At 42.3% G+C, this 123,003-nt stretch overlaps 1 protein-coding gene across 1 annotated transcript; it reads right to left on the bottom strand.

The window, feature by feature from the left end:
- Window positions 1–6,935: 6,935 nt before the first annotated feature.
- Window positions 6,936–107,894, bottom strand: COL13A1 (collagen type XIII alpha 1 chain). Its single transcript, XM_048858108.2, has 41 exons — window positions 107,890–107,894; window positions 105,808–105,834; window positions 101,069–101,104; window positions 97,667–97,693; window positions 92,876–92,926; window positions 83,089–83,124; window positions 81,485–81,511; window positions 80,299–80,325; window positions 77,807–77,833; window positions 77,672–77,698; window positions 76,509–76,535; window positions 73,791–73,847; window positions 66,165–66,281; window positions 65,713–65,754; window positions 63,512–63,538; window positions 62,661–62,696; window positions 60,136–60,198; window positions 59,232–59,258; window positions 51,050–51,094; window positions 49,138–49,170; window positions 46,959–47,021; window positions 43,315–43,368; window positions 41,473–41,559; window positions 40,697–40,750; window positions 37,432–37,476; window positions 36,966–37,034; window positions 36,147–36,170; window positions 34,957–35,010; window positions 34,358–34,402; window positions 33,161–33,313; window positions 31,160–31,213; window positions 30,833–30,874; window positions 30,033–30,059; window positions 28,099–28,179; window positions 25,005–25,040; window positions 22,148–22,201; window positions 21,532–21,585; window positions 20,751–20,786; window positions 16,694–16,780; window positions 9,920–9,958; window positions 6,936–7,410 (listed from the first exon to the last, which is right to left on the bottom strand). Exons 3-41 carry the CDS (start codon window positions 101,087–101,089, stop codon window positions 7,408–7,410), a joined length of 1,878 nt encoding a protein of 625 aa, XP_048714065.1. The 5' UTR covers window positions 101,090–101,104; window positions 105,808–105,834; window positions 107,890–107,894; the 3' UTR covers window positions 6,936–7,407.
- Between the last annotated feature and the right edge of the window lie 15,109 nt (window positions 107,895–123,003).

Raw genomic sequence — 123,003 nt, 5'->3', positions numbered from 1 at the left:
AACCAGGAAAGGTAGCAAAGCTTTTACTGTGTCCTCTTGGAGCTGCTCTCCAAAATGAATATACACGTTTTTCTTTAAAGAGATGATTGTTCAAGAGAGAGAGTTTCCTTCTTGTACTGAGAGTCCCACAGAATTATTGTCTGTATCTGTTACACTTACTTTAAATATTGGCTGCTGGAAAATAAACCTAATTCTTCATGCGAAGAGTCTGATGACGAAAATAGAATTTGGGAAAATGATCCAAAAAAAAATATGTAATTTTCTAGCTCTGCTGCTGGCCTCTGGAAGGAGGGGTCAAAAAAAAAAAAAAAACAAAGCAAAAACTGTTGGTATGCCCATCTCCAGTAGCCACACCATGCATGTTGGTCAAGGACAATAGTCTGGTGTGCGTGACTGAAGAATTCCTTCAAACTCCTGGATGGTAATTTGCAAACATCTTCAGCAAATCTTCAGGCAGGATGTTCTTCTCCTTTCATTGTTGCAGTCATCCCCCAAGCTTGTCTCACTTTTTGGCTATCAACCAAGGAGTTTGACCCTTGAAGTGGTAGACAAATGATTTAATATGAAAATGGCCTATCAAAGATAATACCTAATACCAGCACTGCTTTTTATTGCTCTAGGTTTTAGTAGAAATAGACCAAAATCTGAACCTTGAATCCAAACCTTCAAATTTCAGGGTGGTTCAAATTTGATTCCACTGATGACAAAATGCCTCTATGATCTGAGTTCTAGTTCTAATCCAAAACTGTAAGGGTCTGAAATCTTGTGAGAATAGCTGTTCAACCAAAATTTTAGACTAAGATGGTGGAAATACCATGTACCTGATATCTCATTGCAGCTCTAATAAAGCAGGACTAGATCATGGCTGGCCCTTTGTTGGTGCACAAGGAGAGCACAGGGGGTGGACCACAATACCAGTTTCTGCAATTCCTGAATGCAAAGGCAGCAGGAGGGTTAGTGCTGCCAGCAATGTGAAGTACTCTGAATGGAGTTAGACCATGCCCTGTGCCTTTCCATCAGCTGCTAGCCACCCAAGAGGAAGGAGGCCTAGGAACTGAGAGAAGGCGTGTTCAGAAACTTCCAATAGTGCAGTGTGGCCCTTTGAATCTTCCCCTCATCACCAGCCAAGCTTTATCTTGTGAAGCCACAATAGCATTTTTAAGTTTCTGTTGACTGGCCCAAATTTTTCTAGGGTAACCAAAGGAGCAAATTCAATTTTTTTTCCTTAACAGAAGTCAATTCCCCTTTTTTACTTTGTGAATTGCCTGCTGTCTAGGTATCATTGCCTCCTCCTCTTGAAAAGAACACTTGCTTCTCGCACTCTCAGATTTGTGTATACCTTGTAACACTCTTCTACTTTTCCTGTAGCTTCTTTGTTGTTAACTCTGTCAGACTCTAAGGGACAGATTTGCAAATGTGTTACGGCTTCTTAAAGAACCTAAGTGAGTTAGGTGCCAAACTCCCTTAAAATAAGTATTTAGTATTTAAGAGCCAAGTTTTCTTTTAAACTGAAGTCTACAAATCCCCTTTGCCTCAAAGTATTTGCTATTTTTCAGGTAAAGATAAAAATAAAACTAATTCGTAAAGTCGGTGGAATCTACTCAGAGCAAAACCACGCCCAGTCTACACTACGGAATTACTTTGGTATAAATACATTGCTCAGGGGTGTGAAAAATCCCAACCCCGAGCGATGTAGTTATACCAACCTAAGCACCAGTGTAGACAGCGCTGTGTCGCCGGGAGAGCTTCTTCCGTCAGCGTAGAGCGTCTTCACTAAAGCACTACAGCGGTGCAGCCAAAGCAGTGTTTTAAGTGTAGACCTGCCCTCAGTCTTGAAAAATACATGCTTTTAGATTTAAAATGCTTGGGCCTGAATGTAAGTTTTCAGAGGATGTTTATGTGTTGCAGGGGGAACATAGTGGGGAAGAAGGAAAACTGAACTATACCAGGGAATAGAGGACTGAACTGAGGAGGTTCTGATATGGAGGAGGAGCACACAAAGTTAGTTTCCAAATGGGCAGGGAAGGAAGGCTAAAGGTGGGGCAGATGAGTAGAAAAAGCAGAAATCCCAAACCACTCTCTGCATATGGCTAGAGGCATTACTAGGAAGGAGACTAATTGTTACTATTGGAGGGAACCAATAGGGGGAGACTAATTGTTACTACTGGAAAATAATTATTTGGGGGGACCCCTTCAGTGCATGGGACCTGGATGTGCTGATCTCTTTGATATTTTACCCCATCACTGCCACTGAAGATGGGTGCGGGTCAAACTGCAACACAAAAACTGCATTGACATTTTTAAAATGTGCAGTGACTTTTTTAGGAAACCACAGATGGAATGTTAAACAAACCCCTGAAAAGCCTAAGATTTGATATCCAGACTCAGCAATTCACAGCCCAGTGATATACTGGAAATTATTTAGAGAACAGGCCAACCCAAAGCTCTGAATGGAATTGTTCAAAGTAAAGCTGAACAAAGTGGTGAGAGGAGCATGAACTGATACTTGCTAGGTGTGTACTTGCACATTGCTGACAAAAAGGAAGTGGGTTCTAGCTGCAGCTATTGGTCTTTGATTCACCTTTCATTTACACTGCTGTAAAGCAGTAGCAACTCTACTGAAGCCACTGGAATTATACTGGTGCAATAAAGGAGTAAGTAACAGGAACATCAAGCCCATTTTGTCTAGTGCTCCCAAAACCTCTCTTTTTTTCTGTAGGGTTGCCAGGTGTCCAGTTTTTGACCGGAACGCCCAGTCGAAAAGGGACCCAGGTGGCTTCAGTCAACACTGCTGACCGGGCCATTAAAAGCCCAGTCGGTGGTGCAGCAGGCCTAAGGCAGGCTCCTTGCCTGCCATGGCTCTGCGCAGCTCCCAGAAGCAGCAGCATGTTCCTCCTCTGGCTCCTACACGTAGGGGAAGCCAAGGGCTGCTCCTACTGGCTGGGAACCACGGCCAATAGGAGCTGTGGGGGTGGCACCTGTGGACGGGGCAACAAGCAGAGCCACCACATAGGAGCCGGAGCGGGGACATGCTGCTGCTTCCAGGAGCTCTTGAGGTAAGTGCCGCCTGGAGCCTGCACCCCTGACCCCCTCCACTCCCCAACCCCCTGCCCCAGCCTTGATCCCCCTCCCATCCTCCAAACTCCTTGATCCCAGCCTGGAGCACCATCCTGCATCCCAAACCCCTCATTCCCAGGCACATCCCAGAGTCTGCACCCCCAGCCAGAGCCCTCACATCCCCTGTACCTCAACCCTGGCCCCACACCAGAGCCCACACCCCCAGCCGGAGCCCTCACCCCCTTCCACACCCCAACCCCCTGCCTCAGCACGGAGCCCCCTCGTGCACCCCAACACCCTGAGCCAGCCTGGTGAAAATGAGCAAGTGAATGAGGGTGGGGAGAGTGAGTGACAGAGAAGGGGGGGGGATGGAGTGAACAGGGGGCTGGGCCTTGAAGAAGGGGTAAGGTGGGGGTGGCGCCTTGGAGGAGGGGCAGGGTAGGGGGTGGGGTTCGGTTTTGTGCGAGTAGAAAGTTGGCAACCCTATTTCACTGTCATGATTTAGTGGCTTCCAAGAGTGCTGGTAACTGTTTCAAGGTCCCTGATGCCTCAAACAACAGCTTCCTTCCCCATAAATTTATCAGCTGAAAAACAGCCTGAGAAATAATAAATGAATATCATACTCCTCTGAGCACATGCATTAACTTTCAATTGCCATGTAAAGCAATGTTACAGATGTACGTTTTGTTTTCTTTTCTTTTAGATAAAAAAAAATTCTTACTTGTGACAAATCCATGCCATGCAACAAAGAAGAACGCATTCAGAAAACAGGAAAGGGGCAGACAAAAAGCAGACAGTTGTGAATTTACTTAGGCGTTTGTCAATGCCTGCTGTTTAAGTACAGCCACCATTTTTAGAAAGGGTTGGACTGATTCATCTTGGTTGTTTCTTGGTATGAGGTTAGCAAAAGAATTCCTCTCTAATGCTGTAACAACCCTACAAGGACTCAGTTAGAGGGTTACTACTAGGACAGGGATTTATTTTAACTTTTGTACTTGCTGACCTTTTTGTGTCTGATCCAATTATAAGACTAGAATTGGGTATCAGTTTGTGTTCAGATAACTGCTGCCCATACCAGCCACGCTCCACAACCTTGTAACAGGTAGCTGGATTTGATATCAAAGTTTTTATGAAAAAATAGTGCTATACAATTGTCAGTTCAGTTCTTATGCTACACCGTTTCAGACAAAGTGCTTTTAACCCAGGGCAATTGCAGTTCTGTTTATATTGTAGCTCCATTTGGCAACAAAGAGGAATCTGTTGCCTAAGATAACAAATTGGGATCCCTCTGGATACGAAACATACTGTATAGCGGGACTTTTTTAACTTGCAGTTTGTCAAACCTCCTTATACTGCATAGATATGAGATTCTTTTTATGTAAGACTGATACATACAGTACTGCAGGTACATTGGAGGTAGGGAATATATAGCACAATTGTGAAAGAGACCTGCAGTATTGCATTAAGCAGCTTGACTTCAGTGCCTGTGTTTAGTTTAATTGATGGAGTACTCTTTGTTCATCTCCACTGTGATTTTTTTGACACTATTAGCTTCCCTTCTATCCCCCAAGAATTCTGGATGGCAAACTTTACTCCTAGTGTTTCACCTTTCAGATATGGCCTACAAAAGGTGCACAAGTTTTAGGAATTACACATCATCCCTTTCTTTCCAGTACATAATACACACAGTGGGCAAAATTCAACCGAGGCATAAATGGATTTATTTCAGTGGGAATTGCAATTATGTCGTGACTGAATTTGGTCTGTTGTGTACAACATGAAATGCACGTTGGAATGGAGTTTCTATGTTATTAAAAAGAAAAGGAGGACTTGTGGCACCTAAGAGACTAACAAGTTTATTTGAGCATAAGCTTTCATGAGCTACAGCTCATTTCATCGGATGCATTCAGTGGATGCATCGGATGAAGTGAGCTGTAGCTCACGAAAGCTTACGCTCAAATAAATTTGTTAGTCTCTAAGGTGCCACAAGTACTCATTTTCTTTTTGCCAATACAGACTAACACGGCTGCTACTCTGAAATCTATGTTATTAGAATCACAGTTTGTCTTTTGCGTAATTATATCAAATTGAGATTTATGGTTTAGCAATCTCTTTCAAGTGGTCTTTACATATGGAGGTCAGTTGCTACACTAGTGTGGCACCCATTGTGTTCTTTTAGAATCATAGAATAGCACGGTTGGAAGGGACCTCAGGAGGTCATTTAGTCCAACCCCCTGCTCAAAGCAGGACCAACCCCCAACTAAATCATCTCAGCCAGGGCTTTGTCAAGCCTGACCTTAAAAACCTCAAAGGAAGGAGATTCCACCACCTCCCTAGGTAATGCATTCCAGTGCTTCACCACCCTCCTAGTGAAAACGTTTTTCCTAATATCCAATCTAAACCACTCCCATTGCAACTTGAGACCATTACTCCTTGTTCTGTCATCTGCTATCATTGAGAACAGTCTAGATCCATCCTCTCTGGAACCCCCTTTCAGGTAGTTGAAAGGAGCTATCAAATCCCCCCTCATTCTTCTCTTCCGCAGACTAAACAATCCCAGTTCCCTCAGCCTCTCCTCATAAACCATGTGTTCCAGTCCCCTAATCATTTTTGTTGCCCTCCGCTGGACGCTTTCCAATTTTTTCACATCCTTCTTGTAGTGTGCGGCCCAAACTGGACACAGTACTCCAGATGAGGCCTCACCAATGTTGAATAGAGGGGAACGATCACGTCCCTCGATCTGTTGGCAATGCCCGTACTTATACAGCCCAAAATGCCATTGGCCTTCTTGGCAACAAGGGCATACTGTTGACTCATATCCAGCTTCTCGTCCACTGTAACCCCTAGGTCCTTTTCTGCAGAACTGCTGCCTAGCCATTTCGTCCCTAGTCTGTAGCGGTGCATGGGAGTCTTCCATCCTAAGTGCAGGACTCTGCACTTGTCCTTGTTGAACCTCATCAGATTTCTTTTGGCCCAATCCTCTAATTTGTCTAGGTCCCTCTGTATCCTATCCCTACCCTCCAGCATATCTATCTCTCCTCCCAGTTTAGTGTCATCTGCAAACTTGCTGAGGGTGCAATCCATGCCATCCTCCGGATCATTAATAAAGATATTGAACAAAACCGGCCCCAGGACCAACCCTTGGGGCACTCTGCTTGATACCGGCTGCCAGCTAGACATGGAGCCATTGATCACTACCCATTGAGCCCGACGATCTAGCCAGCTTTCTATCCACCTTATACTCCATTCATCCAGTCCATACTTCTTAACTTTACTGCTTCTGTAACATACACTGTGATGTTCTTTTTAACCTACTAACATAGTTTTATCTGAGTAGGCACCTTGGAATTGAGACATTAATATAGGTAAGCCAAGAAGAGTATTTAAGATATGCATATGCAAATTAAGATTATTTTCTTCTGCAAATTTGCATGTAACCCTATGATTGACACTAAATGTGTATTCGTATGTACACTAAGTATTCATATAGGTCTCTATTCATCAAGGCATTCAAGTGGCTACTTAACGTTAAGAACGTACATAGTCCCATTGACTTTAATGGGACTATTTGTGCTTAAAATTAGACAGGTGTTTGAGTACCTTGCTGAACTGGTACCATAATCACAAATGCCGGTCGTTCATGTGGCTAACTGGTAATGTGAGACATGTCATCTTAACTAGTTACAAGAGTTTAAGACAGATTCTGTATGGGTGGATGTGTTTTGCTGCCTAACCATCCTCACTGATGAATGGGCACCTTTGTTAAAATAGCACCAGTAGTGTCCTCTAGTGGTGGTTTGGTTGCACTAGGATATGGCAAACTAAGTAAGAAAGCCCTTATGCTCTATATTGATGTAATAAGTAAAAGATAGAAGTCCCTCATTTTAATAGCACTGCTGGCTGCCCCAGGCTTTCTCCAGCAACACCATAGTTTATTCACAAAAAGATAACATTGCTATATTTCATTTTAATAATAAAATCCATAACACTTCAAATATTCTTTAATTTTCCTGATTTGGCAAGGGAAATGACCTTCAGATTTATATAGGGCAGTTCCTTTTGGCACCTGAATGCAATAATTTATTAAGTTCCAATACTCATCAAGTGTGCACAAATATCATGCAAATATTACAGCTGGACTCCGTAACAATATAAGCATAATATAGACACAGAATTATATAAAGTATTGACAAACAGAAAAAGGGAAATTTAGTATTTTCTGTACAAAATATATGCAGCTTTTGATAATTTGTAAAATGTATAACTTCTTGGCATTTCAGAAAAGAACATTGTATAAAAATAAATATTCTATGTACAAAACACACACAGGCCAGTCCATGGTTAGAACCATCACTGCAAAAGAAAACATAAACCTCTGTTAGTTTCACAATTCAAACAGCTGCAAGGATTTCTTAATGGAGGGAAACACAGCTAGGGGGACCTTGTTATGCGAGCATGCTCCAGGACACACAACAGCAGAGGAAGCAATCAAGAACCTCAGGAATGACCATTTTCATTTGTCTGGTTAGGAAGGAGGGGATACAATGTTGGATGACTCTCCACCCTCCTCAGCCCCACCACACCTAGTGAAATTGCTGTTCGTGCAGCTGTTTTCTGCACTAATGCAAACAACAGGTAATACTAATAATAATGATCCAGAACCTGAAGAGTGGCACTGATGGATACGTAAGCCTCAAATGGCTATAGGGCATCAAGAACTCGTATGCAGCTGAACTGCAGAAAAAAGAAGGGACCTGAATAGGTTTCTATGCTGTCTTTCTTTAAAGAAAACATGTTATTACAATGTTTGTGTAAGTGGATGTCTGTGAATATATCATTGATTGGAATCTTCAGGTCAGGAGGCCCCTATATTTCCATCTGATATTTCCATTTCAAAGATTTCAATTTCTGCTTGGATAGCTGTCAGCCAGCTTGGGGAGCAGGCGGTGGTGGTGTCATCCCTATTCCTCTTGGACATCAGATGTACTGCATGGTCTCAGTGCCTCCTTTGATGTCCTCCTCAAGGACTTGGTTGGGGGGAGCATCCCTGGGATGGAGTAGGTTTTGGGCAGCCTTGTAAGGGCTCTGAATTGCCTCAGGTAGTGTGTCCTTTCAGAATTAGCACAAACTGTCATGACTGCAAAGCTCAGGCAGACGACAGAGTTTGAGTGCTCTGCATCCTGGATATACTTGGGCCAGGATTTGGCAAAGTAATTCTATTTTGCACTTAAACAGCAACCTTTATCCAAAGATCTCAAAGAACTTTACAAATCAGTTAATTAATTGATCTTCAAAGTGCCCTGTGAGGTAGATAATACACCCCTTTTTGAAGATGAACACACTGAGGTTAAGACCTAAATGATCAAAAAAGGACTTCTAGTTCAGAGTCCTTCAATTGTGGATGTCTTAATTTAGAAACCGAGGGCCTAATTTTTAGTGGTGCTGAACACCTACAATTCCCAGTGAAATGCATGAGAGCTGCAGGTGCTCACAAGCTCTGAAAAATCAGGCCTGAGATGTCTAAAGTTGGGCACCCAATGTTAGAGGCAGGTTTTGAAACTTTGGTCCCATGTGACTTGTCCAAGGCTACAGAGTATTTCAGTGGAACATAGATCCATAGATTCCAAGGCTAGAAGGGACATTGTGATCATCTGGTCTGACCTCCTTTATAGCACACGCCATAGAACTTCCCCAACATAATTCCTAGAGCAGATATTTGAGAAAAACATCCAATCTTGATTTAAAAAATGTCAGTGATGGTGAATCCACCACACACACCCCCGGTAAATTGTTCCAATGGTTAATTACTCTCACCATTAAAAATGTATGCCTTGTTTCCAGTCTGAATTTGTCTAGCTTCAACTTCCAGCCACTGAATCATGTTACATCTTATACAGCCAGGACTAAAATGTGAAATTCCCAGTCAATATTATAAACAGCATTAGAGCTGATCACAGCACTAGATCTTGAATTATCAGTAGATCTTTAGATTGGAATTTCCAAAGGGGACTAAGGGAGTTAAGTACCCAATTCCTACTGACAGTCAATGGGAGTTACATGCCTGACTCCGTTAGGCTCTGTGAAAATCCCAGCTGTAATGTTCCCTTCAGAGCTTTTAAAACCTCCTCAGTTGTATAACATAAAGTATGCTAATTATAACCCAGGCAGAGTCAGAAGGAAATGTGGAGCTTTAGTTTATTTGTTTTGTCTTTTATCTTAGCATGCTGGATTGGCTGTAATAACAGTTTAAAACAACAACCTAACCACATATAAGATATTTCTGTTGCAAACTCTTATCTCATTTACACCAGTAACTCCAGATTAACTCAGTTTAAGTCTACTTGATCTGCAGGTGTTTAGAACCTCTGAAAATCAGATCAATTACCTTTATTTGGGTGCCTAAAATGGATTCAGGTGCTTAATATTAGGCACTCCACTTTGAAAATTTTGGCTTTTTATGTGTCTCGGTTTCCCCAAAATGAGGATAACAGTGCTTACCCATCTTTGCAAAGTGCTTTGAGATCTATGGATGAAAAACATGATTTGCTAATAATATATTGATATGTAGGAATATAACACAGCTAATGAGTTCTGATTCTGTGCAACTATAAGATATTTTTTAAGCCTGAAATATCCAGGGTTGCCAATACAATTCTATAATTTTTAACCTATTTTATTTGTGTATTATTGGATAAAACAAATGGACCGTTTTGATCCTGCTTGTCACGAGCACTGGCACTGAAAATCCACTGCATGCTTTACACATCCGTTTTGTCATTAGAAAGACTCACAGAAAATCATCTGCAAAATGCATCAACACCTTTAATTCAGCACAGTCATAGAAGTTCCAAGATTATTTTACCTTATTCCAGCAGCCCTGAACTGGCAAGCCGTCTTCCCCCTACAACAAAGAAGGAAACAAACACAGTTTAGGATCAGGAGACGGAGCCAAAAGGAAGGAAGGAAAGGGTTAACTAATATAGCTGCAACAAACATTTTAAGTCTGAGTTGGGCTGCGATAAATGTTCTAATATATATAATTTCCCCCCTTCTGTTTTGGATGATCCATTTTTCTGGCTGAAAGACATGGTTAGGGTTCAATCCGAAACCAGAGATTCAAGAGGGAAATTTGTCGGTGTTGTGCAGGGAACACGCACAGGCTTCCTGTTGATGGGTATTAGGCTGCAGGGTTATGCATATATGCTCTAGTTCTGCTCAGAAAATGTGTTTGGCCCTGCTTTTCTTGAAGAGGGAAACATAAAAGCTCCAATTCAGGAGTAAAACATATCAGGATGTTGGCAGTGGGAGACATGAACTGGCTGGTTACGTTGTCATGCGTGACTCCGTGTCATAATTTGGAGGTGACATGCCATTCCTGACAACATACAGCAAAGTGGATCCCAAACACTGCATGAACATTTGGACTTGCAGGAATGTCTAGAAAATATTTTCATTTCATTTATCTGGGCTGGGTTTAGCATTGAGTGAGGAATGGTCACTTTGTCCACTTAAGCAAAATTCACTGGGAGTTACGCTTTCTTATGTCTTGGCTGTACGGTCCTTATTTCTAAATGTCAAGAAATCCCTTGTGTCAAATCTGCTGAGACATCAGAAATCTCTGTGTTGTACTGCTTTACACTTTTATTCTATTTGTAGATATTCTTCAATAGCAAGAAAGGAGATACCAATGGGGCACTGGCAAACCCTGTACAGCATATGGGGCACAAAGAAAAAGGTGTGGCAATCTGAGATTTGTTTGAACACCAGTTCAGGATATGATTTGGAACTTTAAACAGTTTTGAAAATTCTAGATTGTAAGGTGTTCATAGTGGGGACTGCCTCTTTATGGGGGCATACTAGGGTGGGGTGTTTGGGCACTACCATAATATAAATATTTATTAACCATAGTAACAGGACAGATACAGATAATCTTGGCCCAATCGGCGCATTTTTAAAGTGTTTGCTCTGTGCTTTTTGTGGGGAGTGAAGTGTGGGATTGAGGCCTTTCAGTGCTGTTTTGAAATGAGGATGGATGCAAAGTGTTTTTTCTGGTGCGGCTGGCTAATCCCTTAGTGTTGGGGTGAGGCCCAGAATCAATGCCATCCAGATGGAGGCTCTGAGAATATATTAAAAGAAATTACTGCCTCCATTTTGCTCAATTACTATAGTGGTGGCATGAGTCACTGATTTGGGAGAATGGATTATAAAACCGATTTCACCCTGCTTTGAATGCTTATTTCACTGTCACAATAGGAACTTAACTGTTTAATAATGAAGCAAAATATTTCACATCTCAACGCAAAAGTTTGTTTTTAATGTTAACTATAACATTTATAAATCTGATTGAAAATTTATTTGGTCTCTGACATCAGGCTCCCTTACTTCTGCTGTCACTTTTCATCAAGGTGGTTGCTGCCATGCCCAACCTAATTAAGAATCTAATTATTTTAAATGCTTACTACCAGGTGGTAGTTAGAGCCCTGTACTGAGGAAAATGGGTGCAGTTTTCTTTAAAAGGGCTGCTTTCCACTATCTTTCTTTCTTAGCTACCCCTAATCCTGGGTACAGCCAGGGCCAATTCAACCCCTGGGATAACCTAGAGCAGCCTCAGGGGTGCTCTTAATTGTGCTGGCTGGCAATAACTTACTTGGGGCCCCTATGTTTGTAGGGATTACTGCAACGTGGACTGCTCCAGTCATGCTCCTCCTACCCCAACATGTTCCTACACTGAGAGAGTCTGGGAGGTGGAGGAGGAGAGTTAGCTCCACACCAGATAAGGATTCCTCTACTGTGAAGGAATCTTTAGCAGCCCCTTTAAGACAGCTTTACGACCCCTTTGTTGCATCCTGAATAGCTGGCCAAATAGGCATTTTGCCTCAACAAAATGGATGGGATTAGGCCTGTATTCTCACAGGGCCCAAACCTTCAAGCCTTTCTTGTGCAGAATTCCCTTTGAATTTGGCAGGATCCTGCACTAAAGGATTGCAGGATCAGACATCCCTATACAGGTTTAGAGTAGTTTTATTCTGAAAAAGTTTTGTATCCTGTAAACAATTTGGATATTAAAAGTAAACAAACAGAGTTACCTTTGCCTTGGAAACTGGTAGATGAATTTTTGTGAAATGTTATTAATTCTACTCAGATCAGCACTAACCAGCCTTGTGAAACAGGTAATTGAGGATGGTGGGGAGAAATTACTGGGATAATAAACAGGTGAACAGCCTAGCCTAACAAGTTAGGCCATTGATAGTTAGACAGTTCAATCAAATCCTTACAGAAGATGCCTACAACTGCTTGAACAGTTCAAGCTATTGGGTCATATACACTCCTGATGTAACTCTACTGTAGTCAGTGAAATTATACAAAGGATGAATTGGACCCATTTTCTTCAGTCAAATTAGTTTATTCTTAGCTTCTTAATTATTGTAGGAGACATCTCCACAGCTTAACATCTCATTTTTAAAAAAGAAAGGAAAAACCAAAGAGAAGAAAATGAACAATGTTATAATGAGAGAGAAACTAGTTAACTTAAGTACATGGATAAGCAACTTTGATGGATCAGATATCATTGGGTGTTGACAGAAAGTCCTTTTCTCTTAATGTAGCCTCCCAGCAATGCTCCCGCCCCCAGGCTGCAGGACTGTGGAAATAAATGATTATGGATCCTTTACTGGGGAAGAAGTGGCATTCCCATTGGTAGGCTGGTGGTGGGGGGAATGAATTGTGTAGTGCATTGCAGGAGGAAATGAAAAGTTAGGTGTGTAAAGGAACAGGAATCTGGAAGGTTATGGTTTAAGGATCAAAGGAAGAACAGGATCACAAGGAAGTGTTTGTTGCAGGCTAGTTTGCAGAGGGAGGGAAGTGGGACATGCTTATTAGTAATGAGTCATTAGATTCCCATATTTCAGATTTGGATTAGTTCACAGACTCCATACATTTGTGCAGATCCAGCATGGAAGTAAGTTGTGTCAGCAGAATGCCAGGCAGAGGTAAGTGTTAACAGATTTGGGTCAACAAACATGCTTATTTAATGTCTCGAACTGGCTTCGATGCCAGAATACTGTATATTGTTGGCATTTTCATTTCATCAGATTTCCTGGTGTGTCTCCCATAACAAAAATAGACAGGAAATAGACATGCATTATGCTGCTGCCCTGCAGTGCAATTTGCAGTTGGAAGTAGTGCCAGAGAAGAAAAAACTAGTCTTCCAAGAGTAGTGGAAGAATCGTTTTATCTAGAGATACTCTCAGAGTGTTTTATACAATTTAGGAATGTTCAGTACAGAAGTGACTTGCGGTTGCAGGAGGTGAACTAGTTGACTGAACAGTTCTTTTGCATTTTTAGCTTCTGTGATCATATGTGACAATAAGGGCAGAATTTGTTTATTTACCCAGTATTCACAGAATAGGAGTTTCCATTAAAATCTTTACAGTTTGGCCTTTGAAGGTGGCTATTATTACAGAAGTATTCAATTATTCACTATGCAAAGAAAATTGAAGTGCAAACTGCAGGGAATAGTTGGATTGACAGTAACGTTAGCTACTTGCAAAGGCAAAACTGTAAAGATTTTAATGGCAACCACTGTATTTATCTACTCAGGAAAAACTCAGTTCAGATGCAGCAACTGTTTCTCAGTAAAGTCCACACTCCCCCCTTTTTTTTAAAACATAATTTTCCATTGGTTTGTCTATGGCCCCAAGAGGTCAAATGGGCAGGTTGTGTTCATACCTTTTGCAAATGTGATTGTGCATATGTATCATCGAGTAGGACTTGGCACTAACATTCTAAGAGTATTTCGACCCTGCAATTAAAGCATATGTAGCTGTGCTAGCTTTGGTCTAGCTAGCTGGAATAACAACAGCAGTAAAGCCAAGGCAACACCAGCTAGCTGCTCAAATCCATACCGTGGCTCCCAGGTGGCCTTGTACAACCCACGCTGTCACCGCTGTTCCCGGACTTATCAAATTAGAAATGGAAACTAGGAGGATCATGAGTTTTAATCCACTGACTGTCCTTTAGTAAATCCTTAGACCTCACAGACTCTCACTAGTTCTGCTTGAACTAGCAGGATAAAAATAGCAGTGTGGACATTGTGGCACAGGCAGTTGCTTGGGTGGCTTGGACTTAGGTGGCTAGCCTGAGCTGACAGCTGTGTGTCTACACTGCTATTTTCAGCACGCTAGCTCAGTTGGTGCTATCATAAGCCTGTTTACCCATGCTGAGAATCACACCTCCCAGACATACCCTAAGAAACAGATACTGCCTTTGAGCTGAGTTTTTTTGAGTAAATGAATAAACTGATGCTTTTTAGTGTGATGGCGAGAGCAGCTTTGTCATATTTGGGTTACATACAGTATTTGGGAAAGGGCATTAAAATGATAATATCCCTTTAAGAGTCAAGTAAAATGGATGTCAGGAAATGTACTAGGCAGCCCTCAAGTCAAGAGTAACCTTCTCTGAGACACTAAAGAACAACAGAAAGGAGAAACGTTGGGCCTGCTGCCAGAGCTGAGACCAGAAGAGGCGTTTGAGCTGGCACTCCTTTATCACAAGAGAGAAGGAGCTGCTGGCATGGGATTCTCCAGGAAGGTCCCTCAGTTCTGAAAGATTCTTCCATTAGAGCCCAAATTTGTTTTCAATCTTAATGCACTACAAAATCCATAATTTTCCTCCAGACATTTATGTTGCTCATGAGCGAATGAAAGATGACTTAGGGGAGGTCTTTTGTTAAGTTATGACATAAGAGTGGAGTGCTTCAGTCTTTTTGGGACACTCTTATAATTAGAAATTAATTATGGAAACTTGATGATTTGAAATACTGAACTGGTATGTTTCTCAGGGATTGTTTGAGAGTTATGTCTGCATTCTGATGTGTTGTATTGAAATGTGGGAGGTGCATAGGTGGTGTGGAGGAGAGTCAGACTTTACTTTCAAGTATTCACACTTGGCCCGCGGACTTAATGGAGGATTTAAGCATTTCAAATGATCAAATAGAGAGTTGAGGTATTTGAGGGTCTGCTTTTGAAGCATTGGTCCAGCAGGGGTTCTGAAGGAAATCTTAAAGGAAGAAATGAAGCAGTTATGAACAATACTCTGTTAATACTCTACAATGTGGTAGCACATCCAGACTACTGCTTCATTTCTCCCAGCACCACAAAGGGATGGCTGTAGCAACCGTGACTCATTGCAAAGGGTGTTATGGGTCATACTGTGAAGCAAGCCGCATGATGGGAGGTAGGATGGAGATTGGTAAGGATGGCACCATTGCTATAGGTTTACAGTTCATGCCACTATTTGGAGGTATCATAAAATAACAATCAAGAATGAAAAGCAAACAGAAGCATGCAGGAAAGGGAAGGTAACACCATACCAATGGGCAAGGGGCATCCAGCCCGTCCAGCCCAGGTAACCCCGGCTCACCCTTCTCGCCTTTAAAACCTCGGAGTCCCTGTTCATGAAATCAACCACTATAATTATTCCAGTCAATGCCATCCCCTCCATGCCATAGGAGGAGAGGCCCAGTCCCACACTGGTATAATCAAAGGGCACTCAAGCTACATACCCAGTACATAAATAATCAGTGTTTGAATCTCTAGTACATAACCGGTAGGAAAGGTTGCCTTGCTGGTTCTGTATTCTGTGTGAGTCAGAAGATGTTTTTCCGATTTTGTTAAATCTGTGAGGACTCTATTGGTGGGAGGAGTGGGAAGAGGATCTCTGTTTTTAGAAATCATCTTCAGTTGCTGTCCCCACTTTGAAACAAAAGAGAATAACTTCTGTGCAGGATCTGGCTGGGCACATACACTGCACTTATCACTGTTGTATGCAAGTGACTCTTCAGCTTGAGCAAATAATATACCTGGGAGGTGAACTAAAAAGATCAATGATAACATTTTAGACACACAGAGCTTCCTTAATAGCTAGGGTATGATTGATATATATAAAATAATCCTTGCTGCCATGTATCATTATGTTTTTCCATTAGTAATTTAGACAATAATTTGGATCATTCTTGCTACTTTTTAAATGTAAAGAGGCTTCCAATGAAGTGAGATAATGTCATGTTGAATGACATAGCCATCTTGATAATTTTTTGTACCTCCCATCAGATTTCACACCAATTTTTGTTTTCCCACTGGGTATCCTAACCTGGGTGCCCTGTGTCATTATCAAGGAGCGACTCCCTTACAAAACACATCAGATGGACACTGCTCAGAGCAAAAAAGAAGGCATTTTAGATTTCATCACTGCTTACGGGTGATGATATTAAGCATTGCCAAAGAACAACAACCCGTAAGTGGGGGCATGGGAGTTCCAAGGTTCTCCTTTCATAGCAAAACCCCTTTGCTCTCAGCCTCCTGCCATTTCACCCATTCCTTTTTGAGCTCCTGAAAAGAAAGGGCCAAAGCCAAAGTTACTCTATAGCCCCATTGCTCTTTAAGGGACTGTTCCTGCCTCACACTGAAGAAAACAGCTATGCCGTAGACTCCAGCTACAGCAGCGCAAGACCTTATTTAAGCAATGTGACTTTTGTTATAGCAGGGAGCTCTTTATGCCTGTCATTTACTTGAAGTTTTCCTTCTTTCTTCCTCATTGGCAAATCTTAAAATAAAACATTTTATAAAACAGAACATACCAATGGACAGGGTGCATCTAATCCAGGCGCTCCTTGGTCTCCCTTATCCCCTTTAGGCCCTCTAGAGCCTTTCTTGCCCCTCTCCCCCTGTAAATAATAGTTTAGTCCAAGAAAAAAAATACACAAAAGCTTTAGGATCATCCATTTCAAATAAATGTCAGAGATAGTTTAAAAAAAATAAATAAACAAATGTCTAGAAAAATATTGTAAAAAAGGAGATTCCTTCAGTTAAGTTGCCCTTATAGGAAAGCCTTTTGTGGATTTATTGATATTTTTAATTTACATGTATTACCCTTCAGCAATTGTCCTGATAAGGATTCTGATCCTATCATTGCATTAACTGAACTGTCAGCCCTCTGAACTTTGGAGATGGGATTGCACTGGGGACTCCTCCAGCCAGGAGAGTGACACCTAATACCACTCCGCAGACTGGCTAGGAGGAGATGTTTGGACACTGAATGATCCTAAGCCTGGCTCGGGAGCCCAAGTGTGTCACTTCTTTGACTCTCATGAGCTCCACTGACCCAAGGAACAAGATACTGGCCGCTTGATTCCAAGTCTGGCTCTCCTGCTTTGTCACATCCTTGGACCGGATTACCAATTCATTAGTTTTACACCTGTTTTCCTTTATACTTCTTCTTGTCCTCCCCCCCAAAGTATTTCTGGTTTATAGTAATATAACAAGTAATTTAAAATGCATTCTCTTAAATGATTTTTAAAATACTGTATGTTTTACGTAAGCATTTTCCACTGCTTTTTTTAAATGCTGTACTTTAAAAAAATAAAATGTCTCTCTTCCTTGATTAACAAAAGCAGATCTGTATCTGTCACAGCTTTAATTTTAGCAAATGAATGAGCCTGATATTGCCATTGTTTTGTGCAGAGAGGGTCTGAGTTTTCTCTGGTATAAAATTGGTTTAAGTCAGTATCACGCCATTGACTTCAGTGGAGTTACTCCTGATTTACATTGGGGTCCGTGAGAAAAGAATCACACCCAGAGAATGAAATTCATCCCTGTGCAGAGGGCCAGCATAAAGCCTGTCTAAAAACAGGGCATAAGTGGATCTTAAACAGTGAACAGGTCTCCCACTGCCTCTCTGCACAGGGTAAATTTCATCCTCAACTCAAACTGAATTAAATAGAAATTCTAAGCGCAGGTCAACATCAGGATAGGCCTTGATATTTACAAGAAAATATATATACAAAATATCTTCATATTAATTATATTTTTCAAAAGAGCAGAGCTTTTCGAAGCTGCTGAGGTTACAATGGAAGTGGCATGGCTGAAGAGGGAATTTTATTTAGTGTCGAGATGGTAAGGATTAGAAGGTTCAATAAAATCAGGCAGCAGAGGTATAGATTTTCTTTTTTTAAAGAAAAGTAAAAGGTTTTAGACAAAATAAATTAAAAGCTGACAAAAGAAATGGATGGGATAGGAGAGGTAACTAGGAGAAATCACCGAGGATCAAACACTGGAACAGAGAGAGGATAACCCGGGAGAAAAAGTGGAATGGGTTGTAGTGGAGGGAGGAGGAAGGACCCAGGAAAAAAGGCAGAAGAGGAGGAAGGGATAAAGGGGACAAAGGTGGACCTGTAGAAGCAAGGAATACACACGAACACACAGACTGGAGAAGAAAAAAAATAGATATTATAAAAAAACTGTGAAGAGTTTAGCTTTAATGCACACTTTCAGCATTTATACTTTTTCAGTTGGGTTATTCACAAGGCTGTCATGTTCCAGTAACATTTCAGTTGTTACATAGCACACTATTTTCATGACTGCACTGGATCTTGAAGGCTATTATTATACATCCTACAGTGACATAAGAACAAAGGGCTCTGCTCCACAGAAAAGATCCACAGCATAAAAAGGCACAGTTCTGTCTTTTGCAACTAGAAGGCCTGTGAAGGGGATTTTTTGCCAAATTACTGCAGGGAATGGGGTGGGCACTTCAGAACCTATTTTCAATGTGTTCATCACAATGTATGTGCATAAATCTTATTAATAGCCCATGGCTGTTACTAGTACCTACTATTAAAAAGATTTTAAAATAACACATTTTCTTGCTGGAAAAGAAGCTATCAAACACAAGGCAGGTGTTTGCATTCAGTTGTTAAAACTCTCTGTTCCAGGTCTCCTGTCAAAGGGAGTCCATCTCAGATGATCAAAATAAAAAGCATTCGTACCTGAAGAAGTCCATGTCATGTCATTACTGTGGTATGTCTCCCATAAATGGGTATGAAAGTACCATAGCCTATGCTCAACCCTGGGCTATGGGAAAGGAGAGCAAACTCTTGGTGACTAAACAGTTTGGCTAATGAGAGACACCATTTGGTGGCTAAACAATGCATTTGAGCACACAGAAGTCTCCAGATTTCTGCAGAATGGAGGTATTTGTAAGAATGTCAATTAGACTGGGGCATCGGACAAAGCCATTTGCTACGGGAAGCTTAAATTTTTTAAAATAAAATTTACTCTAATTCCTCAGAGTTACTCTAATAAGTAGCCCTCTTAATAATTTGTTAAAAGGACTGAGGGCTGAGGAGGAGCCCTTAATTTAATTGTTAGTGATAAAATATATATTTGCTGGATCAGACCTGAAAAGCTACAGTATTTGCCCATTCACAAACTCAGTTTTCTCGAACATTTTTGTTTCAAAACATTTGTTGCATTTCAGCCAATATTTATTTCAAGGGGACCATGACACACCCCTCTCATCATCTATTAAAGTTGCTGTTGTTCCCACTCTTCAATTATTTTTATGTGAGGGAGAACCATGAAGCCACATTAACCCAAACTGATTCATACTGCAGCCAACAAAAGATCCATCTTCTAAATACATTACCCAGATTTAAAGCCAACTGAAAAAGTCTAAATAAAGATCCTGTTAAGCTTATGTCTTATTTAGAAAAAAAACCTTAATAAAATAAAGAGGAGGTTAAAAAGCAAAACCAGAAGTGGAATGATTAAAAGGTAGCAGCACCTTGGAGCTGCCATGAATTTCAAGCAATTTGGAATAGTCTCTCCTTGTTTAACATGCTGACTGGCAGTGCATTTTTCAAAACTGTTAATCTGTCCAACATAGAATCAGAGGAGCACTTCAGATGATAAGGAAGGAGAGACAGCACTTGTCAGATGTTATCAGCAAATATATTAATCTCATACAATTACTGCTTTGACACATATTCCATCACAGCTTTAGTCTATTTCCGAAATGCTTGCATATGGCATCAGAGCCTTATAAAGAGAATCTAGATCTATCAAGTGAATAAACTATTCTCAACTGTGTATCTCTTTATTGTTGTTATCAAAGGATTCAGATCACTAATAATCCTAATATAAAAAAAACATAAATATATACACTTGGGTATAGTTTATTTCTTTATAACACAGGCACATGATGTAAAAAAGATTGTCAGAAATTAACATAATCTATTGCTTTTCTTAGTACCTGGCTCTACAGTTCTTATGCCAATTCAAGTCAAAGCCAGAGTAAGGAGTCTAAGACTGCATGATCGGGTTCTTTAATATAGTCATATTTAATTGTTTCTTAAGATTTCCATGTTTGGTTGAAAAAAAGATGTAATTCTGGAAATTTTGGAAAACATTTTGCTGCAATAAAGTGGCTGACATTCTTTTTCAGCATTCAAGGGGAATTTGAGTACCATGTGACAGGATTTAACTATACCACCATTATTAACACTCATGGGAATTGTCTGGTTTATCCCTGCACATCTCACTAAGTATGTTAAGGTAGGATTTTCAAAAGCACTCAGTACTGGCCTCATTCAGTGAGAGCAGAGAGAGGCCACCACTGAGCACTTCAGAAAATACAGTGGGTATGCTTTTAGTGTTTGAATGATGATGTCTTTGGTTATGGTGCATTGTATAAACTACAGCCATCGCACTGTAAATTACACATCTGTAAGTTGCTTTATAAGGGTTTAACAGGTAGGAATTCATCTGTTTTTTTTCCAGGTAATTCAGAAATTAACCATTCCACCACTACATAAAGACATTAGTAACCAAATGCAGGAAGTTTGGTTCCTGACTTACCCGGTTTCCTTTGTCACCAGATGGGCCTTGTAAACCCTAAAATAGATCAGTAAGAAGAAATATATATATATATTTTAAATCAATGTCAGCCAAACTAGTCCCTTTGTTTACTCAGTCAAAATAATTCTTCAGACAAAAATTCAGCAAATAAACTAACGTCTTCATTTCTATTTTAAAACGAAGATAGTTTGTGATCTAAAGCTACAGCTCCAATGTTACACCCGCTATGTACATGAATAAACCCTGATCATGTGAGTAGTCCCATTGAAGGGCTACTTGTGTGCCTAGGGTTACAAAACTGGGCCCCAATTCTGTCTTGTCAGCCTTTGGAAGGCAGATGTTCAGTTCAGAACAGTAAACACGTGGAATGGATATGTTCAATAAAAGTACCTTAGTATAACATATGAATAGTCTAAGCATGGCTTACTTTTTATTCCAGTAATTTCAGGATCTACATTGTTACATATTTTATTCTCTATGCTTTAAAATATATTCTTCTGCTGGCTAGACTAATTATTTTTCTATTGTTTGTTTTAAAGTATTTAATTTTAAATTGAATTATTTAAATATCACTCAGGATGCTGGGACTGGGAGAAAAGTCTCTTGCTTTGAAAATGAAAACCAGGGTTTCAATTTACCATTATTTGTACAAATTCCTCAGCTTCACTTTGACATTTATATGGCAGTGAGAGAACATTTTCTCTCATTACAGCAGAGTATGCTGCTGTTGGAAGGTGAAAGCTTCATGGATGGCAGACAATTTAGATACATCAATACTTACAGGAAGCCCAGCTGGCCCCTTTGGTCCTGCATTTCCAGGGTCTCCTTTACTGCCCTAAAATAGAGACAAAAGAGAAGATTTTTTCTATTTTTGTACACAGTATGGGGTACAAATACACTTTGATCTGGAGGTCCAACTCACAAGAGTGTAGCTGAAGTGGTACGAGCAGCAGGAGGTCCTAGCTGCCCAAGTATGTATATAGCATCTTGGAAGGTAAATGTTTGGAGTGGCTAGCGCCTCCTGCCACTTGTGCCACCACGGCTACACTCTACGTTTAGTGGCTAGCTCGATCAGAGCTAGCATGGGTATGTCTCCCCATGCTGGAATTCATACTTCCATCTTGAAGTGTAGACATACCCGTTAACAGGCTGGGCACAGATGGATAAACAAACACTTCTGAAAATAATGCAAAGGGCACCTATTTCAGGGACGTTAGTTGCCTCGTAGAGAAGAAGCCAAAATATAAAATGTTTAAAAGTCACAAAGAGGCAAGTCCCAACTTCTGGAAGGAGCTGCAGTTACCGTACTTTAGAAACAGTAGCAGCTGGCACTGTCTATGAAACTTTGAAGAAGCTGGGGAGGGGTGTGTGTGTGTGTGCGTTTAAAGCTAACTTACCCTTTCCCCTTTTGGTCCTGCTGGTCCTGGAGCTCCAATTGGTCCTGGAGTACCCTGCAATTTTAGAGAGAAAAAGACATAAACCATTTTCTTCATGATCAGGCTTCTTTACAACTGAGAAACAGCATGGTCCTTGAGGAAAAAGCAGAGCTGAGAAGGAGATTCCAGTTATGTAAGGAGTCATTTCAATTACTACAGCTTTCAGGATTGATGAGGACAGTTTCTCTCAACAACTCCCACATGCAATTATAGGACCATAGAAATTGCCATACAAGATTAGTATATTTTTACAAAGCCTTATTTTTATTTGTGGGGTGGCTATCTTGAAAAATAACATTGACAGACACCCCTTTATTTGCTAGGTGACTGTAGTTTTACCCACGAGTTTGCATCCCCAGCAAAGCTGAAACCTGTAGCAGAATAAAGGCGACATTTTAAGCTTTTTTCCAAATGAGTTCAGCTGAGCAAAAATGAAATAGAATTTGTATTATTTTTTGGTAGGCAGATCATCATGCAGTTTGAAAGGTCACCATGCCGCATGGACTAATGCAGATGCACACATACACAGAGGCAAACATGAGAGAGTACCCATTCAGTCCTAAATCCTCTGTCCACCCTTTCACCGTTTGGATCACTCCACCAAATTCTAGGTCATGGTAAAGGGAAAATCCAGTGTCTGTGCTCAGCCTTTGGCCCAGGAGCAATCTCCCTTTTTCATACCAAAATTTTCAGCCACATTGAAGCTTGCTTGGATGTTGGTAAGTTAAGTAGTCAACCCAATCAGTTCTTATCTTTTTGCATTAATAATGCAGTAGGTAGGCAATAGCCCTTTTGGCCATGAGAAGTGTTATCATTCTTGAAGACAAGACAACTAATTCAGATTTTCTGTGGAAATCCTTATGATTTACACTCATGTGAATCTGGATTCAGCCTCTTGTGGACTCCTATGCCACATGTGATAACTAGGGTTGCTAATTTTGGTTGGACATATTCCTCGAGGTTTCACTGCATGACATAAGAATTAATCTTTAATTAAAGATTAATTCCTGGAGACTCCAGGACAATCCTGGAGACTTGGCAACCTTAGGTCATATGCGTGTTCTGTGCCACAGTATCTAACGTTCTCCAGGCTGCTATTTTTAAATCTAAGTAAAGGATTAGGAGATTTCAAAGCACCTTTCTAAACAGAACATATTTATGCATTTTACCTTTTTAACTCTATGCCAGATCAGATCATATTATGTTGAACTGGTGAAAAACTAGCTATCCATCCAAGTTCCAATTTTTTAATTCTTTCATGGACTGCTAGAAAGGAAAATTACTTCTCAGACAGGAATGGAAAAGGGAGACCTTTTGGACCTTTTACAGTAGCTTATCCTTTTGATTGAAGGAAAAGGAAGTGGAGGTTTAATCAGGAGAGGTTGGATCTTGCAATCCTTACTCACAAAAGAAGTCCTACTGACTTCTGTAGGATGACTCATGTGAGTAAGGAGGATTATTTGTACCTGTAAGCATTTGCAGGAACTGGCTGGAGAAGTAATTCATCATGACACACACACGCCACTTGAGTGTGAACGAAAAAAAAAAATCATTCCCTGGACTCATGCGGAGGACTGTAAGTGCACCATGGGAATTTTAACTACCTATACATTTTCTCCATTTTAAGATAGTTTAAGGCCTAGAGTCCCTAAAGATCCATAGGGAATATCTAGAAGATTTGTAAAAGTAAATATACAACTTCTTGAAACAAATATGCAAATGAGAAGTTGTCATTCAATTTCTTTTGGGGGAGAGTAATGGGGCAATTAAATTAATTCCTGTTCCACTGAAAAAGGGGAAATCAAAGTACCTCTGAAAAAGTCAACTCTGACTGTATTTGGAGGCTATATAGCATCCTATGAAGAAATAATAATACTTTGCCCTTACATAGTAATTTTCATCCAAGGATCAAAAGTGCTGTATAAAATTGGGTTAGCATCATTATTTTTGTTCCCATTTTACAACTTAGGAAAACGTAGGCACAGAGAGGTTATCTGACTTGCCCCAGGTCTCACAGTGAGTTAATGACAGAGTGAGGGACAGAACCAAGCAGTCTTGGTTCTCAGCCTCCTGCCCAACCACTAGACCTCACTGCCTCCCAGATGAATAAAATTAAAGTTAAAACTTCCACCAATGGTTTCTGAGACTTGGGGAAAGCATTTATGAAGTTGCTGAAGCTCAGGAAACTGTGTGGTGTGTTGGTGCTCACAGAGGGGTGGCTAGTGCTGTTTTTCAGAAGGTTTCTCACATGCATCTCCTCCTACCGGAGAGGTGCATTTAAGGTTATAATAATAGCTGTGCATGCAACCCATTACAATGCAGTCCTAAATGGTATATGTGAGAACAGTGCACAGCAAAGCTTTTTGCCCGTATAACAAAACACGAGGTGTTACTACGTCTAAGACAAGTCTGAGGAGATGCTGTTGCACAATGCTGTAAGCAAGGCTACCACGGGGAAAGACAAGACGGAGACAGTTCACAATAGGAGGACAGAAGTACATGGCATCATGGGTTTCATGCAGAGGCTTCATTTAATATAATCCTGGTAATAATAATAAATAATAAAGTCAAAAAATGTGTAAAAGGATGTGATTAAGGCTAAAATCCCTAGTCCCAAATGGACGTACATTGTTGAGAATGACAAGAAGGCGATCTTTCACCTCTCAGTAACAATATCTAAATTTAGCATTTTGACATCCTATCCATCTTCAGGGAAAAGAAAGCTACTCATAATGTAAATGAGGGCATAGTGGGATGGACAAGACACATCACAGTACCAGGGAAGAGGAATGTAGGGTAACGGAGAAATGGAACTCACCGGTGGTCCAGGCCTGCCGTCTAAACCTGAAGCACCCTGAACAGATGGGAAAGGGTTAACAAAAAAGGCAGGAAGGAGTGGGAGGTGAGGGGAGAAAAAGGAAAGGGGGAGGGAAGAGGTGAGTGAAGCAGTGACTTGAGACAAACATATGCTTGCAATAAACAAAAACAAAAAATAAGAACTCAAGGACAGGTGATGGTACTTACAAGGAAACCAGTGAAAACATAGAGACACTGAATGCACGTAATACTGGCTAGTGCCTTTAAGATACCTTTGAAAATGCAACATTCCCTCTTACTCTGTTTCAAAGTACCACTCAGTGATCACCCTAGGGAGAAGCTGCTCTGTGGTGTTCTAGGCAAGGAGACGGGCATTGTGACAGTGGAGCTGAGGACCCTTGTAATTACAGTGTCAGGCTGGCCAGCGCAGCATTGAATTATCAGTAAAATGAAATACAGCACTGGTACTAGAGTGGAATCAAGGAGCCTAGAACCCACGCAGATATTGATAGGTTCTAGAGAGCCATCCACTGCTCAGGGAGTTCCCAGCTAGAAGTGTGTGTCAGTTTAGTGGGGACTTGCGTTCCATTTTCAAAACTGCCCATGCTTCACATAGAGAGAGTTGCAAGGGGTAGCAGTCAGATAAGGGGGTAAAGCCAGCTGTTGTGAGTGGCTGAAAATCAGATTTATATTGGGAATCTTGCTTTAGCTTCAACTTTGGAAGGGTCACTGCTGATCCTTAATTTGAATTGGAATTAAGAATTCTTGCACACACATATAATATCTTGTAATCAATAGTGTAGGACATGTGCATGATAGTGTTGACATAGTATTTCTCAGTTTTGATCTCATTCCCCTGATTGCTGTGTGAACACCTTAATTTGTAATACTGTCTAGAGTAGCCATTTTTTAAATATGTAAGGCCCAGTTCCATAAAGGTACTTAGGTGCCTTAGACCCATTTTTAGGCTCCACTGTGGCCTGCAAAACTTCTGCTCAGCTGCCACCTAAACTCACTTGGCGCCTATGTTTGTCTCTGGGTACGTGCACTGCTGTCTCAGACTAGGTGTCTGAACTCCTGTGTCCCACCTAAGCCCCCGTGCGATCCACAAAGTAGGGGAAGACAAGCAAAGGAGTCAATCTCACCCATGGGGCCCTATCCAGTCGGTACGCTCAGAGGCTGCCTACCAGGTCGGGTCCCATTCAAAATTATTATTATTAGTGGTGGTGACCTTGCAATATTTAGCCAGTGGTCAGAGCACTGACCTGGGTTGTGGGAGATCCAAGTTCAATTGCCCTTTCTGCCTGAGTGGGAGAAAGGATTTGACCCGTGGTCTCCCACCTCTCAGGAGAGTGTGCTAATCACTGAACTAAGGGATACTCTGATGTGGGACTCCTGCAGTCTCTCCTGTTGAACCTGTTCCTCTGTGAATAAATAATTAAAGGGTCATTGGAACTAGGGGACTGGGCCCTCAGTGTCCCACCTCCATGGTGGCTGCCCTAATCACAAGGCATTCTCATTCACTGTCTCTCTGGATTCCTTTGTGCGTCTGGGTCTAAATGTTTAAAGTCGGGGGGGGGCCAAATTCTGGTTCAATTTATTGCCCTTAGTTGAGCTCGGTGGGATTGTGCTGATTTAACAATTGATTTCTAACACATTATCTGCAGTCTATCTCTGTCACAATAAATGCTAATTAAATGCTTAATTATTTCAACCACATTTAGGGGTCTACATTCTGAAAATTTGCAGGATCAGGCCATTTATATCTTAACAAGAGAGTATTTATATGTCCTGAATATGTAGCTTATTTCCTCTGAATATGGCAAATAAAATCCATCTACATCTCTATAAATATTTTGCTAACTCTCAACAGCTACATAGCTCAATAATTATGTTTCGTGTGGTTCATTTACTACCCAGTTATGTTTTTGAGGGTGAATGTGATATTGGGAGGGTTTCTGCTTTCCATATAACTCCCCTGAGAGCAAGTTTGTTTCTTGATTTATTGCCACTTGCATAGCATTATAAGGAACTGTAGATGGGGGAGCTGACAAGGAAATGTGTGAGCCAGCCCATCTGTTCAACATGCTTCCCAACCAAGTTTCATATGTCATATCCTCATTTTTTAAGTCACTTAGCACATCACTGCTTTAAACATCTTGGCACCATTGTTATAAACAAAGACATGCAATTTTTCAGCCAAAACTATCTGGACAAGAGTGCTGGGTGATAACACAAAGGCCAATAACAACAAATCACACAAGTGCACACAACAAGCTCTTTGCAGTGAATGTTTCCAGGCAGTGTGAGGTTCAGCAAAGGTGTACTTTGGTGCTTTCACTTCAGTGCTTTTTTCTGAATAGGTAAAACTCTGTGCCTTTTCTTTACAAAGTCCTTGGTTTTGATGTAAAGCGACCACACTCTGATTCTTAACTCTACTGAAATTCATTAGCGCTTCCTTGATAACGTGTAACTGAGCAGCACAGTAACACTGGTTTAAACATGAATATGCTGAAATAGAATATCCTTACTACATATACAAGAGAAGAATGAAACTTAATTGGATATATTCTGCTTCTGGGAAGGCATCAAGTTTTATTGCAAAAACGACAGGGATAAGTTAACTGGATTGGATAAATTAAAAAGACCCCAAAGCTTGAACAAAACCTTTTTTCAATTTACAAACAGCTCAACCAACTGGTTTCTCTTCATTTTTGCACATCTCAGCATTTTAAGGCCAGGACCAAACCCAGAAGTGCTAAAAGACCAGAAGAAAAGCTGTTCATACAGTATTTTCAGCCAGGAAAGCAGAAGGAACTTGAGGGAACCTGTTCTAATGAGATTCCTAGTCCAATTTTACAGATCCAAAGGAGAAGCTTCTCCAGTTTCAGATGCTGATCCCAACCAACTGCCCAAAACAGTTGAGGCTTGTCCATCACTAAAAACCAATAGGCACTGCAGCTCATAGGCCAGCTTTTTGTCCCTAACTCTAATTTTAGATAGTCAAATCTTTATCTGTCTCTCTTATTTTGGGATCTTTCTAAGACTGGACTATGTATGGCTTCCCAAGTTCTCCTTGCTTCCTGGAGACTTACGGGCAATCCCAGTGGACCTCGGTCTCCTTTCTCACCCTCGACACCCTTCTCTCCTTTCATTCCATCAATCCCCGCTTCCCCCTGAAGGAAGAATGGATCAGAAAATAAACCCATCATGGCACCACTTCTAAAACAAACATTTCTCCATTCCAAAGGCATAGCAGCACCAAAGATAGTATAGTAGAGGCCAAAGAAACCTTGGATAGTGTGGACCTGGTTTTCCTCTCATACTGGAGAACAACACTGTAGCTCAATTGACTTCAGTACGGTTACTCCTGATTTACACCAGAGCAGGGGAGACAAGAATCAGGGCCAATGTCTCATTACAGAATTTATGGGGAACAGAGCTCATATATTTCCCTCCCTTTGGTGTTCAGAAATTAGTGAGAAAGTAGATCTATGACAAGCAGGTGGAAGTTAAGTGTATATAATAGAGTTGGTCAGAAATTTTCCGGCAGACGTGTGTCATGGAAATGTGTTTGATGAAGATTCATCATGAAATTAAAATGGAACAAAAGTGATAATTCTATTTTGAACTTTTTGGAATGGAACATTTTGGCTTTCCGCTTCTAAATGATAGTTCTTTTTTTAATTTCATACTATAAAATATCAAATGAAAAAAGCTGTAATCAGAATGAAATGTTTCAATGTTGTAACAAAATGTTTTGATCAACCAAAAACAATTTTTTTATGTGAATTTTGGTTCACAGGAAATTTTGCAATTTTTTGTTTTCATTCCATTCTGGAATGGAAGAAATTTCAAAATTGCAAAACTACCATAGAAATAAAAATTCCAGTTCTTGTACAGCTCTAGAATGTATATATAACACATACTTGCCACCTTTCCCTTAATTATGAAAAAGCATTCCTTTTTTGGTAAAAATGGATATCATTGCCCATTCTCCCAGAAACAAATCTATTTGGCTTAGTGTATGTACTTGGAAGAGACTTCCTACCTCTAACATGCTTCCAAATGTGCTTCCAAAGGGTAGCCAATTCTCTTCCCAGTCACTAAAACTTGCCATAGGACTGAAGAGGCTATAAGGAACCTGGGAGCTTAAGGGGATGGAATATAAGATTCCATACCTAAGTTTTTCTGGACTTGTTTCTTTTAGGACCAGGCCTATATGGCCAATAGGTATCAAAGCAATTTGAGGAGGGTCATGTGTAGTTGTTCCTTCCTCACCTCTAACCAAAACTTCAGGAATTTGTATGGTCTGGGTCTTTTTGGTACATACCCACACAAACTACCAGGTCTGGATCTTTCAAAGGTTTTTCAGACAGGTGGTAGCAGTGGTTAGTGGTTTATTGAGCAACCAACATTTCTATATTTGTATGTGTACCCAACACTTGGGGACAATAGGAATGAACATCTCTGTTTTTTACAGAATGAACCAATCCTGAAAGCCAACTGGTATGCAATGTGAGGACATCTGTCCCAAAAGTGCTGTGTCCTGTTAAGGTGCCATCCCAATTGGCACCATGAATGTATTAGGAGGATAAGCTCAGGAAGCCAAACACCTAGACTACTCAGGAGGAGTGGGTACTTCCATATTTAGATCAACATCTTACAATCTTCACTGAGAGGTCATTTAAACCACCTAACTAGATCAAAGCTAAAATGTAGAGCTGGGCAGTTGAAATATGCTGTTGAAATATGCTGTCTTGTCAAAACCAAAATGTATTGCAGAGACATATTTAGTTAGGTGAAGTTTTCATCAGGAAGGTTTCTGAGGTCCAGGATGGACTCTCAGATCACAGAGAGAGACCTGAATTGAAAACTTGACCTTTCCAATACTTAAACGGATGTTTCTGACACCATGTCTGAATGTTTTATCTTCATTCCAGTGCAGAACAAAAACAAATTTTTAAACCTATGTCATTCTCCAGCCAGCTCAAGTAAAATATCAATACTTAACAGCTTATAGCCTTACCTTCGGTCCTGGAAGGCCTTGAAGACCCTATAGTTGAGATAAGAAATGGTAATATTTTATTACTATGATTTTAAATCCCAGTATCCTGGTTTCATGTGCAGTATAATACCTTGGTTTTTTGACAAGGTGGATGAGGTAATATCTTTTATTGGACCAACTACTGTTGGTGAGAGAGACAAGCTTTTGAGCTTACACAGAGCCGATCCAATAAAATATATTATCTCACACATCTTTTCTCTCTAATATCCTGGGACCAACATAGTTACAGCAACACTGCATACAACCTTTCTCTTCTGGCATACTGAGCTCATATATGCTTAATATGACATTGTCAACTATATACATACATAGTGCTTTGGAAGGTATCATTTTTTACATTAGGGCATACTTCATGTACTCTGGTTTGGTAATGAAGAGAGTCTATCCAAAAACAGTCTGGCAGTGGTGCATACCTGCTGCTAAGATCATTTTCCTGGTTCGTCACTCTGATTACATTTCTCTACTGGCTCCCTTTGCATCAAACACAAGTGCTTTCCTTTAACTTTAAGGCCCATCACAACATAGGGTACAGCTATCAAGCTAAATTAGTAACCTTCTGCTGTGTCAGTTTCTCTCTTTATGCTGCCATTATTTCCAACCTTTACTGCCGACCTGTGAGCTTCGCCCTCAGATACCTCTGTCTCCCACACCACTTCTTATACACAAGAAAAGCTCCATCAAAAATCTGTACAATCATTACACTAACTTCATTCAAATCTCTCCTTAAGTCTCATCCCCCAAAGTAATCAATCAGAACTTACTGCAGCACCTGGTGGGCCTTGGGGCCCGGGTGGCCCCGATACCTAAAAATCAAGGTAAAAAAGTAATTGTCATAATAAACGCTTCTGTGAAAGTACAAGGCACAGTCTACAGAAAACTAGGTTTTTGGGAGCAGTGGATGGCTGGTTATTAAATCACATGGAAAATGGTGTTTGCCACTCCAAGAAGCTCATGACGGCTATGAGGATGCTGTCGTGTCAGTGATAAGGTGGCTGGTGTGAGACCTGCAGAGTTTCAAGAAGCACTGGTGACAAGATTCAACTGTACATCTTCTGATAGTACAGAAAAAAGTGAAGAGAGAAACTTACTGAATCCCCTGCGTCTCCTTTTTCCCCATCCTCACCAGGTTCTCCTTTCTCTCCCTGTAAACACAACAATATAACTATGTAAACAGATTTCAGAGTGGTAGCTGTACTAGTCTGTATCAGCAAAAACAACGAGGAGTCCTTGTGGCACCTTGGAGACTAACAAATTTATTTGGACATAAGCTTTCATGGGCTAGAATCCACTTCATCAGATGCATGGAGTGGAAAATACAGGAGCAGGTATAAATACATGAAAAGATGTGACTTGCCTTACCAAGTGTGAGGTTGAAGAATTCTTCAACAAAAAAACTTCAAAAACAGACTCCAACATGAAACTGCAGAACCGGAATTAATTTGCAAACTGGACACCATCAGATTAGGCCTGAATAAAGACTGGGAGTGGTTGGGTCATTATAAAACCTAAACCTAATTTCCCCCTACTGTTACTCACACCTTCGTGTTAACTGTCTGAAATGGGCAACTCTCATTACCACTTCAAAAGTTATTTTTCCTCCATTGGTATCCTGCTGTCAATTGAATTGTCTCATTAGACTAACTTCACACTTGGTAAAGCAAGTCACATCTTTTCATGTATTTATACCTGCTCCTGTACTTTCCACTCTAGGCATCTGATGAAGTGGGTTCTAGCCCACGAAAGCTTCTTCTCAAATAAATTTGTTAGTCTCTATGGTGCCACAAGGACTCCTCGTTGTTTTTTGTATGTAAACAGAAGCACCAGTGAGAGTCTAGCTCCACCAACAGCCAACTGTGAAACAGCCACAAGTTTAGAAATAGCAATCCCTTCAAGGAGGAAAGAGAACTTAGCATTTATTTACAAACATCGTTCATCTGCATCCCTTTCTGCTCCCCTGAACATCTGTGCCAATATTATGCAGTGTGTGAAGGTTCAGGTCCCTGAAAGTGTTATCCCAGGATGGATTTTCAGTTTAGGGATTATTCTCTTAAATCCTAGAGTTGGGGTATGGAGAGTATAGCTAGGATCTGCTATTATTTCACCAGCATGCAGGGTAAATTTTTCAAAAGTGCAAAAGCAATTTAGGAGAAAAGTCCTATTGACTCTCATTGAGACATAGGATTCTATATCCCTAAGTCACTTTTGAATGGATCTAAGGCTCCTAAATTATGTAAATTATGTAAGCCCCTTTGAACATGTAACTCTCAGAGTTGTGGTGCTTGCTCTGTCCTCAGTTTAACCCAACTTGAAAATTCATTCTTTCTTTTGCACTCGTACTGTCAATCCTGGAAGTCCAATTAGACCTGGTAATCCTGAAGGTCCTGGTATCCCTTGGTCACCTCGTTCTCCTTTCTCCCCATTTGGGCCATCAAGACCCTACAGATCAAGAAAGACTTTTGTTTCTTGCAATACTAAGTCATGCAAATAAAAGATAGACATAATGTTAAACTGAAATATGAAAAGCTCCTTTAGTTCCTTGAGTGGCATGGGTGATGTTAATGTTCTCCACTTCACTCCACTTGAAATCAGAGGGTTACTGGTGCATGCTATCTGGTTTTGTACTTGTGAAGTGCTTCATTGCTCCATGTGAAGTCAATGGGAATACCCACATGCTTAAAGTTATGCTCATGCTTAAGTGGTTTCCTGGATTAGTGCCAAAATCTCATCCTAACAACTAATTCTTATGGGACTGAGAGCAATAGTCAGTTATTAATAACCTTGTGGAAATACATAAGAGACACAGTGTCTTTTAATCTGTAAAGCATTATTAATCCACTATTACTTTATTCAGAGAAACAATTAGGATGTGTCACTCAGAGAGCAGCCAGGGTTTTCAACCCTGAAAGACTGATGTGATTACTTCTACATGTACATGCACTGTACACTAAGGAGGGTCTCTGTCCCTAAAGTTCACATTCAAGGCCCCCAACATCTGCAAGTGTTTGCACCCAGGCTTTTGGTTCATGTCCATCTCTGCCGTGACTCTTTACAAACACAACTCACTGCTATGATGTGTTGTATTTACTCACCGGAGAGCCAGCTTCTCCTGCCTCCCCCTTTTCCCCCTTTGCTCCTGGGGTCCCCGTAAGTCCAGTCTCTCCCTTCGCTCCTGGAGGTCCCTCCTTTCCTGGGGGCCCTTGGGGACCAGGAGGCCCCACCTCTCCTGATTTACCTCGTGGCCCCTAAAAAGATATCCACATGATTTAAAAATAATACTTCCACAGTTAGGGAAAGAAATCAAAGTATGGGGCTTAGTTCACTGGAGTCTCTGGGCCTGACCCTCATTCACAATGAAACTCCTTTACACTGCTCCGGCAGTGTAATGGAGCCTTACAGTGAGTGTAATCAAATGTAATTCACAGAGGAATATGGGGGAGGGAGGCTTAGTGTAAATGAGATTTAGTCTATCTCGTTCTATTACAAGATACAGTCTGGTGGTTTACACAGAGGTAGTGCTTAGCATAGGAGTAGATGTCATTAGACAACACTCTCCTCTTGTCCATGGACAACTAATGTGAAATTTGCAGTTTTCCTTTATCAACATTTTTGGGGTGAAAGAGGAACGTTTGATGAAGTAGTGACTAAAAGTCCAAAATTATAAGCACTTTGCTGAATCAGACCCTAGGGGACTACTCATGTGCTTAGCGTTAAACATATCGCTAAGTGCTTTGCTGGTTCAGGGTCAGAGCATGCAGCAGCTAGCGGGACTGAGCCTTAATGGGTCTGATTCTGCTTTCATGTAAACTAGTGTAAATCAGGAGTAACACCAATGTTCTTACATTGCTGTAAATCTGGTACAAATGAGAGATGAATTAGAGTGTATATCTTTCACGTATACAAAAAAAAGGTGAAAAAGGATGTGCTGAATGGTTCATGTATGTATATTATTTAGAACTGGTCAAAATTTTCAAAATTCAATTTGCCATCCCCTTGTCCCCCCAAAAACATGGATGAATTTTTTTGCAAAAATGTTTATGAAAAACGAATCCTGTCCTTGAGCAGCTACAGTGCTGCTCAAGAAAATTTCAGAATTGAATAGGTTGATGAAAACTTGTGGTGAGATTTTGAATTTCCGTGGAAAAGAGAGGAGACATCATTAGAAAAATGTTCATGGAAAAATATTCCCATTGTTGACTAGCTCCAATTATTATCAGCCATTAAATTCCCAAATCCAGCAACAGAGAAGAGTCATAACACTCATCTTCAAATGGCATCTCTCATCTTACCTTCTCTCCATCGTGTCCAGGAGGACCCGGCAAACCAATTTCACCCTAAAGTGCAAAATCATCATAGATCATTTTTTAAAAGTGTTATTTTGCCTACTTTTACATGGGGCTTGGAAACTGGAAGATGGGGCTTGTGCTATGGAAACAGTCAACAGCAATGACTATGGGAGAGCTAGTTACTCATTACTAATAACCACAAAAATAAAGGCTGCAAATGCTTAAGAAACAGGGCTCAGAATTTTAAGGGTGCATAACTCCAATATAGTTGTTCATACTGATTGGCAGTTCATGGCCTGGACTAGACTGTAACCATGCACTGAGATTAACTCTAATATGCAGTTGTTTGAAGGACAGTGGGAGTAAGAAATCATTCTCCTTCCTTGAGCCAAGGCCATGCCTGGTCATTGTGGGAGGAATGTGAGATATGGAGAAGGCAAAGAAATGATAACTAAGCATGTACAGAGTGCAAGGAGGAGAAGGATTGCAGAATGTCATGGGTGATGCAGGTGGACAAGGAGCATAATAGCATCAGTATTCCAGCCTTTGATTCTCATGCATTTCTACTTATCTTTTTATGCATGACAAAGGGAAAGTGGTACCTTCTGTCCTGGTTGCCCTGGGGTCCCAGCTACTCCTGGAAGTCCAGGAGGTCCCTAAATAAGAAAAATATGCAAATGACATTTTTTTCAAAACCTTCTCATATTGGAGGGAAGGCAGAATTGTATTTTCTTTACATTTTTGTACTGGCAATCCTGAAATATATTAACTTGGAAAATGAATAACTAACAGTGGGCTACTGAATAACCAACAGTAGCAATTCAAAGTCAAATTCGGCCACAGATTTATTTCTCCACTTGATGAACAAAAAAAAATTACTATGAAAATGGCATTTTTGATTATCTGCTTCCGATAATGAAGTCAATTAAAATAATTATTTGCTATTGATAATAAATATATTCTGCTTGTAATCTGGTACCCAAATAGAGAACATAGATAGCAGGAAAATTCTATATTTCTGAGTTCCCCAGTGCAGGTTAAATTTAATTAAGTGACAAAGTATCACAAATTTAGCAGCGGTAGAAATGATTTATTTACCTGCAATTTTCAAAGTGCCTCAATTTTTGGGTACCCAGCTTAAGACATGCATGTTGTCATAAAGGTGAGCACTCAAAAATGGAAGCCCCCAAAATAAGAAGCCACTACTGGAAACGCTGGCTGATATGCAAGTTCCTAATGTGCACATCATCATAGTATCTGTTTGCTACATATAAAATTAAAGGTCATAGCTATTTGATAATGGTCCTAGTTCTTCATCCCATTTTAAATTGCCCCCTCAACTGGGATTAATATTGATGTCTATCTCCCATGAGAAACAGTGTGGGGCTATCATACATCTCTGGTATTAGGGAAGGGCATGCTTAAGAGAGGAGACTTTCACTGGCCTTGAAAACAGAACTACTTAGGCCCACCCTGACCTGCACTGGGCTTTCCTTACTTTGATCCTCTCTGCTGTCTGAGTGCCTGACCAGCAGCATTACTTTTACAAAGCAGATAAACAAATAGTACTAATAATACAAGAGCCTCAGGAGTAAAACACAAGAAGTATCCTTCTTTTAGCTGTCAGTGCTGCTTTTCAGTGTCAGCACGAAACTGTAAAGGCCAGACATTCTTGTGGCATAGAATTAAAAGTTTGCCAGTCTGTATCACTGCCTACTTTCCTCTAGCTGTTACTAAAATCCAGTTACTTCTTCAAAAAACAAAATGCCCTGCGAGAAGAGTAAGAACTCACCATCAGGGCCAACGTTCGTATTTCCTAAAAATTAAAATAAATAAATAAATACAAATAAAAGTCTCACTTGAAAGTTAAACTATTTCTGAACACAGTATTTGTGGGTTTTTTTTTCTCTTTTAACACTATACTGGTTAAGATGACTAGGAAGTATATTACAGGCATTAAATAAAAATAAGCAGAAAAGTAGCCCCAGCTCCCTTTGTAATAGTATTCCAGAAATTTATTCCTTCTGTGCTGGGAGCACTGAGGGGCTGTCAGGAAGGCTGGATGGTAGAAATTGTGGGTAATCTTCTCCTGATAGGTGCATGACTAGTCTAGAGTAAAAGACATTTCCCTGCATGGTTTGTGGCCTTTTTCTAAACAATCTAATATGTATGTTCTGGGTTATTCTTATGAGGGAGTTCAGATGAACTCTGTGTCTACCTTATTAAGAATGTGTCCTGTGTCATTGTAAAGGACTAGCACTATATAAACAATAAGCATTATTCATTGCTATTAGTATGGAAGAAGAAATATGTTGGGCTGGACTGACATGCTTAGTTTTGTCCATCCAAAATGAAATGTGATATCAATGTTCTTAAATTTTCTGTCTTTCCAAGGGGCCATTCTCTTCCCCTGGCCCCACACTTCTTCCATCACCTAGGCTACTAAAAAGTGTAGTGACCTGCAGCTCTGCTGGGGATCTCTCTGTCACTACAAAGCAAAGGGAGAAAGAACCAATCTGACTGAGAGAAAGGATCTCATTGAAAACAACCTAATAATTCACTCCAGGAGTCACTGAACATGGCTCCTGAGCTGTGCAGGCTAGTTTCTCACCTGTAGAGCTTCGTTGATGTTACCATCATAATCCACAATTTCATCCTTTCCTGGCTCCCCTTTGGGACCCTATAAAATGAACCAGATCTCCAGTCAGGACTTGGTGTTCCCATGAAGGATGGAGTTGTCTGAATTCTTCTAAGTTAAAACCGTTCAAGGAGCAATTGATAAATACAGCTGTGGGGAAGTGCTTATGACGGGAAGACTCCAGCATGTAGTACAAAGAGTGTTGCTAAACTGGTTGCTCTTAGGTTCTACGGGTCAGATTCACCAGTGTGCTCAAGCTGCTTTGCTCTACCATGGCAATACAAACGAGCTATAAACAATCATGGTAAAGGGTTTGGCAAGACACAAGGAAAACAGTCTGGAAGCCATTTAAACAGGACAAGTAGTCTTCTGCTCTTTCTAAAATTCCTTATATTTTCATGAATGAAGCCCCTTTATTAGTCAGTGGAGTAGCACCTACCCTTGGACCAACAGGCCCCTGTTCTCCAGGTGCTCCAGGTTCTCCCTGTAACAATACAAACATTGCATTATCAAAGATCTGGAGTTTTTTGCTGCAACTATGAAATGAGTTAGGGCTAGATTTGCAATACATTGACCCTGTGTAAGGGGCAGTGCATAGCTGTGTCACCCCAGAATCACTCTACAGAAGGACTTGTCTTTCCCTGCTCTCTCCTTGCCCCAGCAGGGGATAGTAATTTGCTATAGACCCGTACCAGTAGCAAATTACTGCCCCAACACCTCATGCTGGCCAGTGCATTCAAGAATGACAGAGCCAAATCTTTGCTCCCTCTCCACCTCTCCCTACCCACCTGCTTGAGGAGAGAGTAGCAGGGGCTTAGCTGCCACTTGCCTCTGAGCCCAAGGTCCAGGGCAGGCATGCAGACACGTGGGGATGAGGCACTCCTACTGCCACTTATGCCCCATGTGCAGGCCCCTAGCCTAGGCCCCAGTCTGCGTCTTCGAATATTGACTTTGACATTCCCTCTTCCATTGCTGATGGAATGTACTGCACAGACTAAAATGATAGTTCTGTAATGAGGAGTGCAGCCCTGAGACATGACTATGTTCAGTCACGAAAAAAGAAGAGCAAAATGGGAAACTGATTATGCTTACTAGTACTCAGAATGGTCACAATACTGTGACCTTGGGTACAGCCTCTTGAGATGACAGGGGGAATGGTAAAACAAGAAGTCATAATCTAATGTTCGGGGGCACTTGAAATCAGAATGTGAAATAGACACCACGAAAGGGGGTTCAAGCAGTGTTTAAAATTCTCTGTATTGAGAAGTTTGGTACTAGACAAAGCTGATTGTTTAAGGTCAGGGAGATGAACGTGGAGTGGCCATCTGGTATTTTGCTGGTGATAAATAACGCTAAAGTCTTTGATCCTCCTACAAATTTAATTCTTTATCCTTAGACATCCCATCCCATCGGAGCCCTGATTTACAGCCAGAGTGGTGCGCTGTGCTTCAGCCGCCTTAACAGGATTTGCAGGGACAATTCCCATTGTGTATGTGGCCTTTTGTACTATTCTTTTAAGAGAAGCATTCTTCAGCACTATAACGTAGACACTACAAACAAGTGCCTTGTACCTGGTAAGCTGACATCTTGTTTGAACTTCAAATGAGAGTGTAAAGCTCACATTTCAGGAGCAACCATTAAACACAGTCACAAGTGCTACATCATTATGTTAGGAGGTAAAGCAAACAAGGATCAACTGATTAATGAAGACACAGCTTTCCAATTGAAGAGACCCTTCTCTCCCCAGAATGTACATTTATATATGTATAACCCCCATTTCTTTTTCTTATTTCAGGACGTTCAGCCAAAAACACTTATTGTTGTAATTACAGCTGCTGTTTCTACTTATGCCCTACTATCACCATTCCACAACACTGTCTAGCATATTCTTTATTCAGCACATTCCCCCAGAAGCTGCTTGTTTGAAAAGATTATTCAAAAGACTAGGTCAGCCAAAGGAGAACCTATAGGTCTTAAAATGTTGTTGTGCATCTCCTCCTATTTTCCTAACCCTTTAGTCCCCGTTCTTGATACACCTCTTTTGAAGGAAGCACTTCCGCTGTGCTGCAATGGTACTGATCAACATGTTCAAATTGATTTCAGGTAGCACCCCACTCACCTGCTAGTTCCATCAAGGTCCCCCTGCTCTGACCCACTAGACCCCTCCCCTTTCCTCCCAGATCCAAGAATCCCTGACTTTCAGCCCTCCCTGTCTCACTAGCATACTGGCCAACATTTTCAAACTACTTTCAGGGAGCATTCTACCCCTCCACTCCCCCAGTCCCACCAGATACCCCCACTGCATCCTTCCACTCCCCCTCCACATCCCCTTAGCCTCACTGCCCCTGCTCCAGCCCCACCAACACCCCCACTGCCACACTCTTGCTCCCCCACTCATACCTCCATTCAGTCTCCCTGTCCCCCACCCAGGTCCTTGTACCCTGGAGCACACACAGTGAGGCAAGCAGAATTACAGGACCCTGCCCTGGCCAGGCTATAATGAGCTCATCCATAGGCGGCCTTTGGGGAGACAGGCCCACAGTTACACCCAGGGAAGCAGAGACAAGACATTCACTCTTGTCAGGGTATTTGCAGCGGAACAGAACCATGCAGGCCTCCCTTCTCCCTGCTGTGCCCAGTCCTGGGACAGGAGAGGATGTTAGCCCTCCTCTTGCACCTAAAGGCCTGGGGAGAATGGGGCATGATCCCCCCTGCCTAATCTACAACCTCCCTGCTGTGCTGAGTCCCAAGATGAGTGGGAATGTTCCCCTCTCTGAACCTGTCATTCACCCCCTCTCTGCTGCAGCCAAGGCCTGGGGAAAAAGGGGCATGAACCCCTCCTTGACATATTGTCCAGCCACAACTTTGCACTGCTTCAGCTCTGCATCACCATCACACCAAATCTACCTCCCTGCCCTGCCATTGGCTGCCAAGCCCAGCCAACCCGCCCCTCTTGCAAAAGCAGAGCAGACGTCAGCCTTATTACCCACAATCTTGTGCATCAGCTGCACATGTGCCTCAGCCTCTCTCGCTGACTCAGGGAGAGGAAGACTGATATGTGTGTGTGTGGCTAACGCACAAGATGCTGGGCAATGTAGTTTTATGAGGGCGACAACATTATTCAATCAGGAGTTGGGAGTTTTTTGGTCCAAATGGGAGCCTCCCTGACATACTGGGAGAGTCAGTCAGTCTGGCTGCAACCCTTTCTTTTTCCAGAGCCTTCTCCTTGTCTAGCTCCACACTTCCTATTCTGGGCTTGTTTCTTTACTCCCTGCCCTCCATCCCACCAATCCTCAGCTATGGATGGCCAGCATGATGCCATAGCTCCTCTACTACATAACTGCAGTTGCTAGGTGTGGGCTGGTTGGGCAGTCCGCAGAGTCTTCCTGCCTGCTTGGGCATTCCCACTGCAGCTTGTTTGCCTTCTTCCTGCAAATACCGTTGCACCTCAGACCCAGGCTTGTGTGGGCCTGTTGATTAATACTGCTCTGATTGCTTTGGATGTGCAGATCCTGCAGAAAATGTTGTGTGTACTGGAGAAAATTGCTGTTTCTTTTAATGACTGGCTGTAGCCATCAGGTATTGTTTAAGAGAAGTTTTTTGTAGGGTGAAACAATTTTCCTATTGCCATACTGTAACTGAGCTCCCTGGCCTGGAATCCTCTGCTAAGCCATAAGCCCCTATTGTGCCCTCCTCCTCTGTACCTTTTTCCCCTGCGGTCCTGCAATGCCAGTCTGGCCAATGTCACCAGCTTCCCCCTAGGAGAAAAGAGAAAAGCAACAGATTCATATAAATGAGTAGAAAGGAGCAATTCTAACAATGGCTGTGCTAGGGGTCAGCGGTTAGACCTGACAGCACTTCAGACAGGAAACATTCCACTAGCTCAGGTAGCCCTGTCATACCCAGATTTCTTTTAGGAGTTTCAGAGCAATGAGGTGACTTCCTATTTCTACACTACCCATGGGCTACGGGACTAAAAAGTGAATGGGTGGTATGAACTGGGACCAATGGGTCATCTCTTAACTGCACTGTGAATGGAACTAGTCCTAAGTGTCCTAAACATCCTCTGCTATCAGATGTGGTTTGAGGGCTGCTAGTTCTCTAGGCAGGAACACAGCAGGAAAGGAGGTTCCGAGTCTTGATACACAATGTTCACCCTGTCCCAGCTGCTATCTATGGCACCAGCTGCTGGCAGTGATTCTGAGGGACTGTTTGCTTACAGACACTATAGGGAAATCATTTGAACACAGGTAGGGTTTTTTCCCCAGGAAATGCAGTTCATAAATTTTCTGACCTTCAGCATTTAAAATAACAAACTAAAGAACTCTGCAGGAGCTGGCTAGCTTATGAAATCTCCACAGTGCATAATTACAGCCAAGTGCAGACAAATGCAAACTTCAACCCCTTCCTAAATACCCTGAGCTAGGTACATTCTCATGCAAAAAGGAAACACAGACTCGTTTGGAGGAAAGAGACACACCTTTGGTCCTGGAGGCCCAGGTAGTCCCGGGGGTCCGGGTTCCCCTTTACCTCCCCCGAGTGAATTGCCAGCATCTCCCTTCTCTCCCTGGTTCAACAAGGAATAATCAACCATCAGTTAAATCAATTTCTCATTCTGTAACTTCACCAGCCAGGCTGTGGTTTTGGGGTCGGGGGAAGCAGGACAAGGTTTGGCTGCAGGGTGCTACTGAAGAACCTGGCTACATTTTACTTAGTTGTTTACTGGTGAATTTTAGAGCTGAGAACTGGAGACTGATAAAACTGGCTAGAGAGGGGTTCTCCCCGTGTCACTGCATCTGGAGTTGCAGCCCCTTCTGTTATTGAACTTCTCTGCTTGTACACAGTTCTGCCAATGCCGTTCATGCCTGACTCCCCACGTGAGGAGACATACTCACACTGGCTCTCGTCGATATGGAATGTAGCCATGGAATCACGAGCAGTGGGAGGAGCTAAGCTCCCTGAGTGCCCACCTAGTATCTGATGGGCACACACTCAGGGAGCTTAGCCCCTCCCACTGCTTGTGCTGCCATGGCTACACTCTGTGTTTAGCATGCTAGATCTATGAGAGCTTGTGTGAATATGTCTCCCTCGAGCTGGGAACTGGAGCCCCAGCTCCAAGTGTAGGCACGCCCTTAGTCAGCAGCGTGTTGGCAACATTTAAACAAGGGGCTCCCTCAAACATTCTCCACCTCAGTCAGTGATACACGTGACATGGCTTGAAAAACACCTCCAACCCTCCCACCATCATGCACAAAATCTATTCATTCCCTACTCTTCCTCCAGCCCCAATCCATCAGTCTTTTCAGCCCCACTCCTGTTGACCTGCTGGCACCTCTCCATCAACTCATCTGACAGCTTTGGAGACTGAAATCCTTTCTGTGGTCACAAAACAGATACAGCCTTGGCAGTACCAGCACAGGCTTCCCCACGTTGCTCTGCCACTGTGTCTCAGTCCTTTTCTATAGTGGCCATTTTAATAGTGCAATAGGCCAGCCCATTCAGTTCATTGGCTCTCTGCTGAAGAGTTAGTACCAGCTGTAATTGCATTTGGGGGCATGTGTGTGACATGCACTGGGAGCTGTACAGAAACCACCCTCTCATTTTATATACAGCATCAAATAGCCATTGGATGGTAAGGAGCATTTTAGTCGTCACTGATCTGGACAGGATTTGTGAGCTTGCATCCTAAAGATGAAAGGATTTGTATTCTCCTGTCAGTCCCCTAAACCACTCATTCCTCCTATTCTGTAGACCAAGTTTATCACTGTCACAGGCAGCTGTGTCTCTAGTGCCATCAATGGAGTTGCACCCAGTTAGACCAGCAATATGTTTGACCCCACATGTTTTATTTCTGGTTGGATCCCAGTGTTTTGTTTGGGCTGAAATAAATCACATTTTCACACTAGGTAGCTGGGTATTTTTTAAAAAAGCTACATAACAAAATGAAAATAAGGCGATTAATCTAAATCAATGGGATCCTGCTGCTCTTGGGACTGGTCTTGAAACTGCCAGTTTGCAGGGATTGTAGAGGGGGGTACCACAAAGGTAAGGTGAGAAATGTGCTGTGTTCATCCTGTCGACATAAAATTAATTCCCTCTCCTCAGTGGAACTGGCCATGGAATCATGTTCATATTATCTGCATAGCCTGACACTTTCCCACCTCTAGGGTGGAGTGCAGGTGATAGCATTCAGTGTATTTGTGTGTTTGCACATATATGTGTAAGTGGGTACGCAAGCACATGTGCGTACAGTTTAGGTAATTGTGTACATGTGAGGGAAATGGGATGAAAAGTGTGGCAAAAATCAGAGAACATTACACACCTTCTGTCCTAGGAATCCAGGAAGTCCAGGATCACCAGCTCTTCCCTTCTCCCCCTGTTGGTGAAAGGCAGAAATGGTCAGGGGGTAGCTTTAACGGCTTCCATTACTTGTGGGATCAGTGAAAGTGCTACTGAATCCTCAGAACTCATCTGATACAATACAGCAAACATTCCTAAAACTCTTCTTTTCCCACTGGGACACCCGTTTAAGAGGCAGCCAAGGCTTTCTCCCTGCCTTCAGTATCTGCTTAACTGTGTCATCATTTTCTCTTATCTCTGACATCTTTTCACCTTATGTTTTAGAAAGCCAGTATGTGCCACTGTCTGTTCCTTTCTATGAGACTCTTAGCATTAAAAGGCCACTGTACTGCTACCAAATTAAAGGTCATTTTGAACTTTAAAACCTGCACTTTGATTATGTATTTTCTTCCTTGTTCTAACAGCCAAAACTCAACAAACTCATTGCAGATGGGCACTGCTTGGTGTTAATTCTTTGCCACCTGCACATATGCTCCTTCTGTAGAACACATGGGTTGTTGCTAGTCCCTTTCGTGCAGCAAATGAATGTTTGAAAGTGAATGCAAGATACAAATGGTCACATGGAATCAAGAGAGACATGTCAATTGTCAGAGCTCATTTAAGTAAATGGAACTGTGACCATTTACACTCTTTGAGGAACTGCTCAATTAAGTGTAAATGACTGAAAGCATCTTAGGGCCTGATCCTTGACAAGAGGCTGAGTGTTCGAAGGTGCAGGGAATATGAAACTGGGCCCTCTGTGCATGCCAAATATCAGGCCATATCTTGTGTAAAAGTTCAAAAACTTGTAATTGAATAGCATTGTGCAGCACTGCTCGATAGTGCAACAATGCCCCAGATTGTCTGAGGGGCACGTACCGAAATAACTCTTTTCATATTGGTTCTGAAAGACATTCCTGCTCCTGCTGCTGCCACCTAACTCTTCTGAATATAACTACAGCCGATGAGCTTGAAGGGCATCCTGACAGCATTCCTCCAAAGGAATCAAACTCACTGTACTGTAAGGGAATCTCAGAGATACTCATATACCCTTTGTTCGACCTTTAGATATTTTCTGTTTGTTCATCTCCTAGTACATTGATAATAACAAATCCTCTTCTCAATCACCAGGCTCTAAAGAATTAGTGCATCTTCTCCTTTAGCAGCCAAACTCTAAAGTGCTCAGTGCTGATGAAGAGGAGTGAAAACAGGAAAAGGGAAAATTACAAGGTCAGAAGAGGACCAGATAGGCCATCCTTGTCATGACCCCTAAGCAATCGAGACCCCAGCAAGAGGAGTAGTCTGACTGAACTGAGTTGCGAGAGGTATAATCAGATTCTGGATAAATTCCACACTGAAATTTAATCCATGCCACATGCCACCCCATGGCTGTTTTTGTGAAGTGACTTAGTTTAGCTTGCAGTCATATCTTTTGTGTGCCTGAAGCCACCAGTACAAGGCATATCTCTTAGAATTTTTGTGCCACAATTGGCTCACTTACTGTCTTATAAGTTCTGATTAAGATCCTGTTCTAGTCTGTCCACAGGGTGCAAACTGTAAACCAAACCCTTATCTCCAGCATTTCCATACGTGATGAGCTGCTTGTACAACAGGCTCTATTTAGACAGCTGACAGGGTTTTGGTTGCTCTAGTTTACAATCATTTTAGTCTCCAAGAGAATGTCTCTAGTACAATAACACTTACCACTAGAGAAAAGATATTTTCCTTCCTGTAATTGTTAGTTCTCCAAAGTTAGCAATTTTTATAGATGATGATGATGACTATGATTTTTTTACTACGGTTTTTACTATGATTAGTCCCTATTTCCCCAATCTTTTCCCCCCAATAGCATTGGATAATATTTGGTTTTAGATTTATTTAAACTCTTTAATTTGTCAAAGAGTAACTCACACATGAACACTTACTTGACTGTATTTCTCAATAGCATACAGGTACATGGAATCTCTTTTAAGGTGGGTTAACTCAGAAATTTGGTCTATAGAGACTTTTAAAGTATTTATACGGGACCCTAGCCCACAATAGCCCATGGCTCTCTTACAATAACAAAATCAAAAGAAAAATTATAGGTAAGGAATTTATTTTTCCTTGCATGCATGGCTGAGATATTTTAATCTCTTAGAAAGACACGTATATGAATTTCAACAGAGTTCAAGGACTGACATCTAACATGCAAGGTGCCTGCAAAAGTGTTCTGAGAAGGGGCATGCACTGTATGGCTCTACAGGAATTAATTAAAAGAAAACTATCCTTGTTCTAGACAACTCTGCATCCCACCTAAGATAGGACAGTTATCTATTTTACAAGACACTCTGACCTCCAGCTCAGTGTAAGTGCTCTGTAGCCTTTCATCCTTGTTAGAACATGTACCTTGCAACCACAAGCTAATGATTTTCTCCTTGGAAAAGCAAGAAGGGCAATGTGCTGGATTTTGTTTCTTAAGGAAAAGTTTGAATTATTGGCCATCTCTAGGATGTCAGAATCTTATGATCTCCAGCCATGTCACTGTTCATAGTAATCCACTGAGTCAAAGTGGAACACCCCAGTAAAGGGAAGCTGCTCTTATGGATGCAGACACATTATATCGTGTGGGGAAAAGTTCACTGAGAACCTAAAGAGCAGACAACAGAAGTCAATCGTTTTAAAAAACTGAGCGCTCATTAGAAACAGCCATGGGTAACACCCCAATTCAAAGAGGAATGAACATACTCTCAGTCCCTTCCTATTTAAGGGACACATTTTCAATAAGGTGATATCCTTTTCATGGGCATGATTTGCACCTGCAAAATTTGTACTCCTAATTCAGTCATGAGTGCAAACGGGGTACTTCCACCAATACTTACCAGAGCGCAATCACAAAGCAGGTGTTTAGAAGTGCAGATGCTCTGATTTCTACTGGTAATTAATTTGGCATCTGTACAACAGGAGGTGGGCCTTGGCCCATCTGGATATATGCATTACACACAAAATCAGGCATTCGGACTTGTTAAATAATTGCATTTGTTTGAATAGCAAGGGGCTTTTATGCCTCTTCGGCAGAAGGAATACTAATTGGATGCAAGGATTTTATCTCCTTTTCAGGATAATCAAAATAGTACTTTCTCCTGAATAATCCAGTGCTCCAGACTCCTCTGACTCCAGCACTCTGCTCCTGTTATGTGCTCAGCATATCTGCTTTTCATTGTAGTCCAAGAATCAGGATCAGCATTCATGTGCTGTAGTGAGAGGAGGACCTACAGAGAACATTCTGAGGTGCATACACGTTCATTAAGACATCCTGATTCCGGGTATTCAGATTCCTCATAATTTATTATTGCTGTAATCAAAAGGTACAAAACCTTTCTCAAGAGAATGTTAATGCTCAGTACTTCATTCCCTTCCCAGAACGCACTAATTCCCCCTTTGGGTTGGTCTTTCTGTTTCTTGCAAGGAGGAACATACAAAGCACTTTTCATCAATGAGATGAGAGCATCGGCAATGGGATAAGAGCATTCCACCACACACATGGAACTGTAGTGCAAAGCAGACCCACTTTAGCCATGCCTTTAAGGGAGGAGCAGGCCAGCACAGCAGTGCTAAGAAATCACATCCAAACACACATTGTCCTACCCTCTGTCCCCTTTTCCCTGGCAAACCTGGGGGGCCCATCATCCCTGCAACTCCAGGTTCTCCCTTGTTGGTAAGAAAAGAGACAGAGAATACATCTGTTATATGGCTAGCGGTCTCCACACTCTACAACATAACACTACAAACCTGATCAAAGCTAAAACAAGAGGAGCCAGCTGCTCAGTTGTCTGAATTTGCTGCCAAGTGAAAGAAATTCAGGGGTGTTTTTGTACAATTTTTACTATTTTACACATATTGATAGGAGGGGGCATGAAACATGGGACCAATTTATACAGCATCTGCCAAAAGTGCAGGAGTGCATCCCCAGCAGTTCCCTCTGCAGCACTGGCATGTCCCTGGAAGTGCTGGTGGAGAGAGGTAGCCAAGGGGAACAGGGAGAGAATATACTCTCCAGTAATAGCAGCTTGCCACATAGTCTAAGGGCCAAAGAAGAAAAGAAAGAGAATAGCAGGGGAATATCCCCCGCAGACACAAGCACTGAGTGAGTAGGGAGGGAAGGGGACAGAAGATAGTCTAATTACAATGTGGAAATCTCTTTCAAACATGCCTCTCTTCTTTTAGGGAGAAATGCAACTCTGCTTTTCTGAAGCAGAGATGGCATTTTACAGAGGACACCAGGAAACTCCTTATAATTATAAGCTCCTGTAAACAAAATATAGGAAATGCAGATTTGCAATGATTATTCCTTTAAGAGCAATAGTTTTCTCCTGGATTCCCTGGCTTGCCCTGCATGAGGAAAAGATGGAAAAATATACAGTGAGAAGGAAAGAGAATAGAGGGGGTGGCCAACCCACTTCTAGATAAAAAAAGAGAAGGGTCATTTAAGAAGGCAGCAAGCCAAAGCTGTGCTTTAGTTTGATTTCAGTTTGAATTTAGATTTGTGGAAATAGGGGTATAAGGTCAAATTTAAAGACATATTGCAGACTTGGTTTTTCTTTTCTCTTGGTTATTCTTGTACATGGATATTGTTGTTTTTATCCTAATTTTGAAGACATATGGTACAGCCCATAGGCCAAAAGTGCCATTAATAAAAGGGAGGTAAATGACCATTTTGAGTTGTTCCCTAAGAAATAGTTTCCTAGACCTCCTGTTTAAAGGGCATGTCCCAAGGGTCCTACCAAGAAGTGTGGAATAGTCCCACCAGCTCTCTCACAAGTTCAGAAAGCTTCTAGTGGTGAGTCACATTGTTCCTGAGCTGCTACTTGTACAGCTGTTGCTGGCCCTAGGGGATTCTGCGGCTATTGTTATTACTAATTATTTGTATTACAGTAGCATCCAAAGGTAGCCATCACAATTGGTGCCCTGTTGTGCTGGGCCTTGGACAATCATGGAATCTTGGTGGTGGCAGTTATACCAGCCAAAGGGAGTGGGAGAGAGAGCCTTCACCAGCAGTCGAGAACAGTGCTTGTTGCTTCCAAGGTTTTTTAGGCCCATGGACAGAGCATTCCATTGTTGCTTGGTATCAGTCAGTGGGTTTTGGAACTCACCTGGGCTGTTTCAAGCCAGCTGATCTGGCTATACCTATCTTTCTAGGTTTTTATAAGGCTGCCTGTCACTGTGAAATCTGAGCACTGAGCATATTCTAATGCAGAAATCTATCTGGTTCCAAGGTAGTGGAGAAACAGAGATATTGGTTGAAAAGGTGGATATAATAATAATAATAATTAATAATAATTTTGTTTATTAGGAAATAAATGGAAGCAATGGAAATAGGGAGGTTCAAGTACTGTTAAGAATGGGGTTTGAGAGGAGCTGAAACCAAGAGAGGACCGTTGTCTCACAGAAAGTGAACTGAGGGACTAAGAGAACCGAAGTCTTCTTACAGTCAGGCCTGGAACAAGTATAGTTTAGCTGACCAATCCAAGAAGGGATCAGTCATTCTCCCACTGGAGTTAGCATTTTGCTATAACATAGACAGGCCCTAGCCTCTCCCTGATAAAAGGGATAGCCATTTTCTATATCTGTTTTGGCTTGAGCTTTCCCCTTTCCATATTGGCAGGAAAATGAATGTATGTCTCCATTTTCTTTTAATCCACGGCTTTCCTACCGTGAACTAATGGCCATCAGTCTAAGGCTGGAGGTTTCATCTCCTCTCATGGCCCTTGTCCTCTTTCTTATCCGTGATCTGTCCTAAGAGGCTGCATTTTAATGTAAAACTGACCTTCATCCCTGCAGTAGCCATTCCAGGAACCCCCTGGCAGAGAGAGAGAGGACAGATGAGAACACTTGGTTTGAAATGAAGTAAATATAAATATATATTCTTAAAAAAAAATCAGCCAAGTAGGAACTTTAAATAATCGATGTTTTTCCTTTTCCAAAGTTCAGAAGAGACATTGTAACACAGTAGCTACCACACACATCCATCCTGGTTCCCCAAACCAGGAGAGTCATTAAAATTACCTTCCCTATAGTCGTGCCTATGCTATCCAGAATAGCAAGGAGGGTGTACCACCACAGAAAGACATCACTGGCTCAACTCGCACAGAGGAAACAATTTATCTCTTCCCCCAGATTTAGGTGTGCTACTTCTAGTGAAGTTGAACCCATGACCCCATGGGAGCAGTGTTGCGAAATGGATGAAGGAGACAATGTGAGGACCAAACACCTTGTTAAATGTTTGAATCCAGATTTTTATTAAAAAAGAGTCCCTGAACAAAATGTCCAATGACAACAGAAAGAGAAAATGTTCTTGGTCTTGTTAACCATCATCATTCTGTTTTACCACAGAAGACATAAACTTGAGTATCAGATTTGCAGAGGAAATCTTTGAAGCCAGCTATCACCAGCAAAAAGACTCTCAAGCACTCAGATTCTTACGTCGTTCTGCACAGCAGAACAAAACACCACCAACAAATTATGGATTTGAGTCCCGCCCCGGAAACTGAGATGGTTGTTTATTGGGCCCTTGGGGCAGGTGCTCCTGTGGATACGATTATATTTCCCTCAGTGGCAATGGTGCAAAAGCAAAACTTCAGCATCACTCCCTTGCTCAGACTAGATATTTTTGTTTTCTAAGTGTTAGTACTAGTTAGATCCTTGTGAAAATGTTCAGTTATGAAAGAAAACATGAGGAGTAATGACAATCTAGGAAACGAGGGGGGGGAGAATGAGATGAAGCAGGGTTAGAAAGTAGCTAACAGGAAGGTTTGGGGAACTTAACGTAGCAGATGAGAAGCAAAAAAGAAGGATGAGAATGAGTTCATAACTGGAAAGAGCTTGGAAAAATTCAAACAAGGAGAAGTGTGAAGCAGGGGAAGGGCAGGATCATACCTCTCAACTTTCTGAAACAGAAATCAGGGACAAAGCTAAAAAACACAAGGACAGAAGATGGAAATCAGGGATTCTATGTAATAAAAGGGGAAAAAGCATTCAGAAATGTATCAGAGGTGAGTAGTTTTTAGTAAATATGGGCCCGAGTCATGAAAGGGATCATGTACAGATCATGTTTGGGAGTTAGATTTTACTGAACTGATGCTATTCCTATTCCTTATTTTTCTACTTTAAAATTGTAATGAATAAGTCTAGTGATCTTTTCCAATATTAATTTCAATCCTGTAACACATACACACACTGGCTCTGATTCACCACTGCATTCTCCATTTTTATACTGGTGTAACTCCACTGATTTCCATGGAATAACACATACCTGAAACTGGAGTTGGCAGAGGTAAATTGGGCCACTAGATACATGTTCACAATTTATAAAGTGCTGATATCTTACCAATACTAATTAGTGGTAATTCTCACTAGAATAAAGTATTACAGGTCTGATCCTGGGAGGTGCTGATCTCAGTGGAATAAAGGACACTCAGCATCTTGCAGGATTAGACCTCAAAATGGGAATTAGCATTGGGAATAGGCATGTGGTTTCTTCAGTAAAACTTTTCTCCCCTGTTATCCCTTTGATAAATTAGACCCTATGCTTTGCATTTTAGAAGCGGAAAGAAAATGATAGAGAAAGTGAGAAGAATCATTGTAGAAACCAAATTGGGGCCAGCCCTGAAACTCAGGGACAGTTGAGAGGTATGGGCAGGGTCAGGTGGACAAAGCTCACTCCATTCCTTGCAGGGTACCTTAGCTCCATGTTTTCCTGGCAGCCCTGGCATGCCCCTCTCCCCCTGGAAATGGAACGAGAAACAAAGTTGAGAGGGACAAGCATGAGATGAGTCTTCAGGAGGGTCTGTGTTGATGATCACTAAAGCAGTGGTGGACATTACATTGCACAAAATGTCAAGAAGTTCTTGTCAAGGAGGCCAGAACCTCCTTACCCCGACTCCTGCTTTTATTTTCAACAAGACAGTTTCTCTTAGTCAGAGCTTCTCTTGTTGGGTACCTCCTAGCACCTGGATGGAACCAGAAGGACTGCATTGCCATGTTCTGTCTCAAAATGTTACTCCCATTACTGTGGTAGGACAATGTGAGATAAATTGTTTTGTTACATCAGTGATATAAACGAGAGCAGAACTATGAGAGCCTTATGTTTAAACCTTGCATCTGCTGCCCTGAAGAGCTTTCTAACACCCAGTGCCAGCTCCTGAGCAGCACATGGGTATGGAAACCATTTCTTTATTTCCATTGTAGGATCAGTACAGTGTACACATCACAATATCTCTGGGCAGAAAATTCAGAATGCGGTATGCAAAATACACTGATCAGTATCCCTATAATTATGTAGATTTACCCCAGGACAAAGATACACCTAAAGCCTATAATCTCCACCTCAGGCAAAAGCTGGGGCAGACAAAAACGCCTTGCTTATACCCGGAAGGTCAACAGACGTGGGCTTTGTCGGATCAAAATGTGTTGATGGGTGCTTCTTTCTACTTTTGCAGAGCTGGCAGGTCTGCTCTGTCTGAGGTGGATTCTCTGGGATGTCAAGTAGTTCAAGGTCCTCAGGCTCAGATTTTTAACGGTATCTATGTGTTGCTCTGCTCAGGCAGACTTATATTGGTAAAACTGCATCGCTTAGAGGTGTGAAAAATCCACACTCCTGAGTGACATAGTTATACTGACAGCGCTTTGTCAATAGGAAACCTTCTCCCATCGACATAGCTACCACTTCTCATGGAGGTGAATTAACTATGCCGACGGAAGAAACTCTCCTGCAGTTGTAGTAGTGTCTTCACTAAAACGCTACAGTGGTGTTGGCAAAGCTTATGTCACTCAGGGGTGTGAAAAAAGCACACCCCGACTGAGTGACGTAAGTGTCGCCAGCATAAGTGGTAGTGTGTAAAGTGCTATGTCAGCGGGAAAGTTTCTCCCATCAACATAGCAACTCCCGCTCATTGGAGGTGGTTTAATTATGTCGATGGTGGAGCTCCCTCCTGTCAGCATAGAGCAGCTACATAAGCAATCTTACCGTGATGCAGCTGCATCAGTACAGCTGTGTTACTGTAAGGTCTCCTGTGTAGACATAGCCTTGGTCTCTTTTTCAAAAATGACGTAGGCACTTAGGAGCCAGATTATTAAAGGTATTTAGGCACCTACCCTCACTGATTTCTAAGAGAATAAGGCATGTATATACATTTAAAAATGTGGCCCTTAAGAGCTCGTCACTTCTGAAAAATGAGATATAGGTTCCTAAGTCACTTAGGCCTTGCAGCACGGAGTGGAGCAGTGCCTAAATGCCTTCAAAAATCTGGGCCTCAGCCTGGCTTTCATGCTCCCACGTACATGCTAGCATTTTCACTATTTGTTGAGATTCAGCGTCCTAATCTGCAACATTGCAATTCTAAGGGGCTTGTTACAGGCAGAAATTAACCTCCACCTGCCTTATAAAAGAGCCTGGAGCAGCTACAGAAAACAGACTGCCCCTGCCTTAAAGAGCCCTCTATCTAAAAAGATAAGAAAGCCAAAAGGTGGGAGGGAAAACAGGCACAGGGAGGTAAAGTAACTTAACCAAAGTCACCCAGTTGGTCATGGGGAGAGCCAGGAATAGTACCGACCACATATCTTGAATTGTACCTCAGTGCCCTATCCACTAGCTTACACTGCCTCTTAACAGCCTGGGTGGTAACTGTGAAATTCAGCCCACACTTCTGCATCCCAGACATCAAGACAGTCTATGTAGCTTTAATATTCACTACATAGCTGATATTGTTTGTGATACATGAGACACACACTGGATATGGATATTAGCACTCCTACCCCCAAGACAAAAACTGGAAGGAAGTGAGTTTGCAATCATTGACATAGGATTCATGTATGGTCTATGGGTCACAAGTGATGTAGCAAGGTGTCCACAGCCAGCAGAAGGCTCAGGGAATTAAAGTTTTAATTAAACAATGCCATTTTCATGTACAACTAACAGTTAATGCGGGAAAGGAAATGTCTCTCATGACATAAGCTTTTCGACAATGTGTAAAGAGTTGTCACTTTGGATGGGCTATCACCAGCAGGAGAGTGAATTTGTGTGGGGGGGTGGAGGGTGAGAAAACCTGGATTTGTGCTGGAAATGGCCCAACCTGATGCTCACTTTAGATAAGCTATTACCAGCAGGACAGTGGGGTGGGAGGAGGTATTGTTTCATATTCTCTGTGTGTATATAAAGTCTGCTGCAGTTTCCACGGTATGCATCCAATGAAGTGAGCTGTAGCTCACGAAAGCTCATGGTCAAATAAATTGGTTAGTCTCTAAGGTGCCACAAGTACTCCTTTTCTTTTTGTTTCTTCAGATGTAATCTGGATTTGAAGAACTGCACTGACACCAGACTTCTCTTAACACTCCAGCAGAGGGCAGTGCAAGACCTCAGTCTAAGGACCAGAATTTCCAATAATGTGTTTTAGTGCCATCCACTAGCAATGCCTCCTCCTGCTTTCCTCACCCATCTTCAGGCCACAAGTTGTATGGAGCTTCAATGTTTCTAATGGTGAAATCTGAAACCGCCCTCAGATCAGTAGCGGATCAGAAATCCCAGATTAGCAAGCTGCCTATTGCTGGTGTTCAATGAGCCGACCACATTCACAGACAGTGGTGAAGCTCTTATTTAACTCTCTCAGTATCTCCCTCAAAGGTACTATTTGATGTTTTATTCAGCAGAATGTTCAGTGTTGCATTAACCTATTGGTATAGCTGGAAATTTCCAGGTGGGCCCAAGCGTTTAAAATATGCTGATCAGTATTAGTATTGCTTGCAACTATGGGTATGTCTACACTGCAATTAAAAACCCATGGGTGGCCAATACCAGCCAGAGGTGAAAGTAGGCCTGTATGGGCCAGTATGGTGTACCGGTAAGAAGTGGCCACTGGTACAGGCCCGTACACAGCCCATGTTAACATCGCTGCCCTTTTTGCTCCCTCCAGGGCTGTCGGGGGGGAGGGGGGGGCGACAAAAGGGGAAGCTGCCCCAGGGCCTGGCAATTTAAAAGTGCACAGTGGCAGCTGGAGCCCCGGGCCCTTTGAATTGCCACCGGAGCCCCGGGCAGCACAGGCCGGGCAGCGCTGAAGGACTGGCTGGGGGAGGCTGACCCCCAGCCTCGCCCCCTTCTGCCCCAGGCTTTGCCCCTTTGGGGGCCCAGAGCTGGGCCCCCGTACTGGTCAGATTTTTAAGTTACTTTCACCCCTGATACCAGCTGACTCGGGCTCACGGGGCTCAGGCTAAGGGGCTGTTTAACTGTGGTGTAGATGTTTGGGCACAGCCTGGAGCCCAGGCTCTTGGAGCCTGTGAGGTGGGAGGGTCCCAGAGCTTGGGCTGCAGCCAGACCCCGAACGTCTACACTGCAGTTAAAGAGCCCCTTAGCCTGAGCCCTGTGAGCCGGAGTCAGCCGTGAATGTCTAATTGCAATGGAGACACTCTCTATGTGACAGCGCTGAATTGGCTGTACCCATTATCCAAATGGGCCTCTTTAAGTAGCTTGCATGCCATTCTTGAGCATATTAACCTCAAACTTCTGCATATTAACTCACAGAGGGACCCTGGGGAACTGAAGACAGCTATAAAACCAAGGAAAGAGGAAATTCATAAAAGCAGAAAAATAATTTTTTTACCATCCTCTTTTCATTTCCTTACTGCTCATCTGTCGTTTTAGTTTCCAGATTCAACACTTGATATTTAATTAAGCCACCGCAAGAAACTAGTGTGATATGGGGCCAAGTCCCAGAAAAGTACAAAGCAGTGGGTGTTCAGTGTGAATAAAATACTCTATTATAGACTAGATCCTCCACACCCACTCTTCTGAAACAGAGAGATCACAGTGGAAATAACTACCAACCCTCTAAAGTGCAATACACATGAATGGTAATATATATCAATGCAAGAAACTTTACTGATGCAATAATAAGGATGCACAGTTAAATTTAAAATAGGATATGTAAAAATTTAAGTTTCTACAGCAACACTAACATGGTCACCTTGCTCATATAAATATTTTCTGTTCCTGTTTTTCTGGCTAAATAAGACATTTAGTAATAACACTTTGCTCTTATGTAGTGCTTTTTATCCATAAAGCTCAAAGTACTTTACAAAGGAAGTAAGTTTCATTATCCCCACTTTGGGGATGAGGAAACTACAGCACAGAGAAGTGTGGTGACTTGCCAAAGGTCACAGAGCAGATAAGTGGCAGTGCTGGGAACAGAAAACAGGTCTCTTAATGCCAAACACCATGCTCTGTCTAATGGGCAACACTGCCTCCCTGTAGTCTTTATGTCATACTGTATATCCTATAAAATATACAGGATGTGCAATGAGGTAGCAAGAACCTTAACTTTTGTATTTCCTGAATTAAAAAAATGTTAACTATGTAATTTTAACATTCCATTAGCCTCTGGATATTTGTTCCCTTTGTGTATTCAGTCAGCTCTGCCAACTGATGTGGCGAAAATAAGATTCTTTCCTGTTGTCAGCCCTGCAAAACCAACCCAGCTCTGGGAGAGTGAACTGGATTCTTTTCTGGCTGCTCATCACCAACAGAATTGTTAACTGAGCTCCAACTACAGGACTACGTGGGCAAACCCACTGTCTTCAAATTATGCCCTCAATCATACCTGAAGGCAATAGGTCCATGCAGGTATAACTAAGGGTCTAATTAAAGAGGAATGAAGTTATTATACACATGCACCTAAGAGCAACATTGGCCTGCAGAATCTTTATGACTGGCAATTGTGCCCAGGTCAGAAATAACCCAGTTCACTTTCAGATCCCAGGTTTGCAAGGCTAGTAGTTAGACGTTTTTATTTATTTATTTTATTTTGTAAATTGACCACACTTGATCTGGAATCCATTGAAATGTGATAAGTGTGGAAGCCCACAATACCATTTTACAATTCCCCAAATGTTACTTGTCTCATATAAATGTGGCATTATATCCCATGAAAGACAGGACACTCGTCACAGCAGGAGTTTAAACAAATGGATTGCAGCTTTTCTCATGGGCACAGAAAGTACTTGCTTGCCTTTTTTGGCAGATCTACCCTTCCTTCCCTTGCCTTTAATGTTACCAGGCTAAACACACTGAGGGTATCCCTAATAATGGAGAGTGCCAGATTCTGATTAGTTTTCTGGCAGTGTTGGGTTGTAATAATGAACCCCTAATTAAAACAAAGAAAACACTTCAAGCTTGGATCCTTGTTCAGGAGACAGAAAATTATGTGCTTATTGGCTTCCTTGCCTGTAGCAGTTGCTTTCTACTCTTCCTAGTCTCCTGCCTCTGGGAATGAGGAATAACCATTTAAAATAATTTTAAGGAACTTCCTAAAATAGATCATTTAAGTTAAACAGAATTTGACAGGAAAATATATATGCAAAGAGCCAGATCCTGGTCTTATCAGCACCACTGATAAAACTTGTATTGACTTTAATGGGGCTAACATTTAGCCCAGTGCCATGGAAGCCTGAGGGGGAAGAGGCAAAGTGAGACACCCAGATTCTGCAATAAACAGTGTAAGTTGTGGGAATGGAAAGTGAGAGAAGGTAAAATGTAATTAGGAACAAATGTTCAGTATGCAACCAGCTACAAAAAAGGAGCCTAAACGGTCATTTTTAAAGAGTCGACAAATTAACAATATCCTGGGCAAATTCTGATAACGAGAGTCCAACTGTGACACCAGCTACTTCTGCACAACCCTGTCACCGTTAATGAGGTTGCACACGTTTAACTCGGAGCAGAATGGTTTGAAGGGGAAAACAGCAAAGGCCTTCCCAAGTCCCATATAATCTTCTTTTGTAAAGAAAATACCTAGAAAGAAGCCACTCCAGGGAGGACAAACACATGCACTGTCTGAACGTGCATTGGTTGCTGATTTACTGCTAGTTTGGGATCTTACGCTCTGCTGTTATTCTTATTCCTCTGCATGGGGAAATAAGAGAACCCAGAACAAAGTGAGAATGGCAGTAACAAGGAAGAGTCTTAATAAACAGGGATACATTGCACCTGGGATGGGAAGGTGGCCCTTTAGAACATGTATTGATGATCCCATTCCAAAATGTGTTGCTGGAGGGGTTGGGGGGAAGGGGGGGGTTTGCTCAAACCTCAGGAACCTGGCTTGAATAAGGATCACAAGAGCAAGGATACATTTCCTGGCTCACAGTTATCCATTGCTTTCCAATGTAAAATGTGGAGGTTGCATCTGTGAATGTGTGTGTGAGTAACTGACCAAGAGAGATCACTGGACAGGTTTGAAGAAGATTTCCTTTTTATGGCACAAAAGTAAATAACATATTGGTTTGCTGTAAAATGTAAATGACGAGAGAGAAAGGTTACCACATTTCTCTCTCCATTCCATGCAGTCTGCCTTAGACTAGCAGCTACCACTCCCGTCCCCCTCCTTGTCTCTGTTGCTGTCCGACATACATCAAGGAAATGGGAAGGAGAGTTTGTGATAAGCCCCTAGAATCGCAATACAAGACAGGCAAGCGATCAATGCAATTAAAGTTGATAAAGGGGATTAGAATGTTTGAGAGGCTGTCTCAGATTTGTCATCTGTTATTGAGGGGTTATTTTAGTCTGGAGTTGGAACCAGGCAATTTTGGTTTTGGTTCCAGAAACTGAATCAAAGGCCTATTAATCCATGTACTTAGAGTGCCTGAGGAACAGGTGACTGATAGCAGTGACAGAAGTGAATAAAAACAGGCTTGGGACTTGGATTCTACTTATAGCATTTTTCCTCATTTAGGACCATATACTGCCCTCAGTCATCCACAATTCATTCTACCTATTAGTTTAAAGAGAAAGCATACAGTTGTTCAGAACCCAGTAATTTCGTAGCTCTTAAAACCCATCTTCTGTTGGTCTGATTCTGCTCTCATTTACATAAGTGCAAATCAGGACTAAGTCCATCAAAGTTAATGAAATTACACCAGTGTAAGAATGGATGTGTGGACAGATCTTGGATTACATGCAGGTGTTGTTTATGAGTATGATCTGCATAAAGCAATGATTTAGAAGATTTATTCGGTGGTACTCTAGTTGATCTTAAAAGGAAGATCATCTGTTGCTGTAATATACAACTATTAAATGGAGATCCCAGATCCCTCAAGAAGATCTCTTTAAACTCATTCTAACACACAAGAGTATAGTTGAAAGGAACCTTTAGTGCATTAGAATGATAATCCCCCACAAAGGAAAAATTTATATGGATGCATTTGTGGCATGATTAATTCAATGTATTTCACATAATAAATATTTTAAATATATATGTCAGAGTTAATATATGTAAAATATTACAAAACAGGCCTTTTCTCATTATATTTAAAATATATGGTATGACACAATATGCTTTGACTGTCATGAAAATGGCCAATATTGTAAAGTTTTAAACAGTCTGTACTGAGTAATATATTTTTAAAATGTCAGCACAATAAATTTTAATCAAATAGATAACATATGGACATAAAACCATGTTAGCTTGTAAAAAGAGCTGTCCAGCCTAGAAACAGAGGGAGACTGAAAGAATAGTGCCAAACCTCAGCCTCAGAGTTGCAGAGCTTGAGTAGATTTGATGTGTCAGCTAACCAGACTTTATGAGGAAACCCCAGCCCATCCCTTCAAATACAGAGATGTAACAAATCATTAGTAAACTTCATAGAGAAATTCTTTGGTAAGAATCAAATTCCACCAAGTGGCTAAAGACAGCTTGTATTGCATGTACATAAAAGAACCAGGACATGGCGTGTCTGCTTGTGATTAATCACAGCCCATATGTATATTCCATTAAATATCCAACAGGTCTCTCTGAGGCCCAGCTCCCGATTACAATACAGTGTTCTGAACAGCAACTTGTCTCTTAAAATATGGTAGAAAACCATCTTTCCCATGCCTACCTTCATGCCAGTGTCCCCCTTTTCACCCTGTACAAGGAGAACAAAGATAGAGGGGAAACAGAGATAGACATATTGAACAAAAAGAGAAAAACAGTATAATCTTAATAGCAATGACAATAGAAAGTAATTGATAGAGCTTAGCTCATGAGACATGCATGCTGTAGCCGCCAAGTAATGACTGAAGGATAAAGCACAATGACTGTAGCATCTCAGGGTCTGACTTCAGTTCATCCCTGCACACCGATGCAAGACAATGTGTAGAGGAGAAATGGGTGCATGAGAATGTTCTATACACACTTAGGTGATCAGCGTCTATGACATTCATAAGTATCCATAGGAGGCATTGACTGGGATTTTTAAAAGAGCCAAAGGGAGTTAGGTACCTACATCCAGCTAACTTTTAATGGGAGTTGGGTGCCTCATTACCTGAGGCCCCTTTGAAAATCCAAGGCATTGTCACTCAAACACCTCCAGTATCCAAAGCCAGAGGTTACGTAAAGGAGCAGCTCCACTAACTGCCAAATCTGTCATGTTCCAGCAGAAGATAATGGTCTATGCACATACAAGTCATTACATTACAACATCTACAAGTGACAGAGCACATTGGAGCCTGGCCCTGGTTCCAGAGAGCAAGGAATCATTCTTGCCTCAAGGCCAGTCACTAACAATTGTCCAGGCCCCATCTACAAAAACAACTCTGGATCTTGTAAGTCATCTAGACAGAGTGTGCAAAGAATCTATTGAGTCTATCTAGACATTTATATCACATTGCTTACCATATCTGAGACTGTATCACACCCCCATATACTTGTGTTTCTGTAAAAGGTGCACATGTCTGGGTGGCAATAAGTTGCATAAGCAGATGGAGGTACTGACCAGCTAGAATTTTTAGTTTAATGGTTACCTTGGGGCCAAAAGGTCCAGGAAGGCCAGGTGCACCTGGTAGGCCAGCCTCACCCACCTCACCCTGAGAAGAGAAGCAAAATGGAGGGAGAGGCAAACACAGACAGAAGGAAGAAAAGGGGCCTTCAGTATACCAAGAAATATTAACAAAGATGTGGGAGGGATGACAGAGAACAGTCCCATAATACATGTGGCAACATAACCTTCTTACCCTGCCCTGAGAGAGATGCTGCTTAGCAAGAAGCAAAGAGAGATGGAACACAGAAGCCAGTTCCTCACAAATAGCCTGATCTCATCAGTATTTAGGTGCTATGAACACGTATTCCAATCCTCATATAATACATTTTATCCATGGCTGAAGTGACCATATATCCATGTGTCCAGGTTTTTCACAACTTAGTGTCCCAGGAACTTCTTTTGGGTTGCCTGAAAAATCCTGGTTTTTCATTTCATCAGTCATCATGTTGGGTTGCTGGTTTTTAATAACTAGAAAATGTTTGTTGAGGCCGTATTGCTACATTTAGTAGAATTTCCCATGCGTTTACCAGGAACAAAAAATCTAGTGGTGCAAGAATTCAATGTGATGAAGCGTTTGGAGCAAGATAATGACTACTTGAGTGTAGAGAGTATCAAAGCTGTTCTTTTTGCTCAAAGTGAATGTTAATGACACTGGTTTGATGTTCAGTTATAAACTCATTCAGAATGCTGAGTTACTGGAAAAAACCCTCCATTCTGAGAAACACACCTGTGGTGCTGTTGAGTCAGAAGCTAGCAGTAGTGACACCAGCGCATCTTGAAAAAAATTTTTTTTGCCTTTTGCCTGGGTATTTTTTGACCCTAAAACATGTTGCCACAAAAGTATCCTGGTTTTTAAATTTGAAGATATAGTCACCACATCCCTCGTATCACAAAGCTACCTTCAATACAAAAAAAATCAAAATGGAGGGAGAGATTTCTCCAAATCCTGAGTCTGCCCATTAGATAAGGGCAGTATAGAAGTTTCTGCTTCCTTTCATTTCTGACTCAGTGGGGAGGACTTTCTCCTCTGTGTTCATTCAATCCTGTGTTTCCTGCACACTTCCCCATTAATGGATCCCAGACCTGGGATCACCCTTCTCACAGTATGAAAGGAATTCAGCCCCCTTGCTTGATAAATAAATCAACCAGATTAACTGCCATGCATAGGAAAAGATCCGGGTACAAACACCCACTAATATGCCATATCAGTGACATCCTCAGCACATTTGAAGGTTAAGAAGCCTTCTGAATGTCGCAAAGAGAAGGATGAATGGTTAATGAGAAAACCGACAGTTTGCTGAAAGAAGAAGCAGTAAATTTTGTGTGTGTCTGCAGGAATGGACTGTGGTCCACAGGGGCTATAATTTTCATTTCCTGACATAACAAAAACTTCTCAGTTTATGCAGAACTAATTAAAAAGCTCTCAGGTCTTGCCACTTCACCCACAGAGCACCCATAAAAGAACGTATAGATAACACAGCACGTACAACTGTCGGCTGTTGGAAATACTCACTTTCCTTTTCTCACTCCCTCATCCTCCTTGTCAATATTTATCCCCCCTTTATCCTCTTTCATTTCATTCTCCCCCTCTCTGTCTGTCCTTTAAACTCTCTGGGAGGATTCAGCGCTGCTGGGGCAGGGCTAGCCATGTCCTAGGATGGGATTTAACCTTGGGGGAAGGCAGACAGTGTTTCCCCAGGAGAGTATCTTTAATGCTCTGTTGGAGCTTCATCAGAATCCAGCTGCCTGGGAATGAGTTGAATGAGTATATTCCCCTGGCACCCCGGCTATGCACCATCTCTGGTCAGCACCATCTCATTTTAGGGCTGCTCTGGCCACTTCGGTGCCCCATAACATATGGGGAGTGCAAATGCCTTGCACTGGGACAACCACCCTTTGGGCAGACCTTTCAATGCTAGAGATCCACAGCCCTGGGTAATACCAGCTTCTTTCTGGTAACCTATGGCTGAATCAAACCTTCCATCATTTAGACTGGAGAACGATACATACTGGGGGAATGTAAATGCCATAGCTTGTTCCAACCCCCATTCAGACTGGGTGGATGGAGAGGAAGGATGTCCGCGCATGGGTGCACAAAATAAATTTCAGCCAGGAAGAAGTGAATCTATAGGGGAGCTTACAGCTTTTCCTGCCTCAGCCTCTTCTAGAAGAAACTGCTGCAGGGAAGTAGGTAGGCGTAGTGGTTACTGGGGAGTTGAAACTATCTTCAGTACTCGGCTCGCTTAGAAGGAGTCACTGCAGGAAATGGTAGAGGAATGCTGGCTATGGGGGAGGTCAGAGTTCCTCCATACCCAGCTTCTGCCAGCAAGTCACTCGTTGCAGGAAATGATGGAAGACCTCTGGCTGTGTGTGTATGAATGTGTGTGGCAAGGATGGCATCTCTCTGCTATTACACTCCCACCAGACTCTGGTTCACCATAATGCATTTTAAGATACTTGATCATCCAGTTGCTTTGCGCATCTCAGAAGTTTACCTCCCTCTCTTACCTTCCTCCCATGGTATCCTTGAATTCCAGGGTCTCCCTGCAAAAATCAAAATGAAGACAAGCCGATGAGGCTAGGCTGAAAAGGGGAAAATCCCTGTCCTTTGCCCTGTGCAGATGTAGGAAGAAAAATAGGACACTGAGGTGAAATGCTCCCTTGTGCAGAGAACCACAATGAGGCCTAAACACCATTTAAGTCCCCCTCGAGCTTGCAAAACAGGGCATATGTCTTGTCTGAGTCCAATGCACAGGAGTGAGTTTTACCCTGCATGAATTCCAACATAATAGGAAAGCTGCACCACACACTGCAAGGCACACCGTTTGGTTTTGCTTTCAATTTACACAGTTAATCTGCCCTAACACGGCTTAATCTTAGAGCTCTGTCTGAAGAGTCTCAGGGAAAGCAAATTGGGGACTTTTGCAGGCAAAAGAAATCTCACATTTTTTCAGTGACATTTCATAAGTTTGGCAAGTAAAAATGGGAAATTTGACAAAATGAGCAACATGGCTACAAAATAAATTCACAAAATGTGGTAAATGTTCTATGGTAAAGTCCGGCAAAGACATGGCTTGCATTTTTTTTTTATTTTTTTTTTGCAATATTTCCTGATGACGACCTCCTCACTCAGACAAAACTTCCATTGACAACAATAAGCCAGGAGTCTTGGAATGGGCCCTTAGGAAGATGTTTCAGTCTGGTCATGAACTTTTTCAGAAATATTATGAAGCAACCCTCCTTTCCTCCCCCTTCCCCACCTCTCCACAATGATCACGTCCAGCTTTGCTCAGATCCATGCTAAGGGTTTTAAACTTCTTTTCCTTGTTTTTGCTTACAGGTGATGAAAAATATCTCACCTTTGGTCCAGGGGGTCCAGGTAAACCCTGTAGATAAAATAAGAACACATTCTGAGGTAGGGAAAACTGCAAATATCTAGAGAACTGGGGTGGGGGTAACTTTTTTTTCTACTGGGACATCAATCACTGCCTAGTTTGATTTTAAAGAGTTCATCACTTTAAAATGTCACTGCAAAAATGATTCAAAAATGATTCAAAAATGATTCAAATATCAAAAACGATATTTTTCTTGCCTATCTTTAGCTCATTCCCAGCTCACTGTCTGTATATGCACTGGAGAAACAAAACCATCAAAACTGGAAACTGGTAGTATTCAATAAATGGGTAGTCTCTTCCTTACCCAGCTAGGTGATCTCAAAGGAGTTAAGGGAGGGAGAGAGTTGATATGGACTACCTGTCCTTTAGAATACATTGCGGAATAACAGAAAGATCCTTTCTTCATGGTGGAATGTGCTATTATTAGATCTCAAATAGAGCTGTTCTTTTCTTCATTAAAAAGGAAATCTACCTGTGTGGCATGCTACACGTCTGAAAGTGCTCTTTAGGGGCAGGAAGCATGGGTTTTATTGAACATGGATTTCTTTGACTTGCCTAGTAGTGGGAATATGTTAATAAGACTTTCAGAAGGAAGGACACCAGTAGTTGTGCTAAATTAGAAATAGCCATTCAATCTGCACACATATGAAGCACCAGATACTATACATACCATATAAATATTAATATCTAAAAGTTCCATATGGCAGCTGCCCTTATGATATACACAATCCAAATAAGAAAGATGGAACAGACACCCCACATATGTTCTACGGCCTGAATTTACAGTATTTTTGCCTGTTTATGACCATTCAGACAGCTACTTTGGGTTAAAAGGTCAAAAGCGGGGATTTTCCAAGTCTTGAGTCTTCTGCTTGTAGATCACATGCACAGAGAGGCTTCTCTTTCCTCTGTTGACTGCATGTCCCTTTTCTCAAGCAGGTTTGAAACAGCTATTATAAACATTTCAGAATGCAAGGATCTTTATTTCCTAAGTACTAGGATGTCCGGCATGCCCAGCATGCCATGCTCCTCATTGTTAGACACAGGAATTGAGTAGTTGTTTCGTGTGCTACTAAGGAGATAGCAGGTAATAGGCTGTACATCTTCAACCATTACAGAGGCTTCCCGTATTTTGTTGCATGCAAACACACTAACCAAAAGTTAGGCATCAGCATAAGCAAGCCCTAATTTTGCTATTCTTATCCTGGTGATTTTTTATCACAGATCCTCATGACCTTTCTCCATTCCTCCATCCCTAACTTATTATCAGCATCTCTTCTCAGTTACTCAGTCCTTAGACACTGTTATCATTCTAGGCTACATACAAATGAATTGACGCAGAGGTGAAGTGAGAGACTCACAGGGTAATGAACTATAAATCTCCCCACTGTATTTTCCACTGAATGCATCCGATGAAGTGAGCTGTAGCTCACAAAAGCTTATGCTCAAATAAATTGGTTAGGCTCTAAGGTGCCACAAGTCCTCCTTTTCTTTTTGCGGATATAGACTAACACGGCTGCTACTCTGGAACTAAGGAGCGTTTCACATATAGGTTATTAGTTCCAACCCATCTTAGATTGGCAAAGACCAAAATTCATGCCTAACTGATGGTTATTAACGTGGCCTATATAAAATGACTTGATGGTTTCACTCAGTTCCTAGTGGACAGATGTCAGCAGTTGTAAAACCTCATAACTGGTATTTTCTTTGGCAGAGGGACCAAGGACTGAAAGTCTGTGGAGACTAAATTACCTGTCACCCCCAGGAGAGTCCAGGTCAGGTTTGAGGCTCATTGATGGGTGGGTCAGTTTGGGAAAAGCTAGCAGTGGCACTAGCTATACTGTATATATTCTTTTCTGGACAGAAGACTTCAATGTAAAGTGCTTCCGATTATGTTTACCATGGGAAAATACTCTAAGATGCCTCTCCACGGTCTCTGAGCAAGGAACTTGGGTGCACCCTGAAAGCAGAGCCAGCTGAGGTGACCCCAGGTGAATGAAACAGACAGCAATGCAGACATTAAGTGCAGCCACCCAGTTAGCTGAACACTTGGTTCAGTCCTGCAGGCATTCTCCACATCCTCAGGCATTAAGGAGCTGGCTGCATTCATGCAACGAATGTTGCATGCCCAAGAGAGAGGAGTGAGGCAGCTCTGTTGTACCTACCTTTCCATCCTTGCCTGCCTTTCCAGGCTCCCCTGCTTTGCCCTGTTGTGAGAGGGAAAGGAACATTAGTGACAGTATTTTCACCTGCCTAGGCTGCTTGCTGTCAGCCTGGGAATAGAACTAGGAGCAGAACATCAAAGAGATTTCAAGGGCTTTTTTTAGTCTGGTTTCTGCTGAGTGCAGGCTAATTACAGCTGGAGTGTTACTTCCTCCCCATGGCATAGGCTGGAGAGGAGGAAATGGCACTGGTGTCACCCTCTCACACGTGTGTGCAGATAGGGATAGCTGGAGGCATAGAACTCCTCCCTCCCTGCCTGGGAACTCTTTCCTCCAGCCATTGCTTGTGGTCAGTGCACCCGGCTCAGAGGAGACAATAAAAGGCTAAGGAAATTGCATGCATGTCAGGGGAGAGGAAGGATAAATGCTGCTTGTTTGTTTTCTTTTAAACTTACTGGTGGCCCAACTGGGCCAGGTTGTCCTGGATTTCCTGCTGGTCCAGATGGTCCAGTTGGCCCTGGTGGACCAGGTGGCCCTGGTGGACCTTGAATCCCCGCCTGTCCTTGTTCACCCTGAGGTTCATTAAAAGAAGGGTTACCATCAGGCAGGGTTAACCCATAGCCCAGTATCCAGGGTGTGTGACATACAGCAGCTCAGCCAGAGCAAATGAAAGAGCGAGAAGCCAAGCAAGTTACAGTTAGCGGCAGGAGAGGTTTCCAAAACTCAGGCAAAAGTCCCCTTCTGATGGTCTTTCTGGGTAGATAATTGGAGCCATTTCCCTGTAGTTTGCAAGTACATTTTAAAGCTCCTAGTCAGAGCTCACTTAGAGGAAATGTGAAAACTGGATCAGATACTAAAATAGTGCCAGGAGCAACCCAAATACAAAGTAAACTGGTTTTTTAAGTTTAAAAAAGTGTAATTAATTATATATAATAATATTGAGAATCCCCCAAGAATCTCTGAGTGCTTTCCATGTAAGGATTTTAAAGCACTGTACAGTCAATGATCACTGAAACCTCACAGTGCCTTCTGAAATAGGGGGCTATTCTCATTCCCATTTTAGAGAAATCAAGCCAGGGTCACTCTATCACTTACTGGCAGAGCCATGAGTCCTCAGTGTAATTTTTCCTCATACTCTAACCACTAGACAACACTCTCTCTGTTCTGGCATGTGTCTGCTCTTTCTTAATTTCTTTTAATTTGGAGCTGGCCAGAAACAGGAAGACCTAGGATTCTCATGAGAAAGCCTATTCTTGTGAGACTTAAAATCCATTTGATTTGGATAAGGTACACAAAAGCATCCAAACTTTTGGGTGCTTATCTGAACTAAGCCTTTTGTAGCTGGCCCATCACATGCCACCTCAACAGCCAATATCTTGGATTCCCCGACATTCTAAAGCATTCATACATGGCTTTTGCCTCTGTTGTCTCAGGGTGGGGGAATCAAGAGTCTAACTGGCTGGTGGTGAGAAGGTGATGATTTAGAAGGATCCCATTTAAATACCAGATTGCTGATCTATAAATGATTAATCCAGTAAATTCCATGGGGGCTATGACACTCAAGTTAAGCTATCTAGCTCTCTGCTTTCTCTTTTTTATAATTCCCTCTTCTTAGATACAGTATCACAAAGTCCTATTACCAGTGGCAGGATTTAAGCTCAACAAACTTCTCTTTGTGATCTCACTGGAAGGCCTGAAATAAAACGTAGTAATTTATTCAAAATTAATATATGGGTTTGGGGCTATATCACAGGAGATAAAGAGCATTGCCTCCGCTGAACTTGTACTGTGCAGAACATGACGTTGTTGGGTACAATGTGGTTCCATTCACATGCAGTCATTATCCACACTTGTGTACAATGCATATATTACATATCCCGTGCATGTAGTACCATTGCTACATCTATGCTATAGGTATGTGTTCTTGTAAGTCAGTTATGTGATCCCTCTTCCTACCTTCAGTGTCCTTAAGTTTATAAGCTAACAACAAGCATTACATAAAAATAGGCTTGTTCAAGGTGTCCAAGGAATGGCCACAGCTATTACTTCATTAGCCATAGTGAATTCCTCTCGAACTAGTAAGGAACAACACTGACCAGCAGAAAAGAACTGTTTTATAACAATGGAGATGCTAACACTGTAATGGGTGAGGATTTAACCTGAATGAAAGAGGGTTTGGTAGTTAGTGGCGAGTCAGTATAAGGGCACTGCCATTAGAGGGCACCAGTCACATTAGCAGCAGACCTGGTTGCAACATTTTTGACAGAACAGTTTTCCGTTGGAAAATGCAGTTTAATCGAAATCCAAGGGTTTTTAACAAGTTTTTTGATGGGGAAAAAGCGAACCAAATTGTTTTGAATTTCATTTTGTTTTGATAATGTCAAAACATTTTGTTTTAACTTTCTCATTTTGATCAATTTTATGCTGATGTTTATATTAAATATGATATATTATATTGATGTATTATAATTACTATTTTATACAGTATAAAAGTTGAAACTATGTTAATCAAAATGAGAAAGCTGAAATGAAACATTTCAAGCCCATTAGTGACCCAGCCTCCCCTCTGTAATATCCCTCCGTATCCAATCAGAATAGCTTGTTGTTCACCCTGCCCACTCTACGGCCTAGGAAAAAAGAGCTTTATCTTTCCCCCTTTTTGTAAGCAGTTCCTAGCACATCCTGGGGTCTTTCCATAGGGATACATGAGCCTCATTGAGCTGAATATAAATTCTATAGCCAGTGCCATTAAAGGATTATCAGCCACACACCTTTAAATACTTTTTAGCTTTTAATTTTTGGAGGGAATTTGGTTCTGATAAAAACATAAGGCAAATAGCCTTGCATAGAGTCGGGCAGCGGCACACTACAAAATTCCCCAAGACTTCCTTGCTATTGCCTCTCATTCCTGACTTACACTGCTAGCCCTGGGACACACCTCACTGTTCCAAACATGGCTGAGACTACATTTATTTTCACTTCTGACCCGACAAGGATCTGAAGTTAAGCCAGGCAGACGGGGAATCCATTAACCTGCTGAGCTATCAAGCCTTTGGATTTGGCATCGTTTTAAAAAGACACATTTTAAAAACCTTCTGACTATGAAAACAAACTATTAGTTACATACTAAGGTGATAAAGTTCACCTATTTGTGTTTTAGCCCTTGCTGGTACTTTCAGTTGCTAACTCTATATCTTACTGAGACCAGGGGGAATCCTATTTGCCTGCTCCGTTTCCCACTACTCAGACTGTCCATAACTGGAATGGGCCCTCTGTTGGATGTGATTATCCACTTCTTGTGATGACCGGGGCACAGAAGGTGCTAATGTGTATATATATGTTAAACCCAGTTGCCTTGATGGAAATTCACGCTGGCAGCTGGCAAGCTTTCAGAGAGACACAGGCAACCTTCTTTGGTGGGATGCCTGAGCAAAGCATATGCTGTCACTGCAGCGTCCTTGTTTTTTTGCAGGGCTCACTTTGTTTAAGCAAGTGCTCCATATAGACAGACTCCTAGACACATAAAGCTTAGTTACTACATAATTATATTCTTATTAGTACTTTCAGCCTGGAAAGACCCTTTAGGATTTAACTGGAATGTAACTGGGTAGATAAAAAGAAAAGGAGGACTTGTGGCACCTTAGAGACTAACCAATTTATTTGAGCATAAGCTTTTGTGAGCTACCGCTCACTTCATAGGGTAGATAAAGTAAGTTGGAGATCAGATATCATACTTATCAGATGTCATTTAATATTTTTAGCCATTAATCGGTGCTATTTTTCAGTTTTGTTAAACACCAATTAGTTGCCTAGATATTCCTTGTGGATTCAATGTTCTCTTCTCCCTCTAACAGGGCTTGCAGCTAAACCACTGCTCCCCCCACAACAAATTCTCTGTTATAACACTCTTGCTGATGTAGTGTAAAGCAGCAGCAGTTTTTCTTCCAACTACTAGTGGTCATATTTGTTTTACAGCTTCAGCTCTTTCTAGCATTCCAAATGTTTAGCTCCCAGGGTTCATATGACTTACTATTCTGCTGTGGGGAGGCAGGAGTTGATGGAGTGGGCTTACATTTTCTGCTGCTTACGGAGTGAATTTCACAGACGCTAAATGAATCCTATACTTCAAATTCACTTTTTTTTTTTTGGTAATGCTTATGAGATTTACAATCCTGAAGAATGAAGCCAGGTATAGAATGGAGTGCAGCAGTGCAAGCTTCCCTATCTGGCCCAGGAAATGAACTTTGGTTTTAAAAATCTTTCTATTAGCTCAAACCGTTGCTTCTCCTTTGAGACTAGGGGGGCAACCAATGCCAGCTGTGGTGGTTTGTGTGTTGTAAACACCTGTCCAGTAGAGACTGGGCTGAGACCACCAGTTCATTTCACATGGGTGAAAAAACACTAGATGATAACTCTAGGTAAGTGGTAAACTGTACTGAGCATGGACCAGTAGCCTGGAGATGAAAGGCTCTATAGGGAATACCCATCCCTTGAGTCATCCTGCTTTCTATATCTCAAACACAGTGAAAACTGTTTGAAGTGACCATGCAAGGGAATGACAAAAATCAGCTGATAACGTGAGGTGGCTCAGTATGTTTTAAGACAGGAGTTTGCCTAGTAAGCATGGCTTCTTGCACCAGTTTTACAGCACTTACTAAATTTCAAAAAGGGATCAGCCATTGATGTTGTTGTGCATGCAGGAACTGGCTCCTTAAGGTAGCAGTCAGACTTATCCATGACATACCTCCTTTTTTACCGCATTTGCCTTTGAGTCATATGTTTCATATTTCATTTGTTTCATTTTAAAAATCTGGATTCACTATGTTTCTGTTTAGACACATTTTCCCACCAAATATGTGCTCCACTCTAAAGAGAGCCCCTTGGCTCTGCCAAAGTCTTTTTGAAACCCCTTCTCGAAGGAAGGAAAGAAGCTAATTAATCTTACGATTCAGAGTAGGCTTAAAACAGGCAAGGAGGAAAAAGTGTCTACCTGGAAAGTGCGTCTCTTTATGACCGGGGGTGGAGCCAGCCGCACTGAATTGAGGAGAGGCAACAGCTGAAGAAGAAGACCGAACCCGAAGGTCACAGGGCAAAGGTCACAAGGCAAAGGAGTCAGTAGGACATCAAGAGAGAGCAGCCAATGAAGAAAATGAAAAGATAGGAAAAAAGAAAGACTGTAATGAGAATAAACCACAGTTGAGAGATAGTTGTGAATGGCACAGGGAGGGATACTTGTCATCGGGTACCGCTTGGCAAACCTCTGAGCTCTTCTGTATTGTACTTTAAACACAGGAAGGAATACCTTTGTGCTAGGTCTTGGAAGGCCCTGGTTTTCCTTGAAGGGACTATAATTTTGCTACCCCTTGGTCTCTCACACCCAACCATTCTATCAGTTCTTTCTTGCTTTCTCTCTCGGCTCAGAAAGGAAACTTACCAAGAGATTTCTTGTGCCAGCTTCTGCTGGATTCCTCAGATAAACTTCATTGCAACAAAACATAAATATTCTTCTCCCCAGGTCCCCAAAGTTCGCTGGGGACGGTGCTGTTTCTCTCAATTTGTCCTTGTTAGATCTGGGGCACTTATTAAGACAGGATTTTGTTCTATGTTTTTAAAGCTCCTCTTGTCACCTGCGCTCTTTGGCAATTGTGGCTCCATATTTCTGTGCCCCTCATTACAAGAAATATATTTTTTCTCTGGACATCATCTTGTTACTAGATAAATCTGCAATGAATTCTTTACAAATTACGAAGACGTGACTATACAGTTACCCTCGCTACAGTTCACAGTTATCCCCTTTTCTCCCTTACCCCAAGATTGTCCTCCATGTTCCTTTAAAAGCCCTAATAATCTTGCCATTTTCCTCCTCATTAGACCTGCTCCTTCAAGCTATTGCGGGATTCCACCATTTAACTGGCTGGAGGGGTCAATGCACAACAGTGAAGGAGTCCCTCCCAAGCAGAGACAAAGTTCATCACCTATTCATCAACCTCCCATTTCCTGTCAGGGACAGCAGTGAGAGAATGAGACCAGTTTGTGAACTTATACCCTTTTAGAGCAAAGCAGAGTTCTATTAGGGGCCATCTCACTTGTTCAAGATCCTTCATTTTCTTTTGCTTCACAAAGACCCTCAGTATCATCAGGACCCAACTTGCAAGTGAATTGAGATGTCCCCTGATTACCAGAGGATGAACTTCTGCCTCACAATACGCTGAGCCTGCACTTTGTGTCTCCTTGTTTAACAGTAACAATGGCTTGTGATCCGTTTTGGACAGGAATCCTCTCTACATCACAAAGCTGATCCTCACAAATCAAAACCATGTGCTAAAGCTCAGGGTCTTCTGTTCAGCTTTCTGCTGTATCTAATTTCCACTTCCAAACATGCTCCTGTCTGCCTGTGCACTCAGGAAGCTGCTTTGATCCACAGAACACTGGTGTTGACAGCACCGATTCAAACACCAGGAATGCTCATATTAGGCCTGATTCTCTTTCTCATTTACCTCAGTTTCACACTAGTCCTAACTCCATTGAAGTCACTCTTGATTTACAGCAGTGTAAGTGAGGGGAGCAGCAAGTCCTCCATGTGTGCACACACAGTGCTCCTCTCTGTGGGTTTCCCCTGTGTGAGTTGTGAACTCGAAGCTGAGAGGTGTTGCCCGCAGGTCTCCCACGACAGTGATGATGTGCATCTAAGCAGCACGCTCTGCTCCCCCTAAACATGGGTGTTTGTGTTTTACTGAAAGCTCAGACCCAGTCTTGTTGCAAAGTGAAATGTCATCACAATATTGCAGCCTTACAGTCCTGCCCACTGGGCAGTTTATATAAACAGTAAATACATACTTGAGGTAAACTAGAGGAGAGAACCTCTGACTCAGAGGACCACAATTAAAAGCAGATTTACAGACCACATTAGGGTGCACTGAAACTCAGAAGAATAAAACATGATAATTTCAGCTTTTGAGGTGAAGCTATATGATCAGCTGAGCCTTTGAAAACTTGCAGTACCCATGCAGTCAGCATATGTGGCATCTGGGAGGGAGTAAGCAGCCATGTTTTCAGTGCCAGGGCTCTGGAGACCAGTCAATCTCTCAGTGGCAGTCTGCACTGATGGCCTCCAGGTTTCCATCATTTTTAATGTTCTCCTGTCCCCTAATCTAACACAAGAAATCATAAGATATCAAGAAGTACAAAATGGCCCTAGAAAATCAGCCAGGCCACTTTTGATAGGAGCAGGTTCTCCTCTGCCAAAAAGCAAGCCTTTGTGAAGAGTGGGGCAAAGAACAGAGAAAGGAAGGGCTGGAGTGGGGCAGGTGGGATTTGACCAGAGCTCTCATGGTACTAATTAGGGTGTTCAGTGCCATGTGTGCATTGTGTGGAATATGGTCAACACCACTCATCATAATGCAGTATCACAATGGCTGGAAAATACAGAGATATTCTAGAATTTTCTTCAGCTTGGTTTGATGAATGCACATTTCCTTTTGGGTATTAGCAGGACAATGTCAGGGAGCAAGGTAATATAAGAGACCAGCCTGGTGGTTCAGTGGAGCATTCTGGCTTGGTTGCCCGTGTAGTGGGGGCTGGGAAAACTGTTATCTTTCAGGTGGGCAAAGGGTCCATTCAGCATCTCCTTGTAGTAACTTGGGTGAATGATCTGGGAGTCACCAAGATGGAATTTGTGTGTGTGTGTGTGTGTGGGGGGGAACCCTGTTGTATCTTGTGTAACTCTATTGACTCGAAGAAGTAGTGGTTGAAATGTGCTGGCTGGTAGGAAGGGAGTGGGAGGGGCTATTCAAAATGGGTAAGGACAAAAACGGCATAGAAACTCAGGAGATTATTTAGTTTCCCTTCTTCAAAACTGAGCATAGGTGAGAAGGGACCTGGCTATGAACTCAAGTACATAGAGAGCAAGCATATGAGGTGTAGGTAAGAAATGTTTTTCAAGCCTCTTTCTTCTGTCCCCAGAATTGCATCCCCAAAGTCCTAATGGCAAGTTCTTTTTAACACAGAGCATGCAATATTGGATCCACATCCTTGTTTCTTTTGCATCAGAACTGGGTCCAGTTAGACCATTACCCACAAACCTTTAGTGTAAGGATCTGATTAGAGCGCAGGGCTGCGAGTGTTGTACTTAGGTATTCCTAGGGGATAGTGAAGACACAGTGACACAGAACTGGGTCAGTTAGATACACCACATCATCAAGAGAAAAAAGAACTTTACTGGCCTGACTATTCTGAGACCAGGTTCCATTCCCAGCCCTACACTGGCCATTGTGATTTTGTAACATGCTCTGATGACCCAGTCTGTCTTTAAGGATTATACCATGTAACCTCCTAGTATGGTCTCTTTACCCATGGGAACGTATGTCCTGTTTGGTCATGGGTTACACAATAGACTGATGGTTTAAAAAATGGGCCAAGGCAGGTTAAGAGGGAGCCCTGACTTTAAATTTCCTCTCTTTAAAAAAAACAAAACAAAAACAAAAACCTGTCTCTGTTGTTATCATATTTCTAATTCATTGTCCTGCCCATGGCATTTGATGATGGTAACTGCTGCTTGTTTGAACCAGACGAACTCTAACTTATCTAAAAAAGTGCATAAAACTATCTAAAAAGGGACTTTTCTTCATGTGCACTCCCCTTTTTTTCCTTATAACAAGGAAGAGAGGGATATCTGTGCATAGGCTGGTGCACATCTACTATTCCCTTCCCCCTAGAGCCCTCTGGCTCACAGGTATATTCAACACAGGAAACTGGTCTGAGGGCAGTTGTCACACACATGTCAGAAGCTCTGACTCAGACAGGTTAAGCACCTCCATACCACTTTTTAAAAGATTGGATTTGGTGCTCCTCTAGTCCTGGATAGAGCCAAGGGGGGCACAGACAGGGTTCCCTTGCCTAGCTTCGCCAGTCTGTATCATAATTCTAAGCTGTACACCTCCTGTGTTACAGTCCTGGGCCTTTTTAAATGGAGACTGCCAACTATTGATGGGGTAGAGGTGGTATTTAAGTGTGGACCAACATCCAGCAATGACTATGAAGTGAGACCACTTGTGACCTCAGTCAGGTATAAACTGAGGTTATTCCTCTTAATTTGTAATCAATTTCTCCATTCCTAATTCTATTAGGACCCTGCCCCCGCTTTTCACCTTGAACAATGTGGACAGTCTGGAGCCAAGGGCTGTAATGGAACCCAGGACACTGCTTAAGTGAACATTGTTAGCTTTTTTTTTTAACATAACAATCTAGTGAGATGGCTTGTCTAAATAAACACAGCTGACCTTCTATTATTGTATCAGGGCCGGAACACACGACCACCCTCCTCCCCCCAACACGCAGATGCACTGACAGGTTTTCTATCTACATGTAGTCTTTATACCAGAGTCTTGGACCACCCCTAGCCCCACTTCTCTCTGGGCCCGGGGCCAGCACCCGATCTAATTGTCCAGAGACTTTTGAAAAAATAAATAGAAAGCTTTTAAGCCTGTGCACAGTGGTTACAAGTTTCAATCCTCTCATATGATGTCCTTCCAGTGCATTTCCAATGGCTTTTCAGAGCTAGAGTTGTTTTTAGTTTTGTTTATGCCTGGTTAAATTCTATCCCTATAATCCCCTAAACCCCATGATATACGCCCGTCTCTCTTGAAAGGGGTACATGCCGGACAGGGCAGGATGGGGAAGCAAGTGGGGCTACTTCCTGGGCTTAATAAGATTATTACCAAAATAAATAAGTGTCCCTCCCCTTTTCCAACCAGTGATGTGCAAAAAGCCAGGCAACATCTACAAGATTACAGGGAATTCACTGGGAACTGTGACAGAACTGGATGTCTAACGCTAAATGTAGACCATAGGCATTATTTACTGGGTAAAGAATTTCTACCCCTCCTCCCTCAAAAAACCTCCCACCCCTCAGTGAATACATGGACTTTAATCATTCTAACTATAAATACATAGGCTTTCCAGGCACACTGCCAGTTTTACCCATTGCCTTTCACTGATTTGCTCCTGAAGTCTACATTTCTGCAGCCCTTTATGGGCCAGATTGTGCCTTCTGGATCTGCACTGGGAGGGGGCCACCCATGGAAGTTTCACCCAACTTTAGCTCAGCCAACTCTGCAGCACCATCCTTCCCTTCAGGCTCTATAGAAGGCTCTCCACATGGTCCAGGGCCTTTGCTGGAAGAGGAGAGGGTAGAGAGCAGAGGGGCTGGGAAGGGAGAAGTGTCCAAGACAGTACAGAATCAGGGCAGGAGATGCCCATTGTGCCCTGACTGGGCCTTATGCGAACTAGGTGAAAAAGGTAACAGAGCCCCTAGCTGTATAGCCTTTTCCCTGAGTCCCCCCAGATGTCCTAGCCATGCTGCCAGTGAGGGCACTCACTAGAGTCCAGAGCTGGTATGGAGGCACAAAACCTCTGAATGATCCCGGATTCCTACAGATCCCTAGTGATCCACCAGGTTTAGGGGTGCAGCCCACATCCTTTTCCTCATGAGGCAAAGTTCACCTCCTGACAGGATGATGTTGTGGGGTTCTCCATGAGGGGATGGTATGAGGGGATGGTATGGGTATATATCTGGAGGTCTGTCCTAGTTTAAAGGAATGAAATAACATTGTAAATCCCTCCTTGAAAATTCTATGTAGTGCCTTCCAACAACACATATCAGTCAGTAAAATGGCACTTGTGGGACACATATGACGGACCTCATTAATGAAATATCCTACATTCCCATATAAAAGCCATTCAAACAGACTAGGATTAATGTGCAGGAAGCCATGGGACAGTTAATAACAAATACTGCTTACCCTGTGTGGGTAGTCTCCACACTGGCCCTGTGAAAGGAGGGGATTAAAAGAAAATAGTTTAAACTGTGAATGCAGTGAACTAAAGTAGGCATATGGAGTCAGAGCCACAGCAGGTAAAAATCAGCATAGCCAGCGATGCCAATTTATACCAGCTGAGCATCCAGCGTATTATCCACTACCCCTTTTCTCCCCGGTGTCATCATTTTTCTTTTGGCCAGAGATCCACAGAAAGCAATGGACACTCACTCACTCACTCACTGTCACGCTCTCTCTCTCCCTCATTTTGAAATGTACACAAACTACCATTTTATAGGATTTCACAGCATATAACCCATCAGATTTTCATTGTAGCTGCTGGGTCTTCACAGTTGGGATAAGATTTTTAAAAAACAGGATCCTAAATTCATATTTAGGCACCTAAATAAATGGTAATTTTCAAAACTCTTGAGCCAACATCACTCAGCACTTTTGAAAATCAGACCTCTTATTTAGAGGCCTACATATGGATTTAGGAGACATGCTTTTGGCTTCTAGTTTTGGAAACTCTGTCTTTTGTTATTAGTGTCAGGGTCTTTTTCTTAAAACAATTTAGGTAAAAATAAACAAAACCTCATCAAAGCACCTAGGTCTCATGTTGCTCCTTATCCATTGCTGCTTCTGACTCTCCCTCATGCTTTAAAATGTATCTGTTCTGATTACAATGTGACCATGTGGAAAACATTTTAGCCTCAGTTAAAATTATGAGTATGGTCAAAAAAGGCACTTTGGTATAGCTCACATTGGCTTCCTATCTCTATTCTGAGTCAGAGCTGCAGAATTTAGTGAAGAAAATAAGTTTTTACCCTAAACTCTTTAGCTATAGAAGAGCAGGCTGTATTCCATTCAGCCTCAGGCATTATCAACAGCATTTCCAGAGGAGTTCTCAGTCCATAATCTTTGGCATTGGTCATGACAGGAGTTGATGTATGAAGCAGGGGGAACACAGCTTGATTTTCAGATGTCCACAGGATGAGCCCACAACTAGAAAAATCTTGTCTGTTTTGTGAACTGACCTAATTTGCTCTGAAAGCTGTAGCTGAAGGCTATGGAGCACCAAGATGAATCACTCAATCATTTTCCTGCTTTTTAAATGTCATTATAAACCCAGCTCCCATTAAAATTACCTTTTCTCCTTTTTGTCCTGGAGGTCCCTGTGAAAGGAAAACAATTAAAAAATTAATTAAAGAGCACTGTGCCTATTAGGGGAAAAGTGCCAAAAGAAGGTAGATTTACAAGAAGGTGATAAGTACAGCACTTACCGGCTGTCCCTTGGGACCAGCAACACCCTTTAAAAAATACATTGTTGTGAGTTATATATATATTCTTATATAGTCAATGACAGGAATATTAAACATCTCAACATGTGGCATGTACTCAGATGGAAATGTGGCTTTTTAAAAAGTCTTTAGCCAAAATGTTCTATGGTAGATCTCAGTTCCCTTTGCAGCGTTTCTTACACTAGAGGAGCGAAGATGCACAAGTCCTGCAGCTTTACTGAATGGGGATGCCAACAGGAGAGTGAAAAATTAAGTAGTTATATGACAGCTGCCCTGTTGGCTGACACACTGGGGACTGAAGCAGGGACCTCCGGAACCAAAAGCATGAGTTGATACTGGAGCAACTTATATTCTCTGTGGATCAGCACAGAGAGGCACCAGTAATACAGACGCACCAGAGGGTTACATATTTCATCTGAGCAAATGATGCTCATCCTGAGCATCTGAGACTCCCCAGATGAGTCCCCACTTATCTGATGGCTGCCATCTTGGCTGACACACCAGGGATTGAACCAGGGGCCTCAGAACTAAAAGCATGAGCTGCTAAAATTCTCTAAGGAGGGGTTGTAACAATATCCTCTGTGGCATGGCACGGCATGGCACAGCACAGGAGGGGACCTCTAACACACGCTCACCAGCGGGTTCAGCTTCACCTATAGTTTTTCTTTTTTAAGGCCTAATTCTATCTATGTGTTGGGCACCCTCTGTTCATTTCCATAGGAACTGAGGTTGGTTAGTGTCTCTCTGCAGTTGCTCGGCACCTTGCAGCTTCACTCCTGAATAAATTAAAAGCCAAAGTCTGTGCTTGAATTCCCTCATAAAATTTTAATTTGCTTAATTGAGAATCATATGTGTGCCCTCAAAGGGCAGCATTTAGCCCTACAGAAAGATGGGCTCTAACTACAGAAGCCAATGGGAGCATCCTGTGTAAGTCAGGCCCATTTTAACTCTCTGTTTCCTCAATTTGATGTTTAGGAATACTCAGGAAGCATCCTGCATGACTGGATATTGATTCTAATGGATTAAATTAAATACAAAATATTTAGCACCTTAAGCAGGCAGCTTCTGTCTGGTGCAAACAATGATATGCCCTGTGCATGCGGTATATTAATGAAAGCTACTTGAACAGTAAGGGGACAGAGAAAGACAATTCATTTGCAAAGTAGTGTTAAATCAGTAATTGCTGGCCTTCACGTCAGGTCAAGCAGGAGCTTGGTGGGGCTCTGGCTTGTACTATTTTGACAGATTCTAGGGAGAAAAGTAAGGGAGAGATATAAGATTTTACTTTAGCTTTAAGTGGAGAGTAAGAGAGAACACCCACATTGCTTTAGTTCTCTGTCTTGCATATCAACACATGGACTGCGACTTACTGAAACTAGTGACTTTGCTGGAATAAGCACACACAGGCAGAATAGCAGTAGAGTTAACAAAATGGATATTTTTTGGAAGAACAAAAACAGTAAAAACTGAGTAACCCAAAGGGTGTCCAGTTACCTATATGTAGCTGATATGACTGCTGGCTGTAGGGATATTACTAATTGCTGGCTTTCCAAATTACTCATTTGAATAACCTTGTGAACAGTGAACTCCCTGAACCATGTGAAACCTCTGAAAATTAGAGCTGGCCAAAAATTTCAAAATTTGAAATTTTGATAAAATGAAGGAAATTAACACAGCTACACATTAGTTTTAAACATCTATATCATTGTGATTTCACAACCAAAGTTCTTCAGATATCTCAAAGTCACAAGGCCTTGTTTAGGGCACCATAAAGTACATGCCAAGTTGGTAGCATTACAATTAAGCCATTTTGGATTTATCAAGAAAAATCATCTTAACAGGTGACAAATGTGCTTTTTGTTGTTGTTCAGAAAACCCAAAATCTGCTAAATGGGTTTTTATGAAACTTTCCATAAACGAAAAGAAAAGGAGTACTTGTGGCACCTTAGAGACTAACAAATTTATCTGAGCATAAGTTTTCGTGAGCTACAGCTCACGAAAGCTTATGCTCAAATAAATTTGTTAGTCTCTAAGGTGCCACAAGTACTCCTTTTCTTTTTGCAAATACAGACTAACATGGCTGCTACTCTGAAACCTTTCCATAAACATTCACTTCTGAGATGAGTCCAACCATGAAACATTTCAGTTCCCAAAGTATTTTTAAAGAACATACTTAGTAACCGAACTTAAGGTTTAATAATGGAAATGACATTCTCATGCATAACTATAGAGTTGCTATTGTGACATGATGATACAGGTACTCATCATGTAAAAATTATAGATAAACTTCCCAGCTTCTGCTATCATTTTAGTATATTAGCTAGAAAGTTAGTATGTTTAGCAGGAATTTGGGTGGTTAGTATGCAGAGGTTAGCTCATTTCATTTGAGTCAAACTCTACTTAATGCCCCTGAGGAGAACCAATACAACCCAAACCAACCCACTGCTCCCTGAAGATATACATGTAATTTTTACCATCTCCCCCTTCTGTCCAGGATGGCCCTGAAAAGGAAAAAGAGTGTGTTATCATGATAGAATCAGGCCTAAGCACCGCATTTACACATCCCCTTGCTGTGGCTGGTCATTTCATTTTGCTTATTCTTGGTACCAAGGAAGACATAATGTTCTGTCCATGTAGTCTGGCAACAAGTTGATCATCACTCCTGATCATTCTGGAGCAAAGCACAGAAAATAAAGCTTTGCTGATGAATAGCATGGACATGTGGTGAGGTATTTAGACCCTCCTTAGAGGTTGGCAGGAAGGGGTTAATGCTCTCCTTTGGACTAGAGGAAAGAGCACAGCTGTCTGCCCGGAGTGTAGTGATGTGCAGGGTAGCAGTGCTCTGATTGATTAATTACCCCATCAGAGTATAAGAGGGATGGTTCTGGTAGTGAGGTAGGATCCTTAGTATGCAGTCTGCTGCTAGGAGGAGCACTGGGTGGAGGAATGTGGTTTCTCTTTCTTTCTGTAACTTGGTTGCAGTGAGCTACAATTTAGACTTTTCTTTTGGACTTGCCTGAAACAACTCATGCCTTGTTTCTTGACTCTGGCTGGGAGAAACTCTGCAGTATCTATTTCCCTTTTAAAGGGGCAAGACATTATTTACATTGTTTGTTTGTTTTACAACAAAGTCCACCACAAAAGGGGTTTGAGTGCCACAAAGGCCTTCAGAATCCTTTGCTGTGCTGGCTGACCTATTGCAATGTGGGAGAGGAATAAACCATAATGTTCAATTAATAGCTAGTCTAGGCTGCAGCGAGATGATATCTGAAGCTTAGGAAACTCATTCTATTTGTCTCTGTCTCTAGCTGTCACTGCTGGAGGTGGGAACTCAATTGCTCAGTTAGGTTTAAAGGGAAGCTTCAGGGATAAGTGCTAGTTCATAGATGAAGCAATAGGGTAACCAGAAGAGCAACATCAGTAGGGCACCTTCCAGGATTTACTGATGCTCTGAAGACTCTCCAGGGGGATTTGGTGATGGTGTTCTCCTGCCCATAATCTTTCATGTGCATAAGGGCATGCACAAACTTTGCAAAATAATTTTATAGAAATTAACCTATTAACAGCCTGGCTCAGAGGATAGGGGAAAATATTAGACAAAGGGACATGGACATGGACAGGGACAGGGAGAGAGAAGCTGTGAAGGAATGTTTCACTTACAGGTTTGCCATCCAAACCAATTGGGCCCTGAAAGAAAAAAGAGAGAGCTGATTGGAAACTAGTTCATTGGTGGTTTATGCATTTGCCCCACAAATCTGGGTGGGGACTCAGTAGGATACAGATGGATCACACAGGATGTAGCAGAAAGAACAGTGAAGGAATGATGCGGCTGTGACTTTAACCAATGAACTCCTTTAGACTTAAGATGCAGAACACAGGAGAAAGAAAGCAAATTGACTAACCCAGTAGAGTGCTGCTATGTGAGAGATTTCTTACCCTGGTCTCTCACTGGCTGGGTGTGCTGCAGAGCCAATGTACCCATCGCTCAGTCCCATGGGGGAATTTCTTGCCTCAGTCACTAGTGGCCTCTGTCTAATTAAGGCACTATCTTGATGGGCTCTGAATGGCCCTTGCAGTTCTCCTTGGTGAAGGATGCTGGCTGTGATGCAAGGGCTCAAGTGTGGGGGGCTGTGTAGGAAAAATGTGGGGTCCTCAGGACCCTGGCAGGATTACTGAGAAGTCGTGGAGAGGGGCAGAAGTGAGGGGAAAGGAAAGGATAAAATGGGAAGATGGGAGTAATGCACTAAAACACCTTTGAGGTCTGGGCTCTGGTTTGTTTTTGTTTTTCTTTTAACTTGATCTGGGCTTGTTTGCTCTCCTTATGATTGGACATCAAAGCGTGGAGAGATCTGCTTCTCCTCAGTGCCTTGCTCCTACTAAAGTGAGGGTAGTTTACAATTATTGGCCACCTTTCAGAGAGGCAAGGCAGAGAGTCCAGTGTTCCGTGAGCATGGGGACTGCAGATTCCGAATTTTTTTTTTTTTTTTTGGTCCAAGGCAATTGCCCGCAGATCTGAGTTTATACACAGCAAATCCTTGAATAGAAACTACCAAGCCATCCGCTGAACTGAGCAGGCTGGCAGAGGGGTGTGTGTGACAAAGGCAGTTCAGTTATCAGAATAAATTAACAGAAAATACATTATGAATAGTGAGTTTGGGAACAGAATAGATGCTGTGGATGGTGCTGCACGACCAACCTGCCAGCAAGTGTGGGGCTGAAATGGGAATTTCTCCATCTTCAGAATCTGTTTTTCACGTCATTGCCCACTCAGGCTGTAGCTGTAACTGACAGTGCTGCAAAAGCAATTCCAGCCATGCTTTTACCCTCTCCCCCTACTGCTGCCTGGGCTTTCCATCTAGCAAGGTCAATATCTGAGCCACACTGCACAAGCAGGATGAATCTCAGGGGCTCTCTGTTATTACAATATCACATTTGAGTTCATTAAGGCTGGAATTTCATTTACCTGGGTGTTGTTTTCTTTATTTTGGTGGTTTTGGGGTGTTTTTTACAGCACAGTCCTGGGCTTCAACTGTGGTATTTTAACATTAGGGTTTTTTGAAAATTTAATTTCCTTTAGTGTTGTATCTTTGTTTTTTAAGGCATCATTAAAAAGAAAAGAAAATAGTAATGAAACAGAAAAAAACTTTTCAATTACATTATATTGGGTCCACGGTTTTGGATAGAAATGCTGAAAGGCACTTAGCTTTAGTGACACGAGCTGGCAATATTATACACTTGTACCTCAGATTAACAGTTCCACTTACCGGAAATCCAGGAAAACCTCTTGTTCCAGGCTGTCCCTGAGAAGAATAAAATGGAGACAGGGACGTTTAAAGAAATCTGAGAGCAGTGCAACATGTCTTCCTAAAATTGCTCTGTAGGGCCTCAGGATTTGTTATTTTCCCCAACCTGATCTCTGTGTAATATCACTTTAGTTCTCAGTATAGTCACCGAGACTCAAGTGCATTTTAAGAAAGCAGGCTACTGGGGAGCCAGCCGAAGTCTCCAGTCACAGCTTTGTTTTGTTCGGAGCCAGGACAGTGTTGGAGATGGTCCAATTTGGACTCCGAGTACTTTGTCTGAAGTTTCTAAAGTAATTAAATGGGCGTTCCTAGCTCACACGCTGGCCTTCTGGAGCATTTTCCAGCTCCTAAGCTCTCTTTATGGAAATTCCTTGCATAGCCACATGCATGGCCATAAAATGAGGTGTTTAATACTGAGTGATGTGTAGTGCAATGTGCAAACACTTGCAGCTCACCAAGTCTATATCATCAAGACAAACTCTACGTTATTGCCCCACTTCATTAATGTTACCCACAAAGAAAATTTTGTAGCAGAGATTCTGCAAAATAAAAAGGGATTGTATGTAAAGTGAATGGGCGATGTAAACAAGCCCCTTCCCCTCTCTTCTTTTCCAATAGTCAGTTTCTGATTGTCAGTGCAAGATCTGAATCAAACAAAATGCAGCAAGTATTGGCAGATGACACAATGGAGTGACAGTCAGACTGCTTGTCATAGATTCAACCACATGCAGACAATTAGAGGGTGAAAGCCTCATGGCTGCTGGTTTGCAAAACACTAAGTGCCAGAGCACAGATACCCTTAAATAAACAGGACTTGTAGGATATCTTAATCCTGATTTAGCTAGCCATCTTGGAAAGAATAACAACAAACTTCAGTCCGATTCTGAAATTAAGCCGTTTAAATTAAAATAGTTGGATGAAGTAAATTCTGTGCCTCCCTCGTCTTCTCTGACCCCTGAAATCCATTTTGCAATTTCAGTAGGTCTAGTTCTCTCTGCTGGGCTAACTATTCTCTTCAGACCTTGTGCTTTCTGAGACTTCCCAGTTCTGAGCTGGGTGAGATGGGGAAGGGAAATACCTCCTAGGGCACTTTTAACCTAGGGAAGTCCCTAAGCATATAAGATTTGAATGAAACAACTGCTGGGACTAAACATAGGTTATGACCAGACCTTTGATCCTCACAGTGGAGTATCAGTGAAGGTTCAGGGCTGTTTAGCAGTTGAGGCGAATGACTTGGGAGCTGGATGCATGGTCAGAATGAGAGAAAAGAAGTTGGGAGGTCAGTTGAAGGATCTGGTTGGGTAGGGAGAAAAAGGGAGTGCAGAAGCACAGGGATCAGCGGATAAGGGAGAGTTCATGATTTTGGTGGGGCTCTTCGGAAATTGTGAGCCTGAGTGCATTTTGAATTCCTCCATCACTGTAGTTAACAGTCCTGTGCAATAGCAAGGGATTAGCTCACTAGACAGTGTGCAGCATTGTGGAATTAAACCCAATAGACTATAGGAAGCAGGGAGTAGCCAGAGCACATCAATGCCCAGCCTTGCCTCTTCTCTCCTTTTGCTCCCCCTGACATATGCTGGGGACTGGGAAAAGGGCCAGATTAGAGCCCCTTTGGCAGTAGAAGGAGCCTTTACCTTGGGGTATTCCACAGAGAATATTTCCACCCCTTTACAGCCCCTTACACCTCTGGAGTGACATAATGGGGCCTTGGCACAATGTAGAGTTGGGCCCAAAATCTCTTTTGCAGAGCTCTAGAGAACTACGGCTGTAATGTCTCAAATTGCACCAAACAGTAATGTTGTTATTCAGAATGCTAGCATGACTGAATCATTCACATTGTTTTTTTTAAAGCTTTACTAAGTTAAATTTGGTCATAGTTGCCTTGCAGGATACATATAAAACCACCTGGATCCGTTGGCTTGAGACCAGAGGAGAAGATACACTATAAATTTAATGATCTGCCCAATGCTGATTTCCAAAAGGGTGAGAACTGAGAGGATCCCATTAATAAATGATTAATTTTTGGACTACTCCCATAGACAAGAAGTGCTAAGAAAAGAATCAAGGAGGAAACCCGGAAATGGTGCAATTTGGCCTCTGCTATCTTTCTTGTAAACTATAAACTGCTTCCTTTTACTCCTTGGCTAAAGTCTGATGTGTACAATAACAGGCCAAAGCAAAAGTTGACCAACTAAAGATTCCAAGAAACATTTTTTCCTTCTCTTGTTCAAATGTTGTTCATATCAAGTTCATAGACCTGGGAATTGCCAAATCATAGGGATTGTCTGTTTCTGCCACTATTAGCACAATGCTTCTTTCTGGCCAGAATGCCTGAAGAGAAGTTAAGCGGCAGAAAACTCTGGAAGTGAAAGCTTGAACCTCCTCTTTCCTCTAAAAGAAAATCTGGAAACTATTTGTCATCCCACTTCTTTCCAAAGTGGCCCCAACCTCCAGCATTTGCTTATTTATCTTTGGCATTAGGTAATCCTTTATACTTATCACCAACTCTCCATGAAATTAAATAATCTTTTCAACAGACTTTGGGGGTGGAAGAAGTGAATTTTGCCAGTACAGACTTGTGAAGTTCGGGGGTACAATCCAGACCAGTAAGGGGCTGTGTCTCATAGACTCATAGACTTTAAGGTCAGAAGCTGGGGGGGGGGGACAAAGGGTCCTCTCTGTCTGTGTGATGCTTTTGCTGGGACCAGAGCAGGAATGCAGGTCAGAACTCTTGTAAAGAGTTAGTAAGAAATCTAGTTAGATATGTGTTAGATTCTGTTTTGTTTAAATGGCTGATAAAATAAGTTGTGCTGAATGGAATGTATATTCCTGTTTTTGTGTCTTTTTGTAACTTAAGGTTTTGCCTAGAGGGATTCTCTATGTTTTGAATCTGATTACCCTGTAAGATATTTACCATCCTGATTTTACAGAGGTGATTCTTCTACTTTTTCTTTAATTAAAATTCTTCTTTTAAGAACCTGATTGCTTTTTCATTGTTCTTAAGATCCAAGGGTTTGGGTCTGTGTTCACCTGTACAAATTGGTGAGGATTTTTATCAAGCCTTCCCCAGGAAAGGGGGTGTAGGGCTTGGGAGGATTTTGGAGGGAAAGACGTTTCCAAGTGGGCTCTTTCCCTGTTCTTTGTGTAACACTTTGGTGGCGGCAGCTTTTAACTTAAGCTGGAAAGAATAAGCTTAGGGGGTCTTTCGTGCAGGTCCCCACATCTGTACCCTAGAGTTCAGAGTGGGGAAGGAACCTTGACAACCCCTAACTTCTGAGTTACTGAAGTCCTGAAATCATGATTTAAAGACTTCAAGTGACACCATTTACCGTTCATTTACACTAGTTTAAACCTGCAAGTGAACCATGCCCCATGCTACAGAGGAAGGCGAAAAACCTCCAGCATCTCTGCCAATCTGACCCAGGGGAAAATTCCTTCCCAACCGCAAATATGGCAATCAGACCCTGAGCATGTGGGTAAGACCCACCAAGCAGATATCTGGGAAAGAATTCTCTGTAGTAACTCAGAGCCCTCCCCATTTAGTGTCCAGTCTCTGGCCATTGGGGATTTTTGTTAATGCCAGTTGCCGATGGGCTCCATGCCATTGTAGGCAGTCCCATCAGACCAGCTCCTCCATAAATGTATCAAACACAGTCTTGAAGCCAGTTAGGCTTTTTGCCCCCACTGCTCCCCTTAGAAAGCTGTTCCAGAACTTCACTCCTCTGATATTTAGAAACCTTCACCTAATTTCAAGTCTAAACTTATTGATGGCTAGTTTATAGCCATTTGTTTTTGTGTGCACATTGGTGCTTAATTTAAATAACTCCTCTCCCTCCCCGGTATTAATCCTTCTGATGTATTTATACAGAGCAATCATATCTCCCCTCAGCCTTCTTTTGGTTAGGCTAAACAAGCCAAGCTCTTTGAGTCTCTTCTCATAAGAGAGGTTTTCCATTGCTTGGATCATCCTAGGAGCCCTTCTCTGCACCTGTTCCAGTTTGAATTAATCTTTCTTAAACATGGGAGACCAGAATTGCACACAGTATACCAGATGACATCTCACTACTACCTTATATAATGGTATCAACACTTCCCTGTCTCTACTGGAAATACCTCACCTGATGCATCCTAGGACTGCATTAGCTGTTTTCACAGCCACATCACATTGACAGCTCATAGTCATTCTGTGATCAGCTAATACACCCAGGTCTTTCTTCTCCTTTGTCACCTCCAACTGATAAGTCCCCAGCTTATAGCAAAAATTCTTGTTGTTAGTCTCTAAATGTATGACCTTGCACTTTGCACTATTAAATTCCATCCCATTTCTATTACTCAAGTTTACAAGGTCATCCAGATCTTCTTGTATGATATTCTGGTCCTCCTCCATATTGACAATACCTCCCAACTTTGTGTCACCTCCTGTCCCACAACCTTAGATGCCTCACTATGCTTTACTGTTGTAGCTCCCAACCTGGGCTACTCATGCACAGCCCACCAGTATGCAAATCATACCCTGAGTATCTGTTTATAGCTACAGCCCTGGTCCAGCAACTCTGACCCCAGCAGCCTGTCAGCAACACGCCAGCCACATTCTGGCTTTCACAGCCTGGGTTACTACTTGCAGAGTGACCCCAACACACCCCCAGTCCTGAATTTCCCCCAAAACATGTTTTCTCAAACTCCTGGGTAGTTCAGATATAAAAGATCTGTTGCCCCTGTAAAGGGTCAATATTCAACCATTTGCAACTTTAACTGGAGTTACCAAACAGTTCAGTTTAAATACAACACTGGATTAGTTTAGATTAACAATAATGCACATTTATTTAACTACAAAGAGAGAGATTTTAAGTGGGTACAAGTACAAGGTATTAAAGTCAGAAAAGGTTACAAGAGAAATAAAGATAAAACTCTTTCTAGTAGCTCAAACTTAATAAGCTAGACTTGGTTCAAGGTAATATCACAGCAACAGAACTGATCAAATTCTCTGATTGGGATCTCCCCCCAGAGTCAAAGGGCTGCTTCCTTTGTCTTCTTAGGTGAAGAGGTGGAGAGAGAAAGAGAGAGAGAGAGAGAAAACCTGGTGTGTTTTTGCCCCTCACTTTTATAGTCCTGTCCCCCTTGGAAATACATTTTCCTGAGGGTTATCCCTAGATAAAGTTCATTGCTGCAGTGAAGGAGACAGGGAGGCTTGTGGTAAAAGAGGTTCCATGTTGTTGTTTGCTAAAATGCAGATCAAACTGTTCCTGCCCCACTTTGTTGCCAAAGAAGGGCCATTTGACATGTGATTGCCAATCAACTTTATGACACCTGGCTAGAGGCGTCAGTTTGTCCTTTGTTTTTGAGAAACCAGTTTACCCACTCCCCAGACTAGTCTGGTAAGCACATTGTAGTCATAATTTCAGCTTATGTTCATAACTCTTAATAAGCATTTTGCACATATATTACACAAGAATACTGATGATAAATATGTCATTAGCTTTTTAATGATACCTCACAAGGCATATTTTGCACAAAGATTATTACACTAATGTGTAGGGTATGTATACAGGGGTGCTTTCAGTCATAGGTCTTCTAAGAGCTTTGGCCGTGATAGACAAAAATCCATTTTAAATATTGTTATTAGCTGGGTGAAACCTTTTTATGGGTTGAGTTAAAACCCCAGTGAGATTGGCAGATGTGAACTTGCCCTCCCATTAACATAATTGTAAGCATAAGCCTCACCAAGACAACAGGTGTGTGTGTGTGTGAGAGAGAGAGAGAGAGAGAGAGAGAGATCACAGAACTGAGGTCACATCAGAACAGATGGAGTGAGAGAGACAGCCTGAAGGAGCAGCTAAAAGCATGAGGCTGACCCTGGGGCTGTTGGTAGATCTATCCAATTACAACTCTCAGGATATCTGCATCACTCTTCAGGCTGATTACGAGCTAAGAGCTGCAGTTTATGACAAAGGGGGAAAGGGACAAGCCTGTTATTCTTATACTCCATTGTGTGCTTAATTCAGTGCTCAGAAAACTAAGGGACTGATTCACTCTGAGCCCAGCACAGTGCAGGCAGAACAAGCACTGTAAATGGACCCTGACCTGTACCGCCCCTGGCTATTCTATTCCTGGATCACAACACAACACTTCTGAAACACCTCAGTCCTGAACAACAACCTCCTTTCCCCCGTCTCTGCTATTCTAAGTCTGGGAGACTTAGAATATACTTCCTAGAAGTGCTTATGCTGGGCCTTTCTCATTGAAAATTAAAAGTGTGCACATAAGCTCAATAAAGAGTTGTGATTAATGTTTTGCTAGGAACAACAGGACAGCCTGTTGTTGGCTAAAAGGATCAGGACAATAATATATTCTTTCCAGTGCCAGAGAGCAGCTCCTGTTCCTAGACTCCGCTGAGAGTGAGCAATGTGTCTCACCCTGGGGTAGTGGGGAGGGACATTTTGTCTATTAGGTCTTCTTTCCCAACCTGCTTGATGTACTATTGTCCTTCCTTATTGCTAGGGCCCTACCAAATTCACAACCAAAAAAAAGTGTCACAGAGCATGAACTCTGGTCTCCCCCTGTGAAATCTGGTCTTTTGTGTGCTTTTACCCTACACTATACAGATTTCATGGGGAAGACCAGTGTTTCTGAAATTTGGGGTCCTGACTCAAAAGGGAGTTGCAGGGGTCACAAGGTTATTTTAGGGGGTGTCACGGTCAGTGTTACCTCTAATTTTTCCCACCCATGTGTAGAATTAATTTTGTTATGTGCACCAAAATGGAGATGATGTGTGACACATCACCTTCAAATCGGTGCACATAACAAAATTCATGTGGTGAGGGTGGGGTGGAGTGGAGGGATTTGGAGTTTGGGAGAGGACTCAGGGCTGGGGCAGAGGGTTGTGGTGCAGGGGTGTGAGGGCTCCAGCTGGGGGTGCGGGCTCTGGGGTGGGGCTGGGGATGAGGGGCTTGGGGTGCAGGAAGGTGCTCTGTGGCTATGGCTGGGAGAGAGGACTCCCCCCACAGAAGCACCTGGGCTGGGGAGAGAGGCACCTCCCACCACCGCAGCAGCTCCAAGGCTGGGATCACAGGACAGGTGCCCCGGATCCCAGCCCCCGCAACTCCAGGCTGGAGCTGGGTTCAGGGAGGGGTGCTCCTGACAGGTCCGGGCCAAGCTGCCCAGGTCCAGGCCCAGGCCACCTGTGTCTGGGTCCGAGTTGGGCTGTTCGGGCTGGGCCGCCCTGGCTCTGGCTGGAGCCGGGCCATGCTGCACCACCTCGTGGCTGGGGCTGAGCTGCACCGTAACACCCTGGCTGGGTTCAGAATGGGGTAGAGGCGCCCCGGCCATGGCAGGTCCGGGACGCAGCATAGTTGAAGGCTGGGCTAGGTTGTGGCCAAGGGAAGGGTGACCCTCCCCTGGCCACGGCAGGTCCCTGGGCGGGTTCTCTGAGCATCTGCGCAGCGCTAAATAGGCTGCTGTGCAGCTTACAGGGAACTTAGGTCACGGTATTCCCACCCTTACTTATGCGCTGCCTTCAGAGCTGGGTGGGCGGAGAGCGGCAGCTGTTGGCCGGGTGCCCAGCTCTGAAGGCAGCAGTGCAGAAGGAAGGGTGGCAATACCATACCATGCCATCCTCACTGCTGTGCTGGTGGTGGTGATGGGACTGTCTTAAGAGCTGGGCTCCCGGCCAGCAACCGCCGCTCTCCGGCTGCCCAACTCTGAAGGCAGCGCCGCCGCCAGCAGCAGCGTAGAAGTAAGAGGAGCAGTACCAGAACCCCCCCTACAATAACCTTGTGACCCCTCCCCCCCACAACTCCGTTTTGGGTCAGAACCCCTACAATTACAACACCCTGAAATTTAAGTTTTAAATAGCTGACATCCTGAAATTTACATTTTTTAAATCCTATGACTGTGAAATTGACCAAAATAGACCATGAATTTGGTAGGGCCCTACTTATTGCTGCCAATAGCAGCCTAGCGGGAACATCCTGGCTGAAACAACTTCTGCCGTTTAGCACAAGACCCTAAAAGGCTATCTGCCATTCAGAAAACTGCAGTTGTCAAAATAAAAGTCATTGTCTTCTGAAAAGCCCAAGAATCTGCATTTGTTTCCTGGTTTGGTTTTGTCATTTATCAAACCCACAGTGGCGGACAGGTGGCGCTGGGAACAGACTAAGCTGTTTCTTATTAGGAACACTTACCACGGGACTTTTGGAAAGATAGTTGGAAAGCCAGATGTAGCCGACTGTCCAGACTGCCGAGGTCTCTTTCACTTGACTTCAACCGGTTAGATGTGAAACAAGGTCATATGTCCTCCATCCTCTCTCTAGGTCAAGGATGCTACTCCTCACAAAGCTCATCAAAAAAGGAAGTTACCAGGGCAGGTGTGGGGGAAAGGGGATTGAATCTTTTCTGCCACACTGCAGTGGAAATTAATGGTATATCAGAATGGATGGATCTGAGATGCTTGCCTGAAAGAGAGTGGTAATAACCTATTTGGGCAATAAGCTGTAGATAATATTTAAGATGTAGATAAAATAATAAGCTGGGCTAATATTTGTCACATATTTGTTGTCCTACCTAATACACATTGTCTAAACTCAATTGTTTTTCTATGGAGTTTAAATTCACATTTAATTTCATTCTGTGTGAAAGGCACTTTTTGAAAGTGCCACTGGAGGGGCAGCCATGTTTAGCTCCTGAAGGATGGGGAGAAATGTGTTTCAACTTTTTTCATGGCATGAAGTTAGATCAAAGAACCCCAGCAAAGTTAATACCATTAATACAAACCTAAATTCTAGCCAATAACCACTGGAAATGTATTGGAAAACTGGAGTTTCTATAACGATACAAAGACCTAACAGAAATTTGGAAACACCGTGCATTTGCATTTGTTAGGGAAAGCTAGAAGTATGTACTTCAATTCAAGAAGGACCTAGAATTTGGGATGTATGAAAGCTCTAGGCCTGTATTCTTTCTTGGACACAAAGGCCCCAGTTCTCTTAGGAGCTTCATGTGAGTGGATCTCTGCACCTGCGTGAAACTCCTGGCAGGATCAGGGCCTAATACTGTACTTCTCCAGCCCCAGCATACCTCTCTAAGTGCCTCTTCTCTGCTCCCTAATTAAAACAAGCCATCAAGACCGCAGCAGAGGAAGGGTTCACTGAACTCTTCAGAGAGAAACCTCAGCACTCTGACAGTAACATGCTTGTCATTGATGAACCTGGCTGAGCAACAAAAACTTTGAGTCTTAGGATAAGAAATTGAATTTTTCAAGCAAGTTCCTAAATTACCCATTTTTGTTTCTCCAGCAGCCATTTGCCCAGCCTTGATCCCGGGCATGTTGCACTGTAAAGATGGAGCAATGCCATCTGCCAACTAGACTGATTGCAAAGAGCACTCAGCCAAAGATGACATGCTTCGCCCAAAGCGAAGGGCGTACTCATAGCAAGGCATCAGTCCTGCTGCCAAGAGGTGGAACTATTTCTCTTCCTTTTAAACACAGGAGAAAAAAACCACTGGAATAACCTATATGGTTTCCTTGCTAAAGACTAGGTGCTCACTAATTCTAGCAATTTGGGCTGTAATTTCATTATATATAGTAAATAATATTTGTATAAAAACAAGTCTGGCCAAACAGGAAAACCACATCAGATAGTGTTACTGCTCCTCTGGAAATGCTGCTGCTGACTTGGTACCCCTCCTTAGTCTTTTTTCGGTAACTCACCCACAGCCTGCATCATACAAAAATAGAGAGAAAATCACTTACGGGAGGGCCTCGGGGACCGATGATGGACATGCCTGCTTCTCCAGGGGTTCCCTGCAGAGAGAGACAGAGGCAGAAAAGGTGTGACAAAAGGAAGATTAAAAAGGAAAAAAACTGGAAGGCAAGGAAGCAGAAGAAGGAAAGAGAAAGAGGAAGAGGGAGATGTGAAAGCATTAGTGAGAAGACAAAAGAGAGCACAAAGCGAGATGAAGAAAAGAAAAGGGGGGATAGTGAATCAGTAGAGGGGAGGAGAGAGGTGATTGCATGAGATAATGAGGAGGAAGAAAGACAGTTAAGGAAAGGAGATCAAAATAATCAATATTCACATTCTCTATAGAGACCATGATTAAATTGTGATTGCTCAGAGCCCTTCCCACCTGGGATAAGAAACCTCCTTGGTCTATCTTGTTCATGAGAGGAAGCCATTTTGAAGTGTCCCACCGCCCTTAAGAGATGGCACCACTATGGGTCTCTTTGGAGAGGAACATGAGACCTCATCTAATTCCTGCATACTCGCCATGCCCTGGGAGCACACATTTGCCTCCCCTCTATTTGATCACTCTTGTTCATCCTGAAGCTTCACCTGCCCTAGTCTAGGGACTGAATAATGCAGAGAGGCATAACTAGGAGTAAAGCTGTGCAGTATAAGGGGAAAATGAGATGTTCAGCAAGGAAAATTATAAACATATAAAATATAAAATACTTTTTGGATAAAATGCAACCTCTTGTGATTATTAAAGATCCTGTGAAACTTTTAGTAAGAGCTGTGGCGTTAGCTCTCAAGTCCTGGGTAAACTCTAATTCAGGTCATGACATTCGGCCTCTCTAAATTTCCTTTGTGAAATTGAATTGATGGTAATGATGTACATTTCCTTTTCCAGTCTATTGCTGTGTGCTTTTTAAACAGCTTTCACATCTCACCCCAGATGCATCTGCATTTCAGTGGCAGCTCTATACCCAAAATGTACACACTTTATCAAGTTTATGAAGCGGTCAGGGTGCCTTTGGAGTGAAAGGAACAATGTAACAGTAAGACGTAAGATCACTATTAGGACAGAACAGTCTTCTGAGGTCAGTTGTGAAAACACCATCACTGGAGATATTCAAATAGTGTCTGGTTAACCCAGTTGTGAACATACACTGGAGACCACATTGTATATCACAGGGTAGGGCAAGGAGAGCGAGACAGATTGCATAAGCTGCAAGGTCTTTTTCAACTCTAGTACTTATGATTTTATGAATGGATCAAATGAGATTTAGTGACCAGACTGGAATTTGAAAGTTTAGGTCTAAAGTAAACTAAATAACTCCATGTGAAAGCAGCTTGATGTACTGTACCCAGAAATAAGTGGCTTGGTCAAACCTGGTTTCTACAATAAGTAGGGACTGACATGGAAACAAAATGTTCTTATGATTTAATCATGTATTGTATGCAATGATAGACATTTATGGTACATCTATACTGCGCTAAGAGACCCGAGGCACAGCCGCAGCTGGCCTGGGTCAGCTGACTTGCGCTCACAGGGCTCGGGCTGTGGGGCTATAAAACTGCAGTGTAGACCTTTGGGTTCAGGCTGAAACACTGCCATAGGGACAGTTCTGCCAGCCAAAAACCACTGGCGTGCAGTGTAATCGGGCCATACCCCTCCCCAATGCCCTGGGTCCATCCCAGTAAATATCTTCACCATTTCTTCTCTCTGGTCACTCACTGAGAGGATGGATGTGCTGCTATGGAAACTTTTCCACTGCACAGGACATCTACTGTGTTCAAAAGCAGAGATAGGCCTAAACGTCAATGGCCTCATCCAGATTTGAGGAGCAGCTTTCCTTGAGTTGAGATGTTCAGATTTGAGGTTCTACTTTGGTAGATTAATAATGTTAAAGAGTAGCTTTAATTGCTGGAGAAAGACTAACATACTTAGTCTATGGCTCTAGAGAAGTTACTTTCTCTTTAAAGGGAGTCAACTTTATTCACTGGAGTTGGAAACGGGATTTTAAGTCACCGAAAGACAATTGTTCAGAGAGAAGAATGATCTGGCTGCAAAAAGGAGGGACAGCCTCTCAGTTTTCATCAGTTAAAAGTGAAAGAAGAGTAGCAGTGATTTGGGGAAGAATGTTCTAACTACCTAAAGAAAATAAGAGAGAAACTGAGTGAAGAAAGCAAGAGTAAAAATGGGGAACTTTGGGGAACTTAGAGGCAGCTGTGACCTGCCAGGACCTGGGGAGTGGGAAAGTCCTGTTTGTAGCTATTTATAAAAGGCATTCATTTTGGATTAAGAAAAAAACAGTAAAGTTCTTCCTGGAAAAATAGAAGCCGTCAAAGATTCACGGCAAACCCAGGTCATATGACTGGCTCTGGCTCTCAATGTGCTTTATAATACACAATACATGACTGATAGTCACAGATGATAGATTCCAAGGTCAGAAGTGACCACTATTATCATCTAGTCTGACCTCCTGCATAACACAGCGCATAGAACTTTCCCCAAAATACTTACTAGAGCAGATCTTCCAGAAAAATATCCAATCTAAGTTACCAACCTCCTTCTTGAATTGTGGACACCAGAACTGCATACAGTATTCCAGTTGCGGCTGCACTAATGCCAAATGTAGAGGTAAAATAATCTTTCTACTCCTATTTGAGATTCACCTGTATATGCATCCCAGGATTTGCATTAGCCATTTTGGCCACAGCATCGCACTGGGAGTTCATGTTCAGCTGATCACCACAACCTTCAAATCTTTTTCAGAGTCACTGCTTCCAAAGTTCCCCATCATGTAAATACGGCCAAAATGGATACTGTTTTCTTTTGCCCAGTTTACCAGGCAATCCAGATTGCTGTGTATCAGTGACCTATCCTCTTCATTATTTACCGCTCCCCCAATTTTTGCATCATCAGCAAACTTTATCAGTGATGATTTGATATTTCTTCCAGGTAATTAATAAAAATGTTAAATAGCATTGTGCCAAGAACTGATCCCTACAGGACCCCACTAGAAATTATATCCATTCAATGATGAATTCCTATTTACAATTACATTTTGAGACCTACCAGTTAGACAACTTTTAATCCACTTAATGAGTGTTATGTTAATTTTATATTGCTCTAGTTTTTTAATCAAAATGTTACGTGGTACCAAGTGAAATGTCTTACAGAAGTCTAAGTATATTATGTCAACTCTATTACCTTTAACAGCCAACTTGTTGTCTCATCAAAAATATATCAAATTAGCCTGACATAACCTATTTTCCATAAAGTTGATTGGCATTAATTATATTACCCTCACTTAATTCTTTATTAATCAAATCCCATATCAGCTGCTCCATTATCTTGCCCAGGACTGATGCGAGATTGATAGGCCTATAATTACCTAGGTCAACCCATTTACTCTTGTTAAATATTGGCACATTAGCTTTCTTCCACTCTTCTGCAACAGCACCCCCTTCTAAGATTTATTGAAAAATCAATATTAATGGTCCAGTGATCGCCTCAACCGGCTCTTTTAATACTCTTGGATGCAACTTATCTGGATGTGCTGATTTTAAAATGTTCATCTTTAGTAGCTGCTGTTTAACTTCCTCTTGAGATACTAGTGGAATGGAAAGAGTGTTATCATGTGATACAACTATATCATCTGCCACGGGGGCTTTGGCATTTTGGATGATTTGATAATGCTGATTGTCTACCAGGAGAATCCGAACAGGGGACAAGAAGGAGTGACCTGAAGAAGAAGAAGAACCAGGTTTTCATCCTGTCCTGCCCTTTCTTCCTATGGTACGTCATTGTTTTGTCCCCTATCTTTTTCACAGAGGTCTGAACAGGTTTGCCAATACCATACTCTTTATAGATGTTTCCTCAAACAATGTGGTGAACATCTAGACATTTCCTAATTTCTGCACATATTGCTGTTCATTTTCCAATTAATTAGATGCTGCCTGAATCGATTCAAGGTACTTCTGTCCCTCTCCTATCTTTCCCTTTTGAGTGTATGATGTAGTGGCATCTGAAGACATAAAGTGTTGACTGACATTGAATATTTCATGAAATTTGTGTCACCATTGTGACATATTAGTGGCTTTGTAAACTACCAGTTCTATGTAGGGATAAAAAAACTCATTCAATACTTTTCAAATAGTTTAGGCAACTGCTCAGAGAGACAGGAAGTACTGCAGGGTCTTTTTTTTTTTAAATGGAGAAGATATAACTGAAGTAAAAAAGTGTATGTGTGTGGAGTGGTGGCCATCTCTTCCCTGTTTCCCTCTGTGTTTTTTCACTATGCAACTAACCCTGGAATGGAGGTGGTGAGCCATAGCCTGTGACCAGAGGAATGGTGAATAGGAGAAGCCCAACACATAGGAACTGGATGGGCCATTAGGACATAGCTGTTATATCTTATCACATTTGCATATGCACATTTCCTGGACTTACCAGGCACAGCTGTCAGCAGTGAAGAAGCTAATGGTTAAAAAACCACAAAGGCTCAGCTGGAAATATTGAGTGTGCCCATCCACCTTTGGAAGTCAGCCCTTACAATGTTAGCAAATTATAGTAAACAAAAAAATTCAACATCCTCAGATGCTGTGTGGGCTGGAAGGAATTTAAGAGATGAGCTCACATTGTGAGCGGAGAGGGGTGGGGCAGTTCAGAGCCATGTATGGTTTAAACACACGGAGGGCTTTAAAGGCACAGCTCTTCAATTGTTGTGATTTGAAGTGAAGGGATTTCAGGTGGCTGAAGAGGAAGCTGAGAGAGGTCAGGGTATGACATGATGAGCTGGAAAGAGCTGACTCACCTTCTCTCCGGGTTGCCCCTTTAGTCCCTGGGTCAATTACACCAGTCGCAGCCGCATGCAAAAGGGTGAAGGGGAGAGAGAAAGAGACACAAACACAGGAATCAGTGTTAATGGCACACTAAACCCAAACACAAAACAACGCAACAAAAAACAGGTCACAGACACTGACGCATGCTCTGTTTAAGGTTCACACACAAGCACAATGACCTTTGCTTCTCCCTCTTCCACTGCCCTCAAGATCAGCTGTCTTGGCAATATCTCTGAGGAAGAGCAGCTGAGAGAGGTGGCAGCTGAAATTGGGTTTTCAGCCAGCGTGAGAAAATCAATTCTTGATTTTAACAAGTGGTGGTGGTGGTGGGGAAACTGAAGCTGTGTGTTAGTGATAAGCTCGCCATAGTTAGCAAGGCTGGCTCAGAGTTCAGAGACATCAGCTCACAAGTAAGTGAGGCAGCAGCAACAGACCTCACAAGGAACCTTGGCACAGCCGCCACCAGGGATGATAGTCCTCAGGTGGGATTAGCCAGGGCGGTCAGAACAGTGGCTGAAGATGGACTTGGCTAACAGTCAGTCCACACTGGCCAAGTGGCAGGAGTTCCTGGCCAGCCTTTCAGAGTGTGGGACAGGAGGGTCATTGAGGAAAGGCAGAGGAGGATAAATGGATGAATGTGCTGGGAAGAAGGTATCTGACTGAATGGGAGGGTTGGGCAGGGGAAATATGTTTAATCAACAGTCTTCATTACTGGAACAGTAATAAAATATTGATTTTTTTTCTCTTCTCTTTCTCTTCTGCCTGGCTCAAAGAGGGGGAATTAGATATAATATATGGCCTGGCTATGTGAAATCTGTGGGGTAAATGTGCAAAATACATATAAGTCTTACATACTGAAATATGTTTAATATATTAAGTCACTCCAGGTAGGTTAATTATAATTAAAACAGGCCTGTTTTATGGTAGGACCTTATTCTACCACCCTTATTCACACTGAGGAGTAACCTACTACATGTGTAGTCTCACTGATTTCAGTGGAACTACTCACAGAGTAAGGCTTCACTTAGTATAAGAACAGCAAAGCTGGGTCTTCAATGAACAGAGTACGTAGGCTTTAAACAGGGGCTCATCTGGAAGTGTGGTGATCTATGTTACCCACCCAAAGCCTCAAGTTTGATTACTAACTCGTCTTTCACTACCCTGGCGGTTGGCAGGGGCTGGCATTTCTGCAGAGCCAGCTTCCTCTGCCTCTCAGAGGCCTCCTTGCAGGGTCTAAGGGCAGTTTTACTCAGTTCCCCTCTTCTAGCGCATACGAATAAGCAGAAAATTAGAAAGGCACCATACGGATTTCGGTCTGTCTTCCATCTCTGTCTAGAGCAGTGATCCTCATAAACTGCACTACCTTGCGTTATATCCTGTTGTGCCGCATTACTGAACGCAGCAGTTACTTACAAAGTAATGCCGTCATGGCAACACAACTAGGGTTATCAGACAGCAAGTGTGAAAAAACAGGATGAGGGTGGTGGGTAATAGGAGCCTATATAAGAAAAAGACCCAAAAATCAGGACTGTCCCTAAAAAATCGGAACATCTGGTCATCCTAAACACAACATCAAACCAGAAGGGCATTGTGAAGATGTACTAGCATTGCTTGAATCACCCTGAGTCTGGCAATACAGTAATACTGAAGAGCTAATCCCCTCAGGCATGCCAGGCTCCAATACCAATGAGGCATTTGGAGGAGACCTTACTGGAGAGAGAAAGTTACCCAGCGGTATCGCTAAGGAAGTCCTAAACATAGTACATAAAATATAATGGACTCATAAAACCCTCCCATACTTTGAGGGCTTGGATTAATTGGGACTCAAATCTGAATTACCCTGGCTCATGAGGTTTGTAAAAGCCAAACCACCTCGAGTTATGCCCACCCTACCTGTGGAATTTGCCAACCCTTTTTCTATATTTTTTCCATCACTGCTGATGGCAGTGAGTAGCTGATTATGTCATTAATGTTTATAAATGTGTTGAAGATGTAAAGAGTCACTTAATTCCAAGAATTGTTAATAATATTTGTTGTATCTGTATGTAAAAAGAGAACCTCTCCTCGCTAATCAGTTTCCATAACAAACACTGTGGGCCAGATCCTGATGTAAATTCATATAGCTCCATTGGCTTCAATGGAATTGCACCGATTTACACCAGCTGAGGTTCTGGCTCTGGATGTGTAATCTCTTATGACATGACCACTTTAGCCACTCTATATTATAGCTGCCTGTGAAATTGCAGGCACCAAACCCAGACACATCTCATTCATCCACACACAGCCTTCCCAAAAGATATTTAAAGATGCAAAATGTTTGGGGGGAAGCTATCCAAACGGTAACTCAGGCAAGCTCAGCTGTGGCAAGCTGAACAGCTGGGAACTGACAAGGAGTGAAGGTAGCTAGCAACACAGTTTCCTCTCTCTGTCTGAAATGTGGGGTGGTCATAGGGCAGGTGTCTCAGCCAGAGAAAAGCATAAGGATTCAGGACCTATCCACAAGTCAGAGTGAACTTAGTGGAATGTCACCTCACTCCTGAGGCTGTTATGTTGTCCTCTTTGGAAAGACATCAACATGTATGGGGAATAAAGAGAACAACTCCATGAAGAGGGAACACAGGGAACAGAAGGCAGAGCCGCACGATGCAAAGGTGTTTGGGGTGTTGATGTGATGCTGTATGACACGCGCTGCCCAGCCCTTCTTCAAAGTGTCACTGTTATTTTAAATGTGTACTCTATGCCTGGAGGGCCAAATTAGAGCCAATGTGCTGGGCAGACATTGTACATTCATAGGCTGAGAAAAGGCTACAAATGTTGTTTGATCTATGTAATTTTTTTCAGACAGACAGATCTGCAGGGGGAGCTTGCCTCTCCTTGACCTTCAGAGGCACAAAGGCAAGTACATTGCAGGCAGCAAGAAACCATCGGCAGCCCACTGCTTGGCACCACTTGAACACATGGTGCTACAGGGAGCATTCTCAGAATGTAGCCAGGGCCTCCTCCTCAAGAGTCCCATTTGGATTTGGTTTCTGCATAGAAATGTCTCAGATAAGAGCCCCCTATAGACTTACCAAGGATTCGTGCCTCTGTTTTCTGGGTGGAGCCTGGTTACATCACAAATGATAGAACCTGCAGCCTAAAATTTCTAAACCTGGAAGCAGATCTCAGTAGCAGTTCATTCAGCTTTGTTCATGAGGGAAGCTGCTGCTTTTTCCCTTGTTATATCCAAACCAGACCTTAAAATGGAGCAAGGGGCTGGGGCAATCATTTGCCAGAAATAATTAAAGTATCACCCCAAACGACCCACAGGCATCCCAGCTTTTGGAAAAATGTGTGTCAGTCAGGTCAGGCAGATGCAAGAGGTTGTAACTCACCGTTCTTCCAGGGATCCCCATGGCGCCTTTGTCTCCCTAACAATTAATGCAAAATCAGATGGCAGTTGGAAACTGGTCATATACAAGACTACAAAATGACACAAATTAGATGTCACATGTAGATATATGTGTGTATCTTTGATTATTAATTGACTGAGGTATGTGTATGTAGCACATATGTTGACACACTATATATACATATATTTAAAGCATGTTCATATGTTTGTATGTATTTTTGAACATATGTGTAAGCATGTGGGTATGGATGTGTATGTAAGTCATCAGTTTAACTCCTTGCTATATAGACACAAGGAACCAACAAAGCACAACCATTTAGAAAGGAAAAAAAGGCAAGAGTTTGTGATCCAACTATGAGTCTAATCATAATTTCAACACTTTCTATAATCCAGCTGCTGGGAAACTGCTCCCTTCAGTACCTAATTATCACATTTTTCTCTTTCTTTCCAAGGAAATCTGAATGGTAGCTATTTATTTATAGAGCTGTTATCACTTAAGACAGAACTCTCAGAGACCATGAATAGGTTCACATTTTCCAGTAGTCCAGAAAAGGGAAAGCTATACTAATGTGGATAACAAGCTAACACAGGAAATGGCGTGTCTAGCACACCGTATATTAATGGTTGTGTTCTGTGTCTCTTAACTGTACAGAATGCTGCCCAGTGCATCTTTAGGGTGTGAAAATCATTAAGTGAGGTTGCATGAATGTGCCTGCCTAAGAATGTATGAGACGATACTTGAACTGAATGGCAAAGACACATGGACACAAAGCCACTGGCATATTCTTAGCCATTTATATAGATTTTAGTTCTGAGTCTATATTTAAATTTAACTATAGAATTAAAAAAAGATTCTGTATTTCTGGCCACAAAAAGTGAACGCTATGCAGACTTAGAGAGCAGTATGCTGATGCTCAGAAGATACAGAACTATTTATGGTGTCCATTGTTTTGTGGATTTCGCTGCACATTTTGCAAAAATGACATTGTAAAATCTCTCAGTATTGTTTCTGATCGCCAATTTGTTTTTTCTTAAGTTTCACTATGAAAAAAATCAATGTTTCTGTTGTACTTTCTCATATATTTTCACTGTAATACTGTTTTCTGAGGAGATTGATTTCTGCCGCACCCGACGAGAACATAGACAATGTAGGAGGCTGACTCAAGGGTGCGGGGAAAACAACCCTAACTGTGTCACCTACATGAAATCGTTGAGCCTCTTCTGTCATTAGCCCTTTAATCATGGCAATGGGCCAGAACCTTAGCGCTGTGTCCATAGTGATCAGTAGAAGGTAGGGATACATACTGATTACACAGGTAACTCTGCCGAGGAAAATAATCTTTGATGTTGGTAAATGTTCAGAAATTCTTTTTTTTTCCCCTAGCAGTGTCTGTAATCAAATGAGAATATAAAACAATACTGATGGTCATTTTTCTACTGTCGCCTGCCAATTCGCTCTGCTATCCAGTGATGGAACTGCAAAAAGCAGCGTGGAGAAAAAGCAAAATGGAGAAGACCGTCTTGAAATCTGGGGAGTGGGTCAGTTCAAGGGGAGTGAGCCAGTTCTCGCCATTTAAGGAATGCACTTTGCTGCCACTGTTGCTCAGTAACCTTTCTTCGCTCCCTGTCTGATGTACATAGTAATACTTTAGATTAATGTTCTAAATACACTTCACTATACACAAGATTTAAATGTAAAGAGGTAAAAAGTATTTAGAGGTTTAACAACTCCATAGTTATAGACAAATACTATTCCATAATCAATGGGCATTTCTTTCATATACATGTTGGATAAATCAAAAAGCCATATCTCTGCTGCAACAGTTATACAAAGCAGTTTGATTAAATTTACATAGATGGTATGTGACTGCAAAGTAAAAGGAGATTATATCTATTTCATCCCATTCTGGTTTTTATACTGTACCCATCAACATGCTATTTGATCTCTCTCTCTCTCTCTCTCTCTCTCTTTCTGTGTCTAGGTGCTGTACATGGTTTATTCAGAAAACAATGGAATTTCTCCATAAGGGACAGGAAATTCATTGCCTTGCTCTTTGATTTCTTGGCTTCTGCTTGGGAGCTTGCTGCTGAGTTTTCTTGTTCTTTAATTTGGACATTGCTTTCCTCTACAGCTGAGCTTGGCAACTTGTTATGAAAATGACAAGGGTCAAACTCTCATGATCTGTGGTGGAAGGGTGTTCCAGACTTTTGGATCTGTTGTTGAGAAACTCTTCCTGGCTGTGCTGTGACTGGAATCTGACCACATAATGACTGATGCTGTATAGGACTGAGCTGTGTCTGATATTAGTCTGCACAGTGACTGGTACAGTACCTGATGTCAAAATGCCAAGTACCTCATCATGAAATGATGTATGAGTGCACTGTGTCTGGTATTTGACTACACAGTACTTAGGGTCTTCTAAACAATACTAGCAGGGGGGAAATGGTCCCAGTGGTATCGCAAATAAATGCCAGATGTTTATGAGAAAGAGTTGTCTATGATGTGAAGCCAGGAAATACACTCTGTTGTGGATAATACTTATGTGCTGCACTGTATGCTAGCATTGTATTCATAGCCCCACTGCCTGCCTGCCTGCTGTATTTCTAAAGTGGCTATTGTTTTAGTATCCAAGCACCAAACAACAGTTATGAAGAAGAACAGTTTTGAGTGGTCTTAAAAGATGTTTTACTCTCTCTTTTCCTCAGGCAGTGTGTGGATTTGTTTTTGTTTTTGTGGAAGTCATTGCTGAGGAGACTTCATCCAAAGGTGGTATAGGTTGGGATCAGAGTGTGGTGAGGCTGTGGTTTGGTCCGATCTCCTCTGGCAAAGAGTTTCATACCTGGGGCCTGTTGCTGAGAATGCTCTGGTCCCTGATCCTGAAAGACTTATCCTGAGTCTTTCCAGTACAGGAGCCCCGCTGGCTTGGATGGTCTCGGACAGTAAGGCTACTCTGAAGTAATCTAACCCCGGATTGTAAAAGCCTTGTAAATTAGAGCCAAACCATGAGTTTGGGCCTTTGATGAAGGGGGAGCCAGCAGTTTCACACAGCAATTTGCATCAACTTTTACTACTTGTGAGGTGGGACACTGTGCTACACCAATTGCAGCCTTCATGTGACAGTTACGGTCAGCCCCAGTTAGCGTGAATAGAATAATCTAACCTGAAGGCAATGAAAACGTGGACCACGGTGGTCAAAACCTTGTCTAAGAAGAGAGAGAACAGCCTCCTGACCCACCAAAAATGGAACAAAGGAATTCCTTGCTACTGTGGCAATCAGTATGTCCATGAGTAGTCCACCACAGCCCAAGGATCTGCACTGCTTTGATGATATGTGGCCTGCTGCCCTCAGATGATGGTGAGGTTCGAGTATTTTCTTCTTTCTGCTAATACTACTTCTGTGTCTCAGTATTTGAGTTTGAGCCAACTACTTTTCATCCATCTATTGATTTCTGCCCTGGAGATGGCTCAGGCTGCCACAGTGGAGAAAATATATTGATCCTAGCAGCTAAAATCCTTATCATAATTTATCTCAGCAACAGACCATTGCTAATGCTTCATTTTCATTTGGATTAAAGTTAGTTATGGATTTACAACTCCCTGAGAAGTTGGCAGGCACCATGTTGATTTAATTTTAACCAGTGATAATGGGACTGTTCACAAAAAACAAACTTCTGGGGGCAAAGAAACAAATTTTTGAGAACTTTAGGTTACAGACTGGCTTTTCTGTTTGAGGGGTGCTGAGAGGGGAGAGTGAAGCGGTGGCCATTGAGCAGAGGTTCCCTTTTGCTTGCATTGGCAGGCAAAGCGGAGCTGGAGACTGGACAACACCCCAAATCACTGTCTGTGCTGCCTTGGAAATGAGAAGCACCTCTGGGCACAGTACCCAGGCTGCCTGCCTTACACTCAATGAAGTGCTGGGTCACCATTCTGCCTGGCCCTTGCATGGCTATGCACAGAAGTGGAGGAGGGAGAAAGAGGCCCCTGAGCTCTCTTGCCTGCCCAGAACACCTGCAAAAGGTGAAGCATGTAGCCCTCAGTGTAACTCAGAAGCCAGTATGACAATGTAACAAAGTTTCCCCTTCACTAGGAATACATTAAGAAACAGGTGGAGTGACTGGCCATAAACTGGCTCTACTGGAGCCATGAGAAGGGATGGCTTGGTGTCCATTTGGTGTCTGAATTTCACTTCTCTGTGGCCTGACCTCTGTATGTCCCTCTCACCTCTACTTCCTGTATCAGCATGGATTAAATGGATGCTTCCTGCATCTCCCAAGCTCCTCCAGAATTAAAATAAACAATCCAAATCACTGCAATATCCATCCTGGTATCTGCTCAAAATAGAACCTCCAGTCTTTCCTGGAAAGCCTGTCGGAATCTGAGCTTCTATCAGTGAGAGTACAATACAAATGTGGTTCTTCGACGGGGAAGGTGATTCATATTGGAAAGGTGATCTTAAAAGGCCACATGTTTCCCAAACACAAAAAGATCCTATAAAGAATGTGTTTCTTGGAACATTGTCCTGCCAAGGTCCTGTTGTTCCTATCCTATTGGGATCCATATCTCATTTACAACATGCTCTTCATCTAATTTAGTTCGACCACCGGAGACCACTACTACGTCCCAATTTACACAGCCTTGAGGCCTGCCTTTCAAACTACTGCCAGAGAGAGAGAGAGAGAGTGAATAAAAAGGAAATAACATGATAGAAAAAAGCTATTTACCGGAAGCCCTGGTCTTCCTGTAGGGCCCTGAAATAAAACAGAAAAGGCAACATTGGCACAAAAACTGGGGTAGGGGGTAGGGAAAGCACTGATTAAAAAGAAGAAATCCAGTATAAACAATGAGAAAACAGAACTGTTAAGTCATCAGAACAGCTTTCGTACTAGCCCAATCTGATTGTTCCATTTTCCCAACCCATCTTTAAAGCTTTATTTCTATTTGGTATGTGTCTATCACAGAGATTCCCAAACTGGGGTCTGTAGGTAACTGGTATCCCATGAAGAGCTAGCTAGTGACATGTTTCTGAGTCTTCTCCTTGTTTCCTTCTGATGAATATTAAATGTTCATGTACAGAATTTCTGGAGTTGCCATAGAGATATTGTATGATCATGACTGGGAGGGAAGGTATCTAACATGATGTTCACACTATGAAAAAATTTGAGAACCTCTGGACTAACACATACTTTCTTTCTTTCTTTCTTTCTTTCTTTCTTTCTTTCTTTCTTTCTTTCTTTCTTTCTTTCTTTCTTTCTTTCCAATTACACATCTACAGGTTGCTGGCTTTCAAATTACCCTATCTACATCAAAATTGGTAGAGAAATGACAGAATCTGCCACTCGAAATTCAATGAGTCTAGGACCATTCTAATTCAACGTGTAATTTTAAGTCCCTTCAGATGCTCTGACAGTATATGCCCAAGAACGAATATAACTAGGGAGTGTTTTAATCTTCTCTGTTTCTCACTCTCACTCAGCCTTGCCAATCCTATTCACCACTGTCATGTATCAGAAACAGCCCTGCAAAAACATAGCCCCTCAGTTGGCCCTAAATGGTACAGCATAAGAGCTGCTCCCATTTTGTTCAGCTCAGAAGTCTGAAACTTCACATTTACACACTGTGAAATGTATAAAAAACTGAGATTTTTGGTGTGTCAGCATTTCTGAGTTGCTAGCTGGAGTGACATATGTGAAACCAGCAGTGTGGGAATCTGTTCCACACATCATAAACTAGTTCCCATCCATTTTAATAAAAAAAAAAAACCCGGCGAAAATCTTCAACATGTAAACACCAAGTGCTTTGCTTAAATATTTAACAGTGAACTTATGCTTGTGATTTTTGAACTGCTATCACTTGCAGTCCCTTAAAATCTCCTGACATTCTTAGTGAGAATAGGGCGTGGTTACCCCATGAAAAATTCCACCGTGGCTAATTAAATTCAAGTCCACCTAATTTCATCTTGTTATTTCAATTGGCTACAGTATTCTCACTTCCTGTCCTAAACAGTTGTTTATACAGACAGGTTCAGGGGTCAGAATAAGCTGGTATACAGTAGCATATTGTGTCATCACTTCTCTGGTGGTCCCATTTGTTATCAATTAGTGTTAGTGGGAATATTCCTTCAGTCCTTGCAAGGCTTGTTCTGATTCCCTTGATACTCTTCAAGGTCTCTTAGCAATAATGAGTAACTAGGAACATTCTGGCAGTAGTTGGGACATTTTTCTGAAGTCTAAGTTGTCTGAGTTGAGTTTTTGCATTTGGCTAACATTTGGAAAGGAAGCTGTCTACACAATTTTTCTTCGAAACTGATAATTGCACATCTAGGGCCAAACATTCAGCAACCATGGCTGAGTGGCAGAGAACAAGTTGCACAGGTACGTATGCAACATATATTTGCACCAGTTCTAAAAAAATATGTCAAATTCAGTGTATGGCATCCTATGCATGAAAATTGCACACTGTTATCCTCATTTTTCTACATGAAAATAATTGGGAGTATTTCTAGCCCTCCATATTCACCATTTCTACCCTGTGAGCTTTCTCAATCCCATGCTGGGAGATTTCAGAATTGTGCAGAGCTATATGGGTGTGTCTGTGAAATCCCACTAAGGATCCAGGCACTCTGACTGAATACAAAGGATATTTGGTGTTCGAGAGATTCTGGGAGATTTTAAAGGAAAACTTGGTTATAACATTGGACATGGCATATGGGAGACAATGGTTACTGCTAATTTCCCCTCAAGCCCCCTTCGCCCCATTACCATCAGGTGCACACTTCACAAACGCACTGGAACTTTGGTACTTACAGGAGGCCCTGAAAGAAAGAAGAAGGAAAATAGACAGTTATTAGTGCTGTTATATAATAAATCCTGAAGACAAAGTTTAGATGATCACTCCTTACATTGCACGCTCTCTCGTTCTCTCTGTGGACTGGATTCTGATCTCACTTATTCTTGTTCTACACCCAAGTAACTCCATTGTTTTCAGTGAATTCATCCTGATTTACACCACTGAAAACAAGGTCAGAATCAGACCCCAAATTTCTCTCCTCTCTGTTTTCTGCCTGTCTCTCACTCATTTTCATTTCAGGTTAATTGAAATCACTTTGCTGCCAAGAGCAATGAATTACAAATTTGTTAAATTTGATTTTTAAAATCTTTGAGCGTAAATATGATGAAATAAAATCAAGATGTTGCATCATTTACAGATAGGTTTAAAGACAGCTGAGTGTAGTGTATCTGGTCAGAATCTCTTCTGATCAAACAATCAGTATCTCCTTTTACCATAATTAAATACGTAATCCTTATATTTATTTTTGCTGATCACTTTCATTCAGGCTGCGGGTGCAATCCAGAAATGATATGTTAGGTGGTATGAGAGGGACCCAACTTACACTAATTTATGCTCAGTTAAACTCCCTGGAACCTACTCACACTCTGCCAACATGTGAGGAAGGCTAAATTTGTTTAGTTTCCACAAGAAAGAGCTGTAAGAAGATATAAGAAAGGGTAAGCCAAAGTAGCTGCCATTCTGCTTGGACGTATGCCTTCTGGGTCTTCATCATTTAGAATCCCCTGCACATCAATAGAAAGTTTAAGGGAGTCTGAGTGTTAGGGGTGTAATATATACCACCTTAGCCATCACTGTCTTCTGTTGTCAGTCTCTTCTAATTTCTTTTAAAGGAGGAATTTCTGATTTAATACTCTCTTCTCCTCCAGACAGTCAAGTTTAAAATCAAAAGATAAAGTGAAGGGACTCTACAGAAATGTCCTTCTCGTGGTCCATTGGACATATATGGGTGATGTTACGTAGAGATGATCTCACTTGGGGAGAGAAGATAGAGAAAGGCCTGTAGTTTATTACAAATGTGCTCTAAAAAAAGCCTGTCAAATTTTCTCAGATGACATCCCTAAATTCCGGGTGCATATTTGTTGTGGTCTGAATTCTGCCATTCATTACATGCACTAAGCTCCCACTGATGTCCTCAGGAGTAGCACTCATAACCTATGGTGGAATTTGTCCACTATGGCTTGAATGATGTCTCAGTCCTATATTGCAAAGAGGCTTGGGTTTTATTTAGATTCATGCTTGCCAAAATCATGCTATAGACTAACCCGCAAGCTTGTCCATACCATGTGGGTTTTTTTTTTTATCATGGCTGCAGCATAGTTCGCAGCTGCAAAGTATTGATGCTAATTATGATAAGGCTGTGCCAGCTATTAGCTATTGAGCCGATCCTGCAGCCCTCACTCATGTTGCTTGTTCTTACTTGTGCAATTTACTCCAAAGGGGATGTCTCACCTAAGTAAGGTTTACAGCATCTGCACCCTTTTACGATCACAGGGACAAACCATCATGTGGACAGAATTTAAATCCATTTATTCACTGCCAAGTACACCCCTTTTTAATGAGTTTTGTGTCTTCTTGGGCAACAGCTTGGCATTCTGGAACATGTTGCCTTTGAGAAAATAATAATAAAATCCAACAGCCCAGCAAATGACATCAAATAGCAACTGTCCTCAATCTAGAAGCTGCGTCTAATTTATGCTCCCCATTTCTGTTAAAAGCTTTATGAAATTTGTCCTTTTTCAACACAAAAAATTAACAGAAAAATCCAGTCTCTCTCTCTCAGGTTTCATCCTCAAGTCAGTCACTGGTATTTTGGAGATGTTTGTGGCCTAGTGGAATTTTTGTCTATTTTTGTGAGGAAAATGGAGACAGACATCCACTGTGATGTCATCACTTGTTACCGTGACCATTTGTATGATGTCACAGAATATTTTGGGCTGCCACTCAGCAACCCCATCTGCATCTCTTACTGAAATCATGGGCTGCTTGACACGTTGGAAGCTGATGTGATCAGATTGCAGTGGAGCATGCCAGACCTCTGTCAGCAGCAGCCGCTGCATAGTCTGCCGGAGCACTACATTTCACAACATGCACTCTGCCCTGCTCCCTCGTCCCGTGCCCCTGCCCCCACTGCTCCATCCCACCTTTCTTTTATTACAGCGCAGTGGGCCATGTAGATCTCATTGTCTGAGTAATATCTCTTCACTCATTCTGTTACATAATAGGGAATGCCCATTCAGAAACTGGCATAATGAATATATTTCTAAGCAGAAGTGACACTATATGCAGTCATCTTACGTTGGCTGATCCTTTATTCTAACCTAGCTGTATTCAGCACAGGACTGGAGCAAGAATCAAAAGTGGTTTTCAGCCATAATTATTTCTCCCTGATTTTATCTGGCAGGGACGATTTCACAAGTTAGAGTAGGTTCAGACTCTTCTAACTGATACCTGGCTGCCTGCAGACAAGTGACTGGTCTAGCAGCAACCAGGGACTGCTGGGGCATAAGAATGCTGCAGCCACACCCTCTTTCTCTCAGACACACTCCAATGTCAGGGGAGTTCTCACTGATGAGATCCTCTAGCTTTACAGCTGCTTTGTGTTGCCAGAGTGACGTAAATCAGGTGGAGCAGGGGACAGCTGAAGCCCAAGCTAGTTCCGGGTGTAAGTTAAAGCAGCCTCAGGGCTGCTCTTACACACAGCTGTCTGTGGCCTTGAGGGGTCATTCTGGCAGTGGGGATTGCTCGGGCATAGAGATGCCCTGGCCTTGCCCACTTCACCTTGGCTAAGCCCCCTACATTGGAAAGGGAGAGTGGAGTAGGAGATAGTACACTGTCTGTATGCCACCCACGGATTCACTCATCATAGGGTATCTTCATTAACCATTTAAGCCTGCATTTTGGCTGCTTTATGACACCCGACACAGTGCAAAGCAGCCATAAAGAGGCTGAGGACTGGACCCGGTGTATTTAGTCAGCAGTCCTAAACTGCTTCCCATGCCTCATTTGTTGCTGAAAGCCCAAATTCCCCACACTTAACTTCCAAAATTTCCAGCTCCTCTCATGGTTATGTGTTGTCAGTACAAATGCGTGTAGCACACCCAAACTACACTGAACTGAATTTCAAGATAAACACCACCAGATGCTACTGTGCTGACTGTATGATTCCTTTTCAATGTAATGTAACAAAACCCTCCACTTTTTAATTGGAATAAAGCTGCCACAGAAATCAAGAGGCCTTTCTTGAACACAGTACACAAGGCCTTGACTACTGGGGCCAAAGCTATGCTCAGGCCTAAACTAGTCACTGTCCCACTGAATTGTGGCAATTGGATGGGTCCAACTCACCTGCAGATCACCTCAGGTCCATATTAACAGGGGCAAAACTACAGCAGAGTCCCTCTGGCTGTATGTAGAGAACATCAAAATGTCTAGCTTGCCATGCTTGCATTTCCCAACCTGACAAGCCATACGGCCCGCTGCTCTCTGATGTGGGCAATAATTTGCTGATGGTTGGTTGGTTAAGGAGGAGATACTTGTTTATTATTTATGTGAATTGGCTTCTGATATGCCACTGCCATTAATCTGGTGCTTCAACAGCCTTTGTTGATAAACCTTGTGCTGAGTGATTGTCCCTAGCACCAATTCTCACTCCCTCCGCATTCAACACCATCTGACAAACAAGTTCAAGTGTCCGGTTCAAAAGGAAATGTTGTGCTATGGTTGGTATTAACAAATATTTAACTTTTACACAGCAAGTTGTGTTGTAGATAATCTACACATCTGAGGAGAGACGGCAGTCTGTGCACAGGAGTCCGGAGGTACATGCTGGAAACAGCAAAAGACAGGAAAACCTCTGACTAGAGGTGGGGAAGCAACCTCCTTCCCCTCAGTGGTTGAGATTTCAGGAGACAACCCTTTCATAATATAGCAAAATTGGGAATCCTGTGGAGTTCTCTACCTAACAATGGACACTTGGGGGCTCCGGGCAGAAGGATACATAGTGGAGACAGACTCCCCTTTGGTTCTGGACAGAGAGAAGACTGTTGGTGAAAACAGCCCACCTAATCAGAGACAGATGTGGCACTCTCCAAGTCCGTGACAGAAGGGAACTGTGGGGGTTGGACATGAGGAATGTTCTACCTAATGAGGTGGGTGACCTTAAAAGGTGTAACCATAACTTTGGCAGCACATGGAGAAGATGTAAAAAACATCCATTCTCTGTTTTCTCTGCTGCACCCACATCCTTCCACACCCCCCTGTTTTTCAGAAATGCTCCTGGCATGAGTGTGTTCAACCAAAATAACTTTCAAACTGCCCTTTAACCTCCTTCCCAAAGAACAGCAGCTGAGAGTGTCACAGCAGACAACGACCAGAAATAAAAAGCTGTGGGTAAAGAAAGCGCTAGGCTGTAATAGCTCATACATTGCAATTGCTACCGAGTTTGTCTCTTTATTCCCAAATTACTCTGCTCATAGATATTAGATTTCCACCCTTCCAAGTGCTACTGCTGTTGCTGGAAGCCGAAGAGTGGTCAATCTAGTCTTTAGTATTGAAACCAAACACTGAACTTAAATAACAAATGGAAACGCAAAAGAAACAGACCGTGGGCCCAATCCTGCAAACTAAGATATAAGTAATTCAGTATAAGTGTGCAGCCCCATTACATTCCACACGTGAGTAAAGTTACTCAAGTGGATTTTGAGGATCGGAACTTATATTTGTAACCACCCTCATGCCCAATAAACCCGTTAGAATTTAAAACAGTCTGGTAGACATAAGGGAGGTAAAATACTCCTAACTTGTATAATAATGGTTTATGACAAGCACCACAGACCTTCCTGTTGGAGGGAACACAATAGCAAGGAAAGGGTAATGAACAAATTACAGTTATCAAATACATTGGATACCTTTTTCTTTTACTGTATGCTAATTTCCGTATTTTATTTCTGTCTCTGTGCCCGTGGGAGCTAATCTATCCTCTAGGAAGATGTTTCCTTAATACCTTTGGTTTCTTTTCTTTAGAAAAACCTTTGTAAGCTGCCAGTATGCAGAACTGAAGAGTCCATGTACATAAAACTTTGACTAAATACCAGTAAATATCTGGCACTTAAACTGACAAGTTTCTTTCATCAGGTTCCCAAATTTTCCTGAAAAATTCTGTAGATATTGCTTGTGAAAAGGAACATTTGGATTCATTTTTTGTGGTTTCCTCTCAGTGGGGAAAGTGGGATACTCAATACAACTGTCAACGTTTTCTGTGTTTTCCATATTTTCTAGATATTTTTTGTAAAAGAAAATTGCCCAGAAACTAGGCTAACTGATAAAATAGAGTAGCTGACAGCAGGCTCACCCGTTAGCATTGGATGTGGCTCTGTAGATGCCTGTGGAGTATTTGTTCATCTTAAAAAAATGTTCTTGTCTAAACTCTAGTAAATAGAACTGGTGACCTTAGATTATCTCAGTTTTTCCACACTAGATGTCTCACACCCAACATGACTACCTCATGGGAGAAATTAAGATCAGTTAAAAAAATTATTTGACTCTTGAACTTTGGTGATCTATGATAACAACGTCAAATTTAATTCCCCTGTGATCATCAGACCATGGTGAATGAATGAATGCATCGATTTTCAGGATTGTGGCTCAAAGTGGCACTTCAGCTGTAAAATCCAGTAAAAGAGACTGGTGACCTTATGGTGACTTTTGATCAAAGTTCAAATTTGGGATTTCTCCCCTTGTACTCAAGTGCCCGTAACGAACAAGTATATCAAGTATATCAAGACTCCAGCTCAATGGGAACATGGAAATTAAGTCAGTCAGTCAGTTAATCACTCCATTATAAGTACCGGTATTATATTATATATCAGAACTGGAGATGAGTCAAAACCAGAAACTTCATTCAGAACCCCTTTGCAGTTTTGTGGGGCTGGTCCAATTCACATTCATGAATCCCAGGTGAGCTCTATGAGTTTGGCCGCTGGTCTTATCCAAAACTGGAAGGAAAACCAGTTCTGGTTTGGATGACGCTCAAATCTTGAGGGAAAAAATGTTTTTGTGAGATTTGGTTTCTGAATAGTGGAAATCTCACAAGATAAAAGTTATTCTCTTTAGATTTCCAGTATCTAGAGCCAAAACCTCAAAAAATCAACTAGCAAAATTTTGGCACCTTCCATTTGAACTTGCAACCTCACCTTAAATCTAATGTGGATCCAGATCCAGATGCCACCTCACCTTTACACAGTACAATCTTTCTGTCATAGAGAAATCAGATTGTCCTAGGAGTTCTTACACAATAAGCCCCCGATTCCAGTAAAATCTGTGGAACATTCACTGAGAATTAGCCAATGAATCTCCAAACTATGCAATGTTTTAAAACCATGGACAAATTTACAAACATCAGTCCAGATAACTAAACTTTGTACTGGAATAGCAGACTCCCCTTCTTTCTGAGTAAGATGAGATCACCTGACCTTGTATGCACTGCATTAAGTTAACAGCTCAGCCAATGAGATAGATACATCTAGTATTTCTCACTATTAGTAAATCACATTTCAACAAACCATGGAATAATCTTTTATTGTATGTGCTTATTATTTATGTAATGTTGCAACTGTAACAACAAAAACTGGTTTTTTTAAAAAAATAATTAAATAGCCCTGCCCTTCCAGACCAATTGAGTCTTGACATTGGGATGTCATGGAATGATCTTGCAGTTCCACTGAAAGAAAATATAAGCCTTTGTCTGCTCCAAGAGATAAACTCAGCAATGCTGTTATATCCTGAACAACACAGTAAATCCAGTGATGCCTGCGGCTCTTTGCTTATTAGTATGTGCGCCACAAGCAGATCAAAGGCAGGAGATATAGCTGAGGTCCATCCTCTTTATACTCCCTCTATAAAATTAATAGTCACAGAAAGCGAGCAGCATCGTAATATATAAATAAACTCAAATTAGTGAGCTGAGCATTCTTGTAAGAACACACTAAGCCTGCAATAACTTTACATGGAGAGGCCTTCTGGGGCTGGACTTTGAATGCAGGACCTCTTAGTATTGGCAAAAAGAAAGCTAGAGTCCTCAGATGCACTGTTCCTCTAAGCTGTGCACGTGCGCGCACGCACACAGATCCTAAACCCCACGCACACGGCGAAACACTGCGCACACAAAAATTTGCACAGAGGCACAGCAATTTGCACAGAAGGAATTTTTTGCACACACGGCCTGTCAAAAATTAGAGGGAACATTGCTCAGATGCAGCAGACATTTGTAATATTGTGTTCTTCTACCACTGGAGAAAGAGAGGGGATAATAGTGCCTATGGGAGCCGTGTAACCCAGGGTTATCTATTGTGATTCGTTGTATGGCTTTACTATAGCAAAACAGGTTTCAGAGTGGTAGCCGTGTTAGTCTGTATCAGCAAAACAGCAATTCAGCAGAGGGTATAGAGGCACCTACTGAAGATATACGAAAGAGAGACATTTTCCAGTCCTTTTATTTAAGTGCTTGCAGCACACGGGGAGAATGAGACGCAAATGGACATGACATGCTAGGTCAGCTAATGTCACTGTCCCTCTCCTGAGTGTCATCCCTCTTTTCTGAACAGGGACACATCCCCACTTCTCCTCTGATTCCTTAATATTCCAATTCTCAGGTTTTCTGACACATGGTAACCTCTTCAGACTTCTCCCTGTCACTAATTTCCCTTCTGAAAAAGCAGCAACAGTTGTATGAGCTGCTCAAATCATTTCTGCAGCCACACCTCTCACACTGTTCAATAACGTCCTCCCACTAAGTGCCCAGAGATCAAGTTGAGATGATGCAAGCTGCTGCTGCTGCAATTGATACTATAAGGTTCAGGACTTCATGCACATAAATCTGTTTTGTCCTTTTCCATGTTTATCTTTTACCTCCCCTCCCCACTAAGCCCTCACTCACCCTGGTCCATAGCCGTTTATCATTTTAAGTTGCATAGTCATGGCTATATTTTGTTTTTTGGTAGCATCTTTCTTACTGGTGCCATGTTATAAGTTGAGAAGTATGTTTATAAGAAATCATCAATGAGGTAGAAAAAACTTACACTAAGAACAAACAAAGAAGCCTTTCTCTAAGCCACATGAAAGCTATACTGGGTACATAGGCCACTTTCAGATAAACACCTGGGGCCTGACCCAGCAGGGACATGGAACGGAATGCACTGAGCAGCAGACGACGACAGCAAGCAGGTTAAGGTGCTGATATGGTTCAATACCTCACACCCTGTTGATCCACACTGTGCATTCAGGATTTACTCCTGGGACTGAGCAGGAGTAGTGAAATACCTCCAAAATGTCTGCCACTTTTCTCAGTAGTGCTCAGTGGGTTGCGCTTAGGAATGCATCACTTGGCCATGCTGCCCACCCGTGGCCACATCCCTTTATGCCCTCTGTCATGTGTGCAGGGTCTAGAGAGAGGGGCTGGGGACTCTGAAGATGGCTCCCTGCTCTGTGGAAATCTTGCTATGGAGGAATGCTGCTGCAAGAGTGTGCTAATCACAAGCCCTGAACTAACTGGCACCCACCACTCTGCTCTACGTAGGTTGTTGGATCAAGCCCTGGGAAAGAGTCTCTTCTTGATATTCGTTGTCATGCTGAAAAGTTGGGGAAGAGGCTGACTCATTGGTCTGGCCATAGTGAAACATGCTATCACCTCCAGTGCTGCCATTCTCTGCTAGGTTCTAGAAATACTGTGGAAGCATCACCTTCATGCCTCCACATTGTCACTAGCCTATTCCTTGGCTAGAAGGATGTCATGAAGATATCCGGCTCTGAGGGTGGGGAAGGAGGAGGAGGGTCACACACAGTTAGTGTTCTGACATGGACAAAAGTTTGGAAGCTTTGTTTTCTTCTCCATTGATATTTTTGAACTAGATGCCATGTGGACAATTTCTATCCTGCCATTCTTTTATCTAGATGTGAAGAAGCAAGTTGCACTATTTATGATGCATAAGACTTACCCAAATCAGTTGAAAGCATAAGAGCAGGAGTCTGGGGAAACCATTCTGTGCTCGGAGGAACTGTTGACAATAATATCTATTAACAGACAAACCAGTGTGCCTCACTACATTTTCTGAGGAGGAGAGCGTGACCTATAGGTTCAAAGTAAGAACTGCCACCTTTAACACTTTGTCTAGCAGAACAAACACCATGCGCCACTTTGACAGATCACAAAAGCCCAATACTGATGCAAGGCGGCATTACCACAATGTGATGTTTTGGAATGTTACAATGGGAAATCAGGTTAATCCTGTAACACTTGTCATGGTTTCAGAGTAGCAGCCGTGTTAGTCTGTATTCGCAAAAAGAAAAGGAGGACTTGTGGCACCTTAGAGACTAACCAATTTATTTGAGCGTAAGCTTTCGTGAGCTACAGCTCACTTCCACATTCAGTGGAAAATACAGTGGGGAGATTTATATACATAGAGAACATGAAACAATGGGTGTTACCATTCACACTGTAACAACAGTGATCACTTAAGGTGAGCTATTACCAGCAGGAGAGTGGGGGGGGGGGGACCTTTCGTAGTGATAATCAAGGTGGGCCATTTCCAGCAGTTGACAAGAACATCTGAGGAATAGTGGGGGGTGGGGGAGGGGATAAACATGGGGAAATAGTTTTACTTTGTGTAATGACCCATCCACTCCCAGTCTCTATTCAAGCCTAAGTTAATTGCATCCCGTTTGCAAATTAATTCCAATTCAGCAGTCTCTTGTTGGAGTCTGTTTCTGAAGTTTTTTTGTTGAAGAATTGCAACTTTTAGGTCTGTAATCGAGTGAACAAAGAGATTGAAGCGTTCTCCAATTGGTTTTTGAATGTTATAATTCTTGACGTCTGATTTGTGCCCATTGATTCTTTTACGTAGAGACTGTCCAGTTTGACCAATGTACATGGCAGAGGTGCATTGCTGGCACATGATGGCATATATCACGTTGGTAGATGTGCAGGTGAACGAGCCTCTGATAGTGTGGCTGAAGTGATTAGGCCCTATGATGGTGTCCCCTGAATAGATATGTGGACACAGTTGGCAAAGGGCTTTGTTGCAAGGATAGGTTCCTGGGTTTGTGGTTCCGTCATGTGGTGTGTGGTTGCTGGTGGCTATTTACTTCAGGTTGGGGGGCTGTCTGTAAGCAAGGACTGGCCTGTCTCCCAAGATCTGTGAGAGTGATGGGTCATCCTTCAGGATAGGTTGTAGATCCTTGATGGTGCATTGGAGAGGTTTTAGTTGGGGGCTGAAGGTGATGGCTAGTGGCGTTCCGTTATTTTCTTTGTTGGGCCTGTCCTGTAGTAGGTGACTTCTGGGTACTCTTCTGGCTCTGTCAATCTGTTTCTTCACTTCAGCAGGTGGGTATTGTAGTTGTAAGAATGCTTGATAGAGATCTTGTCTGATCTTGTTTGTCTCTGTCTGAGGGGTTGGAGCAAATGCGGTTGCATCGCAAAGCCTGGCTGTAGATAATGGATCGTGTGGTGTGGTCTGGATGAAAGCTGGAGGCATGTAGGTAGGAATAGCAGTCAGTAGGTTTCCGAATAGGGTGGTGTTTATGTGACCATCGCTTATTAGCACCGTAGTGTCCAGGAAGTGGATCTCTTGTGTGGACTGGTCCAGGCTGAAGTTGATGGTGGGATGGAAATTGTTGAAATCATGGTGGAATTCCTCAAGGACTTCTTTTCCATGGGTCCAGATGATGAAGATGTCATCAATGTAGCGCAAGTAGAGTAGGGGCATTAGGGAATGAGAGCTGAGGAAGCGTTGTTCTAAGTCAGCCATAAAAATGTTGGCATACTGTGGGGCCATGCAGGCACCCATAGCAGTGCTGCTGATTTGAAGGTATACATTGTCCCCAAATGTGAAATAGTTATGGGTGAGGACAAAGTCACAAAGTTCAGCCACCAGGTTTGCCGTGACATTATCAGGGATACTGTTCCTGACGGCTTGTAGTCCATCTTTGTGTGGAATGTTGGGGTAGAGGGCTTCTACCTCCATAGTGGCTAGGATGGTGTTTTCAGGAAGATCACCGACGGATTGTAGTTTCCTCAGGAAGTCAGTGGTGTCTTGAAGATAGCTGGGAGTGCTGGTAGCGTAGGGCCTGAGGAGGGAGTCTACATAGCCAGACAATCCTGCTGTCAGGGTGCCAATGCCTGAGATGATGGAGTGTCCAGGATTATGGATCTTGGGTAGCAGATAGAATACCCCAGGTTGGAGTTCTGGGGGTGTGTCTGTGCAGATTTGTTGTTGTGCTTGTTCAGGGAGTTTCTTGAGCAAATGCTGTAGTTTCTTTTGGTAACCCTCAGTGGGATCAGAAGGTAATAGCTTGTAGAAAGTGGTGTTGGAGAGCTACCTAGCAGCCTCTTGTTCATATTCCGACCTATTCATGATGACGACAGCACCTCCTTTGTCAGCCTTTTTGATTATGATGTCAGAGTTATTTCTGAGGCTGTGGATGGCATTGTGTTCTGCACGGCTGAGGTTATGGGGCAAGTGATGCTGCTTTTCCACAATTTCAGCCTGTGCACGTCGGCGGAAGTACTCTATGTAGAAGTCCAGTCTGTTGTTTCGACCTTCAGGAGAAGTCCACCCAGAATCCTTCTTTTTGTAGTCTTGGTAGGAAGGTGTCTGTGGGTTAGTATGTTGTTCAGAGGTGTGTTGGAAATATTCCTTGAGTTGGAGACGTCAAAAATAGGATTCTAGGTCACCACAGAACTGTATCATGTTCGTGGGAGTGGAGGGGCACAAGGAGAGGCCCCGAGATAGGACAGATTCTTCTGCTGGGCTAAGAGTATAGTTGGATAGATTAACAATATTGCTGGGTGCGTTAAGGGAACCACTGTTGTGGCCCCTTGTGGCATGTAGTAGTTTAGATAGTTTAGTGTCCTTTTTCTTTTGTAGAGAAGCAAAGTGTATGTTGTAAATGGCTTGTAAAGTCCAGCCACGAGGAAGTTTGTGTGGAAGGTTGTTTTTTTATGAGAGTATCCAGTTTTGAGAGCTCATTCTTAATCTTTCCCTGTTTGCTGTAGAGGATGTTGATCAGGTGGTTCCGCAGTTTCTTTGAGAGCGTGTGGCACAAGCTGTCAGCATAGTCTGTGTGGTATGTAGATTGTAATGGATTTTTTACCTTCAGTCCTTTTGGTATGATGTCCATCTGTTTGCATTTGGAAAGGAAGATGTTGTCTGTCTGTATCTGTACGAGTTTTTTCATGAAGTTGATAGATTTCCACTCTGTAATGCTAAATGCAGTGCCTTGCATAATGACAGGTTTCAGAGTAGCAGCTGTGTTAGTCTGTATCCGCAGAAAGAAAAGGAGGACTTGTGGCACCTTAGAGACTAACCAATTTATTTGAGCATAAGCTTTCGTGAGCTACAGCTCACTTCATCGGATGCATCCATTGTCCTGGGGAGTAACATCTACAGTATGTTCTCACAGGTATTTTAGGTTTCTGCAGTCCTGGTGAAACAGAGGCACTAGCTCAGAAGAAAAGGTTCTATTTACTCCTTGATGGACCATGTCTCACTAGGCCTGGATTCCTGAGGAGCAAGGCCAAAGGGAAACTGCACAAAACTCTCTCAGAATTGAAACCCTCAAACCAGTGTAGGTGCAAATGAGGCCAATCATTTTTTCCATCTCATATTTTCACGGTAGGCTATTTGCGTGAGCCAGAGAAGGTGCTTCAGGAGACAAATTAAATTCAGTACCTACAACAAATAGCAAACAAGGAACAAATCCATGACCAGCAGAGGGTGGGAGGTGAAGGTGAGAGATCACTCAAACAGACGATCACACATTCATAGCAATTAAACCCGGCTAGAATGAAGTGCCTTTGTCTCTTCATAGCAGGGGCCCTATAAGTATTACCTCCCACAGTTCCTTTCTTTTGAGTTGAATCCCCTTGTTTGCTTTTATTGATTTTCACTTTAAGAGGGTGTTTTGCTTGCACTGTATTTGAATGTCACTTTGTTATGGTGTATGAGCCCTGAGTGGCATGGTGTGTGGTGGTAAGAGCCACTTCCCTGTTGCCAGCAGCCCTCCATGCCATTCCAGGCAGTGACAGGACTGCTTCGGAAGCACCTGTTCTACTCAGCACTTTTGCTGCAAGGTGCTGTAGAAACGTAAGTTATTGCCATTGCTGTTATCCAGCTGTAGTGCTTGCAGCATGGCAAACGGGGTGGGGGTGGGGGTGATTAGAACAAACATTTCAGGGGCGGATCAGGGGAATGATGCAGCAATTCCCAACAAAGATGAGCCTGCAAATCGCTTTTTAAAATGATGAACTTTGAAAACACAGAGTCATTATAGGTAGCCTATGGTCTTCTAAGGCACATGTGACATGTAAATTACCTCCCCTGCCTCTACCCTTCTCAACAGCCCTAATTCTTACACAGATAGAAGCTGCCCTCTCTCTCTATTTGTATATGTGGTGGCGACATCTATGTGATGAACTGCAGAAACGTGTTATAAATGTTCTGATTTTGTACAGCACGATGCACATGTCTGGTGCTATATGATGATAATTTAAAAAATATTGAATTCCTCATAAACCTTTGACTGCTTCCCCTGCTCTGTGCTCACGAATTTGTCTCCACTGGGACCACTCCTAACATTCCAAATTTCTCAGCATCTTCAAATGCCTTTTTAAAAATGAAACGGACAAATGGCTCTGTATTCTCCTCACCCCCCAAAAAGGTAATGTGTCCCCCTGAAAAATTACAGCATCAGGACAGGCAGTATTCAACCCTGTCCCAGTGAATGCTCAAAGGTCCAATATGTTATGATGCATCAGGGTTAGAAGCAAAAGCTTTATATCATTAGGAAGAGGAAACCCTAATTTTATAACAGGATATGCCAGTACCGCACTTCTTTCTAGCCTGGAAGGCCTCAAATCCCAAGGTATCAGCTCTTAAAAACTTGGCATTATTACAGTGGATTCCAATGGTCTGAAATATTCTACAAGTACCAAAAATATTCCCTGTCTTTAGAAATGGAAACTTTGCCAGAATTATGTTTAAACAGTCTTTTAAACCCAGTGGAACCTTTTAAAGGGTCCCACTGACGTATGGAGACGAGGCGATTTTTAAAGGTGTCTAAAATGTTATCACGTATAGTTTTTCTCTCCCACTGAGATCTGGATAGCTTAGGGTTACCATATCTGAACGTTCAAAAAAGAGGCCACTCCACGGGTAGGGGGGTATTTGCTCGCACCCTCCCACCCCCGCCCCAACGCCACCCCTTCCCTGTCCCCATTCCAACCCCTTCCCCAAAGTCCCCTCCCCAACTCCGCCCCCTCCCTGCCCCATTGGACCCCTTCCCCAAATCCCCACCCCAGCCCCGCCTCCGCCCCTGAGCCCGCCGCGTTTCCCCTCCTCCCCCTTCCCTCCCAGCCATGTGAAACAACTGTTTCACGGCGCAAGTGCTGGGAGCTAGGGGGAAAAGCGGGTGCTCTCTTGAGTGATCAGCTTTCACTTTCTTTCTCGAATGATCAACATTCACTCTCTTTCTTGAATGATCAACTCTTCTTTGGGGAAAAATAATAATGGCAAAATCCCAGACGTTTTTAGATATTTAAAAATTCCTCCCGGACAGCGATTTAAGAACCAAAAAGCCGGACATGTCCGGGAAAATACTGACGTATGGTAACCCTAGGATAGCTGGACTAAGGCAGACTAGCCTTAGTTAACACAAAAAAGAGGGTGAGGGGAATACATGTTTTTAAAACTTTCTCAAACATTTTTGTACTACAGTTTTTCTGTAATTGCTGTGGCAGACCCAGAATACATGACTGTGATGGGTAGCATAAAGGCTTTATAGTCACTCCTTTGGATTAACCCTCATGAGCTCTTCAAAAAGAGGAGCGAGCCAAATGTGTAATCACATCCCTGTGAGGAAATCCAGCCATTTCACAGACCCAGAAGGCAGCCTTAGAAAGTTAGAGACATACAATTACTTCCTGACATTCAGGTCTATGTTAATTGATAACAAGATAGCGGTGTCAAGGCAATTAGTTATGAAATGCTGATTAAAATGTCAGGAGCCCAAAGCTGACC

The sequence above is a fragment of the Caretta caretta genome, chromosome 7, assembly GCF_965140235.1.
Source record: "Caretta caretta isolate rCarCar2 chromosome 7, rCarCar1.hap1, whole genome shotgun sequence".
NCBI lineage: Eukaryota > Metazoa > Chordata > Testudines > Cheloniidae > Caretta > Caretta caretta.
The sequence above is the reverse complement of the archived record's forward strand: the minus strand, read 5'-3'. Positions and strand labels throughout refer to the sequence as shown.

Excerpts from the sequence above, each read along its gene's own strand:
- COL13A1 (XM_048858108.2), bottom strand. The coding sequence starts at position 101,089 with ATGGGGATCCCTGGAAGAACG. Across the intron at positions 63,539-65,712 it reads AGGCAGGCAAGGATGGAAAG|GGTTTACCTGGACCCCCTGG; the intron begins GTAGGTACAACA and ends TTTTATCTACAG. Across the intron at positions 30,060-30,832 it reads AAGGCCCACCAGGTGCTGCA|GGTCTTCAAGGCCTTCCAGG; the intron begins GTAAGTTCTGAT and ends TCTCAACTATAG.